Raw genomic sequence first — 126,057 nt, 5'->3', positions numbered from 1 at the left:
GTTTTTGCGCTTTTAGAAACACCCAGATCATAGTTTCATAGAAAGAATCAAACCTAACTCTAATTTGGAAAACCCGATTCGATTGTGGTTTAGAGGTTCCAACAATCAAAATTTTTAATTTCTAAAGGGGCTGTTATTTTGTCGTTTTCGACCAGTACCTAAAACCAGTCTCAACGAGCCAACCTGGATGGTCCAATTGTGGCTCAAGTGGTACTTCCCCGAATTTTGGGTGCCCAATCTAGAGTTCCCCAAAGGAGTGGCTCTAGCCCGAATCTTGGTCGAGGTGTTTCCCACCAACCATTCAACATTCACTTGCCTCTATTTCTTTAGAATTTGCCGGACTCGGGCAGACTTAAAGTGATGAGCTTCTGTGCTGCAAAGATATCCATAGTTCTCGGACCAAATCTTCCAGAATGCCTTTGGGGAAGATGTCAGCAACCTCTGCAAGGAGAAGTTCGTGAGCTGTATCCAACAGCTGGACCTGGCATGGGGAGTGCGAAGTGACTGCATAGGTTACGAGCACGGGATGGAGGTCTACCACCTCAACTTTTGTGGTAGGTAACTCGACTTCAAGCAGGCCATCCCAATACCATTCTTTGATTCCATGCACAATGGAACCTCCTACAACCTTCGTTCTTCTCCGGTTTGCTTTGATGTTATAAAACCCTCCAAAGAATTTGTAATGTAGACCAAGCATCCAGTATCAAACCACCAAGAATTTACAGGAATTTCTATCAAATTTGACTCAACACAGACATTAACGTGTTCCACACCCTTGATTTTAAGGTAGTCTTTGAAAACTTGACAATCGTTTCTCAAATGTCCCTTAGTTTTGCAGAAAAAACATCTAAGTTTGGCAATATTTTTGGTCTTGACTTTAAGATTGTTAGATCCTTTACTAGAGTCTTTTACTCTGGTAGGTGCATTTGACTTAAAAGAGGTTAGTTTGGTATTGGAATTCTTACTAGAGTATCCATAGAATGAATTGAATGACTTCTTCTCTTTGTCCAGTTGCACAAAATTTACTGCTTCTACTTCCTTGCCTTTTTCTTGCTTTTGTCTAGTCTCATCTTGCACACACTGTGCAATTAGATCATCAACATCCCAATTCTTGTCTTGAATATTATAAGACACCTTCAATTGATTGTATTTGTTTGGAAGAGCCTGAATGATCATGAATACAAGTTGTTTCTCTCCAATATTAAAATCTAGAGAATTCAACTTCCCAGCTGCATCAGTCATTTTCATAATGTGATCTCGGATGAAGCTTGTCCCTTCAATCTTGTATGTGGTAAGCATTGCCATGTATTGAATGATTTCTGCCTTTTGAGATTCTTTGAACTTCCTCTCAATTGCATCCAAATAGTTAATAGCCAATTCATGCCTTTTGATTCGACCTCGAACAATATATGTCATAGCACTTTCAAGTATGGAAAGTGCCACTTTGTCAGCTTTAACCAATCTCTCTACATCAGCTAAGTGCTTTGATCAGTCAAAACTGGTTTGGGAGTGTCAAGAGCTATGTGGAATTCATTAAGTGTCAACAAGAGATCAATCTCTCGTCTCCAATTCTTGTAGTTGTTTCCCTCGGTGAGAATATGTATATTGGCCAAGTTCATAGTTCTTAATGATATTGCAGATGCTGCAGCAGTTCATGAAATCACAAATATGAACTAATTAGTCCAGATTTCATTCCAACATCCATTTGAACATCATGACTATAATCATAGACTCATACTTAAAGTCTTAATAATTTGTTGATAAGCATATAAATGATATATCAACATACTGCAGCCATCATGTATCCTTAAACACCGATTCATAATGATGGTGTCTCATACATGTGATAGATTCAAAATAATCAAAGTTAAATCAAGAAACCTAAATTCACTTTCAAAATCGATAGTTATACCATGTTTCTTATCAGCAATTTGTTAACCCAATCTGCAGTAGATCATATTCATACATACTCAAACACACATAGGTATTTCAGAAGCAATAAACACAAACATACCTTTCAATTACTGATTTCAAATTCTCGATGATAATAGCGGAAACGGATTTAGAATTTGAAGACATAAGGTTTTTGCGCTTTTAGAAAAACCCAGATCATAGTTTCATGGAAAGAATCAAACCTAACTCTAACAAGAAAACCCGATTCGGTTGTGGTTTAGAGGTTCCAACGATCAAAATTTTCTAAATGAGCTGTTATTTTGTCGTTTTCGACCAGTACCTATCTCCTGGCCTTAAGAACCTGACTTCGATTCTCCATGAGAGCAAAAAAAAAAATTTAATTTTTTTTATTTTTATTTTTTTGTTATAAACACACACAACTTTTCTTCTGTACAGATTGAACTCATGTTTGTATATCTTGTGGCTTTGACACCACATGTAAGCATAAACTTAACAAACACCAAGAACAAAACATGAACTACAACCATAGAGAGAACCAACCAATTATGTGTACACAAGAAAACCAAAAGGGAAAACATACCTTCAGCAGCACCAGTACTCAAAGCCATTGCAGCAAGGTTTCAGTGATCCTTCTTTTCTCTTGCATATTATCAAGAGCTCGTCTCACAGATAGGATTTGGTCCAATATGAGCGTTAGTTCTGTGAGAAGAGAGGCCACTGTATATATACATATAGACTTTACCAAAACATATTAGGATTTCCTATCAAAATCCTCATAGGAAACAAACATATGTTTCCGTGTCCTGCAATCCAATCCCAATGCTAAACAAAATCCTTATTTGTCAAGGATCAACATTCCTTTCATTAACAATACTTTCTATCAAAATTGAATACCTACAACTGATCCTAAAACTTCTCTATCTCATACTCATATTCTTACAGTATATTTGATTGTTTACTATGTACTTACTAGCAAGGGGACCATGGTGGACTAGATTTGCTGCAATTCGGTCCTCATAAATTGGGATGGTGGTAATTGGCAACTCTCCTCCTCCATCATCCATAACAGGTAGATCACTGTTCGAAACGCCACCGTGGTAGGTCGCAACAAGCCTACAAATGGTGAGATCTTCTCTTCCAAATAAATTAAAGGAACTTTAACGAAAAGTTCCCCGTAATATTCATTTTAACGAAAAATCATATTTTTACATTAAAAAATCAATCATGGTACTACACTTTACCCTTTATTGTGTCCTTATCGTTAAAATTCAAAGTTTTCAAGCCATTTTCATCAGTTTTCCTATAAATTAAAGCCCTATTGACCAAAAAAATGTAAGTAAGCCCAATTGACAAATTGAATAAACTTGGCTCTCAACCTCAATTTAGTATGGATAAGCATCTTCTCCGGATCTTTGTTGTGAGAATTTTAGGAATCCACATATTATAACCGTTTATTTTATATCGTACTGTTAGTTTTCGTCAGATATTATTTATATTTAATTTTAAATAAAGAAAGTTAAATAATTTCTGACCGCACGATATATGATAAATGATTAAAATGTAATGATTGTTAACATTCTTTTAAGACATCATCTCCTCTAATCTTTGAGATAATAAATAGTCATATCGTTACGATAAGTCATTAATTACAAAATTAATCCTATTTAACTGTAAAGTAACAGTTAATCCTATTGAAGCAACAACGACGTGGTCCGCACTAATTGGCTCACCACCTAATCACGCACGTGCTTTAATCTTTTAAATAATTTCCTAATCTTCTCACTGTGCAAACAGTACATAAAGCGAAGGACAAGAGAAGCTGAGAAGGTGCCGAGAAAAAAAAAGCAGAGTGGAGGAATCTCCAATCCAGTGATCTGTAATCCGCTGTTTGGCGGAATCTCCAATCCGTTTACACCCAGTAAACAACAACAGAGAGAATTCGAAGATACCGAACTGGAAGCTGTTCTGGCGCTCTCGCTTCATCCGTATCCCGAGAGCTTGGAAAAACAGAGCAGCTGAAATCGAAGCAATGGGGATTTTGCACGAGGACGTTGTGGTGATTAACCAGGCAGAGAAGGCTGGGGAACCCACTGTCATCACTGTGAATTGTCTTGACAAGACCGGGTTGGGATGTGATTTGTGCAGAGTTATATTGTTGTTTGGGCTCAGCATTTGCAGGGGAGGTGAGGATTTATTGATTGCTTTATGTATTCTTTTTGTTTGATTTATTTATTTTAAATTTTCAGTGTTTTTGGGAGGTGGGTTTTGGAATTTTTAACTAGAAATACGGTGGGCAGTGTAATTTTTTTTTTTTTACTGTTTGGATCTGGAAATGCCTGAGAATTCTTGGGTTGGATATAATGATGCAGAGAGAAATAAATATTGGTTTTTTCCTGGAAATGTGTCATTCTTCATCAAGCTTATTAAAATTAAGTAGTAATTTGTACTTAGGTTTTTACTCATATTTTTTATGAAATTTTTTGTGACCGATATGATTATTTTGTGGAGCAGATGTTTCAACAGATGGGAAATGGTGCTACATAGTGTTTTGGGTGGTGGGGAAACCAAGCACAAGGTGGAATCTGTTGACAAAGAGACTGTTGGCAGCGTGTCCATCGTATTTTTCGACTTCTGGAATATTCTATTACCGGCCCGAAAACCAGCAGCCTAAGCCACCGGATGTGTTCCTTTTGAAGTTCTGGTGTTCTTATGAACGGGACGGACTATTGCATGGTAATGCTAAGCCTTCTTTACAAAGAATGTCAATTGCATGAGTAGTTGTTCTCTTGAAACTTCGTAAGCGTTACCCTCGAGCTTAATTTGCTTAGAAATAGTGCAGTTACTGAATATCTTTCTCAGTGATTTGTCTGAACTCTCCAACTTAGTAAGCGTTTGAATTAGATGAAGTTTTGAGTATCCTTTATCGGTGATTATCATTTGTGTATGTGATGAAATAGGAAGGCGATGATCTCCAACGATTGATATTATGAGTTCCCATACTTAGCAGTGTTGTGTAAAAGGCAAGAGAATCCGTCATTTTCATTTCCCTTGTTTAGAATCGATACGAATTACCAAGGAATATAATTTATGACAGATTCGTACAAGTATAGATATTAATCTTTTTGGTGTGTTAATAATACCAAGGAAGACAAGTGAACTCTTAGCGGTATGATCCCTATTTCCGTAACTTTGTATAGCAAAAATGAAAACTATATTTCTGTTTTTGTTTCGTTTTAAGAAATCGAATAAGGGATCCTTTTCTTTCACCCATGGTGCTAAATGTTGGAAGAAAGTTAATTTTGCTTATCTTTTGGCTAATCAGTCTATAAGTATTGTTTGATTCTGTCTTTATTGACTCTTCATTTACCAAGTGCTTCCTACACCTTTTGAATTATCTCAATATTTGAGTGGGAAACGTACTGTATGGAGCCGTATATTTTGTTTCGGATTTACATTAATACGCTTTTATCTAATAGATGTCACTGAGGTTCTCTGTGAACTGGAGCTCACTATAAACAGTGTGAAGGTATCGACTACCCCGGATGGGAGAGTAATGGACCTTTTCTTCATCACAGATACTAGGTTTGTCATTCTTAACATTGCTTCCCTTTCAATAAATAGTAACTGTGCAGCATTTCCGCTTTTGCTTTTGTCGTTTCACTCCTCTAGAGTATGGTGAATATAATAGTTCTTTTCTCTCGTTTCAATCAGAGAAATTCTTCATACAAAAAGAAGACAAGATGAAACGATTGATTCTCTGAAGGCTGTTTTATGCAATGCTTTGTTGAGTTGCGAAATTGAGTTGGCCGGATCAGAAGTTACAGCGTGTTCACAGGGTTCCATGTATCTTCCTTCTGCTATTACCGAAGAAATGTTCAGCTTAGAGCTGCCCAACGGACGCCTAAGCAGATCTGTTGCCTCCAACCCCGTTTCAGTAACTGTGGACAATCACCTTAGCCCATCTCTCACACTTGTTCAAATCTTCTGCCAGGATCATAAAGGTCTCATATATGACATCATGAGAACCCTGAAGGATTACAATATTCAGGTACATCTTTAATTGTAGGTTTTGTAGATTTTTTTAACCTCTCTCTCTCCAAAGGTTTCTTTGTCATTTGGCTTTACCATTATTTAGTAGATAACGAAGGTGATTTACCGTTATTTTAAAGAGACAATTCTATTGAATATTCTTGCTTAATGTCAGGTTCGTTATGGACGATTTTGTGCTAACCCAAGAGGAAATTGTGAGTTAGACTTGTTCATAATGCAAGCAGATGGGAAGAAGATTGTTGACCGGAACAAGCAAAATGCATTATGTTCCCGCTTGAGAATGGAGCTTCTGCGTCCTCTTAGAGTGGCTGTGGTGAGCCGTGGTCCTGACACTGAGCTGCTGGTTGCTAACCCCGTTGAGTTGTCTGGCAGGGGTCGTCCTCTTGTCTTTTACGATATCACACTCGCCCTCAAAGTTCTAAAAACACGCATCTTTTCTGTACTGCCCCCAACCAATCTTACAATTTTCGTATGCATTCGTTGTAATTTCCTTTAGGCCAACTTAGACAAATGATTTCCGCTTTAGTTTGATTCTCATTCTACGATTCAATGTGCTTTCATGATTTCAGGTTAAGATAGGCAGACACATGATCCGGGATCGAGAGTGGGAAGTATACAGAATCCTGCTAGATGAAGGAGTTGGTTCTCCAGTGCCAAGGAACAAAATTGAGGAAGGTGTAAGAAACAAGTTGATGGGATGGGAATAGATTGGATGCCGAATTTAGTTGCCGGCTTTCATAGTTTCTAGTTCTACTACGGCAAGGTGCAAACCAGTAAATCAGTACGCGCATAAGCTAATCTGTTTCATAACCTCCGTGCCTCCATCTTAACTTGCATTGCTTATGAAAGAAACTTGGCAGTCTCAGCTCTTCCGGCGTGTTTAGGTAACAAATGTTTCGGTATTTCATCCTGTTCGTCGCCATTCTTTACGAAGTCTCTCACTAATCTTTCACCATAGACTATATCAGAATTTGATTTGTTGGTAGAAGATCGAATTTGAGGAGTGGTTAAGTTGGTTGAGTTTTAGAGTCCAGGAAAACCCGCCGGCAAGAGCGGTCTTCGTCGATGGCATGCACCATTCTTGCACGGCTGGGAGACTGATTTGTGTTTGGGTTCAGATTTTGCTTCAAAGTCTTGAAAGTCGACCTAATACGAAACTGAAATAGGGGAGGGAACCATAAAAAATTCTCTATATTCTACAGCAAAAAAAAGTTCAATTTCCACACATTTTTGTCACTCGTGTGCTAAGTGTGTCGATAAAATGACGAACTGGAACATAAATTTGCAACAATTAGTCGTGAAGGTTGATTCTAGTCTAACCAAGCGGATTTCCACCGGAATAACACCGACCGCTATCAAAATTTTACCAAAATATAGAGAAATTCTTGTTAGATCTCTAAAATAGCCATCATCTACTCTCTGTGACTATTTTTTGTTCTAAAAAACTCTAGCCGTTGATTTTGCAACGACAATCCATCTTTCCGAAGGTCGAAAAGAATGATTATTTTTTAAATGCTAATAACATTCCCAAAGTTTAAATTGTGGAGTGCAAGAAAGGAAATAATGATTTTTCTAAAGAGTTTCAAAAGTAAAAGCTATGAAAAATATGTGTGGCTCGCTACGCAGCCCCACGTGGCTCAACTTCCATTGCTTTCAACGGTCGCTAACCGTTTGTTAGGTTGCTCTTTGGCGGCCCCACTTTCCCTCGCAAACTCCAATCGCGGAGGAGATACCTCCGAATCTTCTTCCATCCTCGCCAATTCGGACACTTCATAAACTACATCCATAAAAAAATAAAATAAAAATCAGTCTCTTTGTAATTGTATTAAAAATTAATAATTCAGAGCTAAAATGAGAGCTTTGAGCTCGCAATGCGTGCTCGTTGATTTGCAGAGCTCATGGCAATCGGCGAACCAGATCCCAATCTCGACCCTCTGCTACCTTCAGAACTCCAAATTCACTTCTGCAGTCTCTTCGACATTTCGTCGAACACGCGGTGGCCGTAAGCCGGTTGCTTCGTCCAAATCCTCCACCCCATGGATTCCGGCCCCGGAGATTCGGAGGCCGTCCGATCGGTTCTATTCCGGAAATGGGTTGGTTTCAAATTCTCCGAATTTGAATCCGGGCTCCACGTCGCAGCCGGAGGCGGCTTCGGAGCTGGGAATGTTACTTGAATTGTTGCCTTTGAGGATGAGGAGTGAGCTGTACAGGCACGAGGAGATTGGCGAGCTCGTTGAGGTTGTGATGGATTTGGGGAGGAGTCCGATTGCGAGGTTTCCTTCCGGTGATTGGGTGATGTCCGAAAAGCCGGTGAATCATGAAGATCTACGGCACGCTGTATCGAAGGTTTGGAGCATTCTTATGCAGATTGAGACTTGAAAAATTAAAAGCCACATTTGCATGACATAAGTGTTTTTGGGTAATCTTTAATTTGGTGTTAGAGGCGGTCTCTCTGGTTTAATTATTTATTTAATGATTGATTAAATTGTTAATTTTGGACCCTTGTGTGACTGGTCATGCAGTGATTGGTAAATACCTATTAGCTTTGTTTAGAAGGGAAGTTATAGAGCTCGTTTGTGAGTGCTTTTTAAATGGCTGAAAGCGTTTTTGGTGAAATTATTTTGTGAACCAATCCTTAGTAAAAAAACAAGTAAATCCTGGAAAATCACTTAAAAGACTTCTTAGAAAATGCACATAACTGTTGCTACTTGCAGAAAACACTTCAACGCTTTTGAAAGCCAAAAACATCTTTTCCAAAAACGCTTTCAGTCATTTTAAAAACACTTTCAAACGACTTCGTAACTATTTGTTTATGTGTTTCTTATACAAAGGTACTTTCTTTTCTGTAGGTTAGTGAGTTTTCAGATGACAACCGTTCAGGTATTAACAATTCACTACACCGGATAAGTGCTATTCGAAACCGGAAAATGCAAATCATTGGCCTCACGTGCCGAGTAGGACGAGCTGTGTCAGGAAGCGCTGAGATCATACGTGACTTGGTTGAGGGCGGCGGTTCCATCTTGGTCATTGGACCTCCTGGAGTTGGGAAGACAACCTTAATCAGGTATTGCCTACTCCTTGTTCAAGCAAATGAACCTTTAAATTCCATTTCACTTGGCATCAGGAATAACCATGTTATGAATTTGACCGTGCAGAGAAATTGCTAGAATGCTGGCAGATGATCATATGAAGCGTGTTGTGATTGTGGATACATCTAATGAGATTGGTGGAGACGGAGATGTTCCTCACGCAGGAATAGGTCGTGCAAGGAGGATGCAAGTTCCTAATGTCAATATGCAGCATAATGTGAGTGTTGACAACAATTCTATTGCTTTTTATCTCCAACTGTTGCTTTAGTTCCCGAGTAGTAAATGTGCATTGTTTTTCCTTTCACCCAATCATCGTTTTTTACCCCTTTTGAACTTTTGTGCAGGTTATGATTGAAGCAGTGGAAAACCATATGCCCGAAACAATCATAATAGATGAAATTGGAACAGAACTTGAAGCATTGGCTGCCAGTACTATTGCTCAAAGAGGAGTCCAACTAGTTGGAACAGCACATGGAATGACGATAGACAACGTAATGAAAAATCCTTCTCTACAGATCCTTGTCGGTGGCATAGAGGTGCAGTGCAATGCTACTTGTCAACTCTACCATTTACTAGTTGTGCTCAAATCTATTAGTGCTGCTTGTTGGTACCATATAGGAGATATGGCATATCATTTCCACTGCAGATATTGTGTCGAGACCTTACCAATTTAAGGCTTTCGCAGATAGAAACTGTTGATTGACTAAAAGCAGTTTTGATCTGAATGCAGAGTGTGACACTTGGTGATGAAGAAGCAAGAAGAAGGAAGGTACAGAAGACAATTCTGGAAAGAAGGGGGCCTCCTACATTTACATGTGCTGTGGAGATTATATCTAAAACAGAACTTCGTGTGCATCACAGATTAGATGCAACTGTTGATGCTATACTGGCTGGTATTTTGCACTTCCCTCTTTGCTCTTTGGATTGACATTTCAAGGGCCAAAATTATTCTAAATTGAAAATTTTTTGGTTGCAGGAAAATCTCCTTTGTTTGAAATCCGTCATGTTGATGCAGATGCTAGTGGCTCTCGCAATTCTATTTCAATACCTGAAAAGAGCTATCTACAAGTGTCTGATTTTACTGCTAAAAAGAACATTGATGCCGCTGATATAGAGTCTGACAATGAAGATCTAGACCATTCTCCTACACGGTCCAAAAAATTGAGCAGCAAAAGATCTGTGAAGAAGAGGAGTTTGCCGGTTTGTGTATATGCATACAAGGTATATTACTTAGGTTTCTATTTGCTTCACTCTATATTTCAATTGGAAAATTTCAAATCCACGCTCATTAAACTGAGAGCAACGGTCACACATTATCTTAAGCTCTGATTCTGGCATTTTGTAGTAATAACTGCATGAATTTTTCCAGAACACAATTAGTAAATAGGTTTTCACAAGGCAGATGATTTGTATTAACAAATTTTTTATTATTTTGATGTATTGTAGATCCTTGAAGCCGATCTTCTACAAGTAGCAAAGGTAATGGGGCTTGAAGATGAAATAGAAGTAACTGATGATATCGGAACAGCTGATGTAATAATAGCATCCAGTTGTGAAACGAAACAGAGCCCATGGATCCGCAGTGTAACAAAGTTCCACGACTTGCCTGTATTTGTCATGAAGGTAGCCTCACTTTCGTTCTTTTTCGAAGTTCTCTGTTTGTGTATCTATTCTACATTTGCATTGTATGGTACACACCATACACGCCATGGCTCATTCGGTTTTGTTGTCCAGTCAAATACCATGGCACAAATGGTCAAGGCAGTTCGGATGATTCTTGAAATGGAATCTGTTGGCTCTTTGCGAAAGCAGTTAGTCAATAGTTCTTTCGACATTGAAATTGAAGATGATGCCCCGAAAAGAAAACCATCTTTGGAAGAGATTGATGCATTGGAGGTACATTTTCCTTCCCCAATTCTCCGTTTCAGTCAGTAAATTCTCAGTTCATTCCACAACATAATCCTTAGGACCTTACCTATATCATTTGCTTAGTACACCGTTTCTCCTTTTTGTATGTCATAGGAGGTTCGACTTGCGATTGAGTACATCGTGATTCCTGGTGGAGAGCCAGTCGAGCTTCTCCCAAGACGCACTGAAATAATCGCCCGACAGCTTGAGCTAGTGGAAAGTTATCAGCTGGCTGCCGAAAATTCAGGCACCGAGATGAATCCGAGGTTGCAGATTCTTCCGATGAGATTAAACAAAAAGAAAGCTTCAAAACCTGTTAAATCCGGTTCAAGTTTTCTGGAGGTGATCAACTCTAAATCACCAACCGGCGGAGGGGGAGGAACCAGTGTTGCTAGGCTGCCTCTTATATCTGAATAGAAAAGGATGCAGATTGCTGCCTCAACTGCAACATTTTTCAATCGCTGGTTGATAGCCCACTTCATTTCATGTATAGTCGTGTAAATTATGTATGTCAATTAATGTAATCATTTCCCTGCCAATTAAAAAAAATTAATGTAATTATTTCGAATAATGTAACAAGCTCTTTGCAGTTGTTTCTTCTTCAACGAAATAATTGTTGAAATACCCTACATCGATCGTATCAATGACAAAAGAATAGTTTAAATACCCTAATCCCACTCCAACTAATACCGACGCCTTTTGTGATAAAACCCCACACCTAACGGATTGTGCATGTGATAATTACCAAGTTGGGGACAATATCGGTGTTGTTGGAAGTGGGCCGTATGGCCCATCTCTCTGATAATTCTACAATAATCTCTATATATAAAGGGAGCAACCCAATTAACGAATAATTTGAAATACCATCCGATATCAGGATTGCCTTTATCCAAGCGTTGCTGGATCATGACAAGTATCAAAGCCAGTTCGTTGAGGTGAACTGGACACAATCGTCAATCACATCCTATTAGACCCTGGTTTGTCGGTCAGCCTTTTGCCCCTGCGACCCAAGCCAACCAAAGCAAAAGTTAAGGCCAAGATGTTCCCCAAAACGGCAGAAAGCACTAAGCCAACCTCGAAACTACAGAGCTGGCCAAAATCATCAGCAATTTCGTCCTCAAAGAACGACGAAGGTTCATAAGGAGAGGCTATTTTCGATGCAACAAGCAACGCATAATCAAAAGAGGTTTTTATTCCTCATCAAGCGACGCAGGTCAAGTGTGCTCCACGTCGAAAGTGAATTTGATACAGAAAGAGAAGCCGAGTTGACTTAGTCGTCCAAAGGCCTTAAGTGAGTAAGGCCTTCTTTCATGAAATATAATTCTTCTCGTCCAGACAATGCACACTCATGATGGGCTCACAAAATCCATGTCAAAAAGGGAGATATCAATTGTACAAAAGTCGATGAATTATGCTTCTTAACTTTCAAATTGAAATTCGTATAAAAGTTGATGAATACAGTGTGGTTACCATATCTCATGTATTTGAATTTCTGAAAAGGAAAAAAAAAAAGTTTTGGGGTTTCCGGTACTACTCTATACATTTTTATTCCCTAGTTACATTTCTTTCCCGGTTATTAAGTAATAAAGCCTACTTGATCGAGTAAGGGGAGGTAAGATTATAGCGAAAGGTTCTTGGAATCTCATTTTGTTGGCTTAACATTCGCATCTTGCTCTCGAGAGAAAGGAAGAATTCAGTCTTGCACTAAATAATATCTATTTGTAAGAAGTGTGTGAGCGACCCCTACAAGTGCATTGAGAAGTAGTGCATTCATTCTCTCCCTTAGAGTCGGGGGAGCATAAGGTTAGTCATAAGTTTGGACAATGAGAAGCACATGCCTTAGCTTATGGGTAAAATAAAGAGATTGTGCTTCTTCCCCCTTTGGCCGCTAATGTGTGTGGCGCCTCTCTATTCACGCAATAGACAGTTGTTGATGGGTTGTTCATCATTTTCACAGCATACAACTCGGTGTAGAAATGTCAGGCTCAAAAGCATTTGAGAATATCTTTTTTTTATTTTATTAGCTACAAGTGAGCTCTATTTTTATTAATAAGGTCTTGATCTAAATATAGGCTAAGATATCAACGGATAGTTCTTTCAACATGTGGGATGACGGGAACAAGCAGTTGATCAAAAGAGATGTGAGAAGTAGGCTGTACTGTAATCTAACGTTGTGGAGTGTGGGATCCAGCAAAAGAGACGCGTTCTATTATACTGTTGTACCAACCACCTACGTTCATTATAGTACATGTGCCCTACATACATAAGGGAATCGAGGTTTGGAACCTCATTTCTATTCGAATGAGAAAATCTGAGCACCCGCCGAATTGGTAAGACATACATGTTAATCTAATCCATACGATTCATTCATTAAAAATTTTACTAGTTTGAAGACCAGGCAAGATTGTGCTATCTCCTTGTCCAGCCTTAAGCTTTCGAAGTCCAACCTTATTCTTTTTTGGTATATTAAAAAGTCTACAACGGAAAAACCTACAACATGGATAGAAATATGTTGATCGATCAAGTTTATGCTATGGGTAGATTTGTACATGAGCCACTTCTATCTAATCGAAAACCACGCTTTCTCTCCCTCAAAACAATGCTCGCTAAAAAATAATTAGCATACTCCCAACCATATCAAAAGTGAGTTGGTTGAAAGGCCCAAAAGTTTTAGTCGTTGAGAGGTTTTGGGATATAAATAGACATGATTCATTTCAGATCCATTACAAATTGATCTAATATGATCCCTGTGTGTGGCCAGTCTTTGGTCAGTTGGGTTTTGGGTGGGATGGGCTGAGAGAGATCACTCAATCCATGTTAGACATTGTTGGAAGATCTTTTTTAAAATCTATGAATTGAGATGAGCAGGAAGCATAAATGTGATTGGTGTGAATAGACGTGGTGGGTTGAAGGGTTTTTTATAAAAAAGTATGAGAAAATTAAAAGATCGGATAAGGATACGTGACGCAACATAAATGATTGAAAATCTTATATAAAATATGAGCTAAATTATTAATGGATAGTGACAAGTGAAGCCACAGAAATGATTTAAAATCTCATTGCAAATCTAAAGCGATAATTGACACACCTCGACTCGGAATGTCCACTAAGACTCCGAATCGAGCTATGCTGGCCAACACCTGGAAGGTGACAAAGCCATAAAGTATAATGATGTGGAAAAATGTGAATAAATTTAAACCTAAAAGTACCTAAATACAAGAATGTGCTGTGAGTGGGAATGAGCCAATTTCACACTCGACGTTAGAGTATAAGTAAAGTACAGTAGTGTGGGTAAGGATCATACCCTCGAAGGTAGCCACATATACTGAGATTTGCCAAGAATCCTCGTCAATACGAACTTTCAGCAGCTAAAACCTAGAGGGGCGCAAAAACAAGGGTGAGCGGGCTTGAAAATAAAGTTTTTAATAAAAACCTTTTGAAAACATTATAACCTTTTGCCGTAAAACCCGTATAATTTCCAAAAAAATAATAATACATACGTATATAGAAATCATGCTCAAGAGTAGTGAAAACCAAGTATATGCCATGTCAAGTACCTTAACAATAAAATAAGTAAGCCAGGTGAAATAAATCAATGTAACTGAAGGAATTATTTTGTAAAACATGTTCATTTGAGCAACATCATATAGCATGCAATTAACAATTAAAGGCGGAATCATGCTTACATGCACTCAAAAACAAAACATTTACCCATGAAATTCAAAGCCTAGTAGATTGGTGAACCAATAATCAACTCAAAAATAAGTGAGTTGAAATTAATACCTTTGTAGATTCCTCTTTGCATAAGCAAAGGCTAATCACCCAAAGAGATAGGGGCCTTCATTCCTTGCTTCTTAGATCCATGGATTTGTATGGAAGAATAGGTTCTCCAAGTTCCCAAAATTGAGAACCTCTAAGTCTCTACACCAAGGAGAGATTGGATGATGAATGAGTGACCTTGGAGGATTAGATGACTAGCTAATCACCTCCAAGGTGTTGGCCTCTTTAGAGAGAAAATGGAGAGACAATTCTCACCCATTTTCCCCAAAAATAAACCCTTATTTCACTTAATGAATATTTGGCTATAAAGTCATTTATATAGTCACTTCTTTAAGTGACCTAAATAACCAAAACCCTAATTCATTCCTTATGGCTGGCCATTTAGGGATTTTTGGGCTTTTGGGCTTTAATGAATCTTTATTCATTAAATTGTCATACAACTTAAGTTAATGGGCTTGACGTTCGAAGCCCATTAGGCCTTAAGGTCCAAAACTATCCCGTGGTCTTTAACGAACTTATTCGTTTGATTAATTAACATATTAATTAATCCTTGCCATAAATAATTAAACCATTCAATTAATCTTACTCATTTCATTTATTTCGTCCATCTCTACCTTACACGGTGTACGATCCATTAGGTTCCTTTTAGCGAGGTAGTGGGCGATTAAAACCATTTTACATCGATTGTGAATTGAAACTATTTTCAATTCTCCCTTTAGTGATTACACACGTTTAGGGCTTCCACAAACCATGAGTGACACCTAGCCGTATGTCATGGTTACCCAAGCTAATCAGAAGAGGTGGAGAACCTATTCAGTCTGGGATTACAAATGCAATACGGTCTTTCTCTAATCTAATACTCTTGACCACATTGTTTGGTTTGATAGTTTATTTTCTCATGTCTACTATCCAATGTGTGTCTTGTGCTTATATGATTACCTTGAATGTGATTAGGAACACATTCCCAAATCTCATTCATACTCTGGCCAGAGATTCAAATCATATCAGAGAGTATTCTCCCTCAAACGGTTTGAAGGTTAGAGATCCCTTGTTGCGCATTCACTTGTCTCCATAGCTAAGCGGCTTGACCCCAACGATGCCGTGGACACCCTCCTGGTGGGATGACTTTGACATAATCAAAGATCAAGGTCTTAACCACAAGACAACTATGATGCCTCAGGTCAAAGGACTACTTTGCATTATCCCAACCATGAGTTCTCATGTGACATGGAATATGAGAACTCTTCGTTGATCGCGTTCAGTGAACTCATTCTCTATTGAGCACCTACCGCACTTGTCTTGATGTCACACACACCAATGATTCGAGACTAATCACTCTCCCTGAGAGAAGACATAGTACGTACCGATCTTGACGGACTGTCAATGCCCAATTGGCAATCCTATGATCAGGAACGTTTAGGATGTGTCTACGAAAGAATGGTCTCAAGAATCTAACTTCATTAGATTACATTCTCCCAATCACAAATTCCTTGGACTTTATTGTTTAAGCATATAACATTTATATGAGACGGCTCAAACAATAATGTATGCCCTTTATATGTAAAACTAGATTAGTTTAACATGTGAAATGTCCGTAAAGTATCATCACATGATTGGCTTTAGGGCACATTTCCAACAATCTCCCACTTGCACTAGAGCCAATCAGCTTGATCATCAATGATGATATCTCTTCTGTAGTCATTTCATAAATGGCTGAATAGTAGGCCTAGACAGTGGATATCTATATGTGTTATCCATAGAAGCAACCTTGAGAATACCGACGTCACCATTATACATGATTCTCAATCATGTGGTTCAGTTTCTCATTTGTGTTCGGATCTTGATGAGACCTTGATTCCCAGGCTTGAGCTATCGCCCCATTAGTGTCATACACTTTTTGGTTGGAACCGAATAGAGAGTTCATAAATGAACTTTCCCATCCAAACAACATTGTTGTAAACTTCTATATGGCAATATATCTTGCATTCATAATGGAACACACTAAAGTCATTACTTTAATGTTTCCATCCAAATATCTCTTTAGTCATAATAAAGAGATATTCGTTTATCTCTTCATTCATAATGAAGAAACATCCAATGATGGATTAGATTCATAATCTAATACATTTACGCTTCCATTACGTTACTTTGATCCTTCCTCATTCTTTGAGGAATTTATCCTTTAGTATTTCTCAAATACTTAAGGACTCACTTGACAGTTGCCATGGTTCTGATCCTGGGCTTGCACTGATATCGTCTTGTACCGTTCTAGGTACAACTCATATCAATGTTTTTCATACAATATGAAATACATAAATCACCTTTTTGCATATGCATAAAGGATTCAATTTACGCATTATTTCTTTGGGAGTCAAAGGGGTACATTCCCTTTGAGAAGGGCAACTTGCTAGTCTCACTAGAATCGTCCTTCTTATTGAAGTTTATCATCATATGAGAAACTTCCTAGCATCCATTGTCTATTATTAGGGATTGATATAATCCAATTATATCATGAAATATATCATTATAGATTTCCATCCCATGTATATAGACTATATCTCCCATATACATTCTATCTTTTATAGAATGCTTAAAGTCATAACTTTAACGAAGAAGTATTCTTTTCATTTCCAAAATTAATATATCATATATATTTAAATTTTTAGGAACATGATTAACTCCCACTAATCTTTTGTAAAACTAGTAAACAAAAGATTCATTTACATCTTTATGAGAAATCAAACGATTTGATCCTTTTTCTCATAAAATGCAAATAGCTCCCACTAACTTGCTAAGATCCATGATGGATGGATCTCTACAACTTACATGTCTTGTGATTTATAGTTTTAGACATATATTATCAAGACTATCTTAATAATGGTTTCGGAAACCCATATTATGTCCAAACATTGAATCACCATTTAGTTGTAGCTAGCAATCTTCGAATTTATTGAAACTAAGACTACGTCAAAAATGGTTCCTTTAAAGTCAACCATTCTATTTGATTGTAGTCACCTTAAGCTACCAATTAGCTTTGAAGGTTTCATTATTTCGAGTCAAATGGTACTTTACCATTTCCTTGAGTATATATCGTATATGCACTCAATGTAGTCATAAAGTTCAAAACCATTCAACTGAGACGGTTTATAAATCCTTATCGACTACCTTGGAGCTTGTGGTATAGGAACTAGGTTGTTATATTTGTTGATTACTTTCTTGTCTCTCAAAGAACCCATTCTTTGAGTTCTATCTCTCGTTCATTTGCTTTTAGGCAAATCACATTGTAGAATTACAATGAACTACCCAACAAAACAACATTTGTTAGTTGGTTTACAGAAGCGATATCCAAAAGTTATTTTAAGGATATCCTACAAGATTGTTATCAAACAAATATTGCTTGTTAGCACACAACCCCAAATCTTTAACATGCTTAAGATTTGTCTTTCTTTCCAACTACATCTTATGGAGTCATGAAAATATTGGAAGATCTTCTCATTGACAATCATATTGTTTTTAGAAGTATATATCCTATATATGGGTAATAGATAACATCTAACGAACTAAATCTTATTCAAGTTCGTTCTTCTCCTAATGGAGAAATACATTATCTTATGATGCTATTTTCCTTGATATCTTTCAAGGAAACTTATCTAAAGTGTTACCTTTCCTTGGATCAAATCTAAGGAGGTAAATACTTTAGATGTCTTACTCATCAACTTACATTACTTGAATTCTTTGAAACATTTTGCAAAGTATTCGGACTTGTGTTTATTCAAAATAAACTATAGTCCAACCGAGAGTGATCTTCGGTGAATGTTATCCAACATGAGTAGTATTATGTTTGTGGACAAGTGCCACTAACATCTAAGTGAATTAACCTCAACAACTTTGTGATTCTTTCTTCTTTCCAAAAGAATAAAGATTCGAACATTTCGCCTCCATACAATTTTAACAAGAAGGTATTGGATCCGGACCTAACGATCCAAAGCGTCCATTTATGACCAACTCGTAATTTATGTTTTAGAGGTATCACAACTTTAGTTGGGATTAGTCACTACCTTGCAACCTTTTGGGTTTTAAGCATCATTATTTTCTAAACAGTTAACACCACCATATTATCTCTATTATAGAGATAATTAATTAGATTACCATAATCCAATCATTGATTAATAAAGAACTTTGTTTTGTCAAACAAAACATTTATCCATTTCACATAGTGACGGAATTTAGTTCCTTAAAATTGGAATACAAAGACAATCTATGTTTTTCCAATTTCTTTGGTAGTTCATATGAGGAAGTAAGTACCATCTGCTTTCGCAGAGATCTACATTTGATTCACGTTTCCGAATGTGAAGCACCTTCTCTTCTCTCATAAATCTTCTACTTCTTATTAGCCACACTTTTACAACGATTGTAAAACATAGTTGCTAATACGAAATCAAGCATTCAAGTAGAAGAACCAACTGTTTTGAACTTTTCAAGAACAATTTACAACACCTTCGAAAAGTGTGTTCTTGACACTTGCAAGACATTTCTTGCAAATACCCATTCCAATGTCCATCCTTTCATAAAGAAAGTTTGTTCCCTTGGAGTTTATTTATCTTCTTTATTTGACTTTCACCTTTGACTACATTAGTCATTGTCCCTAAACTCCCACTATCTCTCTTGAAACCTTTTCAATTGTGTTATACACATCAAACATTTTGGAGAGCATGTGGTTATTGTTCACTATATAGTTTACAATAAACTTAGTGAACGATTAGGATAGGGAAACAAAAGTGAAGTCCTTGCCTAGTTTCCGTCTCGTTAAGTGGTTTATCACTTCAACACTCAATGATTCAAAATCATCATAAGTCCATGTTGATGGACTATTTTTGTCAACCAACCATTATGTTCTAAACATAATTACAAACTTTAAAGAGTTGTACAAGGCAACTCTTATTTCTTCACACAACAAATTGTAAGTGAAGAATCATGGCACATAAAGTGTCCATGCCTTTGTGCCTTCTTCTCAAGTTCTTTGTTCATTTAACAAAGAAACAAGCACTAAGTGTTTGTATTGACTAAGAGTTGTTCAAAGCAACTCCTATTTCTTCATACAACAAATTGTAATTGAAGAATTATGACATTAAAAGTGTTGTCCTCTTTATGATAGACCTTTTCTAACATATTCTTCTAATGATACATTATCAATAGTAAGATTGTGAGGATGAGACTACTTTGGTACTTTTACAAGCCATTAAAGACAATCTATGGTTTTGTAGTACCAAGTCCGTAAACTAAACGTTCGGTTTTGTCAAGTGTTGGATAGCGTTTGCAAATATATTGGTAATCAAATACATAACGAATATAAATTGATTGATTTTAAGCCATTTGATTTGGGTCTTTAAATCAAATAGCACCACCCACTATTTTTGGCAAATTCCATATCCCTCATAGGAATTCGAGAGTTTTGGATGAAACTCCTAGTAGGTTATGGGAGGCTCACTATTACCAAGCCCACCTCACGATGATACGATATATGGCTAGCAACAATAATAATGAGAGAGTACGCTTACTCATTTGCAACTCATGCAAGTACCCATCTTATTTGGCCTCTAGAGAATGTAACCTCACAATGATATGATATTGGTTCCATTGCACTTAGTTAAGTTCTTCCCACCATGCTTAGTGTGTGAAGGGGTTCAAGAATAGCCTCACGATGATACGATATATAGCTATCCTCGTTGCCTACACTCACCTCATCATATGTATATGGATTCCTCCTGAGTATAAGCATGCACTGTGTACTCCCCCATGATAGGGTGAAGCCGGTGTACAAGTCATAAACGATTGGATCCCACCACGGTGGAAGGCCACGAAGAGATATTCTAAACATCTCTCGCTTATCAACTTAATATTGGTTTGGTTGAGGGTTTTAGGTCTCATCACATATAAACATACATTTTAATCTTTATTAAAACTATTTTGGTCCTATTACAACTATTGGTCCATCTCTTTGTTTTAGTTGTACATAATACTCCCACTATGCTTTTAAAACGATTTTAAAGCAAGAGTATATGATACTACTAACATAAACTTTGCATTCATTTGATGGACTACATAGTTGCCTTAGGGCCTAAGGATGATTATGAACCTTTGTTTAGATTCAACACGAGCCTTGTGTTGAACCTCGGTCTAGGAATGAAGATTGATTTTAGTTACGCGTTTAATCACATTAAGGCGTGTTGTCTTATGGGCGTTGGACCCAACTACTTCATTTTCATGCATATCAAATAAAGCAAGAAAGAAGTACTTCAAAGTAAAGGTGAGCTTATGCTCATTACAACATTTGCATATAACAAATTACTTTAAAGTAAAGAAGAGCTTAAGCCCTTTTACAACATTTGATCAAATCAAATTACAACCAAAATCTAATCTACACATTCCCATGGTTCAAACAAATTTGAAACGGCCTTTCACATAGCTCAATTATATTAGGCTTAGGTTCATAATCACCCTTTAATTAATTAACACTTTAACTAATTAATGAATGCAACATTTTCATTTGGTTTTTTGTATCCATAAAATTGATTTAAATGGAGCTAAACAAAATGAAAATCCAATTCTCATTCAAAGAGACAAAACAATTTTGTTCTCATCCTATTTGGGCCATCATGCAATTAACCTCAACTTTTGGGCCATATTGCAATAACAAAAACTTTTGGGGTCACTTTGTATAATACACAAAAGTCACAACTTCATGTAAATACAACTAGAACCCAAACTTTTAATAATGCAAAAACATCATTAAAGGATCAAAACAATTTGTCCTTTAGCGTTTTTGGACCTAAACGTAAAAACGTAAACTTTTGGGCCAAAGTGCAATTACACAAAAGTATCAAAACTTTATGTAATTGCATAAAAGCCCCAAAAGTACTCCCATTGAGGGAGTGGCCTGTTTTAGGGAGAGGATAAGAGTGGTGTGTGTGTTGATTTGTAAGTTTTGTCAAAAAACATGCAAGTGTATGTAAAAGGATATGTTTATGAAATAATTCAATCATTATTATTTCAATCATCATTTATACAAATAATTAACACTTTAAATACATGATAAATCATTTAAAAACATATCACATATACTTTATGAAATAAATCAAAACTTTGAATCAAAACACCAAACCTTTTTGTTCTTGACAAGAACATCAAGAACAATGAAGAACATCCATGAAAAACCCAAATTTCTCCATGAACTTTTTCCACCCAAAAACATTCCAAAACCATTCTTACTTAAGGGAAATAACATCTAACCAAACTAGGGTACTTAGGGGTTCCAAAGAACACATTAAAACACTTTTAACAAGTCAAACAAGAACCCAAAAATCCACCCTTTGGTTTTGGCCGAATTTTCCCAAAAGCATGGCACCAAATTTTAGCTCCAATATTCATGCTCATATGAACAACATCTACAACATTTGAGATAGCAAATTTTCCAACAAAATTTACTTTCAAAGAAGCAAGAATAAAGCTTGTAACAATTACAACTTTTAGATCACAAACTTATGAACTACAAAACACAAAAGGATTCACCAACTACTAGACCTAGGCTCTGATACCACTTGAAGGAATTATTTTGTAAAACATGTTCATTTGAGCAACATCATATAGCATGCAATTAACAATTAAAGGCGGAATCATGCTTACATGCACTCAAAAACAAAACATTTACCCATGAAATTCAAAGCCTAGTAGATTGGTGAACCAATAATCAACTCAAAAATAAGTGAGTTGAAATTAATACCTTTGTAGATTCCTCTTTGCATAAGCAAAGGCTAATCACCCAAAGAGATAGGGGCCTTCATTCCTTGCTTCTTAGATCCATGGATTTGTATGGAAGAATAGGTTCTCCAAGTTCCCAAAATTGAGAACCTCTAAGTCTCTACACCAAGGAGAGATTGGATGATGAATGAGTGACCTTGGAGGATTAGATGACTAGCTAATCACCTCCAAGGTGTTGGCCTCTTTAGAGAGAAAATGGAGAGACAATTCTCACCCATTTTCCCCAAAAATAAACCCTTATTTCACTTAATGAATATTTGGCTATAAAGTCATTTATATAGTCACTTCTTTAAGTGACCTAAATAACCAAAACCCTAATTCATTCCTTATGGCTGGCCATTTAGGGATTTTTGGGCTTTTGGGCTTTAATGAATCTTTATTCATTAAATTGTCATACAACTTAAGTTAATGGGCTTGACGTTCGAAGCCCATTAGGCCTTAAGGTCCAAAACTATCCCGTGGTCTTTAACGAACTTATTCGTTTGATTAATTAACATATTAATTAATCCTTGCCATAAATAATTAAACCATTCAATTAATCTTACTCATTTCATTTATTTCGTCCATCTCTACCTTACACGGTGTACGATCCATTAGGTTCCTTTTAGCGAGGTAGTGGGCGATTAAAACCATTTTACATCGATTGTGAATTGAAACTATTTTCAATTCTCCCTTTAGTGATTACACACGTTTAGGGCTTCCACAAACCATGAGTGACACCTAGCCGTATGTCATGGTTACCCAAGCTAATCAGAAGAGGTGGAGAACCTATTCAGTCTGGGATTACAAATGCAATACGGTCTTTCTCTAATCTAATACTCTTGACCACATTGTTTGGTTTGATAGTTTATTTTCTCATGTCTACTATCCAATGTGTGTCTTGTGCTTATATGATTACCTTGAATGTGATTAGGAACACATTCCCAAATCTCATTCATACTCTGGCCAGAGATTCAAATCATATCAGAGAGTATTCTCCCTCAAACGGTTTGAAGGTTAGAGATCCCTTGTTGCGCATTCACTTGTCTCCATAGCTAAGCGGCTTGACCCCAACGATGCCGTGGACACCCTCCTGGTGGGATGACTTTGACATAATCAAAGATCAAGGTCTTAACCACAAGACAACTATGATGCCTCAGGTCAAATGACTACTTTGCATTATCCCAACCATGAGTTCTCATGTGACATGGAATATGAGAACTCTTCGTTGATCGCGTTCAGTGAACTCATTCTCTATTGAGCACCTACCGCACTTGTCTTGATGTCACACACACCAATGATTCGAGACTAATCACTCTCCCTGAGAGAAGACATAGTACGTACCGATCTTGACGGACTGTCAATGCCCAATTGGCAATCCTATGATCAGGAACGTTTAGGATGTGTCTACGAAAGAATGGTCTCAAGAATCTAACTTCATTAGATTACATTCTCCCAATCACAAATTCCTTGGACTTTATTGTTTAAGCATATAACATTTATATGAGACGGCTCAAACAATAATGTATGCCCTTTATATGTAAAACTAGATTAGTTTAACATGTGAAATGTCCGTAAAGTATCATCACATGATTGGCTTTAGGGCACATTTCCAACAGTAACATGATATGTCAGCCGGAGTCACCTAACATGACCTGTACGGCTGAACCTATAGCTTATTAATCAATTCCTGCACACAAGTCGGAATCACCTAATATGGTCTGTATGACACATGGAAGATAAGACCAACAAAGTATAAATAAATAAAAAACAAAAGAAAAAAAATATACATGTAAATAATAAATAATTTCTGTAACAATGGAAAACGAATGAAATTGTACAAAGACTTATTTTTCAGAGTGAATAGTAATGTCTTTGCCTCGCAAGCGGGATGAAGGGCTGGTTTGGTATTGTTGTGCTTTAAAAAAAAGCTGCTGTGAGAATAAGCGGCTGTGCTGTGAGAATAAGCGGTTGTGAAATAAATCAGCAGAGTGTTTGATAAACTTTTTTGTAAAAGTGCTTTTGGAAAAGGAAAAAAAAAGCAGTCTGATAGTGGGTCTTTTCATTAAAGGAGTATTGTAGCTCCGTGTGCTTTGAAAAAAAAGCCAGTTTTCCAAAGCTGCAAATAGCAACTTCAGCTTTTTCCTTTGATTTCAGCTTATTCTCACAGCAGCTTCCAAAATAAGCTATTTTTTTTCAGTTTACCAAACACCTAAAACCCTCACAGCTTTTTTTTTAAGCACCTCACTCCCAAACCACCCCGAAGACGCATGAGGTGAGGTGAAAAGTGGGTAAAGTGAGGTTTTCGTCCAAGCACATGAGCATAGTAATAAATAGGAAATAATTAAAGGAAGAGATTCTTATTTTTTCTTTTATAAAAATAGGGATTAGGTGTAGGATCCACACAATATTGAATTTTTGCGATTCGAACAGTCTATTTTTCAAGTTGCACCTCATAGATCATCCTTGCAAATAGAAATAATGAAATTTTATCTTGATAATTAAATAAACAAATGGTTTCGGATTGAATTGAATTTTTGCAAAAATATCTATGAATTGAGACTTACAAAATAGAAAATTCAAATCGTTAAAGTTCGATACTAAAGTTCTATATTGAGTAAATCCTATATCTAGTCCTCATTTAAAAAAAAAAATTAAAAAAAAAATCCCTTTGCATCTCTTATATTCAAAGCCAGAGCCTCAATTTGGGGTCACGGCTTCGACAAAAATATTAGGACCAAATTGCCCCTCAACCAAAAAAATCCAAAAGCAGCCCAATATATAAATCAAATAATGCAAGGATAATTTGGTAATTTGATCATCATAAAATATAATATAAATATAAGTGAGAAGAGAAAAGAATAAAAAAAAAAGGAAGGATGAGGGAAAGTTGATGGTGCCCATGTGAAGGGGAAAGAAAAATAAGGAAAATCATGAATATTGTGTTCAAAACATCTTAACAGGCGTGTAATGCTGGTTATAAAAAAAGATCTTTCGCACCCAGATAATAATATGATTAAATAAGTTGTCAAATGATTTTTTTTAATTTTTTTTTAACAAATGATATTATTTATACTAAGGGGAATGTGGTGGGCTTAGCCTCACAATGGGTTATCAATAATATGATTCAATCAGTTGTTTATTAAATATTATTTTCTTTATAAAAACAGGTTTTTCGCACACGGATAATAATGTGATTAAATTAATTATCAAATGATTGTTTTTTTTTTTTAAACAAACGATATTATCTACACTAAGAGGAATGGGAGGTAGGCTTAGCCTCACAATGGACAAGCAATAATGTAATTCAATCAATTGTTTATTAAATATTATTTTCTCTATTCTTAATGTAAATTATATGGAAACCGATTTTATTATGTGAATTCAACTGTTTTAATTAGTTTATGAGGGTTTCTTCTAGAATGATCTAAAATTATTCATTTACTTCAAATATTTGATTTTTCTTTTGTCAATTTACGCATATAAATATATTTAAAATGTGTAAATTGTGTTTAGCATGTTGTGATTAAAAAATATTTTCTGCACACGTGTAAGCGCACATGAAGGCTTGTCTAATAAATAAGCAAATATAAAAGGGGCAAAATCGAAGTAGAAATACAAGAATACGACGCGGGTAGGGTTTGGCTCATCACACAGTACAGGCAACAGAGATTGAGAGAGATTGAGAGAGATAGAGATTGAGAGATTGAGGGAGAGAGATGGCAGGGAAGGAAGACTACCGTATATTCGTGGGAGGGTTGTCGTGGGACGTGACGGAGCGTCAGCTGGAGAGCGCTTTCCAACGCTTCGGCAAAGTTCTTGAAGCTCAGGTACCCTCAAATTTTTCCTAGCTAGTTCTTCGATGATTAATCTTCCAATCAACGCGTAATTATATGTAAACCCTAATTGTTACCAATCCTATTACCTGTTAATTGTGTCAATTGAAAGATGCATGCGTTTTTAGGCTTCAGCTGCTTTACTTTGCTAGCAAACTATTGGAAAGATCTTATCCTATTAATTTTTTGTCTGAATTATATTTGAATTTATGGTTTTAAGAGGTGAAAAAAGTCCCAAAATTTTCAGTCAGTTTCAGGCTTTAATTTGACCCTATGTTTACATTTAGTTGATGTTTAGAAGGAAAACAGTCGAAATCTTTGTTGCAAAATTTTTCGTCGTTGTTGTTTTGGGCCTTTTGTTTAAATTACATTTTATCCTGCCTGCCCAAGATATTTGAAGTACAAATTGGTTGAACATTCTCGGAAGTTTTTGGTTTTGATGCAGGAAGTTCAGACAATGATGGTACATGGCTATAATGCATGTTCAGTAATTGTTTGATTGATCCTGATTATCGATTTTCAGATCATGCTCTTTCCACGTGTTCAATGAGCTTGTTATGCCCTATTGTTTTTTGTATGAAGTGAGCGAACACGAATGAAACAAATAAACTACTCACTGAGATATTTAATTGTCAGTTGTGCCATTCTGACCTCATCATATATCCGGTTGTACATGTATGAGGAGCGTTGATATTTAATTCCATGTGTGTAACTATGGTTACTTATGTTTATTTTGATTTTATCCTTTTCTTTTGATAGTTTCTGTTGTCCTCACTTTGTATTAATTCTCCTTTATTTGTTTTCATGTCTTTTTGGAATGACGGTTATGATCTTTTGGTGCTGTACGTGTATGGGTTTTCGTAGAGATATTTTTGTTTGAGTGATTGCATCGAGTTGCTGAAGCTTGATAAGATTTGTTGGGACTAGTTATAGTTGATGGTTAGAATAAGTATCAAGGCAAGAAGTATAACACAAACAGATGGTATCTGGATGCGTGGAATTGAGTTCAAGGCAGCCCAGTTAATTGCTTGCTTGGTCTCATCTGCTGTATAGTAACAAAGATTTATTGGTGAAAAAGATTTGTTGGTGAAAAGATTTGTGGTTGGGATCCACAAGATTTATCGATGAGAAGATTTGTGGTTGTGATAGTCTTGGAAATTCGGAATATAAGTAAGGCTTTGAGGGTGGGCCCACTAATCATCAATTTACAAGATATGGAAACTTCGAGAAATTTATCTTTTTTGTAGGGAGTATGATTCTGTGGCTCTGCAGCCTTATGTCTGACATAGTCATTGTCTAAATCAGAGAGTTTTGTTGTCTCTTGTTAGTTGTTCTTCAGATGTGTCAAACTCTTGATACCTGATCTTTTAGTTATGGTCCTTATGTAGGTCTGCCAGATATAAAATTCGAGCTTTATTGGATGAGGCTGCAAAGTATCAAGCTTAGTTACTTTATGTTTGATACAGTTAGTCTGAGTTAATCACTCTAAACTGCGTTTTTCTGGCATCTGCTATTGTGGAGTGCTCATGAAGTCTGAGCCTTCTTTTCAGTGAGTTGAATTTTGTTTGAACTAGTTCAAACTTTTTTTTATGAAACTTTTTTTTTTTTTTTTTTTTTTTTTGTGGGGACAAGAGATTGAGATCAATTTCACTGTCATGTTTTTGTGGGTCAGTAAGTTTATCTAGTGCATTATGAACTCAACCATCTACCTGGTAGAGTCAACATAGGCCACACTTTCAGTCTGGTCACTTCACTTGCGGGCACATTCATGCAATCCATTCCGTGAATCTTATGAGACATCGTCAGGATCAGTAGCGTCTTTGCAGGTTCAGAAACAGTGTTTAATTGAGGCTCAGTACTTTGGGTTTGCATGGCAAGATGAATTCAGCAACATCAACACTCACCAGATATCGATGCTGCCAGTTCATCAGTAGTTCCAGTATTGATTTAAGATTTGATAACTTTGGTGGAGTAGTACTTTTGGCTACCTTGGAATCTGAAACTCCAAACCTGTTCAAGTTTGTAGACAGGGTATATGGAGTAGGCATGGGCACACCTTTCTTTTTCTCTCTTTCTTCCTACCCATTGGCATTTCATCTTTGGGAACTGTGGTGGCGAGTTTTTTATAGGCGATTGTATGATAATTGCAAGTACTTAAAAGTTGTCAGAATATCTTCTATCAGCAAGGGTTGTCCAAACATCTTCAATCAAAAGTGGTTGTCAGAACATGGATCTCCATGGCTCTAGGGTATCTTTTATGAGTTTAGTAGGTCTAAGTTTTCTGGTTGAAAGGGATAATCAGGATTGTCATCGGTTCTGCTATTTTGAGCTGATAATTGGATGGAGCACCTTTGCCGTCTTTGACTGATTTTTGTGTTTTTTACGAAATTAATGAAATGCTACGAGAACGAGTGATTATGGATCGAGTCGGGCATAGTCTGCAAAATGAACACAGTTTTTGAGGTATCTTTTTGTGCTCTATTTGGTTTGTTTTGAATAGTGGAAAGATCAAATATTGTGATTGCTGCCTTTGTCTGAGTGATCTGCATAGCTTTGTTTGGGGGAACATTGTTTTCGTGAATACAAGATGGATGCTTGCCTGGTGTCTGCAGTGTTATCCTAATTTCTGGCAGTCTTATGTTGGGATTAAGGATCAGTGAGAAGTAAACCTTATCACAGATATACTGCTAGCGCTGATGACCAATTCAACTTGAATGTTTCTGTTTGAGAGTAGATACATTTGACTTTGTGGTGGGCTAGGTATCAGTTTATGCTGGATCTAATTTATTGGATTTTGTGGGAAGTCAAGATCTCAAGTGATGGATTCCTCTGTATTTATCAGAATTTTTTTCACATTGAAACACGGTTCAATCTGTTATCCATAATAACAAGGAGAAAGTAAGTTATCAACTTGTTAAATTTTAATTACCAGTTAGGATGCGTGCTAATATGTATTGCTAATCCATATCTCATTCACAAATTTTGCTTTCATATTGTGTGTTCCCTGTTTATTAATTCTTCTTCCAGCTTCTCAGCAATTGAACTTCTGGCTGGGTGATGGAAGTTGCTTTTAGTTTCTCGTTGTGGACTCCTGGGAGTAGTTGATAGATTACTCTCACTTTTGGTTAAAATGGATGAATTTCATTTATATGAAATGGCTAATGTGGTACTTTTATAGATCATGATGGAAAGAGATACAAACCGTCCCCGAGGTTTTGGGTTTATTACATTTGGAGATCGGCGAGCAATGGAAGATGCAATCCGGGAGATGCATGGGCGGGAGCTTAGTGATCGCATAATCTCTGTGAACAAAGCTCAACCCAAAATGGGAGGGGGAGGAGCTGGAGAGGATTCTGACCATGGCTACAGAGGAGGTGGCTACTCATCTGGTGGCAGGAGAAACTATGGGGGAGGAGATAGACCTGTAGGACAAGATGAATGCTTCAAGTGTGGTCGACCAGGACATTGGGCCCGAGATTGCCCTTCAGCGGGAGGCGGAAGAGGCGGTGGAGGTTCGTTCTCATCACATTCTAGGTTTGGGGCTGGTGGCCGTGGGGATCGCTTTGGTGGAGACCGTGACCGCTACATGGATGACCGTTATGATGGAGGGCGCTATGGAGAGAGGGACCGTTTTGACAGCAGAGATGACAAATATGGTAGCCGTGATCGCTATGCTAGCGACAGGTATGAGTTACTGCTTAACCGCTTGTTCCTTTCTCTCACTTGTGATTGCTCTGAATAGTAGTAAACAAAATCCCTTTTACTCAACTTTTGCCACTTTTCCTTGCAGGTACCCAGCCGGTGATCGTTTTGCAAGTGACAGGTACGGTGGTTCTGATCGTTATCCTCAAAATGGTTATGGCAAAGATAGAGGCTATGATAGGGATGGTGGCGCAAGAGGAGGAGACAGGTATGCAAGCGGAGGGCCAGCTAGAGGCGATAATTACAGAAGCAGGCCTGGTCCTTATGACCGCCCTAGCAGGGGAGGCCGCCCATCTTCCTTTGACCGTTACTAAATGTTGCTGTTGGGTGATTCGGCTGTTTTCATGGGACTTGTAGCTGTTTTAGCTTATAATCTTTAGGTTCTTGATGTGGGATGTTGTGATTGCAATTTTAATGTAGGATTGATGGATGATATGCATTTTAATTCAGTATTTTCCTTTTGGGTTTTACAGGCCTTAATTTCGTCCCCTGTCAATCATTTTGATTATTTTGTGAAAATTTTCTGTTAAATAAAAATAAAATGATAAAAAGACCTCATTTTTTGTCAAATCCTATTGTTTATTAAATTGAGGATATTTTTGTCATTTTGGTCCTCATTATGCAAAGATTATTCAGAGAATGACCAAAATGAAAGTGATGAGTTATGTTAATCTTAAAGATTATTGTTCTGTTAAAAAGTTAAAAAGCTTATCACTTTCAATTATATTTAGTACACTCAACATTTGTTTGAATCTTATGGTAATATTTACAATTAAAGGGGAAAATTCTTCTTTTTTTTCATCTCAACCAAATTTGGGAACGGAAGCGTGATTCAGTTGGAATAGTCCATAGCCTTCGATTAAGAGAGAATGTGGTTGATTGGGGGGTGTGTTGAATCCGAATTGGACTGCCTACATATCTTCGGGAAGGAGAATAAAATCACTAGTGTAGTTCTAACAAAGAATGGTTTGATGTGTGCACATCGTGAACCGTTATTGTATAGGCGTATAGGAGATGAGTTCTCTATGGATGTATGTCCATCATTGTGTTTGGAGGGAGATGAGCCTATTTTAGGTGTAGAGAGAATAGGAGAGAGACATATTGATTAGAGAGATAAATGCCCAAGCTAGGGTATTTATAGAGATCTTCAGAGTCCTTGTAGGGAGAGTAATGTCGATTAAATCAGGAGACTATCTCGGAGGAAATTTAGGATAAGATATCCAACCCTCCTAAAATTATGATTACGTTACCTAATTCTCAAGATATTCTAATTTAACTTGAATTGGGGTTTAATTACTTGGGAGAAGTAATACAGTTTGCGGAATGCCTGTCTGACTAGTCAGCATGTTGGAATGGCTTAATCTGACTATGATTAGGAAGCCTGACTAGTCTGATCGTCTGAATTTTATGGGCTATGGGCATTCTGGTCCTTCTTGCCACCCAAGAAGAAAATTTATCAATTCCAATCTTCTCCAAAATGACAGATTAGAATAGAGATTTTTTTTTTCATGTCGAACCCTTTCTAATTCACTCAAAATGAAAAATCAAATTTTCTCTACCTTGAATATCTCTATTCATTCCAATCAAAATTTCTATACTGAACAAGGCAGTCTACCACTAAATTTTTCTAAAGAATAAAAATTCAAATTTAAGGCAGAGGATTTTCTTATTACTTGACTAAAGTCGTGCCTGCATGCACCCTACAATCTAAGTTGCCCTTTTCCTTTGAGGGTCTAAGTTTCCCACTATGAGTAGGGCACGAAGTAGCAAAGTAATTGAGAAATTTTGTCTAACAATTGACAAACTCATAAATTTTAGGATCTTGATGTATAGCAAATAGCAATACCGCATTTGAGGTTTATGGGACCAACCCCAAAGTCAAGAGGCAGCTTCTAATAATAATATTATGTTATGTGATGTAATTAATTAAGATGTGATAAATTACAGGAGTTTAGAATATCGGTTGTGGGTGATAGTTTTCTCTCTTATTTATCCCTCAGATGTGTAAACGCATCGACTAAGATATCAACATATGTGTGTGTGTTTGGTTGCTATTTTTGCTGGCATGAGAGAGATGAATACTAGGAGAACAACTTACATGACAAGAGTACATCATTATAATAAGAGCATGTGAACGAAAAATTTATACATATCTTTATTTTATTGGCATGGGAAACCACCGTAACTGTGTACTTGTGTCACATAAGCCATTCTCGTAAAGTAGAGATATGTAGCAATAGCGACATTAATGATTGACCTATACTTTATTGCAAAGCATGCAATTCTAATTTAGTTCTTGTAACTTTCATGTGTATGAATCTTCTGATTGTATTTATGTTGAATGTAAGAGCTTACATACATCAATTAAATTTTCCTTTTGTCCTTATCCTACAAACTTTTTTTTATTCTCAATATGTAGGCGGCCAAAGTTCTGATAAAAAGAGTAAGAGTCGAACTCTTTTGTCATATCCAAAAATATATAATATACATCTTTTTATTTAAATCTTTAAGTGAATGCTCTTGCCAAGCGTTGTTGGTGGAATTGGATACGATGACTATTTTTAAAGAATATCAGCCGTACGTATATACAAGTCACCTTCCAAATCTTTTGCTTAGCAGTATTTGTATATGTACCTTTCTCCCTTAATTATATTCAAAATCGATCAATTTGATAAATTAGAATATCATTAGGAGAAGTAAGCAGATATTGTCAGCCTGGGCCTTTAGCAACTTTGATTAGTAATCGTACAAGAGTAAGAATCCAATCTATCAAGATTATATATTGGATTATGTCCAGCATATAGTGATTAAGTTTCTTAATTCCTGTGTTATCAATCATTGGTAGTTCATTTGGAATAATATAATTTGTTAAGGTAATTAATATGTTATGGTGATTTTTTTTTAACATATATTTGTTAGATATTGACATATCACGGAATAACCAAAATGATTAAACTATGCAAATCGTGAACCACTTTTTTTGATTTTTTAGTTAGGAACAAAGAGTTATGCCAAATTCAATATGGACCGTTTTAGCTAAAAAACCGATAAAATTACATGTATGTACTTTGTTCACTTGGCCGGCCCTTGTGTTAAATACGAGAAGGAACTGGGGAAATTTTTTAGAGTAGAGACAAGCATCATGTGATTAAAAAAAATTAAACAGAGGCAAAATCAACCAACTCCAATACCATTTTGACAATTCTTTCTTATTGATAAGACCAAATTTATAAGAGGGTTCCTCTCTTTCCTATCTTGAACAAGAAAATTTGTGCTTTTCCGTGAACACTATGTTTCACTTCATGAGTTATGAGTTATAATAGGTGAATGGCAAAGTTGATATGTTTCATTATATAATTATATTAGACAAAACACATGTATGTATTGTAATTTAAGTTAAATAATATTAGGATAATACTTACATACCCCTATTACTGGGGATGAGTTTATTCCCCTAGTTACTTGTAATATCTTCACCTTGCATACCCCTCTTATTATTTTCTTTCCAAATTTGCAATTCACTCCAAATTTACTTGAAATTATTTTATTCTAGGTGAACTAAGTGTTTGTTTTCACTACACTACTTTTGTTTTTCATTTTCTAATTGCTCTCACACACTCCCTTTGCATCTATCTATTGAAACCTCCGATCCACCAACTTCTTCACTACAACAAACTTGTGAGAGACTGCTGGTGCAGTTCAGAGGGATAAAAAAACCATGTTGGTTTCTGGACCTGGTGGAGGATGGGAGTGGAGTAACACCAAAACCCTAACCCTCCAAGTCCTCAATGGGCGGTGGTTCACGGTGTTTGCTTCCCTCTTAATCATGTCAGCCTCTGGCGCCACCTACATGTTTGGTCTTTACTCCAGTGACATCAAATCTGTGCTGGGATATGACCAAAGTACCCTCAACCTTCTCAGCTTGTTCAAGGACTTCGGGTCCAATGTTGGTGTCCTTTCTGGTCTGATTAACGAGGTCACATCCCCATGGGTGGTCCTATCAGTGGGTGGAGTCCTCAATTTTTTTGGTTACTTCATGATTTGGATGGCCGTGACCAAAAAAATTGCTAAGCCTCAAGTTTGGCACATGTGCATGTACATTTGTATGGGTGCAACTTCTCAGTCTTTTGCCAATACTGGATCACTTATCACTAGTGTCAAGAACTTCCCGGAGAGCCGCGGCTCCGTTTTGGGGTTCTTGAAGGGATATGCTGGCCTAAGTGGTGCTATATTCACACAGTTATACTCTGCTTTTTATTATGACGACACCAAGGATTTGATTTTGTTGATTGGGTGGCTTCCTACTGCCGTTTCTTTTGTTTCTCTTAGAACAATTCGGATTATGAAGGTCATTAGGCACCCCAATGAGCTCAAAGTGTTTTATAATATGCTTTATATCTCACTTGGGCTTGCTGGATTTTTAATGGTTATGATTATAATCCAGAAGAATGTTCATTTCACTCAAGGTGAGTACGGTGCTAGTGCTGCCATGGTTATTTTCTTGCTTGTCCTCCCACTTGCTGTGGTTATTTTTGAGGAATTTAAGATCTTGGAAGGCAAGAAGCTCGAGTTGAATGGCGGTTCGGACTTGAAAGTAGTTACCGAAAAGCCAAAATCAGAAGAAGTTGGCGTTACATCTGATCTGTCACGGCCCAAGGAAGCGCTTGCCACCACTACCAGAGAGACTGAACCGTCATGCTGGAAAACTATGTTTAGGCCACCAGAGAGAGGTGAGGACTACACCATACTCCAAGCACTTTTCAGCATTGACATGCTCATTCTTTTCGTAGCATGCATTTGTGGTGTTGGAGGCGCATTTACAGCAATAGACAACTTGGGTCAGATTGGAGCTTCTTTAGGGTACCATAAACACAGCATAAGCACTTTCGTGTCACTAGTAAGCATATGGAATTATTTGGGTCGGGTGGTGTCGGGTTTTGGCTCCGAAATCTTGTTAAAAAGATACAAATTCCCTCGTCCTCTAATGCTAACCCTAACCCTCTTGCTCTCTTGTGCTGGTCACCTTCTCATTGCCTTCAATGTCAAAAATGGTCTCTACGTAGCCTCCGTGATAATAGGGTTTTGTTTAGGTGCCTTATGGCCTCTACTTTTCGCCATAATTTCTGAGCTTTTCGGCCTCAAATACTACTCGACTTTGTTCAATTTTGGGGCATGCGCTAGCCCGGTTGGACTATACTTGCTCAATGTGAGACTCGCCGGGCACATATATGACAAAGAAGCCAATAAGCAGCTAGCAGCAAAAGGGCTTGTGAGAGAAGTAGGTGAGGAGCTGACTTGCGTTGGGGGAGAGTGCTTCAAATTGTCCTTCATCGTGATTGCAGCAGTTACATTATTTGGCACATTTGTGTCGCTGGTTTTGGTGATGAGAACGAGAAAGTTTTACCAGAGTGACATATACAAGAAGTTCAGAGAGAAAACAGAAGCTGCTGAGGGATAGATGGCCATGGCTGGTGAAAATGCTGTCAAACCTTTGGCAACCAATGGAAGATCATAGAGATTTACATGCCATCAAGTAGAGGTAAATAGGGTAAGAAAAGAGTAAAAAAAAAATATATATATATATAGACTTGTATGATTTGTAATATTGGAATTTAGTGTGGGATTTTTTTTTTTTTTACATCATTAAATTATAATGGCAAAGATTATACAGTTTGCTTTCCCAATTTATCCAACTTGTTTGTAATATAACGGTGCGTTTGTTGCACAAGACTATTTCAGACTAGACTAGCTTCAAGAATTAACCTGGACTGGCTTAGACTAGACTAAGCTGACTAATTTAGTAAAGCGTTTGGTGCAGTGTCAGACTAAGAAGCAGAATAGTAAAAATAGTACTGTCCACAGTTTGGTGTTCGCAAATTATTGTTCAATTTTAATTTCTTTCGACCACGAACTAATACTAGATGATTAACAAGAATTAAACCAATATTATACAAAAAAAAAAGAACTCTATTAAAGCAAAAACTTTCAACGACTCAAATTGATAGGCAGATAGAACCAAATTTGCAGTTTAGAAGATGAACGAGCCTTGTATAAGATTTATTTGTTAGGAATGTCGGTACTACAAGATAGAGAATCCACAAAGTAAAGTAGAAAATGGACACCAAGAATTTATGTGGTTCGGCAATTTATGCCTACGTCCACAAAACAAGGATCAATCTTCACTATATGAAAAAGATGAGTACAACAAGAGTAGTCTTACCAAGCCAAAGACAAGAAAGTATGACATACACTCTCTATCACTCTAAACTTCACTCACAATGTGTAGTGGAACACTCTCACTCTCACTCTTGGAATGGAACTCTAGCTTTGGACTTGATCCTTTGCTACTCACACTTGGTTCTTAATTGGTTACTTTACTACAACATCACACCCATATTTATAGATGAGAGTTTGGCATTCTACTAGTTTATAGTGTATTCTTCAAACCTCTAGTATAGAAAGATCTAGACTAGCCACAAAATTGTAGCTTCTAGATCTTTCCATTTGCAACCAAGGAAACTAGTACTCTCTAGCTTCTTCCATCAACTTAATAACATGCTAGAATTGTCTAGCATGCTCCAGCCACCTCACTTGCTTACTAGAATAATCTAGAACATTCATCATGGGCTGGACCATATACCAACAATCTACCCCTCCAGTCCATGAGGGAGGAATTCCGATCATGACTCCAAGTTACCTGGAGTCCATCCCAGCAGCCTTAATGCAAAATTCCAACTTTGATTTTGTGACTACCTTTGTCAACACGTCTGAAGAATTATTATCGGTATGAATCTTCTTCAGCTGTAGCAACTTGTTCTCTATAGCATCTCTAATCCAGTGATAACGAATATCAATGTGCTTAGTGTGTGAATGATATGTAGTGTTCTTGCTCAAATCCAAAGCACTCTGACTATCACAATAAACGCTATAATCACTTTGCTTCAAACCTAACTCTTGGAGAAACCGCTTCAGCCACAACAACTCCTTGCATGCTTCTATAGCGGTTATGTATTCAGCCTCGGTTGTGGACAAAGCAACACACTTTTGCAACTTGGATTGCCAAGACACGGCTCCCCCTGCAAAAGTAAACAAGTACCCAGATGTAGATTTTACCATCCAGGTCACCTCCCATGTCAGCATCTGTAAATCCTTCCAAGATTGGTTTGGAACCACCAAAGCACAAGCACATCTTAGAAGTCCCCTTCAAATATCTGAGAATCCACTTAACAGCTTCCCAATGGTCTTTCCTTGGATTAGAGAGAAACCTGCTCACCACACCTACTGCATGAGCAATATCTAACCGTGTGCACACCATTGCATACATGATACTTCCTACTGCTGAAGAGTAGGGAACAACTGCCATTTTCTCCTTTTCTTCATATTTTTTTGGACATGACTCTTTGCTCAACTTGATATGATAGGCTAAAGGTGAGCTTACTGATTTGGCTGCTTTCATGTTGAACCTTTCAAGCACCCGTTCAACATACTTTTCTTGTGACAGCCACAACTTCTTGGATTTTCTGTCACGAATTATCTCCATGCCCAAAATCTGCTTGGCTGGCCCTAAGTCCTTCATGTCAAAGGACTTAGATAACTCTTCTTTGAGCTTTTTAATTATAGAAGCATCTTGACCGACAATCAACATGTCATCAACATAAAGCAATAAAATGATGAATTTACCTCCAGAAAATTGTTTGATATAGACACAAGAGTCAGCATGAGTTCTCTTGTACCCATTACTCACCATGAATGAGTTGAACTTCTTATTCCATTGTCTCGGAGCCTGCTTAAGACCATATAAGCTTTTCTTGAGCTTGCACATCAAATTTTCTTTACCTTTGACTTTAAAGCCTTTGGGTTGCTTCATGTATATCTCATCTTCTAAATTGCCGTGGAGAAATGCAGTTTTAACGTCTAACTGCTCGAGCTCAAGATCCATGCTTGCTGCCATACCAAGTATAACTCGAATGGAAGTCATCTTCACCACCGGTGAGGAAATCTCATCAAAGTCAACTCCTTTCTTTTGACTAAAACCTTTGACAACCAAACGAGCCTTGTACCTTGTCATGTTGTCATCCCTTTTCAATTTGAACACCCATTTATTTTTCAATGTTTTTCTGCCCTTTGGAAGCTCCACCAGCTCATAGGTATCATTCTTTAATAAGGAATTTGTTTGTACCATACTTGACCAATCCCGAAACTACCGAACACCGGCCAACGCTATACTGTCAAGGACCCAGAAGAGTTCCCCTCCGACCAGGAGGCCAATCACTACTCGACACGTGTCAAGATTAGAAGCCAATCAGAGCGCAGCACGTGTCGACATCAAGAACCAATCATAACATGACACATGTCAATGTGACAAAGCTACAAGTTTTTCTATAAATAGGGGTCATTCCCCCACAATATTGGCTAATGCCATTTGTGTTAAATCATTCACAAGAACTCACTAAATTGAGAGCTTGATCCTTTGTACTTGTGTAAGCCCTTCACTACTAATAAGAACTCCTCTACTCCGTGGACGTAGCCAATCTGGGTGAACCACGTACATCCTGTGTTTGCTTCTCTGTCTCTATTCATTTACGTACTTATCCTCACTAGTGACCGAAGCAACCAAGCGAAGGTCACAAAACCTGACACTTTCTGTTGTACCAAAGTCTTCGCTGATTTTGTGCATCAACATTTGGCGCCGTCTGTGGGAAACGACACTTATTCCTACTCTCTTCAGCTGTGTCAAGCTGGTTTCTATCATTCGTACACTTTCTTTTGACCAGGCATCCCTCTCCAACATGGGAAGCGAAGGAAGCCACAGCACACAGAATGACACCCCCCTTGCACATAGTGCGAAACAACGAAAGAAGGAAGGAAAACGAGTTCTTCTTCAAGCTAAAGTCGATGAGTTGGAAGCTCAGAACAACAAGATAGCAATGAAGAATGAGGTCCTCCAGGAGCAATATGAGAAGCTCTTCGAGACACTCCACGAAGCTAGGCAAGCTCAGACACGCGAGCTTGTTGCCCCCGTGGAAGTCAACCATCAACTGGGTGCCCTCCAACATGGAGGGTCACATGCATTCGACATAGATATCCCTGATAGGGAACAGATTACCCCTCGACTTGATAATCAACATGAGGCTTCTCTTAACCCAGTTGCTTCAACCCGAACCATGAGAAGTGGAGGGAGACACCTCTTTACTGAAGGGGCAGAAGGATCGAAAGCCGTCTTTCGCGATTGTCGGGATTTCCTGAAGCAACGTCGAGAGAATTCCATCCATATAAGCTCAAAGATCAATGACCCAAGGATTTCTGAGAGACTCGGTCCCCTGCCACGGCCCGAGCCGGCCACCAATTTGGGGAAGGGGCAACAAGTCCTAGAGAGACATGAGGGTACAGGGGACTCAGAGGTGTTCCGACAGACATACCCTGGAAGCCAGTACAACGAGTCCAGGGAAAAATCACATGCCCTTGATCAAACCTTCCTAATTCCAAGAGGAGATGGAGATTTACGAAAGAAAGCTCCAGTGGCACATAACTCCGCTCAGGACCCCCTTGTCCTACAACTTCTTGAGGAAGTAAACAAGTTGAAGGCTGAACGTCAGGCTGAAATACCTGACTGGAACCAACCCAGGCCTGGCCCTCTTACAAGGAGGATCCTCAACACCCCCCTTCAAGCAAAGACAAAGCAAAAGCTTGGCTTGCAACTTTATACTGGAAAAGAGGACCCGATTGAGCACCTTAACCTCTTTGAGTCCACCATGGCATACCGGATGCACACCGACGAAGAGCGATGTCTTCTCTTCCCCTCCACCCTCTCTGGTGGAGCTCTAAATTGGTATTGTCGTCTTACACCTGAGACGGTAGACTCATTTGAGGAATTGAGGAAACTATTTGTTTCCCAACACATTTTCCAAACCGATCGCTTGCACTCTGCAGATGACTTGTACACTATCCGCCAGAAGCCAGACGAGTCATTACGTATGTATGCTGGCCGCTTCAGCCATGAATACTCCCGGTGTGCCGAAGCAGATGACAAGACTGCCCTCAAAGCCTTCACGGCAGGCCTACGTGATTGTTTCTTTAAATACATGATCAATGCCAATACTTGGAAGACTTACTCTGAGGTGATGGCGCAGGCTTATAACCATGCCTCCGCCGAGGCAAAGACATATCAGGAGAAACCCCCTACAACCATCCTTTATCAACAAGTGGGAGGTGGAAGCCAGACTCACCTAAATGAGAAGACCTCGACTTCCCAAACAGCAGTGGCACCTCCCCATGCCTTGCATAATGCTTCACCGAATCAACAGACATATCAATTTCAAGGCAAGAGGAAGGATTTCCATCCTCACCACTCTCCTTTCAGTAAAAAGAGTAAGGGACACTATCCCGACAACCAAGGGTATCGCCACAATAACGCTCGCCCCCAGGCAGTCAATGCAGTGGGTCAAACCCGCGTCAAGATACCCCCTACCCCAAGGTATGAGACATACACGCCCTTGAATGCCACATGCGCGGCCATTTACCCCAGCATAGCTCACCTGATACCAAAACCAAAGCCGAGGCACCCAGATTACACGCCCTCGAATAACGCGGGCACGTTTTGTTGCTACCATGAGCATAACGGCCATGATAGCGAGAAATGTATCATCCTCCGTGATCGTATTGAAGCTTTGGCACGAGAAGGAAAAATTGATCAATTCCTTCTTCACCCTCAAAGGGATAACCGTAACCAACGCCAGGTGAATGTCATATATTCCATAAGCGGCGGCACACCCATATCTGAATCTTCCAATAGGGCCATGAAAAACAGTGAACGAAGTCTGAGGCCTGGTCACCAAGTGTTTCACGTGGAAGACATCAGGGGAGGGAAGTATCAAAAACCTAACTGGGATCCGATATGTTTCTACCCTGAGGAAGAAAGAGGCATCATCTACCCTCATAACGACCCATTGATCGTGGAGGCTCACATAGCCAACTTTGATGTTCGACGAATCCTCGTAGACACAGGGGCTTCGGTCAATATCATGTTTGCCGAAGCTTTCAGGGCGCTCAGTGTAGCTGAACACTTGCTCGATCGCTCGATTTCTCCTCTGATAAGCTTCTCCGGTGATATCGTGCAACCCTTAGGGAGCATACATTTACCCTTTACTATTGGTACAGGCCCTTACACGGCTACCATTACCACTAACTTCCTAGTGGTTGACTGCCCAACGGCATACAATGTCATCTTTGGGCGCACAGGCATCAATGATCTCAAGGCTATGGTATCCACGCATATGCTGTTGATGAAATTTCCAACCCCCCATGGCAACGGCTACATCAGAGGAGATCAGCTTAGTGCACGATCATGTTACAACACTTCAGTTAAGCAACAACACTTGCCCGGACCCAAGGAAACCCTGTCTGTACATGACCAAGTCACAAAGACCAGCCTAGATGAAGCGAACTTGGATCTTCCTGATAGCAACAATCAACCCGATGATCCTCGAGATGACTCTTTCACCCAGCAAGCCCAACCTGCTGAAGAGTTGGAGAAGGTACCTATCTCAAGAGATTATCCAGATCGCATGGTGAAGATTGGCACCACATTGTCACCACCCCTTCGGTTAGCATTGATATCTTTTTTGAAAGAGAACACTGAAGTCTTCGCCTGGTCATACGAGGACATGCCAGGCATCTCTCCCGATGTCATCTGTCATCGTTTGAGTATTGACCCCAAGATCAAGCCGGTGAGACAGAAGCGAAGATCTTATGACGCTGAACGATACGAGGCAATGAAAGCAGAAGTTGAAAAACTCAAAGGCATAGGCTTTGTCCGCGAAGTCAATTACCCGACATGGGTAGCAAATGTGGTCCTTGTTAAGAAAAATCCGACCAAAGAAAGTCTTTTGCTTCAAAAGGTCTTGTGGAGAATGTGTGTTGACTACACCGACCTAAACAAAGGGTGTCCGAAAGATAGCTTCCCTCTTCCTCTTATTGACAGACTTATAGACTCTACGGCCGGGTGTGAACTCCTGAGCTTCATGGATGCTTACTCAGGATACAACCAAATCCTCATGAACCCTTCGGATCAAGAACACACAGCCTTCACTACCGACAGAGGACTATACTGCTATAAAGTCATGCCTTTCGGCCTAAAGAATGCAGGAGCGACTTATCAGAGACTAGTCAACTCAATGTTCGCCGAGCAGATTGGGAAGAGCATGGAAGTTTACGTTGATGATATGTTAGTCAAAAGCAAACATGCTGACCAACACATCACCAACCTATCTGAAACTTTCACTATTTTGAAGAGGTATCGAATGAGGTTAAACCCCAACAAATGTGCCTTCGGCGTAGGCTCTGGCAAATTCTTAGGTTTCATGATTAGCCAACGAGGCATTGAAGCTAATCCCGAGAAGATCAAAGCAATCATCGACATGAAGGAACCGGTAACTTCAAAGGACATCCAGAGCCTTACTGGCAAGGTGGCAGCCTTAACCAGGTTCATTTCTAAGGCCACAGACAAATGTGCTCCCTTTTTTAAAGCACTTAAGGGAAGTAGGAAGTACATTACATGGACTGATGAATGTGCCGAGGCATTCAAAAACCTCAAGGAGTACATGAGTAAAGCCCCTCTACTCTCCAAGTCCGAGGTAGGAGACATTCTCATTATCTACCTATCGGTATCAGCTTCAGCCGTAAGTTCCGTTCTCATTCGAAAGGATGGGAATATTGAGCGACCTGTCTACTACGCTAGCAAAGCCTTACAAGATGCGGAGACACGGTACTCTAACATTGAGAAATTGGCTCTGGCATTGGTCATGTCTGCTCGAAAACTCCGCCCTTACTTCCAAGCGCACTCCATCATCGTGCTTACCAATTATCCTCTTCGACAGATACTCCAAAGTCCTGACACTTCAGGGCGAATGATCAAATGGGCAATAGCGTTGGGTGAGTTTGACATCTCCTACCAACCAAAGCCAGCTGAGAAGGGCCAAGCAGTAGCAGATTTCATCGCCGACTTCACATATCCTGTTGACATTGCTTCTACACCTGAAGCAGTAGCTTCATTACCATCGGAAGCTCAGAAAGTAGAATCAACGACCTCAGCATGGAGTCTGTATGTTGATGGCTCATCCAACCAACAGGGCTGTGGAGCGGGACTAGTCTTGACTACGCCCGACAAAGTAGCAATGGAGTATGCTCTTCGTTTCAAATTCAAGGCATCAAACAATGAGGCCGAGTATGAAGCCCTTCTAGCAGGATTACGTTTGGCCAAACACCTCGGGGTTAAACAAATTGATATTTTCAGTGACTCCCAATTAGTGGTCAACCAGGTTACCAACAACTTTGATGCTAAGGACAGCTCCATGGCAGCATATCTTGCGCAAACACAACTTTTGCTCAAGCACTTCCACTACCAGATCACCCAAGTTCCTCGAGCGGCAAACAGTCATGCAGACGCCCTGGCTCGCCTCGCCTCAGCTGTGGAAGACAAGATTGGAAGAAAAATTCATGTCGAACTGTTGGCAACACCAAGCACCATGGCCGCAGAAGTATGCAACTTACAACAGGGGGATAGTTGGATCACCCCGATCTATAATTTCCTTGCTCATGGCACCCTCCCAAATGATAAAGTCCAGGCTAAGCAAATTCGATACAAGTCTACCCGCTACCTGATCATCAATGATCAACTCTATAAGCGAGGTTTTAGCCTGCCATACTTAAGGTGTCTTACGCCTGCCGAGGCGGAAATCGTCCTTCGGGAAATACATGAGGGAGTCTGTGGAGATCATGCTGGATCTCGGTCCCTAGCACACAAGACTTTTCGCCAAGGATATTACTGGCCAACACTCCACCAGGATGCCATCAAAGTATCCCGCTCATGTGACAAATGTCAACGATATGCGGCTATTCCTCATTCCCCTCCAGAGCCTCTTACTCCTATGATCAGCCCTTGGCCCTTCGCCCAGTGGGGACTTGATTTGATCGGCCCAATGCCGGCAGGGAAGGGCAAAGTCTGTTACGCAGTCGTTGCAGTGGACTACTTCACAAAGTGGGCCGAAGTAGAACCCTTGGCAACCATTACTGAGGCAAAGATAGAAGACTTCGTGTGGAAGAACATCCTTTGTAGATTCGGCATTCCCAATGCGATAGTCACTGACAATGGGCGACAGTTCGACAACAAGAAGTTCAGGTTGTTCTGCTCTAAGTTCAACATCAACTTATGCTTTGCTCTCCAGCTCATCCCCAGTCTAATGGACAAGTTGAGGCCATCAACAAAATAATCAAGCGCACTTTGAAAACCAGCTTGGACAAAGCTAAAGGCTGTTGGCCAGAATTTGTACCCCAAGTTCTTTGGTCATATCGCACTTCATATCGGACTTCAACAGGAGAAACTCCATTCTCACTTGCCTTTGGCACAGAGGCGGTTGTCCCTGTTGAGCTCGAGCAAGCAACATTCCGAGTCCAGAACTACATTCAAAGTGAAAATGACAAACAACTCACCCTCAACTTGGATTTAGTCGAGGAACACAGAAACCAAGCTCACTTGAGGAATGTCGCCTACAAGCAGCGCATCTCCAACTATTATGACTCTAGGGTCAAGCCTCGTTCTTTCAAAATAGGAGACTGGGTCTTAAAGAAAAGATTACTCTGCGACAGAGTCCCGAGTGAAGGCACACTTAGTCCAAACTGGGATGGACCGTATGAAGTCATTGGCATCAGTCGCCCTGGCTCTTACACACTTAGAAGCTCCGATGGCAAGACCCTTGGCCATCCATGGAACGCTGATCACTTGAAGTACTACTACAAATAGACTCACGATGTACAAGTGTTGAGCTATAGCCGTTTGGCATCCTATGTAATGAAGGCCATTTGGCAATGAATTCAATAAAGAGGTAATTTAGCCAACTCAGCCCTCACTCTTTTACATTCATAGCAAGCAATGCCGGAACCCTTCTCAATCAGAAAGCAATCCGTCTTCCACAGTCACTACAAAACAAGCAAATGAAGACCGTGTCAAGCGCCAAAAAAAAAAAAAAAAAAAAAAAAAAAAAAAAAAAAAAACAGCTTCACCTAAAAAGCTTCACCCGAAAAGCTTCACCTCCAAAGCTTCACCCACAAAGCTTCACCTAAAAAGCTTCACCCACAAAGCTTCACCTAAAAAGCTTCACCCGAAAAGCTTCACTTAAAAAAGCTTCACCTACAAAGCTTCACCTAAAAAATCTTCACCTAGAAAGCTCCCTCTACATACTTTCACCATCAAAGCTTCACCCACAAAGCTTCACCCACAAAGCTTCACCTAAAAAGCTTCACCCAAAAAGCTTCACCATCAAAGCTTCACCTAAAAAGCTTCACCCAAAAAGCTTCACTTAAAAAGCTTCACCCAAAAAGCTTCACCATCAAAGCTTCACCTAAAAAGCTTCACCCAAAAAGCTTCACCCGAAAAGCTTCACCTAAAAAGCTTCACCCAAAAAGCTTCACCCGAAAAGCTTCACCTAAAAAGCTTCACCCACAAAGCTTCACCTAAAAAGCTTCACCCAACAAGCTTCACCCGAAAAGCTTCACCTCCAAAGCTTCACCCACAAAGCTTCAACACCAAAGCTTCACCTACAAAGCTTCAACACAAAACCTTGCTCCAAATAAACAAATTTTGTTCACAAAACCCAAGATGCCCTTGAACTTGTACAAAAACACTTGGGTAAACATAAACATTTTTTGTTTTACACCCACAAGGGCCCAAAATTTTCCTTCTTATTTATTCACTTATATATGTTCTCAAACATATTATAATAGATCCAACAACAAGCCAAAGTCCCAAATTTCATAATGGACAAAAGTACAAGCAATTCATCAATAATGAAGGTGCTACAAAAATTGGAATCTGCCCCAAAATAGAAATCCAACCCAGGAGACTTTTTCTCTCTCTCCCTCTTCCGCCTCCTTTCATCTATCAAATTTCTGCAACCTCTGCTCTTCTCCAATGGAGCTGAATTTTGGACACCCTATAGTTCTTGAGCATATGAACAACTTTCAAGAAGGAACCATTTCTGTTTGAGCGACGGAAATTAAAGTGTTGAAGCTCCAAACATGATAGTCGGCTTCTTGCAGATTTCGAAGCTGTTGTGATGTTTCGAAGATCTGGAAATATTTAACCGTTAGTTCATCCTGAATTTTTGATATGTTATGAAAGAGTCGATGAGGAACAACTTCAATGAAGAAAGCATACCGATCTGAACAAGAGAAAATGGAGTTTCGAAGCTCACAACAAATATGACGGGTTGACAGACAAATAATAACCAGTCATTCATCATACCTGAATTTCTTGAGTTATACAGCTCCGAGGGATCTCAAATTTGGATATGTTGTAGTTCACAAGCTGAGGAACAACTTCAATGAAGAAAGCATACCGATCTGAACAAGAGAAAATGGAGTTTCGAAGCTCACAACAAATCTGACGGGTTGACAGAAAAATAATAACCAGTCATTCATCATACCTGAGTTTCTTGAGTTATACAGCTCCGAGGGATCTCAAATTTGGATATGTTGTAGTTCACAAGCTGAGGAACAACTTCAATGAAGAAAGCATACCGATCTGAACAAGAGAAAATGGAGTTTCGAAGCTCACAACAAATCTGACGGGTTGACAGAAAAATAATAACCAGTCATTCATCATACCTGAGTTTCTTGAGTTATACAGCTCCGAGGGATCTCAAATTTGGATATGTTGTAGTTCACAAGCTGAGGAACAACTTCAATGAAGAAAGCATGCTGATCTGAGCAAGAGAAAATAGAGTTTCAAAGCTCACAACAAATCTGACGGGTTGACAGACAAATGATAAACAGTCACTCATCATACCTGGATTTCTGGAGTTGTACTGCTCCGATGGCTCTCCAATTTGGATATGTTGTAGTTAAGGAATTAACGAACAACTTTCATGAAGACAACTTTGTGATTCGACCTACAGATGATGGTGTTATGTTGAAAAACAATTCCGGTTGTTAGGGGAAATGAAAAACAATTCCACCAAAGAAACATCATTATGATGTTTCATCATTATGGTGTTTTCATCATTATGATGCTTTCATCATTGTGATGCTTCCATCATTGTGATGCTTCCATTATGATGTTAATGCACCAACGGTTACACCTTCTGCAATTCCACTTATTCGGGCCTAGCAACCTTCATAAACAAAATCTATGAAGAAAAAGTCCGGGGCTACCACTTAGAAAACAAAAGAATGAAGTTTTGGTACTTACGACATGGACTATTAGCAAGACACCTCATTCGTCAACTCCCTCGACTAGAGACTTGGGGGACTCCCACCATATGCTACTACGCCTTGGTACTCAAAAGTTCGTGACTACCCAGTGACTTGGATTTTTCAAGTCTCCAACCGAGAAGTTTTCCTCACTCGGGAAATTAAGGGAACACTACCTCAAACTACATGCTTCACTCACAAAGCTTCAACAATACAGGTTTCAACAAAAGCAAAAATTCAAAGAGCTTTATGAAGAAGGTTTTGGTGTATTTAACACAATATGTTGAAATGAAGCAAAGCTTATTTATTAATATTTTCGATAAGCCACAAATATGTACATATACATGAGTCAAAATAAACAAACAAAAGGGAGCCTTCACAAAGGTTGCTTAGGGGAAGTCTCAGCAGTCGGTAGAGCCCCAGAAAGAGAAAGCACCGGAGGGTGGTTATCCGGAGCCTCAGTACTTGACAAAACCCCAGAAGGAGGAGGCATTGGAGGTTCATCATTTGAAGCTTCATTACCAGGTACAGCCCCAGAGGACGAAGGCAATAAATGCCTTTGGAACAAACCCACAAACCGCTGATGATCAAGTAAAACCTTACCATCAGATTCCTTCATCTGGTCAAGCTTCCTCTTCATGTTTGTAGCATAGTCATGGGCGAGCCGGTGCAACTGCTTATTCTCATGCTTGAGCCCTCTAATCTCCTGTTTGAGACTCATCACTTCAGCAGCCAATGATTCAACTTGGCGGGTTCTAGCAAATAGGCGTTGGGCCATATTAGACACAGAACCTGCACACTGAACACTAAGAGCCAGAGAGTCCTTAACAGCCAACTCATCAGACCGTTTGGAAAGTAGTCTATTATCTTTGGGAGTGAGAAGGTTCCTGGCCACCACTGCAGCGGTCATATCATTCTTCATCACAGAATCCCCAACGGTAAGAGGACCAGTAGGGGATATGAAGGATGGGCGCCATATGTTGTCTGGAGAAGGCGTGGCTGTCTCTTCTCCAAGGTTCAAGTCAAAACGACGGTCGGAGGGTCCAGACATTTTCAAATGTGTTGAAGAAGGAAGAGGTCAGACAAATCAAGATCTTAGAAGTGCAAGAAATGAGCTTCTACTGGTAGAGATTCAAGTGTGCTGTGGAACTTAATGCCAGCCTCTATAAAAATCTGCACTCGACGGAGCTTCAGAAATCGAAGAGGCGTTTGCTTTCTCAAAAGCTGGGCTGCTCAGAGACCACGAGGGCCGATCTCAGAAATCGAAGAGGCGTTTGCTTTCTCAAAAGCTGGGCTGCTCAGAGACCACGAGGGCCGATCTCAGAAATCGAAGAAGCACCTGCTTTTTCAGCCTCGTCAGCACCTGTCACATGCACACTCAGCTTTGCGGAAATTACGGGCAATCTGTCGAAGATTTCTGGTGAAGTAGAAAGCACGTGAATCTTACTGTTCAATCACCGCTCTCCATATGCACCATCAACTCCTCGGGTACCACATATAACTTTGTCAAAGATCTCTGACAAAGTTTAGGCACGAGAATTTCGAAGTTCCAGCTACCCTACTATTACCCATAAGGGTAAAGGAACAGCACCACTGCTTGACAACTGGAAAGTCCCTATGTGTGTCGACCTCCGGGTTTTGCGGCAAGACAAGTTGGCAAGAACGTCCAACCTTTACTCACATTCGAGAAAAGACTCCCAACATAATTACTCTCTAAAAAACCGGAGTAGCACCGCTTTCCGAATCTCGAGAGTCAGATCCTCGACGGGATTGCTTGTTCGAAAACCGAAGAGGCACAACTCTCAGAACTTCGAGAGCCAGATTTCCTTAGATAAAGCTTGTCTGTAATCTTCACACGTAACATCAGCTTTCCAGATACCACATACCATTTTTTCAAAGTGCTCTGACAAAATTAAAACACGTGAAGTTGGCAGCTCCCACTACATTGCTGTGACCAAGAAGGGCAAAGGAATAGCATTACTACTTGTTATTGGGAAATCCCTATATACATTGACCTCCCTCCTCAACGGAAAGGCAAACCTGCAAAAATGCTCAACCCTTTCTCGCGTTCGAAAAGGCACCCTCAACATAACCTCTCGAAATACTCAGCTTTATTTCCCCCCGATAATACCTCAGCAAATAAGCCACACCAAGAACAAGAGTATCTCATATCATCAGGGTCGAAAGCAAGAGTATCCCATATCATGCTTTCTCCCTGTCTTTGTCTTTGTCCTTGTCCACACCTGCAGGACAAGGAGAAAGAGAGCAGTCAGTCGGAACCTGAAATCAAACCTCCAATTTGGAACTGACTGCCTGGAGCCTTTGCCTGGTTGCTTACTTAGCATTGCTCTCGAGTACTCATCCTCAACTGCTGTCAAGGTCACGAATTCCACCGGCAAATACCTCATGACAGTTGATCAGATATTAGCTCTTTACACTGAAGCTGCCAAGCGTGGATGAGTCACTATGAAGGAATGTTCTGAAGGACCATTTAAATGCAAAGGTTGTACACCACTTCTGCCATGCAAAAGATTGAAGCAGAAGGTTCAACGGTGAGCTGAAACAGATCACTACAGCACGACACCTTTCCATACCACATTCATTATTCCGTCAACAACAAAAGTATCCCATATCATCAAGGTCGAACGTACTCTAGATTTGATGGACTTGTTTTGACCCTCAAATTTTTGAGTCGGCCTTATACTCTGAAGGGCACCAGAAAACCCTCCAGCACAGTTCAAGAATAAGCCTGTGGAAAGTTACTTCTTCAAAAGCAAAAGTATCTCATATCATCTCTTATCCATTTGCTTCTCCTTATCCTGGCAGTTGAATGAGAGACAAGGAGAAGGAGAACAATCAACCGGAAGCCGAAGTCAAACCTCTGATCCTGGGTTGCTTACTTGGAAGTTTGACTGCTTACCTTGTCTGTCACCTCTTTCGGCAGATCTCCTAGCTCGGCGACTTGGGGGACTCCTACTATAGGGTTTGTATCACACTTGACTAAGCCCGAAACTACAACTAAGCTTCAAGTGAAATTGATACATTACCTTGTGCGTCAACATCAGCTAAGTACACCATTCCCGGATGGAGGAAAGGTACTTCCAGAGAAGGGCAGATGAAGATCAGACCACACTTCGGTACTTAGAAGTTTCGTGATTACTCAAGGGATTGGATCTTGCAAGTCCCCAACCGAGGAGTTTCCCTCACTCGGGAACTTAGGGGAGCACTGTTTGTACCATACTTGACCAATCCCGAAACTACCGAACACCGGCCAACGCTATACTGTCAAGGACCCAGAAGAGTTCCCCTCCGACCAGGAGGCCAATCACTACTCGACACGTGTCAAGATTAGAAGCCAATCAGAGCGCAGCACGTGTCGACATCAAGAACCAATCATAACATGACACATGTCAATGTGACAAAGCTACAAGTTTTTCTATAAATAGGGGTCATTCCCCCACAATATTGGCTAATGCCATTTGTGTTAAATCATTCACAAGAACTCACTAAATTGAGAGCTTGATCCTTTGTACTTGTGTAAGCCCTTCACTACTAATAAGAACTCCTCTACTCCGTGGACGTAGCCAATCTGGGTGAACCACGTACATCCTGTGTTTGCTTCTCTGTCTCTATTCATTTACGTACTTATCCTCACTAGTGACCGAAGCAACCAAGCGAAGGTCACAAAACCTGACACTTTCTGTTGTACCAAAGTCTTCGCTGATTTTGTGCATCAACAGAATTCATCTCTGACTCTATTGCCTTCATCCATTTATAACTGTCGTTATGAGCTCTGGCATCCTCATAAGTTTCGAGCTTTCCATAATTAGTCAACATGATATACTCTGATGAAGAATACTTGGTAGATGGTCTTCGACTTCTGCTGGATCTTCTGACCTGATATTCATTCTCTTGCAGGGCTGGAGGCTCCCCCTGATTGGGTTCTTCTTGAATCTGCTCTTCTTGATTAGGCTCCCCCTGATCAGCAATCTCATGGTCTGGCACATCTTGATCAGGCTTCTTCTGATCAGCATTATCTGGTTCTGCAAGCACTTCATTGGTAGCTGCTTCAGGGATGTCATCGTGACTTTCTTCATCTGAAGCTAATGGATCAACTCCTTTGACCGCGTCATCTGGTTGTGCCTCTTTATCCGAATCCCCAATTGTTTAATCTTCATAAAAGACCACGTCTCTACTTCAAATAAACTTCTTCTGGTATGGGTCCTATAATCTGTAACCAAAATCTTCACCACCATAACCAAGAAAGATGCACGGTGTAGCTTTGTAGTCTAACTTCGATCTCTGCTCTTTGGGCACATGCACAAAAGCTTTGCAGCCAAACACCTTCAGATGAGAGTAAGACACATCATTACCAGTCCATACTCTCTCCGGAACATCAAGACCTAATGGTACTGATGGAAATCGGTTGATCAAATAGCAGGCTGTCCTTACAGCTTCACCCCAGAACTGCTTAGATAACTTTGCAGTCCTCAGGATACACCTGACTTTCTCTATGATGGTTCGGTTCATTCTTTCAGCAACACCATTATGTTGTGGAGTTCCAGGAACTGTCTCCTCATGACGTATGCCATGTTTCACACAATACTCTCTAAACTGGTGAGATGTGTACTCACCGCCGTTGTCGCTATGAAGGCACTTGAGAGGTTTCCCAATTTCCCTCTTCACCATGGCATGAAACTCCTGGAATGTCTGAAACACCTGGTCTTTGGATTTCAACAAATACACCCAAACCTTTCGTGAAGCATCATCAATATAAGTAACAAAATATTTATTTCTTCCAAGTGACTCGACTTCTATGGGACCACACACATCTGAATAAACAAGATCTAACAAATTTCCTTTCTTTGTAGATGGAACAGAAAAACTAACTTTTCTTTGTTTTCCGAATAAACAATGCTCACAAGAGTTTAACGACGTACCTTTGGCAAAGAGAATGTGAGACTTCTTTGCCAAAACTTGTAGGCCTTTCTCGCTCATGTGGCCTAGCCTCTTATGCCACAAGTTTAGAGATGAGTCCTCCACAGCATTCAACTCACCTTTCAAAACTTTGGCATTTGACCGGTACAATGTACAACAAAGTCGTGCTCTTGCTACCACCATTAAGCCTTTAGTAAGCTTCAATATTCCTTCGCCAATATGATGATAATAACCTTGTCGATCAAGGGTACCGATGGATATCAGATTGAGACGTATATCAGGAATATGTCTCACATCTTTTAACATCAACTGGCAGCCGAGATTAGTTCTTAGGCAAATATCACCAATTCCAAGAATTTTGGAAAAGCCTTCATTCCCCATCTTCACTATGCCAAAGTCACATTCTTTGTATGTACTAAAGAACTCCCATTTGGACGTAGCATGGAAGGAAACTCCATTGTCAAAAATCCATTCAGTGCCTCTGTCAGAGTTGCCCATATGCAGACATTCACCAACAGACAATATTTCTGGTACATCACCACTTATGACAGCAGTGGTATTACCAGTATCATCTTTCTTCTGATTGTTTCCTTCCCTTTGCTCTCTCTTCCAAACTCGACAATTTTTCTTCATATGGCCTTCTTTGCCACAATGGTGGCATGCACCCTTGAACCTTGACTTGGATCGGCTAGTACTCCTGCCATGACCTCTAGGCCCTCTACTCTTACTTCTTCTGCGGTTCTCTGTGACAAATACTTGGCTGTTATCTGTGCCTGAAGTCTTTCTCCTTGTTTCTTCATTGAGCAAGCTATTTTTAACATTATCAAGAGTAAGAACACCATTAGAAGTAGAGTTACTTATACTCACCACAAAGGTTTCCCAACTGTCTGGAAAGGATCCAAGTAACAAGAGCGCTTGTAGCTCGTCCTCAATCGTCATTTTCATAGTAGTCAACTGGTTGATGATATTTTGGAAATTGTTCAAGTGTTCTGCTACACTTAAACCATCCTTGTACTTCACATTGATGAGCTTTTTGATCAAGAAGGCTTTCTTGGCTGGGGTCTTCTTCTCGAATAAGGACTCAAGCTTCGTCCAAAACTCGCGGGCATTGGTTTCATTAGACACATGGTGAAAAACAATATCATCCACCCATTGTCTAATTGTGCCAATAGCCTTGCGATTCATCTTCTTCCACTCGGCATCGGATATGCTCTCGGGCTTGGCGGCATCTCCTTCAATTGGCTTATGCAAATCCTTGCAATAGAGAATGTCCTCTATCCTTGGCTTCCATGTTACCCAATTGGAGTTGGTGAGTTTGATCATAGTGCCACTTTCTTCCATCTCGTAGTACGAGCCAACCAGGCTCTGATAACACTTGTTAGGAATGTCGGTACTACAAGATAGAGAATGCACAAAGTAAAGTAGAAAATGGACACCAAGAATTTATGTGGTTCGGCAATTTATGCCTACGTCCACAAAACAAGGATCAATCTTCACTATATGAAAAAGATGAGTACAACAAGAGTAGTCTTACCAAGCCAAAGACAAGGCTTGATGGATACAAGAAAGTATGACACACATTTTCTATCACTCTAAACTTCACTTACAATGTGTAGTGGAACACTCTCATTCTCACTCTTGGAGTGGAACTCTAGCTTTGGACTTGATCCTTTGCTACTCACACTTGGTTCTTAATTGGTTACTTCACTACAACATCACACCCATATTTATAGGTGAGTGTTTGGCATTCTACTAGTTTCTAGTGTATTCTTCAAACCTTTAGCATAGAAATATCTAGACTAGCCACAAAATTGTAGCTTCTAGATCTTTCCATTTGCAACCAAGGAAGCTCGTACTCTCTAGCTTCTTCCATCAACTTAATAACATGCTAGAATTGTCTAGCATGCTACAGCCACCTCACTTGCTTACTAGAATAATCTAGAACATTCATCATGGCCTGGACCATATACCAACATTATTGAACATTGGTTATAGACTCCAAATCCTCATCAGCAGTATACATTACACCCAATATGAGCAATTGATACCGATTGCACACAAAAGTCAGAGATCCTTGAAAATGGACAGGTGCATGCATAACAGCTTCCAGTGTATCAGTCTTGGTGGCATAGGTCTCGTCTGCAAGGATCACAGGCCTCCTAGAAGACATAATGCTCAAGCTTACCACCTGAGAGTTCGTAGTGCATCAATCTTGGTTGCATAGGTCTCGTCTGCAAGGATCACGGGCCTCCTAAAAGACACAATACTTAAGCTTACCATCTGAGAGTTTGTAGTGCATCAGTCTTGGTGGCATATGTCTCGTCTGCAAGGCATATGTCTCATTCAGCCATTTGAACTTCTTAATGACATCGCGGTGCCACTTCTTCATGTTATGATACATATTGAGCCCTGCCACATTCATCAAATAAGGCTCTTCCAAAGTGTTTTGTGATCTCATAAGTGACCCAAATGCATTGACACCCTTTTTGCCCATGGCTTTGTCTAAAAGATTAAGATACCTTAAAACACATCCGTCCAGGGCCGAAGAAAATACGTTCGTGACTTGAAGAGCTTATTCTTCTGACTTTCCTGCAGTATCAAAAACACTTTCACGGATAACAGTAGCTTTCTCATATTGCATCACTTGTAGTAGACAAGAAAAATGCACTGCATGATTGATGAAGTGCAGCTGTGGGATAAAAAATTGAGGGTACATGTCACAACGATTCTCCTGTTGCTTGGAACAAAGTAGCACCCCTAGAATTTTAGCTAATCTACCTTCCAGATCCCATCCATTCCATAATTCACCCCTAGTTATGCAAAACTAAGAGCATACAACCATGTTATGAAAAAAAAAGGGTCATTCGATCGAAGAGGTTTCCTGCAGCGTCCTCACTTTGTCTCTTAGCTATTTCATCAAACAGTGTAGATGCATACAAATCCTTCTTCACAAACTTACCCACAAGATACCAATTAACCCATCCTAAAATATGATAACATCAAATTTCCAGCAAAACGAAAGCAGAGAATGAAGAAAAAAAATCGCTTCCACTTTCAAAAACTTATCAATCAATTCATAAAAGGAAAAATAGCAGATAAATTGAAAACAAATGGGTAGCATGTTTTGTCTTGTGCATCCCACGGAGTTTACAATCAGGACAATCAGGAAAAATATCAGATAAATTGAAAACAAATGGGTAACATCAAATTTCTAGCGACTTACTTATCCCCAGGGAGTTTACAATCGGGACAACAACCATCAAATGCCATCCTACAAATCCCACATGTTTCGTCTTGTGCATCCCATGTCCATGAAGCGACAACATGCCATCTACAGGTCTAAAGGGATAAGAGTTAGAGCTCCAAAATAGATGAAATAAAACATATACAACAACAACAACAACAACAACAAAACATTTTCCCACTAAGTGGGGTCGGCTATATGAATCCTAGATGAAATAAAACATATCCCATAAAAAAAAGGGCACATCAAATTTACACTTAAACACATTCACACATGCAGCAATATATTAATGAACATAAGAGATAGAAAAGAGGTAAAAAAGACACACTCCGTTTAAAATCCCCAGCAGATATTTGCAAAGAGAGAAGGGTCAGAGAAAACAGTTACGATAAAATGCATAATACGTCCATTTCCCATCAAAGATGTTTCAAGTTAAAACAAGATCACCGAGCAAATGGGATTGTCAAAGTTATCACGATCGTTGTTAAAAAGATAATCGCACCGAATCATAAATAGGGGGAGCATATGCTAGAGATTCATGACTAACATAATAGATACTGATCTTGTGATCGCCATTCGTAACATTAGACTACAATTAAGGTAGTAAAACTCTACAACTCATTAACTATTCATACTTCCAGAGGATGACAAATCATAGAAATTCAATACAAGCTGAAATTCATTCCACCACGATTAGATGCAACAGTTTAAAGACGGGAAAGAAAAGAGCATTACAAAAGCTATTTCTAAATGGTATAAACTAAATCAAAATCATAGGAATTCGAAACTATCAAGCCAAAATTCAGTCTACCATATGATTTAATGCAACAAAGTTAATATCTTGGAATAAAAAGTATAGAAAATTACATGAGCTAGTTGCAAATGGTATATAAACTAGAATAGTTTGAAAGAAAGAACAGAATAACATAAACACAGTGAGAAGGATACGCAAGATGTTGACTTTCATCTTCTCCTCCTGCAACTGCAAAACCCCAAAACCCTACATTTCAGAGCAATGAATTAGAAGAAATCCCCAATATTCCCAGAATTTCAGTAATTTCAAATTCAATATTTCGATTAGCTGATTGTAAAACCCCAAATCTACCTACCCAATACAAACTCCTCGATCAAAACTCAAGGGAGATCGCAAACTGAACCCTATGGGGACTGAAAAGTGTGGCAAATCACTGCAAAAGTCTGATTCTGATTCCGATTCTGGTTCCCATCTCGAATCGAGGTCTTTGTTCATGATTAGGGTTGGGGACGAGGAGAGAGGGAGAGAACGTGAGCAGAGAGCAATCGAAGGGATTAGCTAGTCCCATGGTTCTCTACGTCTCTCGCTAAGACAGTTTAGCACGGTCCTTAGTCGAGGCGTGTCCGCTTACTCTCACTAAAAGCTAGGCCGAGAAGCAACAAACACTAAATAACATGAAAGTTGATAATTAATGAACGAGATCATTTTTTATTAGTAATATATCATTTAGCTTGTAAATTTGTCTACAACTACGAGTGTTTGTCCATTCGTTATGGTCCCCAAAATGAAGGAAGACCATTTTCGGAACTATTGTTTCTTCTTCGTTGACCAAATCATCTTATTTATGAAACTTCAACGGAAAGGCACTTGGTTATGAAATTTTAATCGAAAATAGATTTGAAATTAATGACACTAAATCAACAACAATAAAGGAAATAGTATTGCTTTTATTGATCAAAATATACCACGAGTTTCATATTTATTAAAAGTTTGCAACCAATTACGAATTCAAAGAAAATTAAAGATGTAACAACTGCATTTTTCTTTGGGCCCTCGACATATCCAAAACAACTTAAAATACGCAGGAATAACATTAATCTGAGGCTGGTAGCTAGATGTACACAAAACGAGTCAACTTGTCCATTTTGTGTCTCTATCCCATTTTTCCAGCTAGCAGAGATTGAGATTCGAATATAATTTATAACAAATTGATACTTGACGACTTTTTTTTTGTTTGTTTTCATAATTTCTTTCTTGTTCAACGTTGAAATGAACATATTCAAAGATTCCAAATCTGTCTGCATTATTGGGGGTTCGGTTTCCACCATTATTCTGTATGCTGCTAAAGATCAATGTAATTAAGTAATGCATGTGTGCATGTGTGCATGTGTGCATGTGTGGTTTCTCGGTTAAACACATAAACCTAATCCCAAATTGTGTATATATTATTAAGTTTTGTTGCTACCAAACTTACCTTATCTTGGAGAAAATTTTTGGTATGCTGAAAACACTGTCCGGTACATCAAGGTGTCTTAATACAATTGTTTGATTTTTTTTTTTTTTTTGAAGTTTTCAATCAATTATATCCTTATACTTAATGTCCGGACTCTGTTCCCAACGCATTTAAAAATTTCTCCTTATCTTGATTTGATTTACACGAACATGTGCTTATAGTATACAGTGCATGCAAAAGCTAAACGCATTGGGTTTTATTACAAATTGAAGAAAAAGAAAGGGGGAAACCAAACTGATGAAATTTCAGTGAAGGGTTGACAGCTTGACATGCAACAATGGTGGGATATCCACAAGCTCGATTTTGGTTTCGATTTCATCTTAAAATTGTACCGAATCAAACCGTGCCCACCCCTACTCTTCCTCATTCACTTATGGCTATTTTCTGTTCAGCTAATTTAAAAGGAGAAACCGCCCATTTTGTTTCTGATATATTTGCTACATATATTTGTTTTCGTTCTATTTCTTTTCATCCATTTGACCAAACCAAGTACACTATTAGTGATTAATTAATAAGCTCTTGGAGAGGACAAAAACAAAAAGAAGGCAAGTTTCGAAGGCTTTTATTTAAGTGGTTGGATGTTACCTCAGTTTTGGGGATGCATCTGTGTATTTTCCATGGTAGCGACTCTTTCCAGCTAATAGCTAGTCGTGGATTACAAGAATTCCACACATATAAATCCAAATTAAGAAAAAATACATAGCAAATAATCAAAGAAGTGGTCCTTTCTTTGGAACATCAAATTCACATATCACATCAATAGTTAGTAGTAGTAGACTAGTAGTTCATAGATATTAATGATCTTTCTGATTTCTTGGGGTCTGCTCAACTTCTCATTTGATGAACAGTTATGTGATTTCAACCAAAAATGCCATAAACAAACTCTGCTCAAAGCTCGAGTTCTGCAGCCATCCGCGAACGACAACGTACGCCTTCGATCATCTTCGTTTGCAGCTGCTGCAGTCACCTCAAGGTTGTCTGGCTTCCAACGAGGTGTGTAAACTCATCACTCTTTGGCCTTGGTGTTTAGAGTTAAATTCGAATGAATAATTCACTACGAAAGTATGATGAAAGCTAATTTGGTGTAGTGAGCAGAAGATGAATTGCTCATTAAGAAAACTTATCTATCATATTCTTCTAATTGCCTAAATTGCAGGGACCGGAATGGACAAGTGTTCTTCATGTCTAATCTCTTTTACTTATGTAAAAATGAAAGTTCATTCACTTATACCTTGAATATAGTGTGTTATTCATTTCAATTCAATTCTAGACACCAAATAGACCTTTAATGCGCTATATTATTATTTATTTGGTTTTTTTTTTTTTTGTCTGAATTATTTCTCTTGTTTTAAAGTAGTATTTATGTAGATCATGACTTGTACCTAATTTATTTTGCATATATTTATTGAAGATGCCCTTGTATGTATCTGTTATCTATGACGTTATTCATGTATATATGAACTGCACAGGACTACCAAGTTATGAGTAGCCAAAAACTCTACTAAGAACAAATTGCTAAGCAATTTTCATTGGAAAGCTTATTTTGAATTTCCGATCCATGGCATACATTGGAAATGGAAATTTGCCTTTCATTTTTAATATATGATTGATGTGATATGATGATTTTGTATAAGTTTATTGTGCTAACGTGTATTATAATTCTGGATAAAAATAGGGTTTTCTTTTGAGGTGGCAAAGTAAGCAAAGAGGCTTAGAGAATGGAGGTTCATGGCAATAGTGGTAGTGGTAATGGTGTGAGAACTTGGGCAGATATGAAAGGCTTCGCCGTCCAAGTAATCACAGGCCGGTGGCTCATGTTGTTTGCCTCATTCCTAATGATGGCTAGTGCCGGTGCAAGCTACATGTTTGGCCTCTACTCAAACGACATCAAGTCTGTCCTTGGCTACAGCCAATCCACCCTCAACACCATCAGTTTCTTCAAGGATTTGGGGGCCAACATCGGCATCCTTTCCGGCCTAATCAACGAGGTCACGCCGCCATGGGTGGTCTTATCAATTGGTGCAGCATTCAACTTTTTCGGATACTTCATGATATGGCTGGCCGTGGCCGAAAAAATTGCCAAACCTCAAGTTTGGCACATGTGCTTGTACATCACAATGGGGGCAAATTCACATACTTTCATCAACACCGGAGCTCTAGTCACGTGTGTCAAAAACTTCCCAAGAAACCGCGGCCTCTTAATCGGGCTTTTGGAAGGCTACATAGGCCTAAGTGCAGCTGTAATTGCACAGATATACCATGCTTTGTATGGTAATGACACAAAGTCCTTCACTTTGTTTGTGGCATGGCTTCCCTCAGCTATTTCTTTGATATTTCTTCGTACCATTCGGATAATGAAGGTTATACCGCAGAAGAAATATTCCAAGGTACTACAAAAATTCTTTTTTATTTCACTTGGACTGGCAGGGTACTTATTGATCATAATCATAGTAGAGCAAAAGGTGAAATTCACACAATTTGAGTACGGTGGGAGTGCAGCTGTCGTGCTTTTCTTGCTTTTTCTCCCACTTGCTGTTGTAGTTGCAGAAGAGTACACTTCTTGGAGGACTAAGACATCTTTAAGTACCGTAAACATCGAAATTTCATCACCAGATTCGCCACCTGTGGATCAAATAATGGTAAGCCAAAACAAGGAAATGTTGAAGGTAAAAAAGCTTTCTTGTTGGGAAAATGTATTTAGTCCACCGGAGATCGGACAAGACTATACAATCCTCCAAGCAATATTCAGCATTGAGATGTTAACTTTATTTTTAACCACATTGTGTGGCCTTGGAGGCATGCTAACACTGATGGACAATTTGGGCCAGATTGGAACTGCATTAGGCTACTCTTTGGAAAGCATAACCACTTTTGTTTCGCTCGCAAGCATATGGATTTACCTTGGAGAAGTCATGTTGGGTTTTCTCTCAGAAGTCTTTATCACAAAATACAAAATCCCTAGGCCTCTTACGCTCACTGTGTCCCTCTTGGTGTCCTGCATTGGCCACCTTCTCATCGCTTTCAACGTCCCAAATGGTCTCTACGTAGCTTCAATAATCACAGGGTTTTGCTTCGGTGGACAATGGCCGTTGATTTTCGCAATCATTTCCGAGGTTTTCGGGCTTAAGCATTGCTCTACTTTGAACAATGTTGGGGTGATGGCTTTTCCACTTGGTTCATATTTGCTTAATGTGAAAGTCACAGGCTATCTTTATGATAAGGAGGCAGAGAAGCAACTGAAAGCTTTAGGGTTGGAGAGGAAGCCCGGGGAGGGATTAAATTGTACTGGAGGACAATGCTACAAATTGCCCTTCCTTATAATCACCGGTGCGACAATTCTTGGTGTGTTTTTTTCCCTCATTTTGGTGCTTAGGACTTGGAAGTTTTATAACAGTGACATCTATAAGAAGTTCAAAGATGAGTCGAAAGCGGTTGAATCTGATGAGGTGGTGGCGACAAACCGGAATGTTGGACTAGTATCGAAGCCGGAAACTGAGACTGATGTAAGAAGTCCTGGAAACAACCCAGATATTCGGAGGTGAAAGGTGGCTATGTACAAGTTCTTAGTTAAACACAATTAGGAATGGTTTTAAATTTTAGTTAATTTCATCTGTCATTGTAATATTATGTATAATTTTTTCTTGAACCATATTATGGTATCTCTAATAATTCAGGAACCTAATATTCCTGAACCAAAATGGAAATTGACACTATTTTCATCCGTTTTCTCTGTTTGAACCTAATAGTCAATCCTGGTACAGAAATATTGCAGAATGATGCAAGCTAGTGATAGAAAAATGATGTCAGCTACTGAGGCAACAGAGTTGCATACAACCGAAGATATATCATCATGTTTCTATACCACTACCTCAGTGCTTGATATTTATCACGTGGTGAGTTCTACAAGAATATGAACATGCATGGGAGGATATATCCTGGAGCCAGTGGTGGATGCATTGAGGGGCTGGGGGTCAGTTGACCTCATGAACTTTCATGGATACTTGGGTGCTGCCATTTTGAAGATTAGAGTTGGTTTCATACATTCCCTCTAATTGTTTGATAAAATAACTGAAAGAAGAGTGACTCTTATTATTATTTTTTTTAATAAATATTACTTTGTCAAAACGACGTAATTTTAGTCATTTTGTCTAATTAAAAAAAAAAACACCAAGAACCAAAAAAAAAAAAAAAACAAAGACCAGCAGCAAAAAAAAAAAAAAAAACTAAAAACAGCCAAAAAAAAAAGATACTCTCCAACTTTAAAAAAGAAAAGACTCTATCCGTGTGTCCCGTTCGTGCAGCAGCAGCAAACAGCAAACCCCAGCCCGGCAGCCACCCAAATTCAATTCCAAATTTTCAATTCCCATTCACAAATTCCAATCACCAAACTCCATCTCTAACGCCTAAACTCTTAGCACTCCACTTCGACGATCATTTTGACGACACTAAATTTCATCTTGTGAATTTCAAAGTAAGTTTTTCATAACTTATTCAAATTAAATTTCTTTCATGAATACTTACATTTGATTATTGATGTGAATCATATATAATTTTTATTTAGATTAGTTGATATATGTGTTTTAGACTTTTAGTATTTGTGTTGATAAATTGATGAATGTTTTTATTTAGACTATTGAATTTGTTGAGTTTTGTGTGAGGAGTTGGTTTGAGTGAGTTTATCAAATTTGAGTAATTCCTAATAAAATTGGTGTGGACTTTATTCAAATCATACAGTTATGTTGCGATATTATAAGAAACAATGCACAAATCCTACGGTGAACAATCCGGGTAGTTCAAGTTCAAAAGAAAGTGAGTTAGAAGAAATTTTGAATACTCTTCCTGCAGATCTTGGTACTCGACCTCCAATGTCAGATTGTGAGCCTAATATTTGACATGAAGTCAAAAGAGCTTATCTACAAAAGGCATATTGTCAGCCTATACTAAAGCCTATTCCATAAAGATTTTTTTCCGGAGTTCCTCAACGCTTTAATTCCGAGTGGTATGATGAGTTCCATTGGCTAGAGTATAGTATCAAAAAGGATGCCGCATATTGTATTTGTTGCTATCTATTTAGTTGCAATTTTCAACAAGGAAGTAATGATGTCTTTGTTGGGAAAGGGTTCAAAAATTGGAAGAAATTGTTAGAATTACTTAGGAGGCATGAATGAGGTGTTTCTAATGTTCACAATAAAGTTAGCCAAAAAGATTTGGATCTAATGAATCAAAAGCAACATATCGAAATAGTTTTGATCAAGCATACCGACCAAAGTTGTGTTGACTATTGCATTATGTTGAATGCGGCAATTGATTGCACAAGATTTTTATTGCGGCAATGTCTTCCTTTTCGTGGGCATGATGAAAAAGAAGCTTCGGATAATAGGGGGAATTATATAGAGCTCTTGCAATTTCTCGCAGATCATGATGAGAAAATTAAGGCCGTTGTCTTAAAAATGCTCCTGATAACCTAAAGCTAGTTGCTCCTTCAATTCAAAAGGACCTTGTTAATGTGTGTGCTATTGAAACAATTGATGCTATCCTCCGTGATATGAATGGTGCATTTTTTTCTATAATAGTTGATGAATCACGTGATGTTTCAATTAAGGAGCAAATGGTGGTGGTGTTTTGCTATGTAAATAAAAGAGGGGAAGTAATCGAAAGGTTTGTGGAAGTTCAACATGTGGCCGAGACTACTTCAATTGAGTTAAAGAAGTCCATTGATCAATTGTTTTCAAGAAATAAATTGAGTATTTCCAAGCTACGAAGACAAGGTTATGATGGAGCTAGTAACATGAAAGGTGAGTTCAATGGTCTTAAGTCAAGGATATTAAGAGAAAATCGTTGTGCTTTTTATGTTCATTGTTTTGTACATCAACTTCAACTAGCTCTTGTTGCGGTGGCAAAGGAAAATGTTGATATTGCCACTTTTTTCACATTGGCAAATAGTGTGGTTACTGTTGTTGAAGCATCGTGTATGCGTCGTGATGCACTTAGAGAGCAACTACAAAAGTATCTTATGGAAGCTTTTGAAAATGATTGTCTTATAACGGGCTGGGGTTTAAATAAAAAAACTAGTCTCAAGCGTGCCGGTGACACACGTTGGAACTCACATTATGGTACCTTGACTAGTATCATTTCCATGTTTGGTTTCGTGGTGAAAATGCTTGATATGATTGTTGATGATGGTTCCACAGATAATGTAAGAGAAGCAAATAGGTCATTGGGAGATATGTAAGCTTTCGAATTTGTGTTTGACCTATTCTTAATGAAATCTATATTGGGGTTTACAAATGATTTGTCATAAGCATTACAAAAGAAAGATCAAGAGATTGTGAATGATATGACTTTAGTCAAGGTATGTAAGCAACAACTACCAAACATGAGAGAGAATGGATTTCATCTTTTGCTTGATCAAGTGTCTTCATTTTGTGACAAGCATGATATTGAGATTCCTAGCATGGATGATGGATATGTTACTCGACGGAGATCACGGCGTGGAGCTCAAAGAATCACAAACTTCTATCATTATCATGTGGAGCTCTTTAGCAACTTGTGGAATTAAATAGTTGCTTTGATGAGGTAAATGCAGTTGCTTCTTTGTTTGTTTGAGCCTGGATGATTCATTCTCGATTTTTAATGAACAAAAGCTAATTTGTTTTGCTCAATTTTATCTGAATGAATTTACTACTTGTCACCTCTTGGCACTTGAATATCAACTTGAGCATTATATTCTTGATATGCGTTCAAGTAGTGAATTTTTTCAATTGAAAGGAATTGATAGTCTTGCAAAAAAACAAAAAAATGGTGGAGACGAGGAGAAATAGAGTATATAATCATGTGCATTTGCTAATTACATTGGCTTTGGTTCTACCGGTAGCTATTGCTTCAATGGAGAGAGCTTTTTCCATTATGAATATTGTTAAGACTCCATTGCATAACCGAATGGGAGATCAATGGTTGAGTGATAGCATGGTGGTTTATATTGAGAGTTTTTTTTTTTCTTCTATTGACAATGAAGTTGTAATGCAACATTTTCAAAATATGAAAATGCATCAGGGACTATTATAACTTGTATTGTTATTTATTCTATAAGCTATGAATGATGGAACTATAATTTTTAAGGTTATTATGCGTCTAAGAAATACTTGTAAATTTTTACATGTGAACCCCTGAAATATTTTTTCTGGATCAGCCATTGGTTACAGCCAAGACTTCCCCGCAACTGTGGCACTACAGTTACAAATTAAGTGGTACAACTGATGCAGAAACTATAGTGGTTGACTGGTAAAGCTAAAGACATTGAAGCAGTAAAGATTGTATTGTGGCCCTGACTATAGACATTATTAGTAACGCTGAGTTTGTGAAGAATATTTGCACACTATCCTCAAGTAATGGTGATGCTTATCATCATTTTTATTACCGTTGGATAAATTTAAATTTCAAAACATGTTTAATGAATAAACATAAATCTCAAAATTTAAACTCATCAAATAATAATAAGTATGATTGTAAACACTACCACCCCTTGAAGGTGGTGGCCAAAAATCACCCGAATTTGTGTACTGAATGGGAGCCATCATGACTAAAATTAGTGCTCGTAAAAGAGACTGCAAAATTCCATCTGTTCAATTATTTTGAACCTTTCCTAATCATGAATAGATACAAAAAATTCAAGTTGCCAGCTGTAAACAAATAAAAAATGGCAATATGCGACTAATGATGTTAAAGGTCTGCTGGCAAATTATTACAATGATTTAGAAATTCAGGACTCAACTCATTAGAATACTGGACTATATGGGTAGATATTTTATAAAGAACACTCTTAAAAGTGAAATTATTTATAGACTCTTTGTCATTTCATGTGTTTTACATAATATTTAATATTATTGACAAGGGAATTAACGTCATACTGTGAGTTGTTAAGAAGTCCATAAATAATCGCACTTTGAAAAACTCTCTTTAGTATTTTTCTATTTTATATTGAATGGCAGTGCTATGTTAATTAATCTTTCCACTTATGGATTGCTAGTCACACTATCAAGTTCACATTTTCTTTTTCCTTGAATGGAATGTAACGCATGCGAGGATATAAAGAAATGTCGAGATTTATTGCAAGTGACTATAAAAAATTAAAAAAAATTGGTTTACTCATATATTACAATATGTTATTCCTTCATTATTTGTGGCGTGAGTGGTCCTGGAACTTGGTATCTGCATCAGTTTGCCAAAATTCTTAATATATTCTTACAGATTCATTTACTCGACATAATTAATTTTTTAGGAGATCAAACTGAACTTTTCCCCTTTTGATATTATAACGACTTTTTCCAAGTATCTTTTCATTGTTGTGAAGGTCTACCATATTTGTGGAAAAAAATAAAAAGAAAAGGAACAAGATACTTAATCCTTAAAATTAAGGGTATGTTTTATAACTATTTTTTTTTTCTTTCAGTTTCAGTTGAAAAATTAAAAACTTGTTTGATAATGATTTTCAGTTGAAAAAAAAAAGTTGAAAAAAATCAAAATTTGAAAATTCACCAAACTAACTTTTTTATTTCATTTTTCAAACAAAAAAAAAAAGTATTTTTAAACAGCAATTACATCTTACTTATTGACTTCAAATAAGAAGGGAACTAACACAGTTCTCCTGTGCCTCTCTCTCTTTCTCTCTCTCTCTCTCTCTCTCTCTCTCTCTCTCTCTCTCTCTCTCTCCCCATTTCAATCTTATATATCTGTATCAAGCCAAAGTTACGTACTACTGATCATCAAAGACAAAAGAAATGGAGGTGCGCAGTTGTGTGGACATGAAGGGCCTTGTCCTACAAGTCCTCAAAGGAAGATGGCTCATGGTTTTTGCTTCATTCCTAATGATGGTCACTGCCGGAGCAAGCTACATGTTCGGCCTCTATTCCAACGACATCAAGTCCGTCCTTGGCTATGACCAAACGACACTCAACTTAATCAGCTTCTTCAAGGACTTAGGAGGCAACATTGGCATCTTTTCCGGCCTAATCAACGAGGTCACACCGCCTTGGGTGGCCTTATCAATCGGTGCAGTCCTAAACTTTTTCGGACACTTCATGATTTGGCTTGCTGTTACACAAAAAATCCCCAAACCAAAAGTTTGGCACATGTGTATGTACATCTCTATAGGGTCAAATTCACATACTTTCACCAACACTGGAGCTCTTGTCACCTGTGTTAAGAACTTCCCCGAAAGCCGGGGTGTTGTGTTAGGCCTTTTGAAAAGCTATACCGGTATAAGTGCAGCTGTGATTGCACAGCTCTACCATGCTGCCTATGGCGATGACACAAAGTCCTTCACTTTGTTGGTGGCTTGGCTTCCTACAGCAATCTCTTTCGCTTTCATTGGAACCATTCGGATCATGAAGGTTAGTCGCCGCCCGAATGAGCTCAAAGCTTTCTATAATTTCCTTTATATTTCACTTGCCCTAGCAGCATTTTTGCTGATTATAATTATTGTTGAGAAAAGTTTTAGGTTTAATCAAAGAGAGTATGTTGGAAGTGCAACTGTTGTGCTCTTTTTGCTCTTTTTACCACTTGGTGTGGTAATTATGGAAGAATATAAAGTCTGGAAGAGCAAGCGAGATTCAAACCAAGAAACCATTTCCTCTCCAACCCCACAGTTATCATTTACTGTTCCATACAAAAAAGTTTCACCCTGGAACAAGAATATTTTTACCCCACCAGAAATTGGTGAGGACTTCACTATTTTGCAAGCACTTTTCAGCATTGAAATGCTGACCTTACTGTTGGCAACAATCTGTGGCCTTGGAGGCACAATGACCATGATGGACAACTTGGGGCAGATTGGAACTTCTTTCGGATACCCCTTACGAAGCATCCGATACTTTGTATCCCTTACAAGCATATGGAATTATTTAGGGCAAATATCCGCTGGTATAGGCTCCGAAATCTTCATCACAAAGTACAAATGGCCTCGGCCTCTCATCTTCACTGCAATCCTCTTGCTCTCATGTGTCGGTCATCTTCTAATCGCATTCAACGTCCCGTATGGTCTCTATGTTGCTTCAGTGGTAACCGGTTTCTGTTTTGGTGCTCACTGGCCGCTAATTTTTACCCTAATTTCGGAGCTTTTTGGCCTCAAATATTACTCAACTTTGTACAATTTCGGAGGGCTGGCAAGCCCAATAGGGTTATATTTGCTCAATGTGAGGGTCGCAGGGCACTTGTATGACATGGAGGCTAAGAAGCAAATGGTAGCTTTAGGGCTAAGGAGGAAGGCTGGGGAGGAGCTGAATTGTGTTGGGGGGCAGTGCTTCAAATTGTCCTTCATTATAATTGCAGTGGTGACATTTCTGGGGGCACTTGTTTCTTTGGTTTTGGTGGTTAGGACAAGGAAGTTTTATAAGAGTGATATTTATAAGAAGTTTAGGGGGGAGGTGAGCGTGGCTGATGAGACAGAAATTGTGGTTGCTAAGAATGGTGTGGGAGCAGCAGAAGCGAAATTTGTAATTGTATAATTTGTAATATTGTGGGTGCAATAATATAAGGAATTAATAAGCTTATCGAATTACTTATTATATCACTTGGACGCGTGTGGCAATTAGAATTTTTTTACTTCTTTTTCTGTTTGACAATCTATTATTTGTTGTTTTTTTTTTAATTATACATATTTTAGTTATTATTATTTACTACATTTCAAAAAATAATAAACTTACTAACCATCTTACCTGGACTTCTTTTTTTTTTTTTATGTAAATTTTTTTTTTTTTAATCCTAATGAGAGGAAAGGGTAGTTTGAATATTATGAAAGCTTTACCCTTTTTACTTTCTTCCTTTATATATATAGGTGTAGAATTAATTGTAAGTGGGGAGTAATTTGGTGAAGTACTTTTTTTCCCTTCTTTTTGGAGGTTTTTAATGAGGGTTTCCTTGCTCTCCCAAATTTCATGTACTCTGTTATTTTTACAGAAATGAAAATTCCAGTTTAGATCAAAAAAAAAATAGTATGTAGAATTTATATGCGTTTATTGTTATTTCTGACATATTATTAGTTTACCAACATACAAAAGAATGAAAGAAAAAAAAAAAACCATGGCATTTCCACGTGTTGCATGAGCACATGACAACCCTTTTTCTTCTTTCTTTGGTCGAAAATTATCAGCATGACAAATTAATACCAGAAACTAGAGTAAGATTAAGTAGGCAACACACATTTTAATTTTTATTTTTATTTAGTGATGCCATGGCATGCAAAAGAGGTGAAATTTTTTCTTTCATTTATACGGCTTTTTAAGTGGGGAGTTACATATATTCCAATCAGAAATTAACATTTGCCCGGAGAAAGTTCGTCCGACAAACTAAATTTCATCGGATCAAAGTTTTAGTCCCGATGAAAAAAAAAATTTGATCAGACAAAAGCAATCAACCGACCAAATTCATTGTCATATGGATAAGTAATGAAACTTCAGATTTTTTTAAAGTTAATGGAAGTTAAAGAGTGTCCTAAATGTTGAAATATACCACATCGGGCATAGATAGAGAAAAATAAGAGTTTAAATATCTTAAAACACCACTCCAACTAATACCGAGTTCTTTTGTGATAAAATCTCAGAGATGTCAGACTTTGCAAATGATAATTAATAAGTTTAGAACAATATCGATGTTGTTGAAATTGTGAGGTTTTGGCCCGTCTCTCTGATAATTTGACACTAAAATTGTTAAAAGAATAAAACCTAATGTCCAAATTGAAATATTAAAATCACGGTGATAAAATGTAATATGAGTCCAAACATAGAAATCAATATGTGAGTATGAGTGCGTAGTGGTAGATGTTGGATTAGGTTAGTTGGCTACAACATTGTATTTGGCTTTTTACACTCAAGTTTGGATCTCCCCATCCTCTCTTAAGTTAGACTTGAAAAATTATCAGTAGCCATTGCTGGAATGGTGGACTGCCTACTTTGCTTGGGCTCAAGTTTAAATCCCTCCTCGTAAAAGATGTTCAATACGTATGCACTGTGGCATTTCCATCCATATTTACAGGAGACTGCATCTGCTGCTTTTGTAGAGAAAGTTACAGAGTTTGTGCATAAGCTTAGAAATATAAAGATTTTATCTTTGCTAATAATGGCTAAAGTTTCAGAGAAAACTTTGATCCCAACAAGTTCTTCACATTTGGAATAATAATACATGACTTTTGACAAATGCTCTAAACTGCATAATCACTGGTTTATCAGGTGCTTACAAACTTTCAAGCCACATATATGGAACTCTGTCCTTCTTTAACAAACACATCATGCATTGTCCTTGTTAAGTCTTCTTAAACTTTGAGATACGAGTCTCTAATTGAACTCATTTTTCTGACAACCGCATCCATAAGCATCCGCTCCCTTGGTGATATTGCACAGCAAGAGAGCCCTATCTGCATAACTGCAACCAAGCATTCCTCAAACTTTTTTGCTTTCACTAGATCACGATTGTTACGTTTGGGTGCACTTTTTTCTTGTAGTATGGAAATATTGTGTCCGTCATCGTTAACATCACCATCCCCTTCAAGGTTGATGAGTAATGAAGGATCAACAATGTCCATCACGCGGTCTGGCAAAGCCATGGTTACAAATTGGTAAATGCTTAGACCATCATTGAACATGTCATCCGTAGGTCTTTTTCCTGTGAACATCTCTAGCAACAGTATCCCATAGCTATAAACATCTCCTAGTATGGAAACTTGGCCTCCCGTGCCATACTCTGCCAGACATACATACAATAAAATGTAAGGAAAACTAATGAAAAGGGCTTGAAAACTTTGAGTTTTAATGATAAAGACAAAATAAAGGGTAAAGTGAATAGTACCAGGATTGACTTTTTAGTGTAAAAATGTGGTTTTTCGTTAAAGTGAACAGTACCGGGTGCTTTTCGTTAAAATTCCCTAAAATGTAATATGCAATTTACTTTTAGAATTGATATCATATTTCAAATTTTTATGTTATTTTCTTTCCAGTAAAAGCAAGCAGCAATATCTTTTCATAAACAGAGTTTTGGGGCTTGTTTGGTAGAAATTATTGGATTGGAAGAGATAACTGTCTAAATTCAAGGCCTATTGGAGGTAGATTAGAATGGTTTTTAATTTTGAGGGTATTTCAGACATTAAGAAACTTCTCCCTTCTAGTCCTCCGATTTTGCGTTCTTCTCTTACCTTTAAGTTGGTCGCAATTTTTTGCTTTTTTTTCTTTCAACATACCTTGAAAATAGTGTCTTATCTATTCCTATCCTATCATGTATATCAAACGACACCTCAATTAGCTGGATTTAGTAATAAGTTACTAGGAAGAGGAAACACAAATGATAGCAACTCATACCTGGAGGAATGTAACCTATTGAACCCTTTAGCTGAGCAGACATGCTTTGACTGAGGGAGAGATCATTTGATGCTTCCAAGAGGAACCTTGCTAAACCAAAGTCTCCAACATGGGCTACCATATCTTCATCAAGAAGTACATTGCTCGGCTTTAGATCACAATGAACAATAGGGGTTTCACAATGGTGATGCAGATAATCTAATGCAAAAGCAACACCAATGGCAATATCCAATCTTCGGATAACATTCAATCTCTTACTTGAAGATTGCTTCTCATCTCTTGGATACAACCATGAGTCTAAACTTCCATTTTCCATGAACTCAAAAACTAAACTTTTGAAATCTTTACCCTGATTATCAATGCTTGAGCATGCTGTTATGATCTTGAGAAGATTGCGGTGCCTTATACTCCTTAAAGCTTTGCATTCATCAATGAAACTCTTGGAAGCTCCTTGTTGTTGAAGGTCTAATACCTTAACAGCGACTATCCTTCCATCACTAGGAATTACTCCTTTATAAACGGAACCAAAACTTCCTGAACCAATCAGATTATCCACAGAGAACCCGTTTGTTAAGTCAACGAGTTCTGAGTAGGAAACAGCTGATTTCCAATCCTTGTAAGAACGTGAATTTGTTGGTCTACCTCTAGACTTTTTGAGCATTGAACAAGCACCAAAGAAGCATGATAGAGCAATTATGAATGCTAGTGCACAAGTTGTAGGGATGAGTACTTTCGAGGAAAGTAATCCTCGAGATGAATGGTTATTTTTCTGGGAGCATGGAGGCAGATGTAATTGTGGGATACCACCACAGAGCCTATGATTTCCAAGAACAGAAACACCATTGGCATTTGCAAAGATTCCTTCCTTAGGCAACTCACCCACAAAATCATTATATGAGAGATTAAGATACTTGAGAGCTTTAAGCTTTCCTATGAAATCAGGGATCTGTCCAGATAAGTTATTGCTTGAAATGTCTAGTTCTCCCAAGCCTCTTAAATCTTTAAGAGATTGAGGAATTGTTCCTTTCATGTTATTACCTTGTAAATACAAGCGCTCCAAACTAGTGCAACTGCCAAGGGTGCTCGGGATTTCACCTGATAACTTGTTTCTCGATACATCTAGCTCCGTGAGATGAATTAAATCGCCCACCTCAATAGGCAGCGGACCAGTCAAATAATTGGAAGACAGATTCAAGGAGATTGAGAGAGTCGAAAGCCGAATAAGCTCTGTAGGTATGGCGCTTGTTAGATTATTATCACCAAGTTTCAGTACTAATAGATTTTGGCAGTTTCCAAGAGTTGGAGGTATACTTCCCTCAACCCCACTTTTCTGCATGTAAAGCCTTGTCAGTGAAGTTATGTTACCAAGGGATGGCGGGATTGGCCCAGAAAATTCATTACCATCCAAATACAGTTCTACTAAGTTTTGAAGCTTCCCAATTTCATTAGGGACACTACCTTGCAAATAGTTAAGTTCCACTGCTAGAATGGTCAAGTTTATAAGATTCCCAATGCCGTTAGGGATGCTTCCATGTATCATATTTTGCCCAAAAGTAAGATACTCTACTTGGGTCGAAAGGTTGGCTATGGACATCGGGATTCTTCCTCCAAAATTATTACCTGCGAGACCCAGCTCATCCAAACTAGTACAATTAGCCAAGAAACTGATAAAGTTCAGGTCACCAGATTTTCCGATTCCCAAGTGATTTGATTCAAGGTTCAGCCAAATTAAGCTTTGCAAGGTTCCGATATTTTCACCAGGGACTGTCCCAGCGATCTTATTTCCTGCAAAATCAATCCCCTGGAGTCTAGAAGCATTTGACAAAGATACTGGAATATTTCCGGTGAAATTGTTCTTACCCCAAGAAATTTCTATGAGGTTGGGAAGCATAGTGCCAATATTTGGTGGTAGCTCTCCATGCAACTGGTTATCAACAACACTGAATATACGTATGAAGGAAATATTATAGAATGAAGAAGGGACCATACCAGATAGATTATTCTCCGCAGCTGAGAATTCTACCAAACCTGCCATATGCCCCAACTCATTTGGTATGCTTCCTTGCAAATTGTTTTCCTCGAGATAAAGAGTCCCCAAAGAAGATAAGTTCCCTATCCAACCTGGGATGGTTCCACCGAGATTGTTACGAGAAATCACTAGAATATTTAAATTTATTAATGCAGTGAGCTGGTTTGGAATCGGCCCAGTAATCAAATTGGATTCAATATTGAGCAATCTTAGCAGTGTGCAGTGCGACAGATTAGTTGGAATTTTTCCGTGGAAAGTATTGCGAGATAGGTTGAGATATTGTAGGCTTCGAAGACGACCAATTTGTTGAGGAATTACCCCATGAAAGTTGTTGCCATTCAAATTGATTCCAGTAAGATGAGTAAGATTTCCAATGGAAGGTGGAATGGAGCCTACCAACTTCTGAGCTTTCAGGTTCAGAATCAAGACTCTTTCGGTGGAACGGTTACATGTAACTCCAACCCAACTGCAAAAATGAAGGGAACGGTTCCACGAGCTCATGACGTCGAGAGGATCTTCAGTTATTCTTTTCTTGAAATCAAGCAAAGCCAAGCGGTCAGATTCATTTCCAAGCAGAGTAGGGCTGGGAAGTGTGGTAGATTCCGGACAGGTGCTCATCATACATAAAAGAATGAAGCCACGCAGGAATTTGAACAAAACAAGCTTGCCATTGGTATGTGGATGCTCCATCTTTGTTCTAAGACACAAAGCAAATCAGAAACCAAATTATATATTTTGGTCCACTTTAAAAACCAAGTTTAATGTTAGTATGTTACACGAGTGCATAAAAAAAGAAAAAAGAAATGTAGTTACATACTAGATAGTGATGGCTGCGAGTTGCTGTGGGATTATAAATTGGATGGATAATTATATTTCTAACATTGCAGTATATAAATTTTAACTAATAAATGTGCGCATAGAAGCAATTTGTCATGGTCAAGGAAGAAAATATAGGTAATATCGGAAATATCGGTAGTCCGAAAACATGGAAATATCGATAGAAATATCAGGATAATATCGATATCGATAAAAATTACATGGAAACCACGGAAATTGTAAGAAAAACTTGGAAATTTTTAATGAAACTTTGCAGGATGTTTATTTAGTCAATTATCTATTAGTTTATCACAAAAAATTGGAAGGAAATGCATTGCATGATGGATTTAACTGATTTAAGTTGATTATATAGCGAGCTGGCAAATTTTTCACTCTTTAAGGTTCAAAATTTTCACTCTTTCCTTGAAATTATATATTTTCACTTTTTCCCTGAAATTGAGTCCTTTATCCTAATCTAATCTGGACCCCCAGATTAATTTATATGTTCACTCTTTCCCTAAAATTATATAAATTGTGCAATTGAGTCCTTTATCCTAATCTAATTTGGACCCTCCATCTTGATTCTCACTCTCTGTCACGCTGCCACATGGCAGACCACTAACCCTCACCCTATCTCTCTCTCTCTTTTCCCGAGTCCCTCTCGGACCCCTCACTCTCTCTCAGTTCTCAACTCTATCTCTCTCTCGAACTCTCGTTCTCTCACCCCATTTTCTCCGGCGCCAACTCTGGCTTCGGCTGGAGTCGGTCGCCCTTTCCCCCTTCCTCATCCTGTTTTTCTCTTGTTTTTCCTTCTCGGTCTGTTCCTCTGTCTTTTCTTCTTTCTCTTCTTCTTCTGTTTTTCTTTTTGCTTTCTCCTCTGTTTTTTCTTTTCCCCCTGCGTCCTTTCCCGATCCGGCCATGTCCTCCTACCCACCCTCAGCGGCGATCATCCTCTTTCATCTTTCAAATCCGGCATGCAGCTGCTTTCAAACCGCGTTTTGCTGCGGTATTTCGAGAGGCTGCGTTGAGATCCAGTGTTCTCACCGGCTCGAGTGCTCCGCACCACCACCCTTTCAATGTCTCTCATCATCGTCGGTTTCGGGATTCGGAGTTCTGGGTATGTTTCTTAATGGGTGGAGATCCCGAGTCGCCGCCGATCCGCAGTTCCCCTTCAAGGTTCTGATGGAGGAGGTCTTTTACAGTCGGCCGGAGTTGTAGAAGCTCCGGCGTTCTTCTCCGATTAGCACAGTGCCAAAATATCGACATTATCGAAAATATCGCGATATTTTGACGAAAAACATTTGGATAGTTTAAAAAATATCGGACAAAAAAAAACGATAATATCGGCGAAATATCGCCGATATTATCGATTTTATCTTCCTTGGTCATGATGCAGATGTAGTGAATATTTGCTAAACTATGCCATGACATCGTCTTGCTGGGGATAAAAAGAAATTTATACAAACAATTAGAAATCATATAACTGTAAATGCTAAGTCATGTGATCTAATTGTTAAAAAATTTGTAAACTGTTTATGTATCAAGAAATGAAAAGCATATGGATAGTGAGTAGTTACTTGAGCTGAGAGTTTAGATAATGTTTTTAAGAGCGGCAAAAGTTTTGTTGCATTATGCTGGTTGCAATGGGATGCCTTCTTTCTGCACACAGAGAAGTTTCAGATGTATGTTAATATTATTAGGCTAGTTCAGGTTTATAACATTTGAGGCAGAAAATAAGTAATGGGGGAATGTAAGAGAGGAAATAATTTTTCTGAGAGTATCAATAATACTTGTAATATTTTGGCTTCTGTCAACCATCCAAAGTTCTCATTTTTCATGATGAAGAACAATCAAAACCCAACAGAATAGAAGGTGATGCTCATAGTGTCTATGAAATGAATTAATAACCTTCAAAGCAGTTTGTCCCAATATGTTTGTTACAGCGGTTGGGAAGGAGGAGAGAGGTGGATATCATACCCATTTAACATGCCATCATTAAAAGTTTGGTCAAATTGAGGAGCGGCTTCAAGTGGATGTTCTTCAAAGTGAGACTAGTTTTAATATTTAAATACAGAAGAGATGTTTGTTCAAATGCCTAAAAATTAAATAAGAAAAGGCAGAAAATATTGTTAATAGTTAAAGTGACTAAGATATTGATACTGACTGGAATTGCATGAAAAATCTGGTTGACTGTCGCCATTTAACTCTGTATACAGTTTCAGTCTTTCCATTTGTAGGTACTCCAAGAAGCTCAAGCATTTGCTATAAAACTACTTTTACTAAATAGTTGGTAATGATTTAAAATGCTTGACCAAGAAACTAAAAGAGACGTTGCACAAAGAAATTATACATATTTGAAAAGAACTCAACCGATTGAAAAAATTTGATGGAAAAAACTAATGACGGGATTTCAGGCATCAATATTCCTTAAACTTAAAATGTTAGAAAAATTTTACATAAAAAATGTTTCATCCATACAGCTTACAATTTTTTGTATTTGCACGTGTTATGTTTATAAAATGATATATATTACCTAAGTTTCATAAGACAAAAACTTCAGAACTTCATTCATTTTATAAAATAGAATAAAAAATATGACTGACACTTTTAAGGCACGCTCCAATGTTGATATAAAGTTGATAGTGAGTTGATTCGTGGCTACCAACTGTAAATGAAAAAATGTAAATGTTAAGTTATGTTACATGTTTAATTGTTTGGTAAATGCTAAGTTATGTTATTATGTTTAAATATTAAAACTGAAGACCTTAAATTCATAAGTTATCCAAAACTTAATAAGCTAGTCAAAATATAGCATCCATCACGACAATAGCACTAAAATTAAGTTGTTTTGTTTCTGAACATTTTCTTAGCAATCAAGTGGAGGAAATCTATGTTAAACTAAGCAGGCAGTGGTGGTTAATCTATGTTCTTTAAATTTATAATTTTTTTAACATGTGAGTTGATCATTACTTATTTTTAATTTGCTTTGGAAATGTGGTCAGATCATGTTGTCTAAAACAATTGTTAACATATTATTGTAGAATATATTATAGCGAGGAGTAGAAACCTGCAAGCTAGTGGCTCCAAGACGAAAAAAAAACTGTACAAACCCAAATCAACTAAGTTACAAAACAACTAAATATGCAAACAACATCAGAGTCTATGTAGCGATCTAGTTTTTTATTTTGTAATTAAATTTAATCTCAAATTTTTGCCCAACAATGGAACCATCAGAGGTTGTGCAGCAATAGTGCATAACAGTTTAGTAAACACCATAAGAGAATAGGGATAAATTGAATACTAATACATACACATCTATCAGAATGGTAAAACTAAAAGAAACTAAACATGTAACATAATTCACACCAATAAACCATCATTCAATTTGAATTTTGAAGTAATCTGTCCATATTGCCTAAACTATTTAAACAAAAGAGAACAAATTTACTGGAAAAATTCTAATTTTTCCTAATATGTTAGTAGAGAACAATTTCTTACATGTTTTAATACATCCAGAAAAATGGTTCTTTTTCCTTATGAATTTGACATGGACACCTGCAACTCCCCTATAGAAATAAAAAAAACAACCTGAAAAATTAAAAGGAAATGATTAGACCCAATACTCTCTGATGAATTCCAACAAATTGAATAGGGGTTTAGATAAATAGGCAGAAATAAAAAAAAAATGCATTCAAATACATGAAAAAAAGATATTAAAACAACAAAAAATCAAGAGAAATCAACTTTGCAGTAAACTCTGGATCCCAAACAAAAAAAATTATTCCTTCTCTATTTCCTTAGCTAGCCACCACTCTCAAAATTCCTCGATCCCTTATATCTCACAAAGAGAAACACATGCAAGTCCATTTTAGGGTTTCTTAGTTTCTTACCCAAATCCACCAATTTGAATCAAATCTCTGCAACACATATGTGCAACATTCAATGGTTCTTCTTTCGTGTCTTCTTCAGATGGATTTTTGTATCACTCATAGAGAAATACTGACACGCCCCGATCCCGATATCCTCGGGATATCAGGATGGTCACGTGCTGGCCGACACCCGAGGGTGACGAAAGCCATTTATTGAGTGCAATTGCTGAAAATAAAGGATAGATAAAACTTATAAATGTAAAAGAATAAGGAATATGCATTTAAGGAACGTGTTCAGAGCATACAACTAACTAGAACACTAAAAGAATGATATAAAATGGAATGAATAAAAGAATGAGTCCCACACCAAGAGGACTCGAAGATGCCGATGCGGAAGTGCCTTGATTGTCGGGATTGTACGCCTCGATCCTAAATCCTGAAGGGGGCGCAAAACAAACATGAGTGGACCAAGTTGATATATATATATAATAAAACAGTTATCAATATACTAACCCCCAGGTTTATGAAAACAAATATATAATGATGAACATAGGTTTTCCGAAACCTAGCATGATGTGCAGTATCTCAAATCATAACTCATATATAATAATCACTAGTGAATTGTCCGATAACCTGCAGGCCCCATGCCGGCTCCCTGTCTCTGAGCAGACAGTCAGAGGAAAATACACTTCAGGCCCCATGCCGGCTCCCCGTCCCTGTGCTAAATAGCCAGAGGAAACACACTCCAGGCCCTATGCCAACACCAAACCGTCGCCCGGGACGGACCAGAATCTATCCCTACGTCCCGTAGCGGAAAGGACCACTAGGTAAGTACAAAACCATTGAACATACATATATTGAAAAACAACTTCATAGTATAAAGTCATCCATCATCTATACTATAAAGAGATGTTCGAAACATGTTCTAAATATCATATCGTCATCCATCAGATATTCTATAAGAACACGGGTTATAGGAAAAATAGTAATAATTTAAGGTAGCCTCAGTAAGCATGTTATCTCAAAACGTTTCATAAAACGTAATCATTAAATCATGCATTTCATGTATGCATTTCTACTATTAAAACATGCTTTTGAAGGGGTCCACTCACAGTACTTAGCCGCCGAAGAGCCACGCAAACTAACGTCACCAATAATTGCCCCTAAGCACATAAAGGGTCCAATTAATAAAACTATATAATAGCAATTGAATTTGGGAAAACGGACGTTGGAAACGGATTCAGAACGTCGAATTACCCTAAGAAGGGTCCCGGACGAAAACCCGAAAAGTCAACTCTAAAGTCAATGTTAACCGGAGGTCAACGGTCAAATTAGGTCTAACGGGTTTTAGGCTTGAAATCCGGATTAGGGTTTAGGTTAAATAGGATTAGGATTTATTGGGTTTTGAATTTAGGGTTCTAAGGTTAAAAGGGTTTAGGGTTAAAATGGATGGTTTGGATTTCTAAGGTTTTGGGTTAAAATGGTTTAGGATTAGGAAAGGGGTTTGGGTTTAAGCCCAAACACATACATATACTATAAACACACACACACACACACACACACACACACACACACACTACACAAGGCCCTAAGGCCTCCTAACAGAAATCAGGGCTTTAAGCCCTTGGTTGAAAACCGGCCCAAGGCCAACCAAAACTAGGGCCCAAGCCCTTTGGGTTTTAAAAACATATAACTAAAAATAAAACTGAATGGGTTAGGGTACTGGGCTAAGGCAACACGGGCCTAAGGCCCGAGGGAGAGGGAAAGGCCGGATGGCCTGGGTTTGTCGAAGGAGAAGGTCGGAATTTCGGCCGGGAAACCACCCAACTTTAAATGGCCATAACTTTGTCAATACTCAACGAAATCAAGCAAGACAAAAATGAAAGTTGTAGCCCTTGAAGAGACGAAGAGAATGGTACCTCACACGACGTCTAACTCGCCGTGGTTTGGCCGGAAAATGCCTCGAAAGCCGTCGGACTCGCCGGAAACTGGGTAAGATTCAAATGAGTATAACTTCTTCAATACTCAACGAAATTAAGTGAAACAAAAAGGAAAGTTGTAGTACTCGACGAGACGAAGAGATTGATACCTTACACGCCGGCCAAATCGCCGTGGTTTGGCCGGAAATGGCCTCGAAAGAGGCGGTGCTCGCCGGAGCTTACTCCGTGTCGTCGAACTCGCAGGGTAGGGTACGGGGTTCGTTGCGAGCCTCTCTTCGATGGTGACTCGGTCCTAGTGAGTCCAGGGGAAGAGAGAGATGCGAGAGGTTGAGGGAGAGAGGTACGGGATAGCTGAGAGGGAGAGAGCTAAGGGAGAGTTACGGGGGAGAGAGACGAAGAAGAAGGAAGAGAGAGATGGGAGGCTGGGGACAGAAATCAGGGGTGGGTCCCCCTTGGCTCACCAATTAAGACTAACAATATTTAAAAAAATGGGGTGGGGTGTTTCAAATACAATGAAAGATCAAGTCAATTACGCACCCGAGGTTACTACAACATGAAGCACAACCACTTTGCATCACTCATAGAGAAATACAAAATTTTAACAAAACCCCATTAGTCAAAATTCAAAATTTCATAAAAAATCGAGAAAGAAACACAAACTTACTGATAAAATTCAAGAACTTTAGTCAAATCCAAACACACAAAAATCCAAATTTCATAAGAAAATCAAGAAGAAAAAAAATAGTAAAATTACTGGTAAAAATCAATAATTTTTTTTTCTTCTAAATATAGCTTGTGAGAATTTCGGCACTACTTTGTGAGATAAAAAGGAGGGGGCAACTTTGGAATCAAAAGTATCAACTTTGGCTGCGACGAACTCGTCCCGGAACTTCAGAAACCCAAATAAAAAAAAATCAATTTTTCATTCGATAGATGTAAAAGTATAGTAGAAATCGATTATATATATGTACATAACTGTATAAATAGATATACTTGTAGAAGAAACAGAGCGACCGACTGAGAGGAGACAGGTTGATTTGAAGCTGCTGTGAAAAAATTCGTCAATGGGGTCAAACTACCTGTCTAAATAATGAAACAGTCCTTACAAAACTCAAGGCTTGAAATAAACACGCTAGAAATTGGCCAAAACCCACAACATAGCCTAACTAAAAATCTCACCGATTAAAAGTTTCACCCAAAAAAACACACATTCTCTCTCTCTCTCTGATCAAACGAAAACTCCAAAACCAATTCAATGGTTGATAACAACCCATAACAGATTCTGATTTAAAATTGAACCCAGAAAAATTAAAAGTTTCTTATATTTAAATTTCAACAAAACACAGTCCATGCAGTTAGAAAAATAAAGTCCCATATAAGAGATTGGAATAACTCACCGCAAAACTATCCAGTTTGAGACTGAGCGAGATGAAGAGAGAAGATAGCAAGAGAGACCAAACGACTGAAGAAGTGAAGAGCAACAAAAGCACGAAGAGAACGACAGACGCGAGCAAGACGAAGAGCGAAGATAGTAAGAGAGACCAAACGACTGGAAAAGTTGCATTTTCAAACTGGAATGTCACGATAGCGCGAACTCATTTTATACAATTGACTTTGAGTAATTGACTTTGAAGTTTTGCCCTCCTTATCGAGAAATTGGTGTGTCTTCAGACTCCTCACGGAGAATTATGGGTTTATCTTTTGGTATTTCAACTTATTAAGGTCATATATGGGATTGATTTTTTTTCATCAAAAACTGGTTCACTTTAAAGTTAAGCAGTAAAAAAACGTGGTAAAAGTAAAATATGTTGTTTATTTTAAAATCAATGGCTCCCAGACAATAACATTTAAAAACAGCATGTAGGTTACTTTCAAAAGCTGCTTTAATAAAAAACGGAATTAAGCCTTTAATATATTTTTTTAATTGTTATAATACCTTCATTAATTTGTTTATTTTTACCATTAATTTTACTATTCCAAACTATTAAAGAAAAAAAAAATCAGAGAACCACATTATCTGTATGGGCTGTGTGTGGATAATCAAGAAGGGCTTTCTGTATTAATTTAAGAACTTCATACACGTCTTCTTAATTTGCAGCAATCGGATCGATTGAATTAAAAAGAAATCAAATGACATAAATTAATAAGAAATGTATAAGAAATAAAAATAAGTGTGTTTTAGGGTCAATAGTCAGTCAATGGAAAAACCATCATGGCCAAAGAATTATTGGCCGACTTTAAGGTTTAATACTCAGTCAATGGAAAAACCATCATGGCCAAAGTATTATTGGCCAACTTTAGGATCAATAGTCAATCAATGGAAAAACCATCAGGCCAAAGTATTATTGGCCAACTTTAGGACCAATAGTCAATCAATGGAAAAACCATCATGTCATTGATAAACCATCATGGCCAAGTGGGAGAAAGTAGATGAGGGACTCATTCTTCACATTTCACATTCCCGTTTTCGAAGGGAGTTTATTGTCTGACCTCCTAAGTAAGACGGATTGAAATACGTATACAAAAATTTGGTTATGGACTCAACATCTCTGATTGGATTTAGTTGGTTCAACGAACCAGCAATGTCATCACATCTTATTGTACTCCGGAAAAGTAGGTGAAGTCAACCGATTTCGTTGAGATTGGTCATTCTTGTTCCACAAGGCACGGGAACCTGACCTCATTCAAGATCATACAAATTTTATATTGTTAGAGATTCTTACAATTTAGGAATTGGAGTGCAAGTAATCACACTTCAGAGAGAAAACAATATATGGCCTTAGATACTTTCTTGGATTTTCCCGGTTTAATACGGAATCATTATTCTAAAGGGTCTATCCCCCGACTGGGTATAAATACACCCATCTAAGGTTCATCTTTGCTAATACACAATTTACACACTCTTTTCATTCTCTTGCCTACTACTTGAGTCTAAAACTCGTTTCGGAGAGTCTTTGGCAAGTACCTCATGTTGACTGCGCTTATTTATTTCTTTGCAAGTAGCCAAACTTGCTTAGCCCATCCGCCTACAGCGGTGCGCAATTTAGGCTCCAACAATTAAGATGAGAATATCTCAAGCATATCTTGTGTTATCATGTATTTTAATTTGTTTAGGTGTGATTAATTTGAGATACCTTCACTTTAGCTTCCCAATTGAAAGTATAACTCTTCTCGTGCTTCTAGGGTTCCCTTCCCATTACAGTACGTATGCTACGTAGCACCTGATTTGGATCCTTTGAAAATAAGAAATGGGATAATAAGTTTGCCTGGCCTGGAGGAATTTAGCCAACCGAATCCTTGCATGCAATGAACGTAATAGGTCGAGAAAATGGCAATCATGCAGACAAAGTTCTTTTAGGAAAATAAAGAGTAAGAAGCCTCCGGAATGGAGACTAGTTGGCTACGGCAGTATGTCTGCCCCTTTACGCTCAAATTCAAATCACCCATCTGTGTGTTAGGTTGTGAATTTTCTTACTATCAAGGTGGGTACGAAGCCTCTGGAAAGGAGACCAGTTGGGAAGACAGCAACAAGTAGATCGACTCCAGAGGAACAAGCAGCGCACGCGCACAAAAATAAAGTTGTTGCTTTGGAGGCCAATAAGTTCTGTGTTTTTAAGGACTTCAGGATTTTTTTTTTCCACAATTGGTCAACGGTTATAATTTCTTGTGTTCTTAGCATGCGTTTGATCTTGTGTGTGGCGTTTTGGTTGTTTGGTTGTATGAGCGAGTTATGAATGTCCTTGAAAACACAAGATCTTGTGAGAAGCGTTTGTTAGTTTGTACAAGTTAGAATTAGAATATCGCATGACCAGAAAAGGAAAAACGAAATGTGGAATGGTGGACTTCCTACGTTGCATGGGCTCAAATGTGGATAGCGATGTTAAGGATACTGATCAATGAGCTAAACACGTACAGCAGTGAGAACTGAGAAGGTATCTGATATTATTGTTAGCGTTTGTGCATAAGCTCGAAAACGAAGGCTTCTGTCCAACAATTTCTTCACATATGAGATGCATGAGGTTATCAGATTTTAAACAGAATCGGATAAAACCAAGACAATTCTAAAAAGCTCCATACAAACATCGAGTCATATAAATGGAAAAAGAAAAACAGAAAACACGCACAAAACAACGATGACTTCTCATGTGAGGCAGAGTGGCGGAGGTCGAATTGCTTTGGGGAGCATACAGTGGACAACATGCTTGTTCAGCAATGTCCATTCTCCTTTGAGCAGCTTTGCTTTGTCCTCCTTAAGTCTTCTTAACTTTGGGGTACGAGTCTCTAATTGCACTCATTTTTCTAACAACCGCATCCCATATGCATCTGCTCCCTTGGTGATATTGCACAGCAAGAGAGTCCTATCTGCATCACTGCAACCAAGTATTCCTCAACTTTCTGCCTTCACCGGTCTGCCATTGTTACGTCCGGTGGTGCAGTTCTTTCGTGCAGTATGTCATTGCCGTATCTGCCACTGTTAACATCACCACCTGCCTGCTTCGAGGTCAAGCTGTAATGAAGCATCAACAACGTCCATCACATGGTCATATTGACACAATTTAACCATCTATTACTAGGTGTTGGATTTTATCATAAAAGCTCTTGGTGATATTAAGAGTGGAAACTCTCATATATAAATTGTATATTATTTTGTCATAATCCTATGCTCCAACATTTGTTGTTGAAAGTTTGATACCTTAACAGCGACTATTGTCATCACTAGGAATTACCCCTTCTTGAAGTTTCAAAGTCATGAGAAGTAACATCTGCTTTTAGTTGGGCACCTCTAATAGGCAGCGGGGTCTGCTATCCCCTAAATGGTGTCTCCCTTTTGTCTTCACCTTCATTTTTTCTGACACGAGGGGCCCTCTCATAGAGGTTTATATTTCTGGCAGAGGATGCTCTCAGGACCCAAACCCTATGATCCTCCAGATCCTTCTTCTTTAAAGGCTGAGTCGGCGTCGTAGCCTCCCCGGAGCTGGTTATTAGCAAAGTCGTGATAGTCGTCGACGGTCGTGGTTGTATAAAATTGTGCGTGTAGAAGTTTCCCTGTAAACAAACAAAAAAAAAGTGAAAAAGAAGAAGCAAAATTGAAGAAGAAGGATTATCGAAGAAGAATATTTGAAGGAGAAGAAGAATAAGAAGCAAAACTGCAGAAAAGAAGGAAGAAGGAGGATCCGGAGAGTTTAGGTCCGGAGAGGATCCTCTCCCCATATTTCCCAAAATGGGCTCCCAAATTTGGGTTTGTATGTTCAATATATTTGGGCTCGGGTCTGGGTGTTTTTCATTGCTTGATGCTAAATTTTGGGTTTAAGCAGCTTTGGTTGGAGTTGGTCTCCCAAGAGAAATGGTTGGATCTATTAACAATTATAGAGCACACATTTTGTGTTTGTGAATAATTTCTCTTAATAAGTGCATATTTTTTTTTCTATACTATTATTAAGAGAAGCCTCCTTGTCAATTCCCACCCCCCCCTTTTTTTTTCCTATCTTGTCCTCCTTATGTAAATATTGTGTATCAAAAGTGTTATTAAGAGAAGCTTCATTGTCAGTTTTTTTCCCCTTTCTCTTAATAAGTGCATTTTTTTCTATACTATTATTAAGAGAAGCCTCCTTGTCAACTTTTTTCCCATTTTTTTTTCCTATTTTGTCATCCTTATGTAAATATTGTGTATCAAAAGTGAGGATAAAACTAGAAAAATAAGTATATGATTGTCATTTTCTAAAAAAAAAGAGGGCAAAATAGGAAAAATAGGGATATGATTGTCATTTTGTCAAAAGGTACAAAATTACTATTTTGCCCTCATTTTTGTCAATAATGTGCATCAAAAGTGAGGGCAAAATAGAAAAGGGAAAAAGTTGACAAGGAGGATTCTCTTAACAATATAGAATATATACTTAACAGTTAGACCCAAACACTTTTCTCGTTAATTATTTTTATAAAAAAGCCATGATGAAAATTTCCTTTTTTTTTTTTGGAAGATCATGGTTAACAAAGGTGAGTGAAGGCACTAAAGCTAAAGCTGGTCTTGTGAAATTCGATATATTTGTTGTAAAAATAATTTTGTTATTAATGTTTTACCTTGTTTGGATTTATTATGCAGTTTGGGTCTAGTTTTTTGTGAGCAAGTGCGTTCCTAGTTGTTAATATAATTGAAGTATCATGATCATGTGATATTCTTATGTAATTTTTTTTTGTTATTATTTATGCCCCGTTGTTGACAAAAAAAAATATGAGTCAAGGCTATACCCGTTCTTCTTTAGATTCATAAACAATTCTTTTAATAAATTTTCCATATTTTCGAAAGGGAAAATCCAAATTTGTAGCAACAATACTTGTTTCCACAATTGGCCAAGCATAAACTTGATTTGACTTTAATACCCACGCGCCAACAATTAAGCCAAAGCCATTAAAAACATAGAAACAAAGGACAGAACTGTAAAATCGCAAAAGTCCCATTTCCCCACCTGCCACCTACACTGGAAAATGCTGAAGGGCTTTTGAAGACCAATTCACCAGTCATCAGTGGCACCTCTCTCTCTCTCTCTCTCGCTGCCTGCGATTGAGGCCTTCCTTCTCTGAAACCTTCGCATTGTGATGGCGTCTAAGGGTAAGGGGATCGCCACCGGAGGTGGATTCTCCGGCGGGAAGCGTAAGCACGATGACAAGTCCGGTGGTGGCCGGAAGAGGGGCAACCCCGGCGTTCTTAGATTCTTCGAAGACGTCGCTGACGAAGCCGACGACGGCGACGAGAGTGACTTCGATGACGGTATATTCTGTCTCTGATGTCTTTTATGGTCGCGCATTTTCCATCTGGGTTCGGATTTCTAGGGTTTTTGAAATGGGTAATTTTTTTTGAAGCTTGCTTTGTGCGTATTGACAGATTAAACCTTTATTAATTTCCTGCATTTCCTTTGTATATTTGAATTTCTGGATTTTGTGGTTGCTTGTGGACCCAATTTTTTTTGAAGTGTGTAGTTAGGTTGCTTAATTTCTTAAACATTTTTGCTGACCATAATGTAAATAATGGCTTTGAGAGACTTTCTTCGATTTATTGGGTTGATACCGATTTTGCCTAATGGAACTTCTGTGCATTTGGACATTGTTGTGCAGGTGTTGTTAAGTATGCACTATTATAGTTGCATGCTGTGTTATATGAAATACACACACACATATATATATGTGCACATTAAGGGTTAGTGATGACTATAATAGTCATCTGTTTGCCCTCGTTGTGAAGTTCACCGAAACAAGTTGAACTTTTGCAGTAGATGTTGAAATTTTGGCTTAAATTTACAAGGTTGCAGTCATGTAATAAATGTCTTTGGTGTATACAAGTAGCATGATAACTGAGTATGTGCATTTTTCCTTTGAAATCTGTGTTTACACTCTGATGTTTCTTTTGAAATTATTGATTACAGATTTTATGGAAGAAGAATTTGAAACAGAACCTGTAGCCCCGAATGACCCAGGGAAAGCACATAACCTTCCATTCGTTCCTAAAGAGGAGGATCTGGATGGTGAAGAGTTTGAAAAAATGATGGAAGAACGATACAGGAGTGGCTCGAGCTATGTAACCTATGCTGAAGATAATTATGAGAACAAAAGGTCTGTTGATGGAAATGTTCTGCCTAATGTTAAGGATCCAATCATCTGGAAAGTGAAATGCATGGTATGACATTGAATTTTTTTTTTGTTGTAGAAAAATTCTGAAATGGCTCCGAAAAACCATCTTTCCTTTTTTTTTTTTTCTTCTAAAAAGGACGACCATCTTTCCTCAGTCAAATGTTTTGGGATGTAGGTTGGCCGCGAGAGGCATTCAGCTTTCTGTATGATGCAGAAGTTTGTTGACTTCCGATCGCTAGGTACCAAACTACAGATTGTTTCTGCATTTGCTGTTGAGCACATCAAGGGTTTTGTTTTCATCGAAGCTGACAAGCAATCTGATATTAATGAGGTGATCTTTCCTTTGGATGTTATAGAAAGTTGATCTTTTTATTAGTTAGTGCAGGAAAAGTTTCTTGTTTGGCCAATACTATTCTTAATCTTAATATACTAGTATCTGAACTTTCATTGATATTCTTAGGCATGTAAAGGAATTTGTAGTATATACCCATCCCGAGTAATGCCAGTTCCAAATAACGAAGTTTCTCATTTGCTGTCTCCTCGGACTAAATCCAATGGAATTACTGCGGGCATGTGGGCTCGTGTGAAGAATGGGAACTACAAGGGTGATTTGGCACAGGTATAATTTGTCCCAGCTTGGGCTGGTTGGGTTGCTTTAATGGTCGACACTCATTTCTGCTATCTGGATTTTTTTTCTGAAGGTTGTATTTGTGAATGATTTACGAAAAAGAGCGACCGTAAAGCTGATCCCCAGAATTGATCTTCAAGCAATGGCTGCAAAATTTGTAATAAATATCTTTCCTCTTTATCACATGCTTTCCTCTTTCTGTTTGTTGGTAACGGTTTTCTTGTTATAAATATCTTTCCTCTAATGCTTGTTTAATTTGGATTTGGATATGTGATGTCTTTGTGTGTTTGCAACTTTAGAATCCAGATCATTAATAATCTGAATATGATTTAAGATTCTGTATGTATTGATTCCTTTTCACTCTATAGGGTGGAGGAGGTACTAGAAAGAAAAGGTCTGCACCTGCCCCAAGATTGATCAGCTCAAACGAACTCGAGTATGAAACAGATCATTGACTAGTAGTTCGTTATTTCATGCTAGCTTCTGATAGAATGTTTATTTATTTATTTATCTTGCATGTAGGGAGTTCCGCCCTCTCATCCAGTACAGGACTGATCGTGAAAGTGGCATGAAGTTTGAATTTCTTGATGGTCTGATGTTCAAGGATGGATATGTATACAAAAAAGTATCAATAGATTCATTAAGCTTCTGGGGTGTTATGCCATCAGAAGAAGAGCTACTGAAATTCACTCCTTCTGAGAACACCAAAAATGAGGATGAGGACTGGCTTACAGAGCTTTATGGTACAACAGAAAAGAAAAGGCGGACCATCAAAATTGAAGAAGGCGGTGGTAAAGGAGAGGGTTCATCAGGTTCTATGGGGAAAGGAGAGGGTTCATCAGGGTCTATGGGGAAAGGAGAGGGCACATCAGGGTCTATGGGGAAAGGAGAGGGTTCATCAGGATCTATGGGGAAAGGAGAGGGTTCATCACAGACTATGGGGAAAGGAGAGGGTTCATCTGGGTCTAAGGGGAAAGGAGAGGGTTCATCAGGTTCTATGGGAAAGGGTGAGGACTCATCAGCGTCTATGGGGAAAGGAAAGGGTTCTTCAGTGTCCAGTGGGAATGGCTTTGAACTGTATGATCTTGTTTGTTTTGGGTGAGTCCTGAACGAACTTATGTGGCCTTGGTGATCCTCCATGAACTGCTTATGTACATCGAAATGATTTTTACTGGTCTTATTTTCTGTTGCAGCCGGAAAGATTTTGGTCTTGTAATAGGCATGGAGAAAGATGATAGCTACAAGGTACAAAATCTAGTTTGTTTTCTCAGACGATTTAAAACACTACTAACACTCTATAATGTGTGTCCTAGATTCTGAAAGAGGGGGTGGAAGGACCTATTGTGCTGATGGTTCAGAAGCGTGAGTTAAAAAATGTTCTTTCTGATATGAAATTTACGGCATTAGATCAGCACATGAAGGCCATATGCGTTAGTGATACTGTCAAAGTGTTGCAAGGACCTTTGGAGGTTTGGCACTAACTTGAGATCATTTATCTTAGAACGTAAAAATTAGTTTACTGAGGTACATATGGCTCCATAGGCTGGAATATTTTACACTAGTTTGTCCCAATTTTGCAGGGTAGGCAGGGTATTGTTAAGCAAATCTATAGAGGCACCATATTCTTGTATGATGAGAACGAGACAGAAAATGGTGGTTATTTTTGCTCAAAATCACAAATGTGTGAGAAAGTTAAGCTTTACATTGATTCTTGCAAAGAGAAGGTAGGAAGCTTTTTTCTTTTGTTCTTTGAGTGTACGGTATATTACATTTTAGCATGAAGGCGTTGGTAATGATATTTCTTCCTCATTCAGGATGGGGATTCAGGTGCTCTGGGTTTTGGAGATTTCGTGTCGTCTCCTAAATCCCCGCTATCGCCAAAAAAGCCATGGCAAGAAAGGGATAGTAACTGTAAGTATGAGTGCTAGTGCTGTGATTTAAGTTTTCAATTGTTAATATCAAGTTTTCTGCCTCCTGCTGATTAATTGTTTAATGCAGTCAGTCAGGGTGATAAAGATGGAATGTTCTCAATTGGTCAAACTGTAAGAATCCGTGTGGGTCCATTGAAGGGATACCTCTGTCGCATCTTGGCTATACGCCGTGCTGATATTACTGTTAAGCTTGATTCTCAGCAAAAGGTTCTTACAGGTTGGTCAATATCATTTTGATTACTGCGGGGAGTTTGGTTGGTTGATCATTGAATGCAATTCTACGGCTATCATAAGTTTGTTGTTTCATTGTTATGCAGTTACAAAAGAGCATATTTCTGAAGTTCGTGGAAAGAGCTCTAATGTGCTGATTGGGTAATTATATTTAGTCAATTAATCATTTATGCCAAGCTTTTCATGCTTAATTGTCTTTTCTAAGTGTGCTAATGTCTCTTTCTCTGTAAAGTGAGGACCCGGAGTCCAGTTTAAAACCATTTGATTTGCTCGGAAGTGAAGGAGGCTCAAATGGTATGCATCTTCTGGAAGCAATTTCTACCTTCATTCCATACTTAAATCTAGTCAACTCAACATAACATGCCACATAGCTGGAAAGGGGATCACTTTTTTTATACAACTATGCATATATGCTGTTTTTGACCTTTAAAAATGTGACCTATGGTGCTTGTTATATTTGAAGACTGGACAAATGGAGCTGGGGCATCTGCGGGGGGTGATGGGTGGGATGCTGGAGGGGCATCAGCCGGGGGTGGTGGGTGGAATGCTGGAGGGGCATCTGGTGAAAGGTAATCCGACAGAAATTCATTTTATGTTGTACAAGACGTAGTTTTTCTATTTGTTTATTTGATGCTTTTTTTACCAAATTCCTTTGTGTATATTCTGATGCTGATTACCACTTTCTTGCAGTAATTCTTGGGCTAGTGCAAATCTTGTTAAAAAAGGTATGTTCAGTTCTGAAGTTTAATGATATCAACATCTTTGATGATCAATGCTTTTCTTGGCAGAGCTGCTTCATTTATTTTCTTTTGATAACCTGTAGATGATGATACTTCTTGGGGGAGCAAAGCGGCTCCAAGTACAGCTTCATCCTGGGGTGCAGCAGCAGCACCAACAGCAGATAACAATGATCAAGGTGCCGGCTGGGGAAAAAGTGACGCTTGGGGAAAATCAAGTGCTAAAACTGAGGGTGATAGTAGTGCACCAGATAACAGTGATCAAGGTGCTAGCTGGGGAAAAAGCAACACTTGGGGAAAATCAAGTGCTAAAGCTGGAGGTGACAGTAGTGCACCAGATAACAATGATCAAGGTGCTGGCTGGGGAAAAAGCGATGCTTGGGGAAAATCAAGTGCTAAAACTGGGGGTGGCAGCGGTGCACCAGCAGATAACAATGATCAAGGCGCTGGTTGGGGAAAAAGCGACTCTTGGGGGAAATCAAGTGCTAAAACTGGGGGTGACAGCAGTGCCCCAGATAACAATGACCAAGGTGCTGGCTGGGGAAAAAGTGATTCTTGGGGGCAGAAGGCTGAACCTGCTGGGACGGGTCAACTGGATTCATGGGGCAAAGGTAAAAATGTTGTTGATGCGGGAGCATGGGGAAAGAAGTCTGATGCACCATCTGGTGATATTTCAAGCCCTGGGTGGGCTCAACAGAAATCTTGGGACAAAGGAAATGCAGTCGGTAGTGATGGGCCTGCTTGGGGTAAGCCTCAGAATAAAGCCACAGGGAACTGGAGCAGTAAAGATGAACCAACTGTTGGTGATGCAGGGTGGAAAAGCTCAACACCTGCTGAAAATGTTCAGACTGGAAGCTGGGGTAAGGCAGGTGGCAGTTCAACCGAGAGTAAACAAGATGGCAGTTCTTCTTGGGGTAAGCCAGCTGGCGATTCTTCATGGGGTAAACAAACTGGAGGGTCTTCATGGGGTAAACAAGCTGATGTAACCGCTGCCGGAGTGGGGAACAATGGAGGCAAGTGGGGCAAAGGATCTGCCGCCAATGAACAACAAAGTGGGGGAGGGGGAGATCAATCATCAGGCTGGGGTCAAACTAAAGCTTGGCAAGGTGGGTCAAGTGGCGGAGGGGGAGATCAGGTTTCTAAATGGGGCCAGAAAGGCAATTGGAACTCAGGATCTAGTGAGACTGGTGGCAGTCAAGAGTCTGGTTGGGGTAAGAAAAGCGATGGGAACATCGGATCTGCTTCCTCAGGTGGGAACCAGGATTCTACTTGGGGCAAGATAATCAACTCGAACTCTGGATCCGACGACACTGGTGGAAATCTTGATTCTAGTTGGGGGAAGAAGAGTACTTGGAATTCTCAATCTAGTGAGACTGGTGGCAATCAAGAGTCCAGTTGGGGGAAGAAAAGTGATTGGAAATCAGGATCTGATGACACCGGTGGGAACCAGGATTCAACTTGGGGCAAAAAAAGTAGTTGGAACTCAGGAACTGGTGATGCAGATCAGAAATCGAGTTGGGGCAGTAAAAGCAGTTGGAATTCAACAGATGGTGGGAATGGAGACCAGCCTGAGGATTCAAGTGGTGGGAATTGGAGAGGTGGACGTGGTTTTGGAGGTAGAGGCGGTGATAGAGATGGTGACAGAGGGGGTTTTGGAGATGGTGGGCGTAGAGGGGGTTTTGGGGGTAGAGGTGGAGGCGGGAGCAATGGTGCTTGCTTCAAATGTGGTGAATCTGGGCACATGTCGAGGGAGTGCCCCCAGGGTGGTGGAGGTGGTAAAGGTGGTGCTTGCTTCAAGTGTGGTGAGTCTGGGCACATGTCGCGGGAGTGCCCTCAAGGCGGTGGAGGCGGTAAAGGTGGTGCTTGCTTCAAGTGTGGTGAGTCTGGACACATGTCGAGGGAGTGCCCACAGGGCGGTGGAGGCGGTAAAGGTGGTGCTTGCTTCAAGTGTGGTGAGTCCGGGCACATGTCAAGGGAGTGCCCCAAGGGCGGTGGCGGCAGTAAAGGTGGTGCTTGCTTCAAGTGTGGTGAGTCCGGGCACATGTCGAGGGAGTGCCCCCAGGGTGGTGGAGGCGGTGGAGGTGGTGCTTGCTACAAGTGTGGTGAGTCTGGGCACATGGCGAGGGATTGCTCCCAGGGCGGTGGAAGCTATGGTGGTGGCAGCCGTAGCGGTGGAGGCGGCGGCGGTGGTGCTTGCTTCAAGTGTGGTGATTCTGGGCATATGGCGAGGGAGTGCCCCCAGGGCGGTGGAGGGGGTAGCAGTGGTGCTTGCTACAAGTGTGGTGAGTCAGGGCACATGGCGAGGGACTGCTCCCAGGGCGGTGGAGGCTATGGTGGTGGTGGCCGTGGCAGTGGTGGCCGTGGCAGTGGTGGAGGCGGTGGCTGCTACAAGTGCGGACAGTCTGGCCATTTCGCAAGGGAGTGCCCGAACAGTGGTTAAACCAGCAACTTCACCCTTACTGTCCTCTCCTGCTTCTGGTCTGTTAGTTTTTGCTTAATTTAGTCTGGTCTTTCTATGAATCAAACAGTACTCTTTTAAGGAATCTTGGATGTTGGTTTTGTGGGTCATCTCTGTTGCTTCCAATCTGTCGAAACATGAATCGATGACGATGTCTTTTGATGATTTAATTTCACTTTTTTTTTCTTCTTATTTATTAGTGAGGATTTAGTATTTTGGCAGAAAAATGTGAATCTCTGCTCCTCATTGAAAAGTTTCTATATCTGTTTGACAAGTCTCGTCTCCCACTCTCATTCTTAACAAATGTGCTTTCAAAATTTTTCCGGGAAATGATTTTCGCACTCTAACTATCACCCCTCACATTTCGAGCGGGTGCTATTGAAGTGTCAAAGTTGTCACCCTATTCTTAATTTTGATTAAAAGTAATTTTCCTCTCCTGATCTCTTAATTTTGTTATAAATAATTCTCCTTTCTTGATCTCAAGCGTGTATATTATGGTGTTAGTGTTTCTCTCATGTGTTCTCTCTTCAGATGAATACGCTGAGTGATAAGGCGGAATCTCTCCATTCTCATTACGTGCATATACATATGGTGACATGTCATAATCTATCAGTTAAGACTTGAACTTTTAATGAGTTCGTTTTAAAATGTTGAGAGATTTTACTTCTAAAGAAACACTTGCAAAAATCGAATCCTAGATACGATCATGTTACTCCAATACATAAAACAAGTTTCATGCTCATGCCATTCCTAAATTCAAGACAATTTTAACAAGAGCATGCAAGTTCAAATGGATTCATTTCACCTCTGTGTAAGTTTTTCTATTATGCACCAAAGTACAGTGAACATCGAGATTCTTAGTATTTACATCATTAACAATTGAATCTTTAGCAACACATTCAACCATCCACTATTTTAATGCGTGCTACAGACCGGAGCATAGTAAAAATTTTGTACGCGTCGACCATACTTGCATGCTCAGGTGGGTAGGGGAGAGAGAATAAAAAACATTCCATTTATAATCAAGCTTACCGTTTGATACACGAGACGGGACGGAATGGAGTGAGAAGAGGCGTTCAATCCCATGTTTGGTGCGCCTAAAATTGGTGGAACGCGTTATTCCACGAGACGAATTTTGGGTGAATTTTCGTTCCACTTTATCCCATGGAACGACTCGTTCCATGTACATGGAACACAAAATTATAACATTTGCGTCTCCTTCTTGTTTCCATCCGAGGACATCTTTACTCCCTCTCCGTTCATTCCCATCCCGTCCCATCCTACCAAACGATACCGGTTCCAGCAAGAGTGACCATAAACTACTTCCTCAATCACACAAACTCCACTCAAAACTTTCCCTCACTTTCTCTGCAAATTTTCCCACCTCCCAAACACCCAAATGATTTCCAATCCCTCTTCCCCCAAATCCCTCCTCATCCCCTCCCAAAAACCCTAACTTTCCTCTCCATTCCAGTCTCCTAGGTCGTCCTTATCCCTTCCCAAAAATCCCAATAAAATAAAAAATGCTCACCAAAATCATAAAACGCGGCCACCGCAAATCCCCAAAACCCGATTCCACCGATCCCGAGTTCGACCCCGAGTCACGACTCGTCACTCTCTCCCCTCTCATGGAAACCCTCCCTCTCCTCCTCGACGCCGCCGTCTCGGACCGCCCGGCCCTCCTCCTCAAAAAGCTCCAGCTCTGTTCTTTCTACTGCGACTTCTCCAGTTCCCTCAAATCTGCTGGGGAGAAGGAGCTCAAGCGCCAAACCCTAATGGAGCTCGTCGACTTCATCCACTCCGGTTCGCTCAAGCTCACCGGTCCAATGCAAGAGGAGCTCATCCGCATGGTGTCAATCAACATCTTCCGGTGCCTGCCGCCGTCATCGGACCTAATCGAACCGGACGAGGAGGAACCTTATCAGGAACCCTCCTGGCCCCACCTCCAAATTGTCTATGAACTTTTGTTAAGGTACATTGCCTCCCCTGAAACCGATGCTAAAGTTGCCAAGCGTTACATTGATCATATATTTGTGCTGAGGTTAATGGAGTTGTTCGATTCGGAGGATCCCCGGGAACGCGAGTATTTGAAAACCCTTTTGCATAGAATTTATGGGAAGTTCATGGTTCATAGACCCTTTATTAGGAAGGCCATGAACAATGTGTTTTATAGGTTTATATTCGAGACACAAAGGCATTGTGGGATTGGTGAGTTTTTGGAGATTCTAGGGAGTATAATAAATGGATTTGCTTTGCCCATGAAAGAGGAGCATAGGTTGTTCCTAGCGAGGGCACTTATTCCGCTGCACAAACCCAAATCCATATCGGCGTATCATTACCAGTTGGCCTATTGTATCATACAGTTTGTAGACAAGGATTCTAAGTTGGCCGAACTGGTGATCAAGGGGTTATTGAAGTTTTGGCCGGTCACCAATTGTCAAAAGGAGGTTCTGTTTCTCGCGGAGTTGGAAGATGTTTTGGAGGCTACGCAGGCCGCAGAGTTTCAAAGATGTATGCTTCCGCTTTTTGGACAGATTGGACGCTGCCTTAATAGCCCTCATTTCCAGGTGAACGAAAAAGAGACTGTTTTTTTCTTTTCTTTGGTACAAGTAGCATGGTAGATACCGTTTAATTGATTTTGCTTTTGAAGGCATCTTTATCTTTAGGTGTATTTTGGTTTTGGATTGCTCATCTTATTATTTTCTTAAGTGATTTTTGGAACATTGTTGTTGATATAAACGTATTTGTGATAAAAATGTATCAGACACTCAGAAATAAGTTAGTAAGTTCTTTTCAAAAAAAAAAAAAGTTAATAAGTTGATGGGGAATTACCTGTTTATTGTATAATGATTAGCGTTACTTTGAGGGCTTTCTTTCCCCCTTTCCATTGTCAACCGAGACTGCTTAAACAGTTAAACCTAATGAAAATTATTCTAAGTGTTATTTAACTTGTTTGTAAAGAATATATAGCTACATGAGTAACCAATACCTTCGATGTGTATGTCATTCCAAGTTGGTCATCTCGAATAGTGTTGAAATTTCTTATGATACACCTCTGCCGCTCTTTTGGAACAGGTTTGGGGTGTCTATACATAGTTGTGTATAGCTTGCTGCCAGTGTTAGATAGTAACATCCCCTCGTGTCCCCTTCTTGTAGTGGTTGATGATTCACCTCTGCAACATACAAGAACTACTTCATAATAAGTTATGCTGTCAGGAAATTTAGTTAGTATAGGAGAGGTTCTTTGAAGAAATCTCACCATATTGCTAGTCTTTTTAAAAGAAATACAAGTTATCCTTTTCGTTTACATCCATCTGGAAGTCCAGTGTGTAAAAATGGTAATGAACAGGGCATCACATCGTGGATTATGAATTACATATTAATAAAACCACCATCCCCACAACACCTTTTATAGAAAACCCCGTGGAGACTCATAGTGGAGGGAGAAAAACCCATACTAACTCTAACTAGATTTTAGAGTGAAATTGTTTTTGCGCTCTTCTCTAATGATTATAGGGGTTTTATGAGAAATATCATAATATTTTGGCCGAGTGTTTTCCGTTTAGGTTCTAGAATTCTATTGTCATAAGGCCATAAGCAATTAACCCGAAGCTATTTATCTTTTTTTTTTTTTTTAATTTGGTTTTTTAAGAAGTGGGGGCCTTGGGCTTAATTTTAAATGTGGTGCCATATGCTTGTAATTTTCCAGTCTTTGTATGAACTATTTATCATGTTTGGGCCCTTCTAATATTAAAATGGGTTTTTTTTTTTCTAAAGGATTGTAAGGGTACTATTTATAGGTTGTTGAAGGATGATGGGTTTGAATCTAAAGCTCCCTTTGTTTAATCAAGAACTGTTGTTCCCAAAGCGGGTCAAGGACGGGCTAGCCAGCAAATACATTTGCTTAGTCCATAGTTTTCATAACAGCTAGACAGTGTCTATAGTTTCACGTTTTCTCTCCTCTTTAATTGATAAAGATATCGTGTTTCTGTATTACTACTTATTATGTGTTGGAATCTATTGGTACATGCATCTTACTTGCTACCGCACAACAAATTATCTTCTTGGCAATGAGGAAGAAAGCTTAATTGAAAAGCGTATCTGGTTTGTTGTACGAATATTCTATTTGAAAAGTGCTTGTAACATAAGGATGTGTGGCAGGTTGCCGAACGGGCTCTTTACTTGTGGAACAGTGAGCACATTGTAACTTTAATTTCTCAGAACCGGAATGTGATATTACCATTAGTCTTTGAAGCGTTAGAGAAGAATACGCAAGGTCACTGGAACCAAGCGATCAATGGATTGACAGGAAACGTCCGAAGGATGTTCCAGGAAATGGATGCAGAATTGTTTGAAGAGTGCCAACAGCAATACTTAGAGAAAGAAACCAGAACTAGAGAGCAGGAAGAGCAGCGGCAATTGACTTGGAAGAGAATAGAAGCAGCGGCGGCAAATGCGGGTGAAGATATGGTCTTGGTTAGTTAACTAAATATAGGACAGAAACATTTCAAATTTTCTACTTAGATGGCATTTTGCGAACTTGTTGCAATGTTAGAAGTCCTACGAAGCCTACGAATAATTAGTAACGGAGGAAAATATAGATAGTGTAAATGCTTGCAAAGATTTTGCCATTGTTTTCCTTTATTCCCAAAAGGGAAAAGCTATGTGCATACTCTGTTAATTATACTTTTTTTACTTTAGGCTGTGTTCATTCTCGACGTCAAATTACTCGGTGATATCTTGTTCGTCGACGAGCTTATAAATGTACTTTGGTTCGAATTTTATGAACGATTATCGCAGTAGCTTTGCAGTAGTAAATTCATCACTTTGGACTTGTTTTGCTATGTAAACATTGTCTTCGGTTTCCTTGTTTTACTAGCTCACAATTCACGAAGTTGGAGTAAGCGACTTGCACGAATGTGAAAAAAAAGCACTCAAAGAAGCACTTTTAGGTTTTGTTTTACTAGCTCACAATTCACAAAGGTAGAATAAGCACTTTGTACGAAAGTGAAAAAAGCGCTTAAAGCAGCACTTTAGGTTTTGTTTTACTAGCTCACAATTCACGAACGTAGAATAAGCACTTTGTACGAATGTGAAAAGAGCACTCAGAGAGGCACTTTTAGATTTTAGCTTAACAGAAGACACGGAAACATGCCATGTTACTACATTATTGTTACTCAATGAAAACGAAGAAGCACTAAAATTCAACGAAAATAGTCGATACAAAAAAGCAAAAAAGAGAAGCCGCTGAATTTGACATGCCATCCGAAATTTCCATCTCAGCCAACCATATCCTATCCTCATATATTCTCTCCATAATTTTCTCCTTTTCATTTCTTTCGCACGTATCTAATCCATGTGACGAGAGCAGATTCGATAGACTATCTGATTATGGTAAGTTTCACATTGAGTGAGACTTATCATGGAGTCACTTGAAACTAAAATACAAAGGGTCCTATACTTTCTTTGAGAAGTGCCTTGCAAATGATGTAGTCAATCATTCTATAATTTTTATCATTGGTATCCTACAAACAACGAAGTCGATCATTCTATACTTTTTGTGAGAAGTGCCCTGCAAACAACATGATCGATCATCCCTAACCAAGTTTTCTCCTAGCTATGCCTACCCAAATCTCAAACAATCAAAACACCCAAGTTTTCTCCTAGCTAAGCCTACCCAAATCTCAACCAATCAAAACACCCAAAACATGATCTTCCAAAGTCAAAAACACACTCAAAAACCCATCACTCACTTGATAGTGTGTAAAACCCAAAAATTATGTCACCTTAGGCACCAAGTAACCTCAGATAAATACATTATAAGTGGGGACCACACAAGCAATCAATCAATTTGAGAAATCTTTTCTTCCCCTTTTTTTCTTTATCTTATTATCATTATATTTTCTTTAAATCCTATAATAATGTTAATAATAATGGTAAAGATAATAGAGCACCACCATGGCTGGTGGTAAAGTACAAAATAAAAATAATTGAAATAGACAAGAATATTGTGTCTGGGCTTGGTCGAGCACCGTTCCCAAATATCAATCCAAAATAGTCATCGTCATTGCCGTTGCCGTGGCCGTTAGATCCTCCGCTGCCACTGCCGGTGCTTCCGCCGTCGGTGGTGGTCCCATCGTCGGGGCTCGTTACGCGACTGCTCTCCTCCCTACACCATCACAACAGGGTTGAACTTGAAACAACCGGATACGTAAATGAAAAGCAAAAAGACATGAATGATGACATCTGGTGTAGCACAAGAGTCCATGAAAACAAGCCCTAAACATTAACAATCTGCAACAAGTTTTAAGACGTCGTGACGTCGGCCAAGAACGTGAAGAAGATGTTGCTGTGAACAGTTGCCTCACGTGTCGGTGGACGACTGCCGTCAGCATTCACATGGAAGAGGAGGAGGGGCGGGGGCCTGTTGGGGGGACCTTTCTCAAACTGTGGGAATTGCTTTTGCCGTTTTAGGATAAAGGCAAGGGAAATCTACTGAAATTTATCATTTTTTTTAAAACAAACGATATTATATACGTTAAAGGGGAAGGGGGAGTGAGAGCAATAATGTGGTTCAAATTTATCTTTGGCGAGAATCGAACCTAAGACGTGTTACTTACAAGTGAAAATGAATACTACTAGACCGTACTGGTAAACAACCTACACCAACCTCACACATCACACCATTCAAGCCCGACTTGGGTCGGTTCATGACCCGTTGACCTGAGTTCTCGAATCATTATAGTTCATGGTTCATGGACCTGGGTTGGTCCGGCTCGTTGATCAGTAATTTGGGGTCAGTCCAAGACCCTGTTTTCAACTTGTCCATTGACTACCATATCCTTATAATTTTCTGATCTGAAAATAAACTACAACTTGCTATGGAAAGGATTGAACGGTATCAAAGTTAAGGATCAGTTTGTTTAAAAAAAGAGAGGAAAAAGGGGGGAAGGGAAGGGCTCACTGTCAAGACTCAAGACCTGGGTCCAATGCCAATGCACGGGAGTTGTCCATATCTGGATTTTGGTTATATCAAATCACAGGAGGGGTCCAATGGCAAAGGAAAGAAAAACTCATGGGTGGGTGGGGTGGGGTGGGGTGGGGTGGGGTGGGGCCCATGCATTTGGAAATTGTATAAAGGGAACCCGCACTCGCTGGCTGAAAATGAAATATTTTTGCTTACTACTCGATGTACTCCATCCTAATATCACCGTTACATGAGTTTAAATTTTGAAATCTACGTAATACATAGACACAACTTTCAAAATTTAAACTAACACAATAGCGATAAATAAGGTGGTGAGCAAAAATACAATCGGCCTGAAAAGCAGATGAAGGGAATATAAGTGAGCCACCTTCCCAATGCAGAACACAGCAAGACATGACGAACCCCGGGTCTCCTACAGCACAAGCCATCCCTAAAACAACAAGTCCCACTTGCAAAACTTTTGTACACTACACTAATCTAAACATCACAAGCTTCTCATGATGGGGACACCCTTAATTAGTTGTTGACATTGTTGCACCAATCTCCCCCCACAAAGACAAACCTATCCCTTCCTAATGCCACTACATTCTCGAGCACAAGGGGCAATTTTGGTATTTGGGTAATACCGAAATAGTTAAGCTAGTATTTTTAACACTCTCGTTTTCTCCTTTTGTACTCTGCTCAATAGTAAAATAGGTTTTTTCACACTTTCTCTTGCAGCTCTTTTGGGTTGTAAAAATAAGAGGGTCAAAACCCCCAAGAAACCTAGAACGTATCGAATGGAAAAAACAAGAGTGGTGGACATACTTACATCTAATCCCAAGGCCATAATTATTATTTTTTTAAATTAAGAAATAAAAAACAGATTTGTATTTTAATAGGAGTATGATTTTCTCCCATTCTATTCTCATCCTCATCCCTTCCCTCCTCTCATATCAATGTAAAATGTTGACGTGGCTTAACATGACCGTTCAAATAGAAGGAGAGAGAATGAGAGAAAGATTAGGAGGGAAGATAATCCTCCTCCATTTTAATAAGCTCTAATTAATAGGAATTGTGCACTTGGTGGGTGCTTTATAGCCAAGCAGAAAAGCAGAAGTAGAAAGACAATGGGCAATGCTATTTTTCATTGTGACCGGTACATAGGATGATACACCATGTGTTACTATATAAATAGTGAGATATGTGTACTAAAAAGTTAATAACTTAAAAAATAAAAAGTTTCACCACTTCTACTAAAATACGTAATATACTACTTATATTCTCGTCACAATGAAAATTTTCTTCAATGCTAAAAGACTAGGACAACTGAACCTACTTTTAAGGCTGCAATGTCAGCAGCTTGATTCCCAATGGGCCCCGAGTGATCACGTGCACGCGTAAAAACCCAACTCCATTTTCCCACTCTTTTCATCTCCCGATATCCTGCTTATTGCTTACATGTGGTTCAATATTCTAATAAATATGATATTGAGTTTCTATTCACACGACTATAGTTTAAAACTCCCTCATCTTTACATTATTGAACAGTTACGAACTTCCCCTCCTCTTCCTAATAATAGCACTGCTAATTCTCAGTATATAGACATGTAATAGCTAAAAGCATTTTCAAATAATAAAAAATGATCCTCTTATTATCCAATCTTTCACAAAGCACTTCAAGTGTTTTGTAAGTACATAATAAAAGGCTTTTAACAAAAGTGCTTCCTACAATGGTAACATCCAACAATCCTAAATCTCAAAACCGAAAAGCCAGCAAACAAGAAAGTATCATGAAATGCAGGGGTGTTCCGGTCATTTCACCCACAATTTTAAGAAGGAAAACTTAAATGCCCTCACTATGACAGGTAATACAGTTGAGAAAGTAAAGAAGGGAAGGGTGTAGTAATTTTGCGTACCTTGGATCACCAAAGACACCGGCGTTGGCCGTGATTTGTTCAATGAGAGTCACGGACTTCGGCTCGATGCTTGAGGCCTTGGCGTACTGAGCGCTCATTCCCGCGCCTGACGGTACGAAAAACGCGCCATTTACCATTATGTCCCCCTCCGTCCTCCAGTTCCAGTCGGACCAATCCCCCTCGTTCGTGTCCACGCGCTTTGTCACCTGTGAACAGCACGCGCGAACATAATTATAATATATAATTTGGTCTTTTGACCTCATGTCAAGCCAAATCAACTGGTGGCTACAACTGCCCAATGTCAGGCACTATATTTTCACTTTCAAACAATTTCACATGCGTAAAGTTCAAAACTTTTCTTTACCCAAAACCCATTTTTAAGGAAACATATGACATGAAAGGCGACGGTATTACAAATCAATCACATTAACATATGTTTTATATGATAGTGGAAGTTAAATTTGAGATTCTATCATTGTGATAGCATGGAGATGACGTGTAACAGTATTACAAGTTAATTACACATTACATGTGTTCAAAATGATAATGCCAGACAAATTTGAGATTTTGTCACAGTGAGATACGATCACAATGGCTATATAAGTACACTCTCATTGTAACAGTATTACGAGTCGATCACGAATTGCAAACATTTGCATTAACAAGCCGCCCCAGCTCACAGCGCGTGACGGTCTTGTACACGCACCGCCAATGCAAGTGGGATAATGTATCTCACCATATAACCATTTCCCAGATTGACATGTAGGCTTCAAAGTGACAACCAATGCCACCTGGAAGCGCGCTAACACACCCACCCACGCGCCGCCGTGCAAGTGAGACGCACCCAAGTACCACTTCCCAAATCATGAAACAATCATATGCTAACCTTTCAATTTTCCCTCTAACCCAAAACTTCAAGTTTTAAAAAAAAAAAGGCACGAACTTTACAAAAATTACAATCCTTACCTCCTTGGCGTTCGTGTCCTGAGGAGCAGTGTACCGGTTCCCCTGGCTGTTGATGGTGGGGTTAGCGCTACCGCCGATAGCATACATTTCCCACCGCGTGAAGTCGTTGTTCACCACGTGGATGTACCCGCGTCTGCACCGCGGCATACGCTGCACCAGCGCCACACCGAAGTGGTTAAACGCTATCGTCACCTGCATCCCAGAGTCCGGCAAGTACTTGTCGTTGTGGCCCAACAGCATCACCTCGTCATGGTGGGCGAAGTAGTTGTTGGAAATCGTGATTCCGGTCGACCCCATGATGGCGTCGATTAATCCGTCAGCGCAGAACGAGAGGGAGCAGTGGTCGATCCAGATTTTGTGAGCACTGAAGAGGGAGATGCCGTCGCCGTCCGACTCGCCGCGCCAGCCGACATGGGTGGGGCTGGAGGCGACGTTGGTGTTGCCGGCGGGCTTGCAGTGGTGGACGTGGATGTTGTGGATGATGATGTTGGAGACGTACTGGAGGGTTATGCATCCGCCACCGGTGACGTGAACGCTGTAGCCGCGGCCGTCGATGGTCTTGAAGCTGTTGACGATAAGCTCGCATTTGAGCTTGATGGTCATGTCAGCGGAGAAGATGATCCAGAGGGGCTCGGTTTGAATGACGGCGTGGCGGAGCGTGCCCGGAGTTGGGTCGGCCGGGTTGGAATCCGACGAGTCGGTGACTATGTAGATCAGGCCCCCCTTACCTCCCATGGCGTCCATGCCGAACCCGATGCCGCAATCGGCGAGCTTTTGGCGGTTGTTGCTCCAGTCCTCGCAGCGCCAGCAATCGTCGATTGGGTTGCCGACGAGGCACTGGCTTTGGTCCTTGACGTCAATGGACAGCATTTGGCGCCTGGAAACTGAAGCATTGACTCTCCTGAACAGAAAAAACAGAGTGCCCTGTTTGGTTAGAGGGAAAATGCAGAGAAAATTAGCAAAACCCAGATTGGGTTTTTTGGTCTAAAAACTCAAAATGCATGATTTGTGAGAAACCCAGCTGGGATTATTGAAAACAGAGTGGCCCAGAGCATTAAACGCTAAAATGTACCAAACCCAGACAGGGGTTTTAGCTGAAAAATGGGAAGCAAGGCCAACCCCTTTTGTAAAATCAAAAAATGAGCAAAACCCAGTTTGCAAAATCGAAAAATGAGCAGAACCCAGATGGGGATTTGAGTAATTTGGGGGAAAATTAGGGTCTTTACCTTTGAACTTCATGAGCAACTGCATCAGGGTCTGGGTGCTGGTGAGGGAGGGAGAGGTTGAAGGAGTAAGAAGCTTTAGAGGGAGGAGAGAGAAAGAAACAAATTAAGAGAATGCAGGTGGTAGGAAGAAGCATTGTTGAACAACAACAAAAAGAACCTAGGAAGCTGCAAATCTGGGGAAATGTGATGTGGGTTTATATAATAAACAATGATTAAATTAATGGGATTATTCCAATAATTAAATTTGGAAAGAAAGGAAGAAAATGTGGTAACTTTCGGTTTCTGCTATGGTTTGAAAAGAAAGGAAGATTGGTAACTGCGGTTAGTTCTGATAGGGACAGCCGAGGAAGCCATCGGAGTCGCAGCTCTCTAGAATTCTGCCTTGCAGACTCTTTCAGTAACTCACATTCTTACCTTGTGTGCTAATCTAGGGCTAAACCTTATCCGAAATTTAGATTTTCGGCTGGGATTAAGATTCTTTGCTGAAAGTTAGGAATGTTCTTGTTCCTGACATGTAAGTTTTAATCTCTTTCTGGTTCAAGTGTGGATAACAAGAACAACCCTTTTCGGTTTTCGTGGTGTGATTAGAAAAGGTTTTGGAGGTTAATTAACGGTTTATTAAAAATTTGCAGGCTTTCGGTAAAATCTTCTTCTTCTTTTTTTTGCCAGCTGAAAAAACGGAGGCGCTGCTCAGCTGCTGTTATGAAAGGCGCCCTTTTGTTGGAGAAGCAAATATGTTGTGTTTACACAGAAGGACCTGCCTCTGTTCCTCATATGCCTCCAGGGCTTTTACTACGAATTTAGATGGGAAGAGGATCTGGTCCGGATCTCTCTCATCAAAGGTTCAAGATAAAATGATCAGGACTGTTAAAATTGGATCCAATGATTACAAGTAGGAAGTTTCTCTAAAAATTATAATAATTGTAACCGTTTGATTAAATTTCAACAACTCGGATCACTTAATCCTGAGCTTTTAATGAGAGAGATTCAGACCGAATCCTCTTCCATTTATATAAACCTCAAAATTAAATTATCCAACTCTATTTGCACAAATAACAATGATGTTTTGTTACTCAAAATTAAATTATCCAACTCTATTTGCACAAATAACAATGATGTTTTGTTACTCAAGGATGGGTAGGAACTTATATATAAACTTTTGGTGTGCAAATTATAGAGTTTTGTATTTATTATCAGAAACATTCGTATAATAAATTATTATATAAAGATTATTTCTGTAAAAAATGAATTAAAAATAAGATCGTTTAGTCAATTTATTGTACAAAATACATAAGTGATACGTAACACTTTTACTAATTTCATTCATCTATTTTTATACAATTCAATAAATTGATTTTTAGCAAAAGTGATCTTTATAAAGTAATGGCCTAATCGGATAAATGGTCCCCGTGGTCATAAGGTATTCGGAAGATAGCCCCTATGGTAAAAAAATTCAGATTTAAACCCCTGTGGTCGAAATATATTAGGATTTATGCCCTTCCGTTCCGTTCCGTTAACCCCTCATCTCACTCTCTCTCTCTGCCCTCCCCCAATGGATGCTACTCCATCTCCGTCGACTACCTCCATCGGAATCGCTCTCAGACCTGCTCCTCCTCCTCTCTCTATCCCTATCCATATCCCTATCCCTATCCCTATCTCTTTCTCTATACCTCTCTTTGCTCCTACTTCTCCGCCTCGAATGCCTCTCTCTGCTCCTGCTCTGCTTCCTCGAATGCTTATTCTCTCTCTCCGAAACCCCAGCCGGTTGCCTATTCTCTCTTTCCTCCGCTCATTCGGCCTTCTTCCTCTTGAGCTTGTTCTGTATGGATTCAATCTGGACACCTTAACAAACTTACTGAGTAAGGAGGACGAGGTGGAATACAGCAGCGGTGAGCCGCGCTCAGAGGCATTTTTGGAATCGAAGTTTGCGGAAGAGAAGCCGAGGCCTTGTTTGAATCTGGCGGCTCCTTCGCCGCGTCGAGTTAGCTTGTATTATCAGGTCTGGTGTGACAGGTTCGGGGTTCCTTCTCCCCAATGGATTGTTGGTCCCCTTCTCTTGCCGTCGACGACGAGTTCGAGAAGCTTGCCATGAGAATCAACCCCCCGATGTAAATTCACTCCCCCATTCGTTTCTGGGATTTTTCGGGGTCGAATTGTTTGCTGTAAAAAAATTGGCTTTTGCTTGTTTTCTTGAAATATCAATGTTTCTTGAGCTGAAATTCTCCATTTTTTTACTATTTTCTGATATGTTTTCTTGCTGATATGGGAATTTTAGGGTTACAGTTGATAATGCATCAAGCAAGAAAGCCACTTTGATTAAGGTATCTGACTGAATTTCTTTTATTCGAGAGGTCTGAGAGCGATTCCGATGGAGGTAGACGACGGAGATGGAGTAGCATCCATTGGGGGAGGGAAGAGAGAGAGAGAGTGAGAAAAGGGGTTAATGGATTGGAACGGAAAGGCATAAATCCTAACGGACTTAGACTACAGGGGTTTAAATCCGAATTTTTTTACCACAGGGGTTATCTTCCGAATACCATATCACCACAGGGACCATTTATCCGATTAGGCCTAAAGTAATTTATAATATGAATAGTTCTAATCATATAAATCGACAATAAATATATTTGAATGGGTGCTCATATTTTGAATAGTGAAGTATTATTCTACAAATAAACTATAAATATATAAGAGCATTTCTAGGAGAAGAAGCTAATATGGCTTTTTAAATTGTACTTTTATTCAGGATTAATTATATTTTACACTCTTCATGTTTAGAGTGCTTTTAGAATAAGCTATGAAGTTTCAATTTTCTTATATTACACTCTAAGATATTGAAATTGTATCAATGTGATCCCTTCGGTCTGATTGATTTTATGATACTTCATTAAATTGATAATGTGGCGAGCTTAACACTCTTATATGATTAACGTGTATGCCCCATTTGGACAACACTGACATAAAAATTCATCAATGTAACAAATGATTTGATGTTCAAAGAAACAAAAGGTGTAAATTAATACAATTTCAAAATCTCATAGTGCAGTGTGAAAAAATTAGAACCTAATACCCATTTAGAAAATCATTCCCAATCTTAACTCTTTTATTTACATGCATTGACAGTTTGAAGAGCCAAAATTTCATCTTTAGAACCTTTTTTCCGATTAAAGATGTTTTTGAACTTAAAGTAAATTGGAGTGTCATCAGCTATTGATTATTGCGTTCATAGAATAGTGTAACACAATTTATGATTTTTTTTAATTAAATAGTTTTGGTTGTTGAATTGAGTTTGCTTTTATTTGCATAGCACTCCATTGGAGTCTTTTAAGGTGCGTTTGTTGCACCGGACTGTCTCGGACTGGACTAGCTGCAGGGACTAAACTGGACTGGCTTAGACTAGACTAAGCTGGACTAGTTTAATGAAGCGTTTGGTGCAGTGTCAGGACTAAGGAATAGACTAATAACAAATTCTAATATTATATTATTTAATTCATATTTATTAATATTTTACATTATTTAATAAATATTTTGTAATATTTTATTATTAACTCTGTCTTATTTCTCATTCTAGAAGTCCTTCCTTTCCCAATTTGGTTCATCCTCTCTTTCTGCCTTTTCTCCGCCCCTCTCCCTCTGTTTTCTTCCTAATTTTACTTCGTCCCTCTCCCTTTTTTTCTTCGTCCCTCTTCCTCTTCATCTCCATCTTCTTCTTTTGTTCTCCGTTCAAACGACAAAGCAAGAAAGAGAGGGACGAAGCAAGAAAGAGATAGAAAATTTAGGAGTTGGGAGTGGGTTGCATGTGCGATTGGCTCGAAAGTGGGAGATGGAGAAGGTCTGCAATCAAGGAGTTTCATGTTTTCTGGGTTCGGTTTGCCTTCAGTCAATCCCATCGTCGATTTAAGCTTATACCCACTGCAGATTTTTTTTTTTTTTTTTTTTTTTTGTGTTTTATGGTTTCTGGGTTCGATTTAAGCTTGTGGGTTCGTTTTAATTTTGTGTTTTATGGTTTCTATGTTTATGGTTTCTGGGTTCGAATTTTTTATTTTTTTTGGGTTCGATTTAAGCTTGTAGGTTGGATCTGAATTTGAAAAATGGAACGACTGCATATTTTATTTTTGTTTTGAATTTTGCGGGATGTGGGTTTGAAAATGGTTGTGGAAGCGAGGAAGAAGATGGAGCAGGGCAAGGAAGGAACGATGTGCGACGAGCAGGACGAGCGACGTTGGGTCTTGGACGATTGACTCTCGCGATTTTCTCTTTATCAGAAGAGGGCTTACGAATCCGGCCGAAATTGGGGTTGCTCGTTAAGAACGGCTAAGGAGGTAGTTAATCCAAGCGAGTCCGGGTTAAGCTCATTAAAGCTAATCCGGATGCACACCAAACAAATGACTATAGTCTAGTCCAGTCCAATCCTTCTTAATACTGTCAAACAAACGTGCCCTTATTGTTCTTGCTGGGCATCTTATTGGGTGAACCCGTAGAAAATTGTTTTTATATTCTTTGGCTATGCTCATAATTTGTAAGTGCGTATCTCCTTTTCTATTCAATGATGATTTTAAAATAACGGAAGATGCGATTATAAAATAGACTTGTGGCGATAGGGATAGAGAAATACATAGGAATAATTGAAAAGAGATTTTAAGAAAATATATGGACTACTTGGAGCTAACAGAATACTTACCGCAAATCTGAATTTAGTGATGTTTTAGGATTCATACAACCGATCCTATTTAGCAAGATAAAGTTTTTTTTTTTTATATATACTTTTAAATAAAAATTGCATTGGCGCCAAATGGATTACAGGTTTAATTTAGGGAAAACTAATGGAAACACCCTAGAAAACTTTCATTTAACCATAAGGACAAATAATTTCAAAAATGGCAATGTTGTCCTTGAAAACCTTCAGACAGAAAAAAAAAAAAAAAAACAAAAGTATCCCAGTCTCCAACATCCATCAGAAGTCACATGCTCTTCATCAAAGCAAATACAAAAACTCCAAGAGAAAAACCATGCAGCAAGTTCACATGCAAAGCAAAATGAGACAAGCAAGTTCACATGCATTTATCAAACAAAGCAAAAGTCAGACCACGTTTCAGAAACAGTGCTGACATTTTCAGCAACAGTAGAAGCAAAGTGACAAGTATACCAAGGAGATGTCCACACCATTCATTTGTAAAAAAACAATTATATTGCTATATCCTCATTCAGTCTATATAAGAGGAATTCCATTCATTGTAAAAATATCTCAACACCTCCACACCATACACACATCATACTTCAACCTAAAAACACTCAAGCATCTGAAACCTTCCTAGCATCCTTTGTAAACACTTCTCTTTATAAACATTCTATATATCAATAAAAGTTCAAGTGTACAAATTCAAGCAATCTTCAATTCTTAAGTAAGCTTTCTTTTCTTTCTTTAGTGTGTTTATTTAATTAGATTTCTAGTCAAAAACAGGGAAACACTATTGTAGTTATATTATTCACCTGCTAAACTGACGATCATGCTTTGTTCGAGCACTCTGTTATAGTTAAATGTTTGCCATACAAATAACTGGACATTAACCAGTGTTCCTCTGAGTTCAGCCATTATGGCCTCATACCTACATTGTGAGTGGCCATCATGCTGAAACATGTCGAGTTCCATATGCAAGGTTTTATGTCTAGTTGTTATAATGACCATCCAACTATTTAACCATGCTTGCTTTGCGAATTTGGTATCAGAGTCAAGTTTAGCATTTTAATAGTATAATTATAATAGTAAAGTACTTTGAGGACGGAAGTCATTGATACAACTGATATCGCACTTGTTTATTTTGTATGAACAATAGATATTATTGTTCTTGTAGACTTTGTCAACCACAACCACCAAGTATTTATTGTCTTAGACACCCAACTATAACTAGCATAAAGAGAAGATTATCATATATATCCAAAAGAATTAGCAGGACTTTGAAGAAGGAAATTTTTTATCTTAGTTATCTTGAACATCCTTCATTTATTCGTAAATATAATAACACAGAAGTGCAGCATAAAGTTTTAGAAGCAAAAAGAGCAACATATCAAGTTTTATAGACTTTGAGAGAAGAAAAAGAGTTTCTAAGAAACCAATTAGCTGTAACTTTAGAAAAATGTAGACTGTAGTATATGATAGATTATCTTAATTTAGAAATTAGTGAACCTCAAAAAAGAAAAATAACCTTAGACCAAAATAGTTTAGTTTGTTATTTTTCTTTGAGAAAGCAAAATCATATTTTGCATAGTGAAGAAAATCCACAAGCCAATAACATTATAGATCTTATTATTAGTCAAGCAGAACATATAAAATTAGAAAATCATAAGTATAATCATTTGTTAAACCAGTTGTTATAGCATTTTCAGAAGAAAAAAATCCATAAAAACAATTAGACAAAATTTAGATTATATTACATCTCAGTTAGAAGATAATAATAAAAATATTAAAATGTTTCATAGCAAAAGAGAGATAAAAGAGCTTGTTGACCTCCTAGATAGTAAGTCTAAGCAAGTAGAACTCAGATCATTAGAAATAGTTGAGCAATTAAAATTAGAAGTTCAAAAAATTAAATTAGTGCAAAAAGAGTTAAGTGAACAAGTAGATAAGTTGCATAATAAAATAGATAAATTCTTAGTTTAATGACCAATTCTAAAACTAGCAGAAAATATATCCAAACTTTGAAAGAAATTAGTAAGTTAGATAAAGAACCACTAGGTTTAACAGATTTTACAACACAAGTAGCTGGTAGTACTATTCCCATTAGGCAAAATAATTTAATTATTCAATTAGTTTTAAGTTTGACTGAAAAATTAGATCAAGTTGAAGAACAAATAGCATAAATAAATCAAGTTTTACATAACGCATCTTCATCACTTCCACCATCTTTGCTAGAAAAATTAGAAAAGTTAACTTTAAATACAAATAATCATATTAGAAGACCTAAGATAAATCATTTTGATAATAGAAAATGGAACTCATTAGGAGAACAGGAAAATAAGTAGTTAGAGCTGAAGATATTTACCCAAATGAAGAAGAAGCACAATAATTTATTAGAAGAGGTTTTGAGAGAACACGGAAAAATAAATATAATTTGTATCAATTAGGTTTATTTGAAAATTGAAGCAAAATTGTAAGTATCATCAGTCAACATGAAGTTAGATGTATTGATAAAGAAGTTACACTTAATTTAATTAGTAGAGAAGTAATTACTCATTTGAGAAAATCGCATTTCAGTCAAATTCACCTAGGAACAATATTAATTGGAATAGCATGATTAACCAGAGCACAAGTAGACACAAAAACTTTAGTATACATATATGATGATAGATGAGATAATCACCAACAAGCAGCAATAGCAACAGCTGAAGTAGACTTAAGTTCAAACTTAGCAGTCATAGGATGTATTCCAAATTACGTTATGACAATTAATGAATTTAGTAAATATATTAAAGTGAGCATAAGAACACAAAATTATAATATGAAGGGAAAATATAAAAATTTGTGTATTAGCTTAATATATATTGGTAAAGTGTCTGATAAATATAATCATAAATTTAATTTAGAATTTCAAAATTTAGTTCAAACATTTCGTAGTAAACATGTAAATATGATGGAAGCAAAACTCGTAAATAGCTTTTTATAAGGAATTCAGTGGACATTACTTAATTTACAAGTAACAAGAAATAGACAACCAGATAGAGTACAAATATATGAAACTAGTACAGGTAAAGCAATAATTAGGTTTAGTAATTATAAGCAACTAGAAAAAATAGAAGAGGATGAGAGTGAGATTGAAAATGAGAGTATTCATATGACTTTTGATAATTTAGATATTAATTTAGTTGAGCAAAATTTTGATCATATTGTAGATAAGCTTATAGAAGATATTGATCATTTAGATGAAGAACAATCTTAGAAAAGTATAAGACATATGATTTAGAACTACATAGAATTTCAGATGAAGAGATGAAAAAATTAATTTTAGAAATAGGAGTAAAACATAATTTAGGATCAAAAGAATATAATAATTTATTAGAATTGAAAGCATAATGTATGTAATCTAGCAAAAGAAAGTAGTACATCAGGAGTAGAAAATCCAGGATACACGAGTAGAACTGATCAACAATTTTTGAGAGCAACAAATGAACAATATAATGAAAAAGCAAGAGTAGATTACATAGAAGAAAAATATGATAAAACCACCTAGAAAAAAATAGGATTCTATATTTGAGAGGGTTAGAACAAATTAATATGACAAGAAATATATTAAATTTAGATAATGTAGATCCACAAGATTGGGAATGAATTATTGAGAGATGAGAGAAAGGTTGTGTACATGTAGCATTAATGTTAGATTTTAGTAATTCACAAAATATGTTAGATTGTTTTAAACATACCTTAGATGGTTTAGTTTTTTATTATTTCCAGTCATGGAAAGTTCAAAATCCAGAACAGCATCAGGTGGCTAAAACACATTTTAATATTGATGGTTTTGTTACTTTGATTAAACAAGAATTTTTAGATCATAATAGGTTAGATGGCAGAAGCAAACAAGAACAAATTAGAGCAATTAGAAATTTAGAACAATTACAAATTTGTGATTTACAATATATAGCTGAGTATACTGCAGATTTCTTTAAATATTTAGAAAGAACAAGTAGAATTAATGATATTAATTTATTAGATATTTACATAACAAAAATAAAAGGACCAATAGGAGAAAAAATTTGGAATGAATGGCAAAAGCATCCAAAGAAAAATGATATTGCAATAGGACCTAGAATTCAACATGTATATGATATACTTATACAAGAGTGTAGTCAAATAAAAGCTAAGAGATAGATTAGGAAACAATTTTACATGAGTTCTAAAAATATAGACTTACCACAATAGTATGGTTGTCATAAGAAAAATAAGCATAAGAAAATATACAAAAAGAAATATAAGTCATACAAACCATACAAACAGCATAAGAACTTCAGCATAAGACCTTCAAGAACATACAAGAAGAGAAAATATATTCCAAAACAATTTAGAAAAAGAAGTGGTAGACCTTGGATTAGAAAATATAAAGCGCCTAAAGATAAGAGTAGTTGTAAATGTTATTTATGTGGAGAAGTTGGGCATATTAGATTTAAATGTCCAAAATTAGGAAAACAGCCAAGAGAAAAAGTACATTTGATGGAGTTGTTTAAATTAGAAGAAGATGAAGATATTCAGTCAATATACAGTTTAGATGATTTAAGTGATAATGAGAGTATTTATGGTAAAGAGAGTATTAACATGATAGATTCAGATTTGGAAAATTTAAGTAGCACAAATAGTGATTTAGAAAAGTATATGTGTGCATTCATAGAAAAACAACATGAAGAAGAATACAAATACATTAATTTAGGTTGGCCAGAAAAAATGTCATAAGTGTAGTAAATTAGTTACAAATAAATATTATAATACATATTCAATATTGTGCGAAAAGTGTTATAATAATAAGTTATTAGAAATTAATTCAGCAGAATCATAAGAAAGTACTAAAATATTAGGAAATATTGTTCATAGTATAGAAAAGCCAAAAAATAGTTATTTAATTACCATAAATTGTGTCACATCCCGGCCTGAACCCCTAACACATCCTGGCTCGACTCCGTCGTAGCACGATATTGTCTGATTTGAGCCCTGACCATGCCCTCACAGTTTTGTTTCTGGGAACTCACACGAAAACTTCTCAGTGGGTCACCCATCCTAGGAATGCTCTTGCCCGAACTTGCTTAACTTCGGAGTTCCGATAGAACTCGAAGCCCGTGAGCTCCCAAAAGGCCTCGTGCTAGGTAGAGATGAGAATATCAATATACATATAAGCCATACAACATCCACTCACTTGGGCGATGTGCGATGTTACAATCCACCCCCCTCAGGGGCCCGACATCCTCGTCGGCACACTTCCGGCCAGAGATTGGCTTTGATACCAAATTGTCATATCCCGGCCCGGGCCCTCACCACATCCCGGGCTTGACTCCGCTGTAGCACGATATTGTCCGCTTTGGGCCCCGACTACGCCCTCACGATTTTGTTTCTGGGAACTCAGACGAGAACTTCCCAGTGGATCACCCATCTTGGGGATGCTTTCACCCAAACTCACTTAACTTCGGAGTTCCGATGGAACCCGAAGCCAGTGAGCTCCCAAAAGACCTCGTGCAAGGTAGAGATGAAAATATAAATATAAGGCTTACAGGATCCAATCCCCTAGGCGATGTGGGATGTTACAAATTGTGAAATGGAATTAGAAAAAGAACATAAGATACAAACAACAGCTATGATAGATACAGGAAGCACAAAGAGTGTCATAAGAGAAGAGTTAGTACTACAAAAATTAGCAAAACCAATGAGAATAACACAATTTGATGAGAGACCAATTTATTTAGCACATTGTATTAATAATAAGTCTATTAAAGTAGAAAAACAACAATTTAATTTACCATTAACATTTATTTCACCGGTAGGATCATATCTATTCATTTTAGGTTTAAATTTTTTGAAAAGTTTACAAGGTTTTTTATTTATGAATCCTAACATAACATTTTTCAAAAGATGCATTACAATAACTGACCAAAGTAATACTGTAGAAGCATACAAAAATATAAATATAATAGAATCTAGTAGTCAAGATAGTTATTATTTAGAAAACTCAAAAGAAAATGATGAACATAATAATATAGAAAAGTTTGATGAAGAAATATTTGAACATGAATATCTGATTTTAGAAGAAGAAAAAACCCGTATAGAAACATTACAGTTAGATAGACCAAGGAATTGTAATAAAAGAGTTTAGAATAACTATTACAATTAGCAGAACAAACTAGGATCATAGGAGAAGACCCACAGTTACATTTGACACACCCCGACCAAGGTCAAGGCATGCTGGCCATCACGTGAGAGTGACATAGCCATGTGCACAGTGCGAAAACGATAAAGATAGCAAATATACGAATAATTAAAACCCACATTTCTAGAGTGCACTACTAACAGGAAGTGATATGAGTTAGTTACAACCGTAAACACTCCTAATCAGAGCATAATAAGTCTAGGTGCAATCCAGTAGGACAAGTACTAGTTACACAGTACTAGGAATGTCCTATTATTAATCAAATAGGTTAGAACTGCCGACTATCCCGAGCCACCAACAACAAGCTTACTTAGAACGTGAAGGGGTGCAAAACAGAAAACGTGAGTGGGCAAAAACAAATGTTTTACAAAACCATTTCATTTATCAACATACTAACCCCTCGCTGTAAAACATGTATAATTTTTCCCATAATCAAGATATAAGCATATACATATATATCTGAAATCATAACAATTCAATTCATGCTTCATATAATCATATTCATATGTATCCCATGCCAAAATATAACAAAGTAAACAATCCAGGTAAGAATGATTTCATAGAAATATGATATGTTAGCCGGAACCCCTGAGGTAGTCTGTACGGCTGAATTCATAGCTCAAAAGTCAATCTAGTTGGAGTCACTACAATGATCTATACGGCAATATACTGCACATAAGTCGGAACCACTAAAGAGGGTTTGTACGACAAGATTGGGTGAAATATAATTATGCTCAATTCTATTCTCTCATAATAGCCGGGCGATAAATCGCTAATCACCTACAAGTCGGAACCATAAATAAGGTCTGTACGACAAGACTGTGAACTTAAATTGGATCCAATATGAGCATATAGTGCGGGAGGTGACGTAAATAAACAGGCATGCACTTCATATCTCTGGCTAAATCACAATCACCCTAAGTGCAGTTTTATGAACTTAACATCAATCAATCACATATCACATCATCGATAACTCACATAACCACATAACTTACATGCACTTACCTGTGCCTCACATCACCACATTTATATATATATATATATATACAACCATGAAATGCATATTCAGAATATAAAAGCAATTGACATATTATTTCAAAGCATACTTTACTAAAAATGCATTTCTGGGAAATATATCAAGTATATAAATATATACTGAAAACAAAAGCCCACTCATTGGTATGTCGAAGGGTCGTAGCCCTCGAGTCGCCCGTAGATACGCTCGTCCTCGGGATAAGTCTCACCTATATGCGAATTAACTATAAAAAAGTTATTTTAAAGCACATAGACAAAACTAGCTAATAACTTCTCATGCATTGCTCAACTTTGGTATTTGAATATACCAACGTGACCTACATAACCTCACGAACATCGTGATATTTTTAGAAAAAAATTTCAAGCTCTCACGAGCTGCCACGCGCCGGCAAGGGCACAGCAAAACGCACCCTCACGCGCGACTAAACCTGACGGATTCCCTAACCACCGTTAGGGAATATTTCGTTAAAACCTAACATATTCCGTTAAAATTGACTACCGGCGTCAGCATATTCCGTCCAAACTGACGGAATATGCTGTCATCTTCTCCGGCGAGTCGCTGTCGCCGGGAAACTGGGTAAAACTTCAAACCCACTATTCTCACTCGTTTTTCAACCATTTTTCATGAAATTTGAACCATTGGAAAGCTAACAACATGTAGAATCACGTTATACCATTTTTAAGCCTTGAAATCTACTAGATTTTACTTGAGAAATCTCGATAATCCAGCCAACTTTGAAAACCTTCGATCTCGGCCCTCCGACGTCCAAACTCTTCTAACGAACTACCCCGAGCTTCCTTAGGACCTCCTAAAGCTCCATATGAGCTTGAAATCTTCTGAAACACAAGGTTTTATGTCCACATGAATAGTGCATGAAAAATGAGTTTCGGGTTCTCGAGATTTCGAATGAATCCTTACCTGAAATGGGTACCAACCAACTCGAAATGGCACGAACAAAGCAATGGTGCCTTTAGAATCTTCGATCTACGACTGGAAAGCTCACTTCGAGCTTGGTCCGTATGAGGAAAAAGAGAGAAAGAGAGTGAGTCCAAGAAAGATGAGGGCACGAGAAGGAAGAGAGAGGGAATGAGTGTGGTCCACGTGGTCACCATCCTTAAAACCACATAATAAACTAGAAATCTCAATATGTCACACATACACACTACAATTTCCCGTTCAAGGATAAAACTGTCATTTTACATCGTCGAAAATTATATATTTGGGATGGGCTGTGACAACATTTGAGTAAAAATAAAATATTAGCAAAATTAGATATAATTAATCCAGATTTAACCATAAAGACAACTGATATGTCTTGTAGTTTAATAGATAAATAAGAGTTTGAACAACAAATAAAAAAGTTATTAACTTTAAAAGTAATTAGACCCTCTAAGTCTGGATATAGATCAACAACATTTATTATGAGAAAACATTCAGAGCTAAAGAAAGGTACGGCTAGAATAATTTATAATTATAGGAGATTAAATGATAATACATATGAAGATAGTTATAAGTTACCAAATAAGGATGAGCTTATAAATAAAATTCAAGAAAGTAAATATTTTAGCAAATTTGATTGTAAATCAGGATTTTGGCAAATACGATTCGCAGAAGAATCAATTGAGTGGACAACTTTTACTTGTCCAGAAGAACATTTTGAGTGGCCTGTTATGCCTAGGGGTGGGTTCGGTACGGTTACCGTACCAAAACCCTTGTACCAATTACCGTACCAAACTTTCGGTTTGGTAAAATCTATTACCATTACCGTACCAAACTTTCGGTATACCAAAGTTTGGTATTGCCAAAAGTTCGGTTGGCATGGTATGGCAATGGTAATTGCCATTTTGTTTTGGGACAAAATCTGTTTTTGTTTTTTTTAACCCAATTCAAGGGCAAAACTTTTTTTTTTTGGTACCTTTATCTCATACATTATAGATTAAATTCATCTATTATTCATTATTCACAATTCACACACATAATAATTTAAATGATGCATCAAGATTCATCATGAAAATTAAGCTTACAATCCAAATAGAAGTTACGAACCAAAACAAATAGAAGTCAACAATCCAAATAGAAATTAAAGTTTCAAACCAAATGAAAATTGGAAGTAAACTTCAAAAAGGAGAATTCATTGATTAGTTATTCAAGCTTGAGATGTCGAAGCTTTTGGAGGAGGCATTGAATTTGTAGAAGATTGAGTTTGTGTCAAGCCTACATTACAAACAAAGAAAACATATTAATTAGTAGCAAGAAGAATTAAAGTTGAAAACCATTTAATAACAAATTTACTAAAAAAATTAAAGCATATCTTTCTTGTTTTCTCTTCTTCCATTTCCTTGTAAAATTGAAGCATATCTTATGTTGGTTCCTTGTGGAAGTTTACTTCATCTGCCCTAAGCCAACCATTAGTACGCACTAGTACCTCCATTCTTTTAGGAGTCAAGGATACCCTAAAAGGGTCCACAACTCTCATCCCTAGGCTAAATGCATTTTCACTAGCAACATTAGAAGTGGGGGTTACAAAGATATTTTGGCTATTTGTGAAAGAATTATGAACTCTTTTGTGTTTGATTTCCACAATTTTAAGAGATCAATCATCAAAGTCACCAACAACAATGCTAATGTGAGTAGAGTTTTATTTTCAAATTATTGGAATATTATAAAATTGTGTTATATAATTATCTATTATATAATTTATAAATTATAAATTATATTGTATTTTCGGTATGGTACGGTAATACCATGGTAATAATATCCATTACCAATACCATATCATGAAATTTCGGTACGGTACAATACCGTACCATTACCGATTGGTACAAAAAATTTGGCACAAAATCGGTATGGCACGGTTGGCAATTCGGTTGGCACGGTAATTTGGCAAAAAAATCCACCCCTAGTTATGCCATTTGGACTTAAAATGCTCCATCGATCTTTCAAAGAAAGATGGATCAAATTTTCAAGAAATATGATAATTTTTGTACTGTTTATGTAGACGATATTTTAGTACATACTAAGAATAGAAATAAACATATGAAGCATTTAGAGATAGATTTACAAGAATTTATTAATAATGGAATTGTGATTAGCAAAAATAAAATAGCATTAGTAAAGCAAGCTATAGAATTTTTAGGAATGTATATTAAGTCAGGTACAATACAATTACAAGATTATATAACTAAAAAGGTCTTAGAATTTCCAGATAAGTTAGAAGAAAAATAACAGTATTGCATAGTAAAACTAGCAAAACAGGACAAAAATATTTTAATAGTGAAGAGATTAAATTAGTTCAAAATATAAATGAGGAAATTACTAAACTTAAGTTATTAACATTACCATTAGATGATAGTTACAAAATAGTTGAAACGGACGCTTCATCATTAGGATGAGCATGCATACTATACCAGAAAAAGCATAAGGAGTCACCAAAGTCTAACGAACAAGTTTGTAGATATTCATCATGAAAATTTAGTAATGAACAGTACAAGAACAATTTGACAAAAGAAGAGCTGCATAACATCGACAACATGATGGAAGCATGAAGAGCTGACAGCAAATTAGCATAAGTTGAATAGCATCATGTAAAATCATGTATTTCCAGACAGAAATGTCAACATCATTGTGGACCCCGCTACAATAATAAAATAATAGCATAAGAGTAAATAAAGAAAAAAACTTGATCTATTGTGGATTTTTCATACACAAAATATCCTTTTGATTAAGAATGAATACTGACAGGCCATTTTCGTTAAAACTCCCTTTAATTTAATGACGGCAAGCCAAACTCACGGAGCAAACAATAATCAAAATCTTAATAGGACCCCTTTTTTTTGGAACTTTAACGAAAAGCTCAATGTATTGTTTACTTTAACGAAAAACCACATTTTTACACTAAAAAGTCAATCCTAGTACTATTCACTTTACCCTTTATTTTGTCCTTATCGTTAGAACTCAAAGTTTTCAAGCTCTTTTCATTAGTTTTTTTTTTTGGGTCAAACTCAAAAGCTTAAGATAATCTAAGGTAAATTATAACAATTTTTTATTCAAACGATATTTTAATTAATCTAATTTATTATTGTGAGGCAAATTCGAACTCGAATGTAGATGAAATGCTATCTTAGAAATTCGATGTAGGAACGACATGGGACAGAGATTAGACCAATCAAAGGCACCCTGTTAATAGAAGCAATTGAGGATGAATCTAGGAATATTTGGCAAATGAATTGGACAGAAGTCATAATCTAGTTTATTATGATCATAGTGTTCTAAAAATCGGCCTAGGCACTACAAAGTGGACAGCCGCTCTGATTAGCCCATAATCGGGAGAACAATCGGCAAGAGGATTAGGCAGGCGCGGAGGCAGCTTAGGCGGTGCTTGGGCGGCCTAGGCGGACGACTCGATAGCCTAGGTGGTCTGGGCGTTTTAAACTTTTTGTTGTTGCAGAAAGCTGCGTTGTTCTATTTCTACCTTTCTGCGTTTCAAGAAGACGAAAGGAAGAAGAAGAAGAAGATGAAAGGAAGAAGATAGAAATGTGTTTCTCTCTCTTCCCACTCCCCCATGTGACAGACGTCCACTCCACTTTTTGTTTTATTTTTTTTAAATTAATTATCTTCTAATCAATTGTCAAACATACATTGAATATTGGTGTGGTGTGCCCCACATCCCTTTTTGGTGCAGCGCGCCCCACCTTCCTTTTTACAGACTACAAACCACAATGTTTACACCTTTACTTTTTTTTTAAGTTCACTATATAATAAATAATCTTTAAAATATATTTATTAAGTAATACATACTAATTATCATATGAACTTTCATCTTACACCATCTAGTTTATTAAAATATAAAAAAAATCCTATCTATTAGAGAGACATTGTTGGATACTCTTTTTGCATTTTATCATTATTTTATTATCTTATTCATGGATTTTATACAAGTATAATTTTTTGTAAGTGTCAATATGCACTTATTTATAAGATATACAATAAATTTACCTAAATCTACCTAGGCGCCCACCTAGATCTCGCCTAGCTGCCTAGGCGCTAGGCGCTAGCCCGCCGCCCGACTAGCACCTAGCGTTTTTTAGAACCTTCATATACCATATAAATAACTAAACCCTAAACCCTAAAACCTAAAAAGTCATATGCATGTGTTAAGTTTCTATTCATGCATCTCGAGTTCGAAACTCTCTCATCTTCTAAATTAATATAATACTTTCGAACTCTCCTCCATTCTCTTAATAATAGTAAAACATTAAAAAAAAAAAAACTAAAATGAATACTCTCCAACAAGGGCGGATGAACACTAAGACCATACGAAGTTCGAAAATTATATGTGTGAAGGTCTACCAAGTGTTTGATGTAACACCTACTAGGCATATCTCGACATATTGTGTCGACAACACCAAACAAATTCTCTCTCTATACCACTTGTCAAATTGCATCAACATATGTCGATATATGTTGACATGTGTGCAACTTGGCTTGGCTAACAACAATAAACCGACTAAGTATTCAACAAAATACGGCATACATCATTATACCGATAAAATAAATTCAAATTCTATTTGATCTTGTTCAAAATTTCAAATAAACCGGCTGTAAACAGTGACCATGAAAGTATGCGTAATGAAAGACTATAGGATGAAGAAATTTTGAGATATTATGTTATGAACCTATTAACCTCAACCAGTGAATGTCATTATAGCTAGTATTATTATAAAGTTTCTTTATCACAAATAATTTTAGAAACTGATCTAACTGATCACTTTCTTCCCTCAATATGCAAATCAATTAATCTCGTCATTGAATTTCATCCATGCACATCAATGTGATCCTTCACATTGAAATTGGTTAAATTTTCTATTAATTTGATGACGTGACCAAATAAAATAATTTCTTCGCGGTTCGCTTGTGGTTCGTAGAATGATGGGGAGAGGTGAAGGACCGGTGATCGGGATTGATTTTGTGCAACCAAGTCAATATGCCAATAGGATTCTTTTGGTGAGGATTCTAGGGAACCGTAAATCATGTCCGTTCATCGTACATCGTGCGGTCAGTTTTTGTTAGGTAATGTTTGTGTTTAATTTTAAATAAAAATATTTAAAATGATTTTTGACCACATGATGTACGATGAACGGATACGATTTATGATCTCCAAGGTCCTCACAAAAAGGATTCGGCGAGAGTCTAGATTCGTTGATATGGACCCCTTATTTGAAAGCCCTTCTCTTTCTTCCAAGTTTTTCTTATGTTATGATATCGTTTTGGTGGGTGGCTGTGGAAGATGGTGGTCTAGGGGTGAGAGGGGGAGAGAGAGGCGGATGGGGATGGGGTAAGATACTAACATGTGGACTGGGCTTTTGTTTTTTTGGTCGTTGCTGTTGATTTAGAGGTTTTGAAATATTTCATTTGGTTTTTTTTTATTTTATCTACGTGGTACCAAGTTATTATCTATGTAAACTCTACGTGTGTCATGTCATCAAACTAACAGAAAATTTAACGAATTTTGACGGCAGGAACCACATAGATGTGCTGTAATGAAAATCTTGGATTTTCAAATGAAAGACCTGATTTACAAACATAATATATTCTTAAAAGCAAAGTGGGGCTAGAAGATAATAAAGTATATGAGACTATATGTTTCTTTGGAAGTTCTTTTAAAATGATTGAAAGTGCTTAAAGTGAAAATATTTTTGGATCTAATTCACTTAACATGTTTTATGTAAGCAAATTAATTAATGATTCTTGCACAAAACACTTCAATTGTTTTTGAAATTCAAAAATATTTTTTCGAATAGTGCTTAACGAGCCATATGAATGTAAGTATAAAAGTGCTTTTTTGATCAGGCTGTACATATTTCCATTTTAAAAAGAGTAAACATATATTATAATCCTATTTTAATTTTCCACCTGTACAACATTCACATTTAACCGATTTGTGATCGTTTTAAATGAAACGCAAACTAATATATAATACTGTTTTAAAAAATTTCGTCTAGCGCCGTCTAGGCATTAGGCTCTTAGCTACTTCTTCGACTAGTCCTTAGGCATTTGAAAATTAAGAAAGTACGCATAAGCTTGCTTAGGCATCCGCTTAGTCTAGTTTGCCTAGGTGTTTGAAAACTAATACATAAAATGTTTTTTTGCAATTTATGTATTCCAATATAATTTTGTGTGTTTTTAAAGTATAAATAGACACGTATTTTTATAATATATAATAAATTTACTTAAATCCGCATAGTCTGCCTAGGTTGCAGCCTAATTGCCTGTCCCTAGCCCACAGTTCAACTAGCGCCTAGTGTCTTTTAGCAACATTCTTATATTGACAAAAACTTCAATTCAAAAAGAGTATTGAAACTGTCACTTCGTAGTAGTATTGCGGTCAATTGGTATTTCTCTTTACTTGTAAGTGAAAAGTCTTAGATTCGATTCTCGCCTAAGATGAATTTGAACCACATAATAACATTTGCTAAAAAAAATAGAGTACTGAAACTAAACTAGCTTTAATTTAGGACAATAATACTGCTCTTTCACATGTTAGAAAATGTTCAAAGTTCGTTTCTTTTTTCTACGATTGATTGATAAAGAAAAGAAGGAAAAAAAAAGACAGTATTATAATTCGTAACAGATAAGAGATTTTTGAAATCGATTGAAGGCAGTAAATGTTGACTCCCTACGATGCATACAAATGGTGACAAGACAAATGCAAATTTTGACGATAATATAAACTCGGACAAGGATTGTCTGCGCTCTCACTTCTGGTGCTCTCCCGTGCCCTCTTGTTTTGTATGGTCACGGTTAATCCACGTTAACATTTTATATTGTTTTTTTATAGAGATAATAAAACAAAAATGAATAGTGTGTTGACATGGCTTAACCGTGACCACATAAACAAGAAGGCATGAGAGGGCACGAGAGGACACCGAAAGTGGAAGGGCAGACAATCCTTGTCCTATAAATTCATAGTCGTTGATTATTAAAAGCATGTCATCATCGTAGGGCCACTAATTATTGATAGGATTGCATTTCGGTTAACCTCAGCTGCATATTTAAATACTCTTTGATGAATTTTGTGAAGTTTGTGCAAGAAAAATACGAGATCATAACCAAAACCGTATCGATTTTTTAATGTCTGGTTAAAATGGTATGAGTTTGTTTGATAATTATTTTGTTTTTAAGTTTGATTTTTTTTTTTTTTTTTGGTGTTTGAGGTATGAGGAAAGTCTATAGGCAAATAGAGGGACGAAAAACAAAGATGGGAGAGAAAAGAAGAAATAAGGAGAAATGAAAGAGAACAAAATTTTGGAAATGCAAACGAATTAAAATAGTTTTTGGTTTTTAGTGCTAATTATGTGCTTTTTTTCTTCATCTCCATCACCATCCATCATGCACTCTTCCTCATCGCCGATGATGTACTTCCCCTCTATTACCATCACACAAGATGAAAACAATAACAAAAATTGAGTAAAGTCTTATCATTAAACAATGTATATAATATGAATGTATCAACTCTTTTAATTATCAGATGTGACGGTTTAACTTCTACCTTCTATATTAGAATTAGAATTTTCATTAAATCATCAATGTATGTCATGCATTGCTGCATGGCAAAAAGAATCGTTTGGTCGATCACAAATAAATACATGGAAATGAGGAAATAACATGTTTAAACTGCAACGATAAAGCTTATCGATACCTTGAAACATACTCCAACTGCAGGTTAATATATAATGTCTAATTCATGTATGAATACAGTTAGGGTTTCTATCAGATAAGGAGATGATGCAAGTTGTGATTGGGATCAAAAGTATTGTGCTTAATCTACTTGTATTTGTTTTGATGGGAGAAAAAGTACGATCCATTATGTAAAGATAAAGAAATCTGACGAAAAATTAGGCGGCTTATATGCTTTAGCTATTTTACATGACTCATCGTAAAAGTTTTCTTCACATAAAAGCAAAGGGTTAGGGTTTTGTCAGGTTTAATTAGTTTTGGGATTTAAAATTGATAGAAGTGGTCTTTGAAATTTTCTACTGTCAATTATTTTAGTTATTTTGTATAAAATCTCTGTTAAATTGAGGGTAATTTTGTCAAATCAATTTCCCCACTTAAACGGGTGATTTCTTCAATTTAATGGAGATTTTTTACAGAATGATCAAAATAATTGATGGCGACAATCTTAGAAACCACTTATATTGATTTTAAATCACAGAGATCAAAATGAGGAATTATGCCTATCTCAATGACTATTTTGGTTAAAAAACCTAAACAATAGATAGAAACGCAAAAGTTCAAATTTAAGAACTACTACGGTCTAGTGATATTCCTTCACTAGTAAGTGAGAGGTATTAGATTCGATTTTTGCTAAAGACGAATTTGAACCACATTATTATTAACCCATTGTGAGACTTAGCCAACTTCCGCACCCTCTTAGTGTAAATAATATCGTTTGTTTCGAAAAAAAAAAAAAGAATAATTTGAAGTTGGAAAAAAGAAGGGAATGGAAGCATTTTGTGGCATGATTTTGTTGGCCTTTTGAAGTGGGAAAGATTCTAAACCAACGAGGAAGAAATGTACGGTTATGAAATATATATATAAAATCATGCATAGGATTCACAAGAATCAAAATCATGCATCCAAGCAATTCCTTTCACAACTCGTTAACTCGA

General features: G+C 38.1%; 11 protein-coding genes and 3 long non-coding RNA genes across 22 annotated transcripts; 9 read left to right on the top strand and 5 right to left on the bottom strand.

The window, feature by feature from the left end:
* Positions 1–3,712: 3,712 nt before the first annotated feature.
* Positions 3,713–6,829, top strand: LOC126623198 (ACT domain-containing protein ACR10-like). The gene is made up of 6 exons (XM_050291997.1): positions 3,713–4,097; positions 4,426–4,647; positions 5,391–5,496; positions 5,626–5,962; positions 6,119–6,403; positions 6,534–6,829. The coding sequence occupies exons 1-6, from the start codon at positions 3,944–3,946 to the stop codon at positions 6,669–6,671; spliced, it is 1,242 nt and encodes a 413-aa protein (XP_050147954.1). The 5' UTR covers positions 3,713–3,943; the 3' UTR covers positions 6,672–6,829.
* Positions 6,830–7,525: 696 nt separating this feature from the next.
* LOC126623191 (protein SEEDLING PLASTID DEVELOPMENT 1-like) lies at positions 7,526–11,590 on the top strand. Its single transcript, XM_050291989.1, has 9 exons — positions 7,526–8,310; positions 8,814–9,028; positions 9,120–9,270; positions 9,398–9,589; positions 9,784–9,946; positions 10,030–10,274; positions 10,500–10,676; positions 10,788–10,949; positions 11,076–11,590. The coding sequence occupies exons 1-9, from the start codon at positions 7,816–7,818 to the stop codon at positions 11,376–11,378; spliced, it is 2,103 nt and encodes a 700-aa protein (XP_050147946.1). The 5' UTR covers positions 7,526–7,815; the 3' UTR covers positions 11,379–11,590.
* A 14,556-nt stretch (positions 11,591–26,146) lies between these two features.
* On the top strand, positions 26,147–30,556 carry LOC126619034 (glycine-rich RNA-binding protein RZ1C-like). 2 transcript variants are annotated; one of them, XM_050287298.1, is made up of 4 exons: positions 26,221–26,368; positions 27,239–29,272; positions 29,553–30,058; positions 30,165–30,556. In XM_050287298.1, the coding sequence occupies exons 3-4, from the start codon at positions 29,556–29,558 to the stop codon at positions 30,388–30,390; spliced, it is 729 nt and encodes a 242-aa protein (XP_050143255.1). In that variant the 5' UTR covers positions 26,221–26,368; positions 27,239–29,272; positions 29,553–29,555; the 3' UTR covers positions 30,391–30,556. The 2 variants fall into 2 exon arrangements, with proteins under 2 accessions (XP_050143247.1, XP_050143255.1); XM_050287290.1 differs by lacking the exon at positions 27,239–29,272 and having other exon boundaries at positions 26,147–26,368.
* A 3,238-nt stretch (positions 30,557–33,794) lies between these two features.
* LOC126619015 (protein NUCLEAR FUSION DEFECTIVE 4-like) lies at positions 33,795–35,534 on the top strand. Its single transcript, XM_050287268.1, has one exon. It carries the CDS (start codon positions 33,795–33,797, stop codon positions 35,532–35,534), a length of 1,740 nt encoding a protein of 579 aa, XP_050143225.1.
* Positions 35,535–45,127: 9,593 nt separating this feature from the next.
* Positions 45,128–46,656, bottom strand: LOC126619055 (uncharacterized). 2 transcript variants are annotated; one of them, XR_007621939.1, is made up of 4 exons: positions 46,555–46,656; positions 46,374–46,471; positions 45,332–46,198; positions 45,128–45,189 (listed from the first exon to the last, which is right to left on the bottom strand). It is a non-coding gene; the product is annotated as an uncharacterized LOC126619055 (long non-coding RNA). The 2 variants fall into 2 exon arrangements; XR_007621938.1 differs by lacking the exon at positions 46,555–46,656 and having other exon boundaries at positions 46,374–46,494.
* An 8,822-nt stretch (positions 46,657–55,478) lies between these two features.
* On the bottom strand, positions 55,479–56,867 carry LOC126619047 (uncharacterized). 2 transcript variants are annotated; one of them, XR_007621937.1, is made up of 3 exons: positions 56,612–56,784; positions 56,370–56,502; positions 55,479–55,589 (listed from the first exon to the last, which is right to left on the bottom strand). It is a non-coding gene; the product is annotated as an uncharacterized LOC126619047 (long non-coding RNA). The 2 variants fall into 2 exon arrangements; XR_007621936.1 differs by lacking the exon at positions 55,479–55,589 and having other exon boundaries at positions 56,283–56,502; positions 56,612–56,867.
* A 1,676-nt stretch (positions 56,868–58,543) lies between these two features.
* On the top strand, positions 58,544–61,490 carry LOC126619006 (protein NUCLEAR FUSION DEFECTIVE 4-like). The gene is made up of 2 exons (XM_050287256.1): positions 58,544–58,762; positions 59,445–61,490. The coding sequence occupies exon 2, from the start codon at positions 59,488–59,490 to the stop codon at positions 61,309–61,311; it is 1,824 nt and encodes a 607-aa protein (XP_050143213.1). The 5' UTR covers positions 58,544–58,762; positions 59,445–59,487; the 3' UTR covers positions 61,312–61,490.
* Positions 61,491–66,450: 4,960 nt separating this feature from the next.
* On the top strand, positions 66,451–68,316 carry LOC126619023 (protein NUCLEAR FUSION DEFECTIVE 4-like). Its single transcript, XM_050287278.1, has one exon. It carries the CDS (start codon positions 66,547–66,549, stop codon positions 68,269–68,271), a length of 1,725 nt encoding a protein of 574 aa, XP_050143235.1. The 5' UTR covers positions 66,451–66,546; the 3' UTR covers positions 68,272–68,316.
* Positions 68,317–69,890: 1,574 nt separating this feature from the next.
* LOC126627005 (probable LRR receptor-like serine/threonine-protein kinase At3g47570) lies at positions 69,891–80,237 on the bottom strand. Its single transcript, XM_050296455.1, has 9 exons — positions 79,746–80,237; positions 78,939–78,989; positions 78,194–78,262; positions 77,848–78,052; positions 77,456–77,545; positions 76,561–76,622; positions 75,535–75,616; positions 71,113–73,838; positions 69,891–70,501 (listed from the first exon to the last, which is right to left on the bottom strand). Exons 8-9 carry the CDS (start codon positions 73,829–73,831, stop codon positions 70,074–70,076), a joined length of 3,147 nt encoding a protein of 1,048 aa, XP_050152412.1. The 5' UTR covers positions 73,832–73,838; positions 75,535–75,616; positions 76,561–76,622; positions 77,456–77,545; positions 77,848–78,052; positions 78,194–78,262; positions 78,939–78,989; positions 79,746–80,237; the 3' UTR covers positions 69,891–70,073.
* A 6,006-nt stretch (positions 80,238–86,243) lies between these two features.
* Positions 86,244–93,648, top strand: LOC126620657 (protein RNA-directed DNA methylation 3-like). Of its 5 annotated transcripts, none has more exons than XM_050288904.1 (18): positions 86,244–86,532; positions 87,185–87,435; positions 87,565–87,720; positions 87,850–88,008; positions 88,091–88,174; positions 88,386–88,453; positions 88,540–89,115; positions 89,211–89,262; positions 89,331–89,486; positions 89,598–89,741; positions 89,832–89,928; positions 90,016–90,165; positions 90,266–90,320; positions 90,412–90,473; positions 90,643–90,748; positions 90,870–90,904; positions 91,003–92,697; positions 92,998–93,648. In XM_050288904.1, exons 1-18 carry the CDS (start codon positions 86,361–86,363, stop codon positions 93,354–93,356), a joined length of 4,377 nt encoding a protein of 1,458 aa, XP_050144861.1. In that variant the 5' UTR covers positions 86,244–86,360; the 3' UTR covers positions 93,357–93,648. The 5 variants fall into 5 exon arrangements, with proteins under 5 accessions (XP_050144861.1, XP_050144857.1, XP_050144850.1 ...); XM_050288900.1 differs by having other exon boundaries at positions 92,923–93,648; XM_050288893.1 differs by having other exon boundaries at positions 91,003–92,772.
* Positions 93,649–94,616: 968 nt separating this feature from the next.
* On the top strand, positions 94,617–98,199 carry LOC126630791 (serine/threonine protein phosphatase 2A 57 kDa regulatory subunit B' beta isoform-like). The gene is made up of 2 exons (XM_050301009.1): positions 94,617–95,941; positions 97,536–98,199. Exons 1-2 carry the CDS (start codon positions 94,898–94,900, stop codon positions 97,857–97,859), a joined length of 1,368 nt encoding a protein of 455 aa, XP_050156966.1. The 5' UTR covers positions 94,617–94,897; the 3' UTR covers positions 97,860–98,199.
* A 1,025-nt stretch (positions 98,200–99,224) lies between these two features.
* On the bottom strand, positions 99,225–105,122 carry LOC126626411 (probable pectate lyase 18). 2 transcript variants are annotated; one of them, XM_050295742.1, is made up of 4 exons: positions 104,453–105,122; positions 103,227–104,127; positions 102,261–102,466; positions 99,225–99,543 (listed from the first exon to the last, which is right to left on the bottom strand). In XM_050295742.1, exons 1-4 carry the CDS (start codon positions 104,584–104,586, stop codon positions 99,288–99,290), a joined length of 1,497 nt encoding a protein of 498 aa, XP_050151699.1. In that variant the 5' UTR covers positions 104,587–105,122; the 3' UTR covers positions 99,225–99,287. The 2 variants fall into 2 exon arrangements, with proteins under 2 accessions (XP_050151699.1, XP_050151705.1); XM_050295748.1 differs by lacking the exons at positions 99,225–99,543; positions 102,261–102,466 and adding an exon at positions 102,753–103,114.
* Positions 104,823–105,679, top strand: LOC126626426 (uncharacterized). The gene is made up of 2 exons (XR_007624682.1): positions 104,823–104,966; positions 105,085–105,679. It is a non-coding gene; the product is annotated as an uncharacterized LOC126626426 (long non-coding RNA).
* A 286-nt stretch (positions 105,680–105,965) lies between these two features.
* On the bottom strand, positions 105,966–107,009 carry LOC126614285 (uncharacterized). The gene is made up of 3 exons (XM_050281870.1): positions 106,998–107,009; positions 106,309–106,438; positions 105,966–106,240 (listed from the first exon to the last, which is right to left on the bottom strand). The coding sequence occupies exons 1-3, from the start codon at positions 107,007–107,009 to the stop codon at positions 105,966–105,968; spliced, it is 417 nt and encodes a 138-aa protein (XP_050137827.1).
* Positions 107,010–126,057: the final 19,048 nt, after the last annotated feature.

Source organism: Malus sylvestris, chromosome 1 (assembly GCF_916048215.2).
Source record: "Malus sylvestris chromosome 1, drMalSylv7.2, whole genome shotgun sequence".
Taxonomy (NCBI): Eukaryota; Viridiplantae; Streptophyta; class Magnoliopsida; order Rosales; family Rosaceae; genus Malus; species Malus sylvestris.
Note: the sequence above shows the minus strand (reverse complement) of the source record. Positions and strands in the feature narration are given on the sequence as shown.

What these genes read in the sequence shown, in the direction of transcription:
- LOC126623198 (XM_050291997.1), top strand. Translation starts at nt 3,944, where the DNA reads ATGGGGATTTTGCACGAGGACGTTGTGGTGATTAACCAGGCAGAGAAG. An exon ending in GCTCAGCATTTGCAGGGGAG is followed by an intron (nt 4,098 to 4,425) that starts GTGAGGATTTAT and finishes TTTGTGGAGCAG; the next exon opens with ATGTTTCAACAGATGGGAAA. An exon ending in ACGGGACGGACTATTGCATG is followed by an intron (nt 4,648 to 5,390) that starts GTAATGCTAAGC and finishes TTTATCTAATAG; the next exon opens with ATGTCACTGAGGTTCTCTGT.
- LOC126623191 (XM_050291989.1), top strand. Translation starts at nt 7,816, where the DNA reads ATGAGAGCTTTGAGCTCGCAATGCGTGCTCGTTGATTTGCAGAGCTCA. An exon ending in ATGTCAATATGCAGCATAAT is followed by an intron (nt 9,271 to 9,397) that starts GTGAGTGTTGAC and finishes ACTTTTGTGCAG; the next exon opens with GTTATGATTGAAGCAGTGGA. An exon ending in TGTTGATGCTATACTGGCTG is followed by an intron (nt 9,947 to 10,029) that starts GTATTTTGCACT and finishes TTTTGGTTGCAG; the next exon opens with GAAAATCTCCTTTGTTTGAA.
- LOC126619034 (XM_050287290.1), top strand. Translation starts at nt 26,258, where the DNA reads ATGGCAGGGAAGGAAGACTACCGTATATTCGTGGGAGGGTTGTCGTGG. An exon ending in GCAAAGTTCTTGAAGCTCAG is followed by an intron (nt 26,369 to 29,552) that starts GTACCCTCAAAT and finishes GTACTTTTATAG; the next exon opens with ATCATGATGGAAAGAGATAC. An exon ending in GATCGCTATGCTAGCGACAG is followed by an intron (nt 30,059 to 30,164) that starts GTATGAGTTACT and finishes TTTTCCTTGCAG; the next exon opens with GTACCCAGCCGGTGATCGTT.
- LOC126619015 (XM_050287268.1), top strand. Translation starts at nt 33,795, where the DNA reads ATGTTGGTTTCTGGACCTGGTGGAGGATGGGAGTGGAGTAACACCAAA.
- LOC126619006 (XM_050287256.1), top strand. Translation starts at nt 59,488, where the DNA reads ATGGAGGTTCATGGCAATAGTGGTAGTGGTAATGGTGTGAGAACTTGG.
- LOC126619023 (XM_050287278.1), top strand. Translation starts at nt 66,547, where the DNA reads ATGGAGGTGCGCAGTTGTGTGGACATGAAGGGCCTTGTCCTACAAGTC.
- LOC126627005 (XM_050296455.1), bottom strand. Translation starts at nt 73,831, where the DNA reads ATGGAGCATCCACATACCAATGGCAAGCTTGTTTTGTTCAAATTCCTG. An exon ending in AATAGGTTACATTCCTCCAG is followed by an intron (nt 70,502 to 71,112) that starts GTATGAGTTGCT and finishes TATGTCTGGCAG; the next exon opens with AGTATGGCACGGGAGGCCAA.
- LOC126620657 (XM_050288877.1), top strand. Translation starts at nt 86,361, where the DNA reads ATGGCGTCTAAGGGTAAGGGGATCGCCACCGGAGGTGGATTCTCCGGC. An exon ending in AGAAAGATGATAGCTACAAG is followed by an intron (nt 89,263 to 89,330) that starts GTACAAAATCTA and finishes TGTGTGTCCTAG; the next exon opens with ATTCTGAAAGAGGGGGTGGA. An exon ending in TGTTGCAAGGACCTTTGGAG is followed by an intron (nt 89,487 to 89,597) that starts GTTTGGCACTAA and finishes CCAATTTTGCAG; the next exon opens with GGTAGGCAGGGTATTGTTAA.
- LOC126630791 (XM_050301009.1), top strand. Translation starts at nt 94,898, where the DNA reads ATGCTCACCAAAATCATAAAACGCGGCCACCGCAAATCCCCAAAACCC. An exon ending in TTAATAGCCCTCATTTCCAG is followed by an intron (nt 95,942 to 97,535) that starts GTGAACGAAAAA and finishes GATGTGTGGCAG; the next exon opens with GTTGCCGAACGGGCTCTTTA.
- LOC126626411 (XM_050295742.1), bottom strand. Translation starts at nt 104,586, where the DNA reads ATGCTTCTTCCTACCACCTGCATTCTCTTAATTTGTTTCTTTCTCTCT. An exon ending in GTTGCTCATGAAGTTCAAAG is followed by an intron (nt 104,128 to 104,452) that starts GTAAAGACCCTA and finishes TTTTCTGTTCAG; the next exon opens with GAGAGTCAATGCTTCAGTTT. An exon ending in AGGACACGAACGCCAAGGAG is followed by an intron (nt 102,467 to 103,226) that starts GTAAGGATTGTA and finishes TGCTGTTCACAG; the next exon opens with GTGACAAAGCGCGTGGACAC.
- LOC126614285 (XM_050281870.1), bottom strand. An exon ending in CACCTCGTCCTCCTTACTCA is followed by an intron (nt 106,241 to 106,308) that starts GTAAGTTTGTTA and finishes AGGCCGAATGAG; the next exon opens with CGGAGGAAAGAGAGAATAGG.